This window comes from Lipophrys pholis, assembly GCF_963383615.2.
Source record: "Lipophrys pholis genome assembly, chromosome: 10".
In the NCBI taxonomy this organism is placed as follows: domain Eukaryota; kingdom Metazoa; phylum Chordata; class Actinopteri; order Blenniiformes; family Blenniidae; genus Lipophrys; species Lipophrys pholis.
The window spans coordinates 29,133,835-29,266,618 of record NC_137640.1 but is presented as its reverse complement, the minus strand read 5'-3'; the positions used below and the strand labels follow the sequence as shown (position 1 = coordinate 29,266,618).

General features: G+C 42.9%; 2 protein-coding genes across 2 annotated transcripts; both read left to right on the top strand.

Annotated features, from left to right (window-relative positions):
• The first annotated feature begins 12,012 nt into the window (after positions 1–12,012).
• On the top strand, positions 12,013–21,432 carry ndnf (neuron-derived neurotrophic factor). The gene is made up of 4 exons (XM_080473624.1): positions 12,013–12,239; positions 17,632–17,835; positions 18,211–18,335; positions 19,897–21,432. Exons 2-4 carry the CDS (start codon positions 17,633–17,635, stop codon positions 21,291–21,293), a joined length of 1,725 nt encoding a protein of 574 aa, XP_080329750.1. The 5' UTR covers positions 12,013–12,239; position 17,632; the 3' UTR covers positions 21,294–21,432.
• An 11,879-nt stretch (positions 21,433–33,311) lies between these two features.
• prdm5 (PR domain containing 5) lies at positions 33,312–83,792 on the top strand. The gene is made up of 16 exons (XM_080472668.1): positions 33,312–33,574; positions 36,844–36,927; positions 41,300–41,422; positions 42,720–42,885; positions 44,381–44,558; positions 46,089–46,181; positions 46,316–46,437; positions 47,242–47,321; positions 50,878–50,962; positions 51,055–51,212; positions 51,678–51,771; positions 55,434–55,594; positions 59,225–59,318; positions 73,509–73,594; positions 78,798–78,902; positions 82,181–83,792. Exons 1-16 carry the CDS (start codon positions 33,476–33,478, stop codon positions 82,343–82,345), a joined length of 1,893 nt encoding a protein of 630 aa, XP_080328794.1. The 5' UTR covers positions 33,312–33,475; the 3' UTR covers positions 82,346–83,792.
• The last annotated feature ends 48,992 nt before the right edge of the window (positions 83,793–132,784 follow it).

The window sequence follows — 132,784 nt, the reverse complement described above, 5'->3', positions numbered from 1 at the left end:
CTGGTGTCCAGTGAACACCATGTCAACGCTTCCCCGGCCCTCTCTGAAGCCACACTGGCTCTCTGGCACCAGCAGGCCCTGGTCAAGGTGCTGGGTGAGGCGGGTGAAGAGAATCCTGGCGAGGGCCTTTCCTGCTACACACAGAAGAGAAATGCCTCAGTGGTTGTCACAGGACTGGCGATTTCCCTTCCTCTTGTAGAAGTGGACAATCGAGGCATGTTTACAATTTTGCGGGACAGCCTTACATTACAATATACTCTGATAATCTGCAATGGAAACTGTGTCAATATTCCAGCCTAACAGCAGCAAAATTACCATTAAATTGTAATGTAATCCAAGTTTTCTGCCAATCTATAATATAGAACATCTATTTCTCTTTAAAGGGTTTTCTTTCTAAAACTATGTCAATTTCTTCATTTGTGATTTTCGGATGAGGTCCTGTCGTTAGAAACTTCAGAATTCCTTCTATCTCTTGCAATAACCCTTTTTGTTGAACTTTTCATGAATTTCGTCAACTTAAAATCTTTTCAACATTAGTTTTGTCTGATGCCCAATGGTGAACTGGTGGCCTCTGCAGGTTGCTCCCTGTCTGCCCAGTGTCGGCTGGATTAAACCTGAACAACCACGATCCCACTCAAACACAAAACAGCGAAAAGAACTGAGAGCATCAGAAATGCAATTTTCTGTAATTTTTTATAAAGGTATCAGGACAATTTCACAGTCATTAAAATCTTCTCAGACTCTCTTGGAGGTGAAAAGACACTCAATGCTCCTGAGAGGACGGTGTAGGCTGGTGTGAATTGTGACACAAACACCTTGCAGAGGTACAAGGAACCCAAGGATTATTACAGATTTGGACTTGGGTACTTTTGGGGAAAAGCAGATGTTTTTGTCCATCATTTTTCTCATACATAGTCACATTTCATTGGTTGTCTTTGTTATCAGCACTTTTCATTGTTCTATATTTTGTAATTCTTTTGTTTAACAATTATGGTTCCTCAGCAGGGATTTGTTCTTTATATGTCTCATTAACTTTGCCAAAGACAATATAATACTATTCACATAAAAACAAACATGTTTTGCCGGTGTGTTGTCTCTACAAACCCGGCATTACCTATGAAGGATAAGGTTCAAGGTTACTTTATTAGTACCCGTGGTAGATTTATTTTATACATTTTTGTGATCATTTGGCACGTCGTAACAAACAAAGACACAAAATTAACCAGACAAGCAGATAATTGGTCGAGTGAAACAAGACAGACAAGACAGAAGCTCAATGTTCTGCCATTCACCATTAAATAATTAAGATGAGATCCAAAATAGACAAAAACAAACCACAATAAAACACAATAAAACCTTACAGCGATAAAAAGCAGTCACAAACATAAAACCAGGATGAGAACATTCAATAGGCACGATAATAAATAGAGCTAAGAATAAAATGGATAAATAGAATAAAGCAATGTCACTGGGTCTTATTCAGTTCAGTGGTGGCCACAGGAACAAAGCAGTTCTTAAAAAGCTTCGTCCTGCTGCTTCGCAAAGTTGTTTGGGCTGATCTGAACAATGTGGAGGGATGCTTTCACCCCATACCATACCATACACCTCCACACCATGCTCCGAGGCCAAGGACGGCGGCAGCACTGACAGAAAGTCACAAAAAGGACAAACATTTTAAACAACATCTGCCAGAGATGGACTGTCCAGCAAAACACTTGAATAATACATGAAGCCAAAGCAAAGCTCTTTACGAATGCAGTGCATCAGATTGTTCATTGGGCAACAATTCAAGTCCTGGAAGAAAAGACCTCCGTACTGTAAAGTATAGTGGATATACCATCGTGATGTGGATGTTTTATTGACTCTCATACTGGAGAAATCAAACATATCAAGAATAATTAAAAAATGTAGATAATCAGGCCATTTTTTTGGGAGGAAACTGTTAGAGTAGAAAAATGTTTATCAGGTTTAAATCTTTGATCTTCGGGAAGTAAAATGAGCTGAATCACACATCTGGCAGTATGAAGAAACAGTGAGAAATTCAAGTATGAATTCATTTAAAGTCCTGTCCTGAAAACATTTGTGAAGAGCTGAAATTTGCTGCTGTGGAAAGAACTGATGTAAACCTGAAAGATCTGTACTGCATCACATATAGGAAGGTGTTAGAAACTCGCAGCAGACAAGAAGCTGAAGCTGGATGAAATTCAGACGATACCTTCAAAGGTAGTTCAATATGAGTAGTGGGTGCCCCAAACGGTGTTCCAAACACTCAATTTTACAGCATAGCTGTTTGGTAACTAGGTATTTTCACAGATTTTACTGATTTGGTTCATCTGCATTATTCATTGGGTATATTCTGTACCAGATGAGCCATTCTGATCAGAAATGTATTATCATTCTCACATTTGAAAGCACGAGACTCGCATGAGATGAATAGATGTAATGTTTTAGTGAGACAACCAGGAAGAAATGCATTGGAAATCCACAGGAAGCACTAAACCCTGACTGTATTTCAATGATCCTACAGAAACAGCTGCCAGTGCTCATTTTACCAGGAGGGGGCAGTGTTTCCACTTCCAAAGCTTCACACACCATATAGCTGCCCTGACATATTGACTTAACAGACCTGACACTTGGGAATAAGGGACCCAATTTTTCAAACCTCTCAAATCCCCCGCCGCTCCCTAATGTGGCCACATTAAAGTCGGCGGAACCGATTTCTTTACAATCCGTTTAATTTATATGTTTTTTTAGGCCAATAATCTGAATGTTCATGTCCATGAATTTAGTTTTCTCCAGAGTTGCGTGTGTGTGTGTGTGTGTGTGTGTGTGTGTGTGTGTGTGTGTGTGTGTGTGTGTGTGTGTGTGTGTGTGTGTGTGTGTGTGTGTGCTGGGCAGATTTCTTCATCTCCAGCAGCTTATATCAGAGCCATAAACGTGGCATGCTCCAGCAGACTGTGATATTGTTACTGGAATGTTCTCTGAGAAGATTTTATGGTCTTTTTCCTGTAAAGTCTCTTCTGGGACAGACTGAAAGCTCTCTTCAGCAGGCAGTGGAGTTGCTGGAGTTTTTTTTGTTTTTTGTCTTGTTCACGAGCACAAAACAAAACTAATAAAGTGTGAGCACCTCATTGGGCTTTCTGAGCTCACGGTGAGACGATCAGGAGTGTGTCTGGTGGCATTAAACAACCTTTACATCGGTCTGTCACTGAGATTTTGGAATAAGGAGTATGCTGATGACTTGTGGGTAAATTATAAACTCATGAGTATCCTACAGACATATTCACTCGCTTGCGTGGTTTGCATGTGAAGCAAGTTTCCTGTTTGAGTTCTGTTTTTAATGCATCATAAAACATGACAGTAAATTGTGTGTCTTTGAAACGACAGTAGACAAATGAGAAACACAGGAAACACAGCAGTGCCGTAAACAGACCATCTATTTGTTTACCAGATCATGAGAAGACATCAAAGCTTGAAAAGCAAAACTTCCCAATTCCTACTTTTTGTACATTGAAATAAATATCTAGGCCAAAATCTGCCTCTACGTGTTCATAGATGGAGAGAAATAACAACATATATGTGTGATTCTTCTCATTTAACTTGTCTGCAGAAAGGAAGCTCTCATTCAGTGCAATCTCTCTCGTATTCCCGTGTAACACAGAAGAAATATGTTTGACAAAAATGTATGAGAAATATATTTTTCGATACTGATATGGGAGAAGAGTGAGACTAAGAAGTGTTTATTCAGTTATTTTCCACATTTACAACATTCACAATATGAGACTAATGAAAGGAAAATCCAAGGTTTTCTTTTGATTAATATATTAAAAATTATACTGAATACTAATGTATGTTGGGAGCAATTTTCACCAACAGTGGATCAATGAATCGTCCTGTGGGCTGTAAGAATGTGACCAAATGGTATTTTCATTGATTATCAGCTGTGTATGTAAGAAATAGCTGTTTTGTATTCTTACAGTGTGAATCACTGTAACTGTGTTGTGTGGAATTGAATGGTGTGTGTGTGCGTGCGTGTGTGTGTGTGTGTGTGTGTGTGTGTGTGTGTGTGTGTGTGTGTGTGTGTGTGTGTGTGTGTGTGTGTGTTAACGGGTTGCCACTACTTTGTCGGTACCAAGATTCTTAGGAAAACACAACCAATCAAACGTTAGACTTTTCTGGTTCATATGAACATTGAACTTAATAAACATGAATCAAATACAAATCCAATCCATTTTGGCTAAAGATCCTGGCCTGACATGACGCTGCCGTACGAGCAGCGCCAAAGCGTCAGCACTCTGCAGGAAGCGAGAGGTGGACATGGAGGCAGCGTGTGTGGAGGCCGAGTGTTTCACTCTCATATTCAGAAGTGTATATGTGACCAGCTGTGTTCACGGCCACAGCTGGTCTGTCCTGGAGCAAAACACTATGCATACAAATGTCAAAGAATGAGCTGCAATATAAAACCTCTTCTAATTCTTTGTCTGTCCTTGTGACGCTTGGATTTAACCTGTTCATCCATAGAATGAGATGCAGTGACTCAATGGCAATAATGAGTCTGTGAATAATGTATTCTTGGCTGATGGAGCAGCAGCAGTTACAGTGGCAGCAGCACCAAAGTGGCTTAAAAACCGAACCTGTAAAACCCAGGAAGGTTAGTATGTTGTTACCAAACATTCACTTCCACTGAGGGTCATGAGTTCTTTTGAATAATTGTTGAGTTACCTGTCAAGAATAACATCTGTGCTTAATACAGGCTTAATAGATTTTGTCACCAGTAAACAAAACCCACTTGTCGACATCAAATCAATATTATGCCAGTCCTGCTTCCCAAACAGCACAGTGTGAATGAGTGCTGAGGCAGGAGGTTCCAGGGCTCATCCTCTGAGGAGAACGGCAGTGCTGAATAGTCTTCATGCAGTAGGTTGTAGAGTTTGCTTCCTAAAGGGTCTAAAAGGAACCAAAGGGGAGTGACATTGTGGTTCTGACCTGCCAGTGGGACATTAGAACTTTCCCATTAGAAATGTAATTCGTTCAATGTGGTTATCTTTACATTTGAAGAGCAAAACACTGAAACAGAACACACATTGTGTTGACCTAGAACGTGTTCAGCCGTGAGAATGACTCCGGGAGATTTTTACTCTTTGTCCCATTAGACAATTCTAACCGTTGTCCAATTCTTACTAGTAGATCATTCTTTCTTTTCCCCATGTCTGGACGGTAGATGTGTGCCTATAGGTTGTGTAACATGTTGCCATGCTTGGTCTGGGTTGTCCTCTCTGCTCTGTGGACAGAAAACAGAGTGGTTCCAGCGGAGCCTCCTCCACTTGTGTCTGCCTCCTCCCGGCTGTGTTTACAATGAGCATACCACGCCTGGAGCTGCTGCGCTCTAGAGTTTCACTAAAAAGGCCCGGGACAGACTCCCGCTTGAATCCGCCTGTGTGTGTGTGTGTGTGTGTGTGTGTGTGTGTGTGTGTGTGTGTGTGTGTGTGTGAGAGTGTCTGTGGGTCTAAAAACTTTGCTCTTTGTTTACTCCTCCCTGTCCCCCTGAGTATTTCAGGCACCGTCGACATGCCGTCCCTCGTTGGATAATAGGATGAAGTTGGACGCTGACAACTGCTGCTCTCTTATTGGATAATGAGAGGAAGTTAGACGCTGACACGACATGCGCTCTTCACTCGTGTCCTCTTTCATCTGGCTTCAATTGTGGCTTTTAGTCTTTTTGCCCTCCCCCTATCATGAGCCAGAAGAGCTTTTGAAGAAGACGAGGACAAGTGAGTGAGTTAGAGGATGGCCTCTCCACCAGACTCACGCTCGCTAAAACAATCCAAAACTAAAAAGCTGGCCTGAATGTTTATCTGGGCAGCGCGTGGATCTTTCCACCACACAAACTCAACAAAACAGCAAAACAACAAACCAAAAAACCTCCTTCCTCTCCTTCAGGTGGGCTTCATCTCTACCTCCTGTTTCTTGAGCTGACAGAGGTATCTGCTGACGACCAGGTGGGTAAACGATGGGCTGAAACTCGCACATCCTTCCCTCCCTCATTCTTTCCCTTGAACTGTAACCTCCTGTCTCTCCTCCCACTCCCGTCTTCCCGGGATGATGCCTGTGATATGAGCCAGTGTGCATACTTTAACCAGTATCTGTTTAACAAAAAGACAAGATGCGGCTCAGAGTTCACTCATTGTTTGCCCTCCCTGCACCCCTGGAGGAGGAAGAAGAGGGGGGAAACAATGATGGGGAGAGATGTTTACAGAGCGGATGTTTGTCTGGAAAAGTCTCTCCGCTCAGCCGAGTTAATGATGAACTCAGTATTAAGTAGGCAGACGGCTAACAGGCAGAGCCTGTCCTCCTTTTTCCTGCAGCTGTGATGGAAAGCTTCTGAGGAGCTTTAAATGGATGACAGACACAGATTACACCGCCGAGGCTCGGCTCAGCATTATATGAATGCTTTTCAGTCCGATAACATATTCGTTTACTGCCTCCATGCATTATAGGATTACCTGAGCCATTTGGGAAGTGTGAAGGCGATCCGTTAGGTTGATTCAACAGTTGGTGACAGAGTCACCCCCTAAAGCAAACACACCAGTCACCACTCAGAGTGGATCTGTTGTAGAGGGCTGACCTGCAAGCTCAAAGAGCAACTCAAAGTACTTCAAGTATTTATTTTCTGGAATCATAAATGCATTATTGCATTTCAAATGCACTGCTGGTGAACACCAAACGCTGGGGATGGGATGTGACAAGGAAACAATCAAGATGGGAAACACATTTGGTCTCTGGGGTGACATGATATCCGAAGGTAAACAAGTCTGCCCCACATGTTTCACACTGATAATAAACCATCAATCACCACTAAAGTTCACTGGGTTAAGCCCAGCTATTGAAACGGTTGGTTCACACCAGATTATAAGAAGCACTTGTGCTAGTTATCACAACCTTTACAAGAAACTGTTTGATTGAAGGTGAATGTAAATCTCACACATTGTGGACACATGGTGCTTAACAGGAGAAAGTGTTGTGACTTTTGACACATTTGCACAAACACATCTGTCCTTGTACTTTGTTCCAGTTTCATGTGGATGTTTCTCATATCATCTATTGTGACCACAGCCTGGTCCTACTTGTAAGGAGAGCTGGTTTGATGGATCCCTCTGTCATTGCAGCACAAACAAAGTCTCCATGAGGCGAGTCAGGAGGAAAACTGGACTTATCGTATCGGCAGAAAGTCGTCGCTCCAGGAACCTTCAGCACTTTGTTTATTCATTGCAATGAAAAAACCCAGCAGTGAAACCGCTTGCATTGTCTGTGTGACGTGAAGCAATATAATAGCAATATCAGAAGATGGTTTTTAAACCTTGTTTTCATGATGTTGCAGAGGAAAAGTAAAACTTTCCAGAAAAGAAACTGCACAAACGAAGTTTTTACTTGAAACGTCGTCGTGTAGACTGGGACTTAATTTGGGATGCAATTTTTTTAAACGACGCTGGCTGGCATCTAAAATCCTAATCCTACTGTGATCTTATTTAAACTGATCTTACGAGGTATTGATGGAATTAAACTAATGAGTGACTGATCTTTAAAGCTGTTATTGCTGCTCGTGGAATAAAATATGAGATTAACGTCTGATCATGTTGATTAAGGTGATTAAGCTTAAAATTGAATATATTTTCGATTAAACTCGAAGGGGTACTCATGCACTCATATTTGAATGCTCACGGGACCTGGCTTAGCCAATAAGAAATACTTTAGTTCACATTTTGAAAATCATCCTGAGTCTCTGAAGTCTGGAACTGTCACACCTGTTGCATTCATGTTTTTGTACTGTAGCTTTTCTTTCCATTATTTTTCATATTATATATATATATATATATATATACACTTTCATACACTTCAACTCGTGTTCTGTTCACTTCATAGTTGTCAATCAGCCACTTTCAAAATGACACTCAACCTCTGTCTCTGAAAGTTCCAGTTTGAACAACGAAGAACTAAACTTGACAAAGTTGACAGAATGTAGTAAACTGTGTGAGTATGAGGTTGGGTGTGTGCAGAACACATTCCTTAAAAAAGTAGAAGGTCAAAAATATGCAATGCTTGCATTTTCATTTCAATAAATCTGTAAAAATTACTTTCCCCCTCGTCTGTGCAGAGGACCAACACTGAGGGATTAACTTCACAGGAGCGTTTTCCACCTCCTCCCTCCATCTGTACTAATTTGTCCCTGGTGTGGATACATTTTCAAGATCCTGGCATGTAGCTGTGTGTGTGTGTGTGTGTGTGTGTGTGTGTGTGTGTGTGTGTGTGTGTGTGTGTGAACATACAGGTCCCAGGAGTGGATTCGTCAGCTGGAATCAGCTTGGTGGTGTGGCTAATAGCAGATTTCATTTGGCACCTTTTTTAATCTCGAGGATGTGGAAGGCACAGCGGCACTAATCATAAATCCAGACATTGGTAACTCACAACCTAAACACACACACATGCGCACAGCAGTGTGTGGGTTACAGGCGCAGACGCCTCGTAAATCTAGTATGATGTCCGTCAACATTTAAGCTCCTTTTGACTGAATTAAATCACGTTTATAATCAGGAAGAAAGAAGCTCGTCAAACGTGTTGAAATTCATGTCTCAGACAATCAGTCGGTGTTGTGCTGGAGAAGGCAGAGTTTTAACAGGTTTCTTTCTAGTTAATTATTTTTTCTATAAAATCAGTCTTTTTTAATTTGAATTCTTTTATTCCCATGACCCAGAGTCACAACCATTCCTTTATTTCATGGACTGAGGACAGACTAAACGCTAGAGTTCATCACCAACACTCCATGTGTGACTGAACAGTCTGGGTGACTTTCAGATGACTTTATGACTGGTGTTTCTTGGTCGTCTTCGCAATGACATGTTATTTAGTTCATAAAAGTTTAACTATAAACATGACCAAACTAAAAAAGGCTGTTCTTAACATTCGGTGTCATGTTAAAGGAAAACTTTAAACTCTGTGGACAGTTGGTACAATGGAAAGTCAAGCAGCACAAGTCAGACATGACCCTGTTCCAGCTTTTCCCCTCTGCCATGAAATTCAATTTCAAATTGTAAAATCTCTTCCAATAGTGAATAAAGACGTTTTTTTTGAAAACCATTGCATTCTGTTTTTATTTCCATTTTCAAATTGCTTCTTTCATTTCTCGGCCAAACAGTGGTGTGGTGGTTAGCAGTGTCACATCAGAGCCAGAATATCCCGGTTCTGAGCCCAGGTTGGATCAGGCGTCTTGTCTCTGTGGAGTTTGGATGATGTCCCTGTGCGTGCGTGGGCTTTCTCAGAGTACACTTTCCTCCCACAGTACAAAAACATTCGCCTGAGGTCAATCGGTGGCCCAAAGTTGCCTGTAGGTGTAAATGTGTGTGTGTGAGTGTCCGTCTCTCTGTAATGGTCTGTTGACCCGTCCACGGTTCAGCCTGATTCCTCCCACAGCGAGCTGGGATCCGCTCCAGCACCCCCTGACCCTCAGTTGAATAAAGCCTCTCGAAGATAGATGTTTGTAAAAAGTGTTTAAATGTGAAGATATTCACAGTGTACTTGTTCTGCTTTGCACTAAAACAGAAATAAAGTTTCAGCGTTGTTATTTGGGGTCTTTTATTTCACTGGTCGGGATCAGGCCAGTTGTGTCGTCTGTGGCTCCTGAGGTGAAATACGTTTGCCTCTCCTGATCTCAGTGGTGCAGTGGTGAGCACGCTGACTTTATCAGAAGGAGGTTGGTGGTCTTTCTGGGAGGAGGTAACATGTTTTCCCTGGCTGTGTGAGTTTCCTCAGATAAATGTTGAGGCTAAATTGCTTATTGGTGTGAAGGTGTGATTAACTGGTGACCTGTCCATGAGTTCGCCTGCTTCGAACCATTACCGTGATTTTTTCATTAATACGTCATCCCAGCTCTTTTAATTTCAGGATCAGTGATCATTTTGGTACTAACAGTCTGTGTGACAGAAGAAGTGAATGAAAGCAATGAGTGGAGCCCACAGGGTGTCTCACAAGTACAAATAAACATGCTGGAGCTGCACAGTATTTGGTTGTTGTTGAATCTATCCGTATTTACGTGACTTTAGTGACTTCCCAGGTTAATACATGCAGAACGTTTCTTTTATTCATAATATTTACACAGACATGAGGACATTGAGGACCAAGATAGTTATTGCCATGTGAAGAAAAGTTAAACAACTGAGCAGGACATGTGAAGTGTTTTAAGACCACCAGGAGCCCCTCAGGGTCTGGTGATTCACTGTGGCATCCTCAGTAAACAAGACGACCCAGCAGGCCCAACACTAGAGATAAAGGACGGGATGAAGGTTTCATAACTTATTACTAAAATAACAACCCAGAAAAGGGCAGGGGGTTGACTGGATGCTGCAGTGACTCTAAACTACCAACACCCAATGCATAAAGTGACGCTACCAAAATTTGATTGAACCTTTAAAGTCCAGTGATTCAAAAGATTTAGGTGAAGTCTTTCTATTGTTAAATCCCACACATATGTTGACATGTGAACAGAAACCTATTTGGATGTGTGTCCGACCTCCTTATGTTTCACTTCTTCAGATACAATTGATTCTGTGGGCCAGTTTAGAACAGGAGCTCTTTTACTCTTCGACATACAGTATGTGATGAAGTTGGAGAACTTTGGAAGAAATGCTGCTTCTATCAGACAAATGTGACTTTTTTAATACAAAGTTTTCCACCTGTCACATAAACAATGATTTGCTGTAGGTGTCGAGAATTAAAAAGTTGGAATTAAACATCATGCGTTCTCTGGAGGAGCGTCATACCTGATGTGACCGCGAGATGACGCTGTTGTACCAACACTCAGTGCGACTCAGCGCAAGCGTTCAATAACCCAATTAACACGACAAGCCGCTAAATAGAGGCATTTTCAAATAGTTTTCAGTGAAATAAAGACCATTATGTTCGTGAAACAGGCCCCCTTTATATGAGTGGAGGTCTCTTGATTTCTCCAAGTTTGCGGCCTGTCCTGCCAGCAGCACTCGTCTTGCCTGGAGGGATAATTATCAGCAGAATATCAGTGACTCTGGTCTAACCTGTAGATGAAGACGTGATCTGTGCGTCCTGGTGAGCTGCACGCCTCTTGGGTGAACATCTACAGATGCACAACATGAAAACCTGTCCTCCTTGAAGGAGAAAACAGCAGGAAGCAACAGCATCCCCCCTTTTAATCCAGAATGTCAGACACAGACGACAATCAAGTCATAAAATCAGTCCAGGGACAGCAAATGCCTCTTATCTCTAAACTCTGGCTTCAAATCAACAATGAGGCTCCGCTGAGAATTTCCACGGGTGATCAGTCAAACTTTAGATTCGACAGAGAGAAAAGTTCATGGCACTATTAGTATTTTCTCCTTTTCAGAAGGTCCATCTCGCTATGATCGTGTTACTCATGCGCACCGAGGCACCAAGACAAAACCTGCCTGCGCGCTGTAGCCCGGAGGGTTGCGTGACTCCAGCAGGGCGCTACTGCCCAAACTATTAATTTCCTCAGAGCATCACAGTAAACAGTAAGGAAATAAAGAGATTGGGGGGAACCCCGCTGCCTGCAACACCACCGGGTGTTAGGTTCACGTTCAGCTGACATCCCACTGTCTGTTTTCAGCACCAGGCTTTGGGCTTTAATATGTGGTATTAGTGTGTACTTGTCTCCTCTTGGGAATCCACAGGACAGTCACGCCTGAGAGTAACTTTAAAGTTGTCCCTGTCTCTGTGTCTCTGTGTCTCTGTCACCAGCAGTGGGCTGCTTTCTGTGTCTTGGAGTCCAGAGCGCAGCAAAGAAGTTCGCACCAGTTTTGCCTCCAATCCAGAGGAGGTTTCAATAGCAGCGGCGCGGCAGGGGAGGGACGCACTGCCAGCAGCCGGGATACCCTCTCTCTCTCTCTCTCTCTCTCTCTCTCTCTCTCTCTCTCTCTCTCTCTTGCTCACTGGAGACCAGTTAAATCCGCAAGAAAACTGCAAACACGCACCAGAGCTGCTGCCTAATCCGATTGATAGGCAGCAACAATAGAAGTGCAAACTGAGGGAACTACTGGACACTGCAGAGGACAGCGTGTGTTTTCATTTTCCTCCTTGTCAGCTTTAGTTTTACGGCACTTTTTCTTTCTTTCTCGAAAATCCAGAAATTTCGGAGTGGGTTTTCAAAGCAAGACGCGCCATCCTTCAGATAACTTTGTCGCTGCATATTTGAAGAGGTAAGAGACTCTGCCGTAAAAGATTTTGTCATTTTTCTCCTGCATGAGTTTCCTGGCGTGCTGAGTGCGTCTGATCCGGAGCTTCAAGGAAATTATGAGATTAGGATAAAACTTCCTTTTCTTCCTTTAACTTTTTTTTCCTGAAGCTTTTCGGCCTCTTTTTTCATATGCATAAAAGCTCCATAAAAATTCAGAGCTGGGCTCCCCGTGTTAAGTAGAGCCTTTGAAACGTCTGCCAGAAAGAGAGAGAGAGAGAGAGAGAGAGAGAGAGAGAGAGAGAGAGAGAGAGGAGAAGAGGTTTTGCGGTTTACAACTCCGGGAAGTTAAAAGTTTCAAACACATTTCAATCAAGCCCCAACTCGCATGCTTTAGTAATTTTGGGCTTATTTGGGGTTTGGACTGCACGCGGCACCGCGCCGATGAGCTGATGAACTTTTACAAAAGTCTCTTTTTCTGCTTCTCTGCCTCTCGACAGTTCCCATGCTCCCAGGGTGACACAGCTCCCAATAAAGGCCATTTATCAATACTATTTCTGGCTTCCTGTGCTCTGAAGGAGGCATTTTCTCCACGGGTGTACTTTTTCTCTCTGCAACATTCAAAAATGTTCCTGTGGTTACGGTAAATGATTTGCTTCACCGTCCCTCCCATTGCGTACTTTTACGCACCTGTACGAGCCCGGATGGACCTGAACCGAGCGCTCCAACATGACGTTCAGTCGCATAGGAGGGGGAAAATGTGGATTTATTTGGCTTGACAGTTGACTTCATTCTAATTGAACCAGTTTGAAGCCGACTAATGACAGCTCAGGTTGTGTTGAGAGTTGTGCTCTTCATCCGGTCCATGTGAGAGCCTCTCTGTCGTGTTTAATGAGAGACATACCAGGAGCGGGGGTTTGAATAACTGTATTTAGTAACGGGGTGAAGCCACACTAGCTCCTTCTTTCTACTTTCTCAGGAGAATGAATCATGAACAAAACAAAACAAAAAAAAAAAAAAAAAAGGAGAAGAAGTCTTAAAATGGGAAGGTCTGCGTCGCATACCGTAACTAAACCGTAATTTGCATATGAAAACTCTGTGGCTGAAAGAATTCCGCCAGTGTTGCTATAGCCGTGCGCGTCCAGGGAAGTGACAGGCTTCTGCATATATACAGTCTCCTCTCGATAGCCTTTTGTCCCACGTCCAGAGTCAGCGCTGGGAGATTAAGGGTTCGAGTTTTTATTTCCTTTTTAAATTATTCATCATAACCAAACCAAAGGCGCTCCTTACTCTCCTCTTCCTCCTCCTCCTCCTCCTCCTCCTTGGGCACGCTCATTTTGCAAAGCCCCTCATTATGCTCCCTCAGATGGACACAAGAAGAGGCAGAGCCCACTCGCACTCAGCTGCTGAACAGCTCTGCCTCCTCAAACACAACCTTAACAGGATGGTGATTGACTCATTTCCCACAGGCCGGGCCCTTGTGCATGCCTGCCCCAGATGATGGGCAGTGGGTGGGTGGATGACTTTCCCATGGGGGGCATTTCTCTTGTGATCTATACTCACCCTAGCTGCCTCAATGCCAGCACATCAGTCAGAGCCACAGCCACTCCCCCACCCTCAACTCTGTCTGAATGGGTGTTGTTTTTTTGTATTTTTTAACGGAGAAAGCTGCCCTCCGACCCGACCCTGCTCTCATCGAGACATTCCAGCTTGCAGTGCTAAACTCAAGCTCCAGGGATGGCCTATAGAGAAGCAAGGAAGGGGATGGGAGGGTGACAGGGAAAGGAAACTGGGCTCTCCTTCCCAGTGATGCTATTGTGCCAGCCTGTGGTTGTGATGATGTGGCTGTTAGAAGCTCAAAGTGTGAGTGATGTTGAGAATGGCGAGCAGACAGGACCTGAGTGATGATTTATACTCGTATGCAGAGTGGAGCAAGAGAAATGTAATGGTTTTGGACGCACGCTTACACATCCGGACACACATTCATACACAGCAGATAAAAATCTCCATGCTTGGATGGAAGCCCTGACCACAGTCTCTACCAATTCATTAATGGCTGTTTAGTCATCCAAGAACACCAGACCTGATTTGGTTTGGCCTGCCTATATAACAGGTCCAGGTCCCATGTGGTTCCATCCTTGGCTCCCAGCCCCCTCAACCCCCCCCCCCCCCCCCCCCCCCCCCCATATTCTCCACCCACTGCAATCCCAGCATTGGCCCTGAAGTGACAGCCGTGATGGAGCTCGCTACCGAAGGACCCACCATAAATCTGCCTTCAGACTTCCCTAAAGAAAACACACACACAGACGCTTCAGGTTCATGCCAGGCGTCTTGTTGGGTGGAATCTGAAATGTCTCTTTATTTGTGTTGAAATTAAACTGTCTTTTATTCCCTCCCGTTTGGTTAATGAGCTCCATGTGGCAGCAGGCAGGAGGCTTATCCATCTTGACAAGGAGCTGGAGGGGAAGAAATGAGAGAGAGCGAGAGAGAGCGAGAGAGAGAGAGGCTGGTTAATTGAGGGGAGAAGAAGGGGAGGTCAGGGGTAGTTTCATGCACACAAACACACAAACACACACACAAGCTCATACGTGCACACATGCATGACAGGAGTGAGGATGCGTGGAGGTTGTCCGGCCTGTATCATAAAAAAACCTCACCCAAACTGTGGAAGTTGATCAGGTGAATGGAAGTTGCAGCTGTATTGTTGCATGTCATTAACCCCCCCCCCCCATTATTTTCGGTGAATCATAAAACTGTTTAATTTTGTAGATGTTGCCCAAAAGCTTGCATCCATGTGAGGACGTGTAGACAAAGTGTGAACATTGCATTGCACACAATTAGCTTGTAATGACCCCAAATTAGAGCTGGGTCAAAGCTGTTAAAGCTGAAATTCAATTGATGAGATGCCATTCCTCAGACTACGTAGGAATGGAAAAGACATGCAGGTAGTTTTATTGTAATTTCTCCTGTTCAACACTGATACTGTACACTGGAGGAAAGGAACGGCGTTGAGCTAATTCCGCCTGTTTTCCAGTTCAGCTTGGCCTCGCTTTACAGCTCAACTTCAACTGCGTGTGAAGATGGCTTAGAGGTGACTCAATAGGATGTTTACTGGAAGTAATTTAACACCTCAGGCAGTACAAGGTAGTTTTGCTGTTTAAATTGAAATGTGGGATTGACTTTGTGCAATTTAATTTAGTCATTTGTGTTTTTTTACCCCAACTTAAACATAACGTCAAAACTAGTTGGGTGATACAGCTAAAGTAGTATGGTAGTGCAGCAAGGTCACAAATGAGTTTAAGTTGAAGCAGTCTGTGTATTCTTATTGGTAATTGTGTCAAGAAGAGCTTGGGAAAGATGATAGCGTCTCATTTCATGTGGGATAAACTTCTGTTTGTCCTTGAGTCCCACCATACGGGTCTATTGATTTGCTAATTAAGGCGTACACAAAGTGTTTCACTAATCTCCACTGAAAGTGAACATCTTTTCAATGTCTAAATAAACATAAAAAGAAACAACAAAATAACGCTGACACGATTGTGGGTGACTTTGCCTTGAAATTATCTGCTGCAGAAGCTGCGATTGTACATTCCCTCTCTTTCTAATTAAACATTACACTTCATTTGTTCCAGATGCAGGTTTTTTTATGTTATTTTGGTAAAGGACACTGTGGCGTGAGAAAGGCAGAAGCTTGCGTGTAAAAGCAGATCCAGCACAGGCGGTGTGTGTATCCATGTTGACGCGGCGCCGGTCCGTGCAGCCACACTGACCCCAACACAACAGCTCTGATATTCAGATCTCACCTTCCTGCAATATGCCGTATACAGACATACAGACACGAGTATGCATGTGGACGCAGCAGAAGGCTCGCAGGGTTTAAATCAGCAGTGTCACATGTGAGGAGCTCACATCAAATGTGCTAATGACAGTGGCGATAAAACCCCCGGCTGTTTGACGGTGTAACGACGTCCGTGTGGTGGACAGGGCCGGCGGGTGGGGACGGGTTCCTTTGCTGTGTCCGCGTGGTGATGGTGGTGTTGGGATGTTGGAATGAAAGGCAGCTCTGAACGACTCTGGACATTTCACCTCAGCGATGTTTTGGGTATTAATAGACATGTCTTTGTTCCAAGTGACACGTTTCTGGAGTGGAATGAGACAGGCCGAGGCGATAAGGATCTCCACTCCCTGTGTGAGTCAAACCTCAAAGTACCACTTAGGCGGCTTTTCCTTTTTGCTCTCTGAAGTCTGGCGGCTTGACGAGGGCGGCCGGCAGAGACAGAGACACTGACGGGAGCCGTCAGGGGATTTTTCTTTTAAATGTTGTGTTTTTATGGGACGATAATGCAGCAATGAAGCCTGTAAGTTTGTAGTGTGAAGGTTTGGTCCAGGCTGGAATTCTCTGGCTTTACTTCTGTGCCTCTGTTTGGGGAGGCGGCACATGAGAAGGGGGAAGGATGTGTGTGAAAGTGTGAAATAGGTTTTTGGTTGATGAAAAAAACAGTGATCAAGGGATAGAGAGAGACAAAGAGCAGAGAAAGGGGAGAGGGAAAGGGGTCATTAAAAGGACACCATCTCGCTTGCAGTAAATGGCAGTAAAGTATCTGGCTAATCTGCCATCATTATACTGATTAAATCACCAGGGATTTGGTGTTCCCATCAGCTGCAATCAATGGGGCAAAATCAATAGACAGGGGATACGTGAGAGGCTCCTCAGTCCCGAGCCTCAGCTCAAACTGCAAACGGCACCGCCAACATTTTTATATTACCCTCAATAAAACTCAAAACGACATGGATTTGGGGATTTTTTATTATTAAGCGATTTATGAAATGGTGTGGTTCCCCGGAGCGCTGAGCAATGTCTTCCCCTTCACACGTTCCTGTTTAAGCACTAATCCCTTCTCTCTCTGTGTGGCGAGGGCTGGCTTGCTCGTTCACTCGGCACATTTTCACAACAGATGGTGGTTGTGTTGTGAACAAGATTAGAAATTAAATGTTAATTTGGGTTGTAACAAAAACATGCTGGGGAAAAGCACTTTTGAACTACAAACTGCTATCGGAACAACTATTCAAGCAAGTAAATCTTTCAAGGTCATTTGTTCACGTGTTTTAAAATAGTGATTATAACAGATTTTCCTGGATAGCCCACCAGTATACTGAAGTAGAATTTTTAATTCTCAAAGAAAGACTTTCAGTTTTAAACATGCCTGTGGAAAATAAAAACTCATTAAAATTTTCAGGGTATCTTTGCAATATTTTGGTTTGATTACGTTTCATTACATATTTTAAATCAATCTTTTTCACCAATGACTTACTTCATATAGGTAAAGGTAATTCCTCCTACATGGACACTAAGCGACCTCAATAAATAACAATAAAACAGTTCTCTGTGAAACTGGTAATTCTGCTTTGTCTTTCAGAATGAGGCAGTGTAAAGGCTGGAGTGGGGTGCTGCTGGTGCTGTTTGGTTTGATGGGGGCGGGATCGGAGGCCCAGAAGTTGCCCACGAGGGATGAAGGACTCTTCCAGATGCAGATCAGAGACAAGTCGCTGTTCCATGACTCCTCCGTCATTCCAGATGGCGCTGAGATCAGCGGTTATCTCTTCAGGGATACGCCCAAAAGGTAAAGAGCGCCGCAGACAAATCGCAGACCGAATGGACGACATAATAAAACGGTCTATATTCGGTTCCACCTCAAGCTGCTGACTGATCACTAAAGAGAACATGATACATGTTGACGGCCACTTTCTTTAAAGAGAGAGGAAACATCAGACATACCTCTGTCACATGATCTGTTGTGTTGATGTAAAAACTAAATAATAGATGAGAAGGTCTGTCAGCTCAGAAGAAAGACTGCGGCTGACGTTAGAGTGCTGTCACTGTGCTCTTGAGCATTGCCGCCTGCTCCACGTATTTACTCCACACATTATTTAGAAGAACGTCAAACTATGATGAGTCATGAACACCGGTGCTCATATCAGACCTGTTATTTTCACAGGTACTACTTTGTGGTGGAAGAAGACAACACACCCCTGTCTGTGACTGTGACACCTTGTGATGCTCCTCTGGAGTGGAAACTAACTCTGCAGGAGCTTCCAGAAGAGGCCAGCGGAGAGGCTTCAGGTATAATTGACATCGGGCAGCAGTGGAAGAGCTTAATGACATGTTATGTGGAAATATCTCAATCCTCTCACACACAATTAACCAACACTGTGATGTTAGGCTTTGTGTTTTGGTAGGTTTTAATTAAGACACAGTCGTAGTGTCTAGTCTGACCACTTATGAGGTCTGACTGGTCCCAGGCTGACGGCTATAATTTCAGAGAAGAGCTCAGCTCAAGTCATCCTACTGAATCAAAGCCATTACATCCCTTTACTTAAGCTGTCTTGGTGTTTTAAGGTAAATCCTTCTGCACTCGTGTCTGTGATCCTTCCTCTTTTCCATTGCTTTTTAGTGTTTTCCACCTCGCATTAAGACTTTCTCCATCTGGAGGGTGTCCCTTCAGCACTGGAGATCTTGATAGATGACTAAAGTAGTTGTTTCAAGAGTCGATGTGCGATATGAGCATATATACAGTATGACTGCATGTGTATGTGTGTGTGTGTGCGCGCGCGTGTGTGTGTGCGTGTGTGTGTGCGTGTGTGTGCGTGTGTGTGTGCGTGTGTGTGTGCTCTCATGTCAGATCAAATCCCAAATCCAAATGTTCTGAAATGATAAGAAAAGATTTGATCGTGAACAGGAAGAACAATGAGAATAAATGACTTTATAAAGACACATGGTGCGAGAGCAGTTCGACCTGTGAACTTCTTCCTGTCTTTGCTCCACCGTTTTGCAAAATGTCTCCATTGGGAGGAGATCTTCAAGCATTCATTTTTAGAACACCACTGAGCACACTCTTGGGTTTACAAACACAATATTATGGTTACTTGCTAAAGCCGGAGTAGGCGCTCTGACTGTCCCTCTCATGTAGAAGCTACAAGGCGCCTCTTTGTAGCACAGCTTCCCGGAAAGACCAAGTGAATGCCGGCCTGTGATCTTCGGGGATGTTTGGAGTAAAAACATGGTTGCCATGTGAGGGGGGCTAATCTTCCATGAGGCTTCCAGAGTTTGAAAATGACCTCATTGCTTTAAAACATTTTTCGTTTTTCTTTTAGTAATAGTGATGAGGAGTTAGATTAACACCGGGCTGTCGCGCTCCTCTGCTCACCTGCAAAGTTGTAGATGACATTAATGTTTGTTAAGACTCACGTTCGGTGTTGAGCAATGTAATAGCAGGTATCATTGCTAAGAGTTCTTGAAACATTGCAAAAAAGTGTCCTTGACCTTTGTCTGTCAAACTCTAATCAGTTCATCTTGAATCAAGAGAAAATGAGTCTACTTCGACTGAATTGAACCGGGCTGCCAAGCATTCGTCATCACATTGACTTAGACCTTTGATTTGACCTACAGTATGTAACAAGTTAATTGGTGCTAAATTTGAAGAAATCCCCTGAAGTCAGCCTGGGAGGACGATATCGACAGGAATGTAATTGATGGAGAGCCTAAACATAATACCTCTGCTTCATAAAATCTGTCAAAAGATAGCTGAAGAAGAAAGATTTTGAGTAATTGAAAACAATGAGTATGAATGTAAAATCAAGCAAAGAGTTCATATTTTGTCTCTTTTTTCCAATGTTTGTTTCAGGCGAGCCTGAACCTCTTGACCAGCAGAAGCAGCAGGTGACAGTGGACGAGGGGACCGAGCTCTTTACTTACAAGGGCAACGATGTCGAGTCCTACGTGGCCACCAGCACACCGTCTGGCCTCTACCAGCTGGAGTTATTGTCCACTGAGAAAGACAGTAACTTCAAGGTGTATGCCACCACAACTCCAGAGTCAGACCAGCCCTACCCAGAGCTGCCGTACGACCCCCGCGTGGATGTGACGGCACTGGGCCGTACCACCGTTACTCTGGCTTGGAAGCCAACACCAACAGGCTCCCTGATGGGTCAGCCCATCCAGTACTGTGTCGTGATCAACAAGGAGCACAATTTCAAGAGTATGTGTGCAGCCGAGGCTAAAATGAGCACCGACGATGCTTTCATGCTGGCTCCGAAACCGGGCAGGGACTTCAGCCCGTTTGACTTTGTGCACTTTGGCTTTGTTTCTTCCGACAATGGTTTTGGAAAAGACCGGGGCCTCACAAGTAACAAGATCTCTCGGGCGTACACGGCCAAACTCAAAGTGGCAGACATTCAAAAGGTGTGCATTGGCAATAAAAACATTTTCACTGTGTCAGACTTGAAACCAGACACACAATACTACTTTGATGTGTTTGCTGTGAATTCTGCCACCAACACCAGCACAGCTTACGTAGGAACCTTTGCCCGCACTAAAGAGGAAGCTCGTCAGAAGACAGTGGATCTGAAAGACGGAAAAGTATCGGATGTTTTCATCAAGAGAAAGGGCAGCAAGTTTCTGCGCTTCGCTCCGGTCTCCTCCCACCAGAGGGTCACTCTGTTCGTCCACACGTGTCTGGATGCTGTGCAAGTGCAGGTGAGGCGTGACGGCAAGCTGCTGCTCTCCCAGAACGTGGAGGGGGTACGGCAGTTCCAGCTGAGGGGAAAGCCAAAAGCAAAGTACCTGATCCGCTTGCGGGGCAGCCGGAAAGGCGCCTCCACGCTGAAGGTGCTTGCCACCACACGGCCCAGCAGCAAGCAACCCTTCCCTTCCCTTCCCGAGGACACCCGCATCAAGGCTTTCGACAAGCTGCGCACCTGCTCGTCTGTAACCGTGGCCTGGCTGGGCACGCAGGACCGCAACAAATACTGCATTTACCGCAAGGAGGTGGCTGACAATTATGGCGAGGAGCAGCGACGCCGAGAACAGAATCAGTGCGCCGGACCAGAGACCCGCAGAAAGTCAGAAAAGGTCCTGTGCAAGTACTTCCACAGCCCGAACCTGCAGAAAGCTGTGACTACAGAAACCATCACCGGCCTGGAGGCGGGCAAGACCTACCAGCTGGACGTTTACGTGGTGGGACACAGTGGTCACTCGGTGAAATACCAGAGCAAACTGGTGAAAACAAGGAAATACTGTTAAATGACTCTGCAAAGAATAAATCTATTATAAATATATATATTAAATAAGTTTATTTAACTCTAAGTGATATTCTACTAAGGAGTGTATACAGACTGACTACTCACACAGCCGATGGCCCTGTGGCAGTGACTGAACTGTTTGTTGAGAGAGATATCAACTTGTATATTTATGTTTACATTTCATGGTGGCGTGCCTGGCAGGCCCATAGCGTGAGGTGCTTTGTTACCAGGCTTGTCGTCCTGACTTCGTGTTGCCACTGGGGAGGCAGAACTTCAAAGAAGATCATCTTTCACCTCGTATGTTTCTCTGTTGCTGCATGACATTTGCTTTTGTCGGTCATATTTGTCTCACCTTTCAGTTTCAAATCACGTCGGCCGGAGGAGACATGCCAGCTGACCGCTTTGTACAGATCTCTTGCTGCATATTCACCACATGTTTTAGGAGGAATTTAAATTATTTTATACTTTTCATCTCTGTTTTTTGATCGCTTGTTTTTATTGATGACAATAATAACTGTTACGAGAAGATTCCAGTTTTATGAGGAAGTTGTCGTAGTTCAGACATTCCCATGCGTATCTCAGCCAGTGTTTGCTCTAGAGCCCATCTTGTAAATGTGTTCTGTGCTGCGAATCTGTGTTATTATCACTGTATCGCTGTGTGTGTGTGTGTGTGTGTGTGTGTGTGTGTGTGTGTGTGTGTGTGTGTGTGTGTGTGTGTGTGTGTGTGTGTGTGTGTGTGTGAGTGAGTGAGTGAGTGTGTGTGTGTGTGTGTGTGTGTGTGTGTGTGTGTGTGTGTGTGTGTGTGTGTGTGTGTGTGTGTGTGTGTGTGTGTGTGTGTGAGTGACATGTACAGAGCTGTCCTGCCAATATTCATGTACATAAAAACTAAATATAGAACCAGTAATCCCTGTGTCACCCTGGGTGTCATGTTCTTTTGCCAAGCAGTCACCGCCACAATCATGGCTCCGAGATGAAAGTGCATCTAAATTATAGTTGTATAAGTGGAACCTGATAGATGAACAGATTTTTAATTATAGGAATATTTTGGGGATAAGAAAAGCTTGTTTTTATTTTTCCTTTGTTTAAAACTAATTTAAAGTTGAGCTTCAACATTAAAACATTACCTCTTTGGGAAATATTAGTTTGATATGTTGGAGGATCAGAATTATACTGATTGTTCCTTGTGGAACACGGTTTCACGTGACGGTTTCACGTGACGGTTTCACATCGTCCAATAAATCGTAATCTGAACACGAGTACTACTCTGACCTCCTTCATAATGGTTGACAGTTTTTCTGCACAGGATTTCATCAATAAACACATTTACATTTAAGACTACTACATGGCTGAACGCAAAATCATAAAATCGGTCTTTGTTCAGATCCACCTCAGATTAAAGTCTGAACTAAACTTTATATTTACAATCTGAAATTTTCTTCTTCTTTCATATCAGTGTTTTCAAATCCCGGTTTTAACTCTGCATTGACACAAACTTCAGTCGACTATTTCTGGTTTTCTTGTCCTTAGAAATTACAGCAGGTTTGGGTTGATACTACAAGCGGCCATGTTAAGTGGCCCCCATGCTGACTTTGAAAAGACAACGTGCCGAGTGAAATCTCTTTGTTGATACATGACATTTTCACACTGAGATCTAACACTTAAACAATTAGGTGCACAGCCCAGAGGGAAAAAACAAAAACGTCTGAGCAAAGCATTAAATCACAATTGCACGCCACAGCTTGAAGTGTAAACATAGCAAAGCTTTAACAGGTGGAGTCGCAGGTCTGGTTCTTTGTAAATCCAATAAGCTGCTCAACTACAATTTCAAATGCGACTGCTATTTATGAGTTCAAGCAGATTACATCTATGATAGCTGTTTCCTATGTCACTTTGTGATTTGGCTCTTTTTTTGATTTAATATCACTAAAAGCACAATTTCCAGAATCTTCCGGAGCTGCGTAGCAAAACCATCTAACTGGTGAATTCACTGATCTGAGCCATATATAGTCAAAGTTTACCTGAGAAACAAATGTATAGAATAACGTGAAAATACATACATCAAATAAATTGGGAAAACTTGTGGGAAACGTGTTTGAACAATTCATCAACTATTCTGTGGGCTGATTCCTATTTAAAACTTTAGGCAAATCAGTTGACCTGCAGAACAGTGTAGCCACAAGACACAGCGAAACCACAAGCAACCAAAGAGAAAATCCAGACACACCGCAGTGTCCAAATCCACATGCACTGAGCGGTCTCAGGTGGATGGAAGTACTCTCTCTCTCTGTTGTGGCCAAGAAAAGCAGCTGTGGCTCAAGAATGGCCGTGTTTCCATCCGGGCCCCGAGTCTGGGTTGCCACGACGCCATTCGTCGTCACACCTCGCTGTCAGTCAAGCACTCCTGGTCAGAGGAAACGCAGGGCGGCTCCACCTGGCTCCCATTAACCTGCCGCTGCCCTGGGATAACGTGGAGAAGCTTCTCGAGAGCAGTGGGAGTGTCATGGATATCCCTGTAAACTTCCACCAATAAAGCTGAGGCGCTCTGCTCAAACGTTACCCTGCATGTGTGAATAATATCTGCGTAGAAGCGTTCAAGAGTCTTTTGCTCACAGATGGAAAAAAAAGTGCACAGACACTCGTATTTTCCATCATGCTTCAGGAGATCGCCTCACAAACACTCGGGCAAACATGAATGTACAGAGAAACCTTTATCCCAGAGCGGACCATCTGCAGGGCTCCCCGTGTTTATCTTTTGCGTGGAATTGAGTGTAGGGCTTTGATGTATGGGTTTTGTATATATGTGCGTACATGGAGCAGGGCAAGGAGTGGAGACAGACATGTATGGCCTGGGCTAAGTGGTCCAGTAATCACAGCGGTGCACGGAAGAGCTGGCTCTGATCCCCGCTTTACTTTTTTTCTAAATTCGCCACCAGATTAGACTTGATGTGAACTGATCAGCGTATGAAATGAAACACATGCATGCTGTTTACGCCACCTCAACTGAAGCATGACTGTAAATGCTGTGGTTGACTAACTTAACATGTCATAAAATTTAATTTAGGTTCCTTCCATTTACTGTAAAGATAATACACCACATATTATACAGAGCCTGAGCAGCTCAAGGACATCTTTGACTTCTTATTAAGCTCTTTGAACACATACTTTAATGTTTCCGGAATGACAGTTACTTGCTTTCTAGCTGAGAGTGAGATGAGAAGACCTACTGTGTATCATACTCATGTGCTTAGCTCTCCAGTCAGCAGCCGTTAAAGCTTAGCACAAAAAGGACAAGCTTTAAATGTTCCTCGTACACGGCACTGGTAACTACAAGCAATCTTCATGTTGAAAAGCAGCTTTTTTTTCTTACAGATAGGTGAAGACACGTCTGATGAAAGCCACTGGTGAAGATTGAAAAACATTGTGATTTGAGATTTTATGTGAATTTGTGAAATTTGGCGAAACGTAACTCTCCTTACAGTAGCAACCCATTTCCTCCCAGCAAACACACTTCGCATTGGACTGAATGTAAATATGACTGCATGCAACATTTTTACATTCACGCAGGCGGGATTTTGGAAACTTTCCAGTTCTGCATGAGACAACAACAAAAAAACAACCTGAGATGGAATTGTTTTTTTTTTAATTAAAGCTATTGACACCATTCAACATAGCCGCTGAAAAAATAGAAGCTCACCTTTCTAGGTTTTATTTAGACCTTGAGAAGGAGCGCAATCTTCCTTATTGTTTTGTTTGTTGTTGCAGTACTTGGCAAAAAAGATTCATGGATACCTAGAATTAAAGCATAAATAATCAGCCATTTTAACTGTTATTACATAATCATGTTGGGTGACGTCAAACCCGCTTCTTGGATCTCTGACAACATCCATCATTCATAGAAGTAATTTCCTACCATCGCTCATCGTCTCCCCAAATGATCCAACTCTTAACGCTGAGCTCAGCTCACTGTTTTAAATCCTGGTTTGACTGGTTTTGTAGCATTATACAGGTTCCTTTGTTTACCTGAGGTTTATTTCAAGCATTAATAATGACTATTATTGAACCATCATAAAAAATGCTGAATTTACTTGTGGGCTGCATGGTGGTGTAGTGGTGCAGCATTTCCAGAGGTGTGCCTGAGCTGTGATGGACTAGTGATGGACTGGTGATTGACTAGTGAAGGACTGGTGATGGACTGGTGATGGACTGGTGATAGACTGGTGATGGACTGGTGATGGACTGGTGATGGACTGGTGATGGGATGGTGATTGACTGGTGATGGACTGGTGATGGACTGGTGATTGACTAGTGATTGACTGGTGATGGACTGGTGATGGACTGGTGATTGACTGGTGATTGACTAGTGATGGACTGGTGATGGACTGGTGATGGACTGGTGATGGACTGGTGATGGACTGGTTATTGACTGGTGATGGGATGGTGATTGACTGGTGATGGACTGGTGATGGACTGGTGATGGACTGGTGATGGACTAGTGATGGACTGGTGATGGACTGGTGATGGACTGGTGATGGACTGGTGATGGACTAGTGATGGACTGGTGATGGACTGGTGATGGACTAGTGATGGACTGGTGACCTGGGTGCTGCTTTCATCCACAATCACTTGGAATTCACTCCAGGACGTCACAACCATGAGATGGAAACCCCCAAAACAAAACAACAAAACATATAGCGTTTAGCTTAAGATAGCGTGCAGATAAAACAACAACATAAAGGCTTTTTCCTTCTTTTTGACAAGTTGTTTTTCAAAAATCTGATCAAAACCCTAAAGATTTAAAATGCAGTCACTGTAAAAAAAAAAACCTTTGACAAATTCACTTGTAGAAAGAGTTTGGTTGAAAGAATTTAACATTATTCAGGAAGTCTTCACTTTAAAGAGTCTTGTTCAAAAAGTTTATTTATACCGTCTTTGTCTGTCTTTGAAAGATCCGGGGGAATTTTGATGAATCAACGTGTTTCAAATATTTCCAAGTCCACTTTTAAAACTTTGAGTCTTGTCTGAATAATCTGTTTGTCCTTTTCCCCCAAACAGTTTCCAGGCCTAGTTCGGGGCTGGACTTAGCACCAGCTCTTACTTTGTAAAGGACCCATGTCCTTGTCATGTCTGGAGAATCCAGCTGTTGTTAAAACAGGTAAAGTCTAGCAGAAAGAGTCACAGTCTCCGGTTGAAAAAGCCAAAAGTTGTTAAACATTGAGCTTTTTGTGAGAGTGCAGGTGTGTTTCAAAGTGTTTTTCCCAGGGTTGGGGAACTGATTTTTCCCATTACTATTGTCTTCAAGAGGATTTAAAGGGTAAACAGTGAGACAGAAAGAAGATTGATATTAATCTACTCAACAAATATTTAAAAAACAAAAGCTCTAGAGCTTTAGAGAACTCTCTAAAATATAATTATTATCACATTTAGGTTGCTGTGGAAAGCTGACATGTAACTGAACAACCTTTACAGGAACGCTGTAATACTGCCGATGTGCTTTGTTGAGTGGAAACTGTCCTCTTGTAGCAGAAGTCCCACCACCAGTGAGCGCGTCAAGACATGAGAGCGTCTTTTCTGTACATGTGCGTGAATGCAACTTAGAGCTGAGTGACACTTTTGGGCAGAGATTGTGAAAAGAGAGCAAAGGCTCAAACAGCATCCAAACAAGGGGCAGACAGCAAACAGACAGACATGTTGGGGGGCGGGGGGGGGGGGGGGGGGGGGGGGGGGACTCCTGCCGTGGAGAAAAGCAGGGAAACACTCCCGTGTGCAGGAAAGTTCAACACTGAATGAGGGGCTCCTGCCATCTTTGGGACCAGTGCAATGCTGGAGGGAAGCTATTTTAAAAGATCCAACCTCACGCGGGTGTCTAACATCTCCAAAATAAACAGTGTGAAATGAAATGAGGGGCTTTGAATAGTCGCACATGCACACAGAGAGAACGGCCCAGACGTGGAGTAAAGAGGAGAGGAACCAAGATGAGAATGATTCCACTTCAGCGGCTCCGGGGATAAATCATTATGGAGGCTCAGGTCCAAACCAGCTCTGCATAGCTCTGATTTAGCAGAGGGCCAGGCAAAAAAAAAAAAAAAAAAAAAGAAAGATTAGAGGCTTCCTTCCACAACCATCCTGACGAAGAGCCCATTCCCAGGAAGGGTGGAGAAGGACCAGTGGCCCTTGGGCATTGCTCGTCTCAGCCGATCTCCATTAGGATAACTCAAGCAGTGAGTGAAGAAGAACAATGACCGACTCCTGAATAAAACTTTAATCCCTCGTGTGTCTAACTACAAAGTCCATTTTATGGTCGTATTAGATTAGAGGAGTCACATGATACTTTGTTGAAGTTGTCTGCAAACGTGTGTGTGTGTGTGTGTGTGTGTGTGTGTGTGTGTGTGTGTGTGTGTGTGTGTGTGTGTGTGTGTGTGGGTGCTGATGTGTTTATACATTAGCTCTGCACACACACAGAGTCGTTGGTGTTTGTGTGTTTGTGTGCACACTGCCATCGGTCCCTCTAACCCAAGCTGCATAGGGGTGGTCCCCCTGCTCTCTTGTGCTTCGTGAAATCACGTCTAAGTGCCTGTAATTTCTCACGCTTCATCAGTACTGTAATTTCAAAAGGCTGCTTCTGAAGACCCTCCTTTAGTGGCGACCTGGGGTTGTCAAATGAAAACATCATTTATCCAGCGACCTCGGCGCTTCAGGAAATGGTTTGCTGGCTATTCAACGACAGCCTTGAAATACGGAGCTGTGGTGAGGGGCTGCGGGGGTTTTGTGAAACATGAAACAAAAGGTGGTCTGGCCCCTCAGTCTACAGTATCAGGTTTGGGAGATTTCAGAAAAATGCACATATCCATTTGGAAAATTTTGTCTGGAACCATTTGTATGTTTGCCAAACTGAGGTTTTTTCCCCCAGTGAAAATATTTACTTAGAAAAAAAGAAACTCAAAGTATTTATTTCAATGCAATCCTTTCCTTTACCATGTCCTAAATGTGGTTTCTGTAGTCTTTGGCCCTCAGAGACTCGACTGGCAGCCCAGCCACTGCATGGACCAGATCCAGTGCTGGGTACGCTCAGGTTCAATGTCTTGGTCCGGATCTTGGTTAAAGTCTTTGCAGATTTTTAATTTCTTGATGCATCACATAAGCTTGTTTGGTTTGTAGACGTGTACACAGGAAAAACTTAGTTGTTTGAATATTTGTTCTGGTGTTGACTCAACAGTGATGGAATAAAACGGTTGCCAGTTTGGACATTCAATACAAGTAATTATAGAACCCAATAATTCATACGCAGTCACTTTAAAAACTTCCAGCCACTAAAAGCCTTTTATCAGCTGTATGTTGATTATTGGTATGGTCTGCAAGGACCTCCTCCTCCTCCCAGTGGACTCAGGAGGTTTCCATTTATCAACATGAGGGATACTGAAGCACCATTTCAGGGTGACAGTCACACCAAAACCTAGAAATGTAGAAGTACATTATTTGTCTACGTTACATGATGTAAACCCATAAATCATCATACAGTGACGTGAAAATCTGACACGTTACATCATTTGTTTATGTAACTTTAAGACTTAATGCTTAAAGTCGATGTTAGGAAATGTCATCTTTTTGTTATAATTCATGTTTTTAGCAACGTGGAACCAGGAAGTGCCCCCTCACCCTTACTGTTCAGACGGTAGGAGCTGGACAGGAAACTCCCCAGGAATGTGTTCTGGTCTGAAACTAGCAACAACTCTTGCGCTGTGCGTTGTTCAACTCATGCAAGATGGGGCCCTTGGTCTCGTCTATAGTCAATGTCAAAGCAAATACTTTCATTTGATCTACGTATCAAGCTTTAGCAGCTTAGTCACTAGAAAGCTGCATCTCGCTGCTGGCTCGGTATGAGTATAGATTGTGAACTATGAGAACAGGCTGACACAGGCTCCTATCATCTCACAATGACCTGCTCTGCTTTGTCTGCTCCAGGGCCCCTGCTTTAAGGGGAGACTCCTGTGTGGGTTCTGGGTGTCTTTCATGCAGGTGTTAGAGATCAGAGGTGATGGGGATAAGTCAGGGATCTTAGTGAAAGCTGAGTGAAAGTTAATGGGTTGGAGGGTCCTCAGAGGGCACAGAGGGAAAAAGGGGTCATGACATTTAATCGCCCTGCCCTGACAGGCCAAAGCACTGACAGGAAAGTCAGAGGGGGGCAGAAATAGACCAAGACGGACATTGGTGGGGCAGATGCACACAAAGACCCTCTCAGTGCTGTGATCAGACTTGTCACCCATGTGTAACCCTCCCCGAGGGCTTAACTCTCTAAAATACACCAGGAATATGACTCCAGGCCATTGATGACAACATCTCAAATACAATAGTGGTCTGAAAGAAGGAAAATCTGTATTGAAGGATGTGTTGACTCCAAAGCTGAAGCGCAAACCCAGGACAGTCAGGCCCACCAGCTCATTGACTCTTATGTAAACATGTACATTACGATCCGGTCCTTCTCATAATTGTCAACCAACGCTTGTCCTTTGGACCAATCACGGAGCACTCGGGCATAGAGCCACAACACAACAGGAAGCCATTGGCATAAACACAAGCATTAAACACAGCAAACAGAACCAACAAAACACTGACACGCGGCTGATTAAAGGGGAGAGACGTTTGCTGTCGAGGCGCTCAAAAACAGAATATACACAAACAGTCTGTGATTAGAGATGACGCTAATCTTCCTCTCTGCAGGGTGAAAGTCAACAAATCAAGGTGAGAAGATATAAAATGGAGTATAATGGGGTTTGGGTGAGGTCTGTTTGATGTTTTTTATACAGTAACACAGTCATACATCACGGTTGTTGTGAAACCGCATTAATTACAGCAACAGAATAAAAGTCATCTGGTATTACTTCGAACACTTTAATGTGAAAGGTCATGGCTTTCCCTTTCAAAGCAAGACTGTTTGAACTTTGTTTATTTCTCTGCATCCCAGTGAAATGATAATGATTCAATTTAATATAATTCATGATATGCATCTAAACTTGGACACTCAGGCTGGTTTCACTGGAAAATAAAACATCTTGTGGATAAAGAACCACAATATTTTAATGTTATAAGGAAATGTGAACATTTGAATCTAAAACTACAAAAAAATAAAACATTTCTAAACTGTTGCACACATATCATCTTTACCCCGGTGGGTTTTATTCACGTGGTTGCTGGGCAGCCTAAGAAGCAGAGGATCTGCCTCGGCAGCCCCAGATTGTTGGTAAATTGTGGTTGTTGGCCTGCTGAGCTGAGCTGAACTGTTTCAGTCTGAGAGGGCCTGTTAGACCTGCTTGTTACACTGTGGTTCCTGATTTTTAGAACAGATACACAATTTGTGCCAAAACACCACAGAAATCATAAATACCCGGTGGTTTTTGAAGTTAACAACGGTGAATGTTTTTCCTATGCTGTGTGATAAGCATGAATGCAGTGTAGCGCAATGATTTCCTCTGTAATAACCTCTGAGTAATGATGCTTTGCAATGGTACTCACACCAATTCCAGTGCACTTAACAAAAACACATCTTTAGTTCAGGTAGTAGAAATTTTACCATCATGCATTTTCCAATTGAATGCCTTCATCCATCCATCTTCCATCCTGACCCTGTCCAGACTGCAGTCACTGGGGCCAGGAATAACTCCAGCACAGCTCCACCGTAGAACTATAGAACGAACACAGAATCAATCAACTGCACACACGTGACAGGAGATATGCTGCTATATGAGTGGAGAAATGCTTTTAACACCTACAATGATGTCTGTATTTAAATGTCTGGAATGCTGGATTCTGTGTGTGAGTCTCTGAAAGAGGTGGTGGAGAGAGGACTGCACAGTGGAACCCATTCTGCCCACTAGAACACTCACATTGCAACTGCTTTTAAGTACACCAGCATCGGCTTGTATGTTCCTTAAATTCAACTTGACTTTTTGTGATTAATCATTTTAACTTCATATCTGAACTCTGATTTATTCATGAGTTGCTCTCTCTCTCTCTCTCTCTCTCTCTCTCTCTCTCTCTCTCTCTCTCTCTCTCTCTCTCTCTCTCAATAACGACACTTAACGATAACAATATTACTTAAACTTTATTCACATTTTCCTGTAGTTTCATGTTTGTTAATGATGGTTAAAGTTCCAACTTGACATATCAGGTAAAATATTGCTTGATTTCTACATATGTTCACCCCTTTTAAACCAGACTGTCACACTACCAAAACAGACCATCAAATTAAATCACATTGTTCAGATTCAACACTCGATACAGGACGTTAGCCTCAACAGTGGAATGTCACCAGATCCATTTCGTGTGCTCAAACTTGGTTAGATTATTTGTGGGGCGGGAAGAGACATTTATTTATAGACGAATTAGTGGATGACCTCCAGAAGATGGACCTCTACATCACTTTGGCAGCCTCAGTGAGATAAAATTGACAAAGTACAGAACCATGAGGAATAAAAACACATTTCAGCCATCAGGAAAAAGGCTCATTTAATAAATGATCTACTTAAGTACATGCTCTAGTCACTATATTGACACTTCTGTCAAACTGCCCTTTTGGACACACTGCTGTATTCTGGGGGGTAAAGGGATTGTTTTGGTCAGAGGGCCTGGTGGCATTCAGACAGCACATACACAGCAGTGCAGTTTGAATCTGGGACGAGACTCTAATATCAAAACAGAGCAATGAAAATGTTCTGAATAAATGATTATTAAATTAATATTGGCTACATATTGGAACAGATGCCTGCTTAACTCAACCGAAAACAACACCCTACTTCAAATTTACTGCACAGCAAGACAGGCGGGGTAAACATTGAACCCATGAACGCACAAGAACAACAAATTCTGCCAAGACAAGGCATCAAGGTAAGTGTTTACAACTACGTCACTGTGCTGCCGTTTGGCTTGATACGAATCTGCAACAGCAACTCCTGAAGATGACCTCTGTGTTATTGTAAGGTAATGTTTACATTTAATACACTCTTTGCAGAACATATATCAGAGTCTTAAGATTCCCTTGAAAAATAGCCAGGCGGTTTTACTGTAGAAATGTTGATTAATGTATTTATTCTATTCAGATTTCCTATGTATCTTACTAATGGCTGTCACTACGTATAAATAAAGAGAATTTATGGTCTTTGTCATATTTAAGCTATGCAGGATCATCCCTCAGGCCTGATTGGAGCTTCTGGCAGGCTGGTTTTGGCACCGGGACGCATATTTGATACCTCTGCCTTGGAGTACACAGTTTTCAGTTTGTATTACAGGAACACAAAAACACAGATGGAAACATTAATGCAGATTCGTCAGGTTCATCCCATAGGTGAGTTTCTTGTTTGAGCCAATTTCGTTGCAGCAAAATTTAAAAATACACATTTTCTGTTCTTTATGAATTCCCTGAGGTACAAATCACATCCCTGTTAGCAGTGCAACAAGAGGGAACATTAGTACTCTCTGTTACTTTAGGTACGATGAAACCATTTTTTTTCAGAACTCAAAGTGAGCTGTGTGTGGCCCCTGAACCAAACTCACCTGCCTGGAGCATGTTCTCCTGTATGTTCTGCTGCAGACTAAATGTTCTGCTGTATGTTCTGCTGCAGGCTGCATGTTCTGCTGCAGACTAAACGTTCTCCTGTATGTTCTTCTGCAGTCTGCATGTTCTCATGTATGTTCTTCTGCAGACTGCATGTTCTCCTGCAGTCTCCCTGCTGCAGACTAAATGTTCTCCTGTATGTTCTTCTGCAGTCTGCATGTTCTCCTGCATGTTCTCCTACAGTCTCCCTGCTGCAGACTAAATGTTCTCCTGTATGTTCTTCTGCAGTCTGCATGTTCTCATGTATGTTCTTCTGCAGACTGCATGTTCTCCTGTATGTTCTCCTGCAGTCTCCCTGCTGCAGACTAAATGTTCTCCTGTATGTTCTCCTGCAGTCTCCCTGGTGCAGACTGCACGTTCTGCTGCAGACCGAAGCGTGTTGCAAAGGTAGCTTCTGGTTACAAACTTTGGACCAATCAGGAGGCGGCTGAGCTCCGCTGCAGCAGGAGCAGCAGAAGTTCAACCTGGACCACTACTTCTGGGAGAAACTACCCGCTCCGAACCCCGCACTGACCATGCCCGTCCACTGACACATCCGATCACCAACCCGCTGTCATCGGAGGAAACGTTTCCGCCAGATGACAATGTTGGGCATGTACGTGCCAGACAGGTTTTCTCTGAAGTCGTCCACGGTCCAGGACGGGATCGGTCTGTACACGGCGCGCAGAGTGAAAAAGGTTGGTTGTTTCCGACTCGTGGGGACACTTTGTATCCGAGTTCGCGCGCGCGAGGCGTTTTGTGCCACTTTGGCAGAAGTTTGTCGGAGTTGTGGAGGAGTTTGTGGTGGAACTGTGTCTGAGGCGAGCCGGGCTCCTCTGACGTGAAGTGCCACGTCGCTCCAGACTCCCGTTGTTCCTCTGCCTCACTTCACGTCTCCACAGCGGCGGAGAGAGGCTCTGCCCGGCCCAGGACCCCGGATATACATTATCTATGCATCCAGCTCAATCTGTATGTCATTTAAAAACTTGTCTCAGCGTTTTAAAAACCTACAAACTCCTCCTCTCCACTTAGAACAACATGTAAACCAGACGTATGCTCCCGGGAAGGAGCGCGAGCTTCACGTGTCAGAAGTTTCTTTCTTTTTCATTTTTCATTTTTTTTTCAACATTGTCCTAGAAATGTTTTGTTAAACTTCAGAGGATGAACATGAATCCAGCACGGAGAGCTCCCAGTGACCACGCCCCCTCAGGGAAGGTCAGCAGGAAAAGATGTCCAGCTCCCAGATGTCTTCACATGCAGGGGCGTGTCTAGAACCTCTGGGGGCCTCGGGCAAGAGGCACCTTGGTTCCACAATGTTGAAACGTTCTATTCCATCTTAGTGCTGCTTTTAGCAGGCCATGGCTTTTGCCACTTGTTTGTCTTCCACGTGTGAAGACCTTCAAACATCACGAGACCAGAGCCAGTCGTTACACATCGATAACCTCAAGCAGCTTTAAAGTTAAAACGCTCCGTCTACTGAGGCAGCAGCCGGCCCAGGTACCAAGCAACTAGCAGGAGGCCCCGTTAGACAGATTTCCAACTTGTCGTACTGAGGCGCCGTTTACACAACGGTTCAAATGAAAACACATCGTCTTTGTGTTTTGGACCCAATTTACACGACAACGTTCCAAATGACAACACCTGGTCCATTAAAGAAAAGTGGCCGACACACTGACAGGGACGTAGTTAGTGTGCCGGGCCACGAGTGTTTTTGTGCTAAAACCACACACACATACACACAGAGATCAATACGCTATAAGCGTTAACACAGTGGAGAGGACCCAACACGAATCTCAACTCTGAAACTATCAATATGGACTGTAACACTGGAAGACAGGCTGGGAGTCATGCCACTACAGAGACCGCCATGTTTGTCACTCCCGCATGAGCAGAAGAACTATTTCCTGTGGCGGTGACATGCGTGTGCAGTAACAGCGCTCCGTAGCCTCCGGTGGTCTCTGTGGGGAAGAATCCCGAGTGTCACAGGAAAGTTCCATGTTGGGAGCTGGTAAGAAACGGTGACGGTTCCAGTGGCTCTGAGCACCGCTGTCGTGTGAACGGACCCCCGAACACTATGAACGTTTTGCAGTTACACTCATTTTCAATGTCGTGTAAACGATGCCTTGGTTTCAGAAAAGTTTCCATTTACCTGGCAACAGCAGAAATACTGAAAACGATGTAGTTTTCATGTAGGCCCACTAGTTGGGGCCGTTGCTTGTTTTTGTACTAAAATCACACACACACACACACACACAAGTGCAGAGAAAAATACGCTGTAAACATTAACAAAAGGAGAACACGGACATTCGTACTGACAGACGACGAGGTTGGATTGTTACTATGGTGACTATCAACCATAAAACCACCGAGTCCCAGGAGAACATGGACTGGGAGTCATGACGCTCTGGAGGGAAACGTTGTTGTTATTGTCCCTCTACTGAGCATGTGCAGAACAACAACTTACGATGACCGTGGTGCGCATGAGCAGTAGCAGCGTCTCCAGCCTGTACTCGGGACGGATCCCGGGCGTTGTCAGAAAATAGTGTTTTTACCCTTTTATATGACGAGGACAAGTTCTACCTTAGGAGCGTTTTCAGTGACTCTGAGTACTGGTGTCGTGTAAACGGACAGCCAAAACTACGGTGGCTGAGAGGTGCAGTACAGCGTTACAACATGTGAAACACTTTTACAAAATGTGAGACAAGTTTACATTTTGGAAAACATTTTTCTGGTGTTTACACGACACCAGTACTCAGAGTCACTGAAAACGCTTTTCATTGTCATATAACCTGTTATAAAAACAAAAACAATATTTTCTGACCATGTTTCGTCAACTTTGAGTAAAATAACCTTTGACATTGATGATGAAACACACATTTACCATTTATTATGTATAATGTATACATATTTAAAAAAAGATATGAGAACTGAGTGAAAAACAGGATCAATATTGTGCTACTGATCTGCAAGGCAAGGCAAATTTATTTATATAGGACATTTCATACACAAGGCAACTCAATGTGCTTTACATGATCAAAAAGTGCAAAAGAAAACATTCAACAGTGTATAAATCTATAAGAACATTAAAATCATCAGTAAAAACTTTTAAAATCATCAACAAACACATTACGTCAACAGCACAACACCAGAAATCTCCCTCTCAATCATGCTCAGTAGAGAAAAAGACTGCTTTTAACTTTGATTTGAAAATGTTCACATTGGATGCTGACTTCAGCTCTGCTGGCAGTTTGTTCCACGTCTTTGCAGCAGAACAAATAAACGCAGCATCAGCGTGTTCACTGTGAACTCTGGGCTCCACTACCTGACCTGAGTCCTTACATCTGACAGACCTGCTGGTCATACCTGACTAACATCTCACTGATGGAGTCTGGACCAAACCCATTCACAGATTATACACCAGCAGCATTCCAATCACGGAAACCACTTCTTGGACCATGTGGTGTACGATGTACGGTGTACGGTGTACGGTGTACAGTGTACGTTGTACGTTGTACGGTATACGGTATATGGTGTACGGTATACGGTATATGGTGTATAGTATACGGTATACGGTATATGGTGTATAGTGTACGGTGTATAGTGTACGGTATACAGTGTACGGTGTACATTGTACGGTGTACGGTATACGGTGTATAGTGTACGGTATACAGTGTACGGTGTACAGTGTACAGTATACGGTGTACAGTGTACGGTATACAGTGTACAGTGTACGGTATACGGTGTATAGTGTACGGTGTACAGTGTACGGTGTACAGTGTATGGTGTACGGTGTACGGTGTACAGTGTACGGTATACGGTATACGGTGTATAGTGTACGGTATACGGTGTATAGTGTACGGTATACGGTATACGGTGTACAGTGTACGGTATACGGTGTACAGTGTGAGGTCGCGGTGTTCATGAAGCCGTCCTTGTCTAACACTTGGTCACTCTGTTTGTTTTAAAGGGGGAAAAGTTTGGCCCGTTTGCAGGTGAGAAAAAGCTGCCAGGTGAGCTGGAGGAAAGCTCTGACACCAGGCTGATGTGGGAGGTGAACACACACACACACACACACACACACACACACACACACACACACACACACACACACACACACACACACACACACACACACACACACACACACACACACACACACACACACACACACACACACACACACACACACGTCTTGCTGTATTTCTGCACACGTTTCAAAGTAAACACTTTTAAGACAAACTGCCTGTTGAAGCAGCTTTCGCTGCTTTATTTACTTGTGTAGTTGAACACTCTGTAAAGTCTCGTTCAACGCCTCGAAACCGAAGATATTTGACCAGGAAGGCAAACCTTTATCATCACAATATCATTCTCTCATACAGAGGGACAAAGTCTGACAGAGCACATCTACCTTAACAAGCAGTTATAAATAACTTCATACATTTAGTTATATATATTCATTGTAGAGCACAAACAACCGCTTACGTCGCCTCTCCTGCCGGAGTTGCAGCTTATTGTTTTTTTTTTTTTTTTTGTAAAGACTTTAAAACTTCCTGAGTGGCAGAAGTCATACTGTATTATAGAGGTTTTTTTTATTATTTATTTTCATTTTGTGCTTCTATTCACTTCGATGTCCACAATATTTCTCTGAAAATACAGAAATTTTAGCAGACAGCTTTACACTGAGGCGACTTTTCATATTAACAGTTTACATAAAAACGGCGACCTCATTAGACATAATGCTTTCTTGAAGATTAAATCCGTGTTTTTCTTTTTAAACATGTTTTTTAAGGTCAGTGCCGGGAGGGGTCAAGATGTCTGTTTGAGATGTCTGTTAATTCTCACATGGTTTCATTTGGATGCAGTTTGATCTACAAACGGCAGTCAGCAGGATGAAGTCGTATGTTTTCCCCCACTTTGTCTAGATAAATGGAAATGACAAATTTGATTGGGAGTTTATAAGGAGATAGCAAAAGTTATACTTAGACCCCGTTTACACGACGTTTCACATGACAACACCTAATCCGTTAAAAAAAAGTAGTGTGTTTACACTGCAGCAGCGGACACAGAGACAACGATGTAGTTAGTATGCCGGGACACGGGAGGGCGCTGTTGCTTGATTTTGTAATGAAACTACACAGACGTATTTGCAGAGAACAAAACACTATAAACCTGAAGAAACTGGAGAGAACCTGACATCAGTATGGACTGATGACACATCGGATGATATCAGGGAGAGTCTCAACTATTAAACTACTGATCTGGACCATAAAACTAGAATATAGACCGCGGGTCGTACCACTACGGGTCGTACCACTACAGGTCGTACCACTACAGGTTGTACCACTACGGGTCGTACCACTGCGGGTCGTACCACTATGGGTCGTACCACTGCGGGTCGTACCACTACGGGTCGTACCACTACGGGTCGTACCACTACAGGTCGTACCACTACGCATCGGCCATGTTTGTTTACAACTGGATGAGCAGGAGGGAGGAGGAGAGATGAGCAGTAACAGGCTCTGTAGCCTCCATCAGTCTCTACAGGAGGGATTAGTGACTGTGAAAGAATCTTTCCACTTTGGGAGCCGGATTAAAAACTTTGTGGATACTGTGGATCAGAACACTGGTACCGTGTAAACGGACCCCCCAAAAGTGAAGGAAGTTTTGCGGATACACTCGTGTTCGTTGTCGTGTAAACGGGGCCTTAGTTAGTTAGTTAGTTAGTTAGTTAGTTAGTTAGTCTTTATTTCATTTCTTAACAAAAGAAATAAACTCAAAACAATTCAATAACATTAGACTACAAAAGTTTCTAAAGTTCTGAATGAAAAGGGAGCACTCCAGAGGCACGAGAAAAAAGGCTGCCATTGATGTCTTTCTGTAATATTTAGACCTCTGTGTGGGAATAGATATTTTATTTATTGTTTTGTTCATGTATGTGCATTTCTTTCTTTCTACAACCTTTTATTTTTGTAAGGTGGCTGCTGTCAATACTGATCTAAGATATCAATCTAAACTTATAGCAGCTTCTGTAGACAGTGTTCCTGGGTGTATGGAGGATTTATTGGTGAAAAAGGTTTGTGTACTTGTAAAAGTGAATTTGTAGTTGTGTACCGTGAGCGGTGTACCTGTAGAATTGTTTTCTCTCCACAAATACAACACCACACTTACAAAGTCACAACTTCTTAATTACAGGAGCACAAATCCTGTTTTACAAGTCACAGATTAAAAAACTGTCATGCTGATAGTCTTCCTCCAATTGATGCAGTAAATCTGGTGAAAAACGTATTTCTGCTCCTGTATTTGTATTTGTGAAGTTCTTCCACACGAGTCACAGATTATTTTCTTCATCTACTAATCACACATCGCGGCGCTCAGCTGAGATATCTGGTGAAGAAGACCTGTGCGTTCGGTCAATGGAGGGAAAGGCGGTGCTTCTCTGAGATAGTGTGACTAACAGCTTGAATGATGAATAAACTGGACTGGGTGAAGAACACTGCAGACTGTTACAAGAAGGGCCAGAACCGCCTCTGTTTATTTATTTTAAGTCCTTCAACATCTGCCGCACTAGGCTGAAGGCGTTGTGTGACTCTGTGGTGGCGAGCGCTGTCCTCCATGCTGTTGCATGCTGGGGCAGCAGGCTGACGGTGGCCGACACCAACAGGCCCAACAAACTCATCAGGAAGGCTAGTGACGTGGTGGAGGTGGAGATGGACTGTACAGGTGGTCTCAGAGAAGGATCCGCTCCAAACTGAGCTCCATCCTGAGCAAAGATTCTCACCCTCCATGATGTTCTGGGGCCAATACGACAACTCTGGATAAACATACCCAGGATATCTCTCTGTTACCTGGGTTGACTTACCCAGATAAGCGTTAACACGAAGCAGGTTAACAACTCGGTAGTTTAACTCAGAGTTTCCCTTCAGGATCAGTGCAAGTGCACATGAAAGGGGCGGAGTTTGCAGCGTCTGACCAATCACACACGTGGAGAAACTGCAGAGCCACTGACTTTACCATCGAGGAGCACTTATTACCTTAAAATATGGAGGATTTAAACACATCCAGGCTAAAAGCAACACTGCTGCTGCAGCCAAAGCCAGAAAATTGCTGACTTGTTAAAGCGTGACTTATTGTTAACCCCATTAATACAGATCAACAATTTAAGAGCAAGAACAAGAACAAGAACATCCTTCAAAGCCTCAGTGACGAGGATTTATTTTATTTTGTCTGAAAGATCGCTCTAAAAACTCCTTCTCCTCTCCTCCATTCAGCTCTGTATCAGCGCACCGATCAGGAGTTTCTAGTTGGCGGGTCATTTTCCAAGAGATCTGATTGGTCAGGAGGCAGAGCTTTGACCTCTTATCCAGAACTTAACCTGATCCGGAGCAGGTTAGACATTCAGAGCAAGTTACCGGCGTGATTTATCCTGGCAAGAAGTGAACGAGTGTCACATTACACAAAACCAGAGTTAATCCCTGAAGTTACCTCGATAAGAGAATATCCAGAGTCGATGTGTAGGTCCCTCATCAGCAACAGACTCGTTCCACCAAAGAGCACAACAGAGCGCCACAGGAGAGCCTTCATTCCTGTGGCAATAAGACTAACTGCTTGTATAGTGTCTGTTGTGTTGATCGTTAAGCTCACTCTGCTCTGCTACACCCTCACTGCTGAGCTTCACTTTGGATATATGGGCAGTTTAATGACAATGACTTATTTAACTTTACCATGTCTGTGATGTAAAGAACATTTAATTACTGGCTGGTGAGACATGGTATTTTGGAAATTTAATGTCATTCATTGCAATATCAACATTAAGCATGTATGCACTGCAAAGGACTGACTGAATTGCAATGAATTCATGCATTATGAATTAATGCTCTGCAAGTCAGCATGTTTGGCCAATCTGATGAATCCCCACTGGAACAGATTGTGTTAACAGGTCATGCTTCACTCCGTTGCTTCAACATTACATCATACATGAGGAACATTTTACCAAAAACAACAAATTCAACAAAGTAAAATCCTAAAACAAACTCAGCGCATTGCATCTGGTTAAAATGTGGTCTAAGAAAAGAAATAGCAGTATTATTTGTCATTACAAAATAAATACTGACGTGTGTGCAAGTCATATTGTATTTGCAATCCATGACAATATTCCAATATTATTTCGACCATGCAGCCCTCTCATTGGCTGTTTTAACATCCCTCTTATGTTGTGTTGAAGCTGCTCGTATGAATCCTGGATGGACTGTTTATGTGTCTGGAGCAGCCACATTGTGAGGAGTGAGGTGTGCACATGAGATGGCGTTCATCGACAGGGCAAAACGCCCTCTGATGTACAGAAGACAAACTCAAAAACCCACAACAGAGGAAGTCAGCGAATCAGTGGGACACCTACTGACTTTGTTTCCTCCTCTTTCATGTAGGTCCGTGGCAGTAAAGGAGATGTGCTGTATATTCTGGATGCGAGTAATCCTCGCCATGCCAACTGGCTGCGGTTTGTCCATCAGGCGCCTTCTCAAGAACAGAAGAACTTGGCAGCCATTCAGGTACATTTCCATTCAATGGACAGTGAGATCCCTCAGACTGGCCGAGGAGAAAGAAAATGATAAATACTGAAAGGAATCAAATAAACAAATCTCTCAATGGCCTGGAAACACTTTCTGAGTGCCACATTTTCTGGTAGTGTAGTACAAGAGTAAAATAGTTTTTTTTCCTGTCATTGTATTTGGAATCATTATATGAGTTTAATTATGAGCGGGTGAGCACAGTTAATACTGCCGGGTTACTGCCTGAGGTCTGCGACGGTTTTATAGTGAAAATAAGTAACAAATAAATGGAAATGAAAAAAGGCCAAGTAATAAAACTGTACATTTTTTTCATTTAACTAGGAGATGTATCACTTTGCCTCCATGTCTGTCTGTCGCCAGATGTTTATGCGATTGTAAGCTGTTATAATTGAGTGCAAATTGGATGCAAAACTGAAGACAGCAGAAAATCAAATTGGTTTAGTTGTTCTTTTCTAGGATCAATAAATATATCAAAACTTTACAGGACTGTCATTGTGGTTCGATCCAGCAGATTGTTTTGTCTCAATTCATTCTTTAAATGCTCCTGAGAACCTTTTTTTATAATTACATGACTAATAATGTGTCAACAACAGTAACTAGGCCAACATGCAGCTAAACAACCGAGTCATTTTCTAAAAGAAAAGCTTGTAAACATACTGTACACACGGGTGAACACAGCTGTGCGTCTGGGAAACTTCACCTCTTAAGCCTCTGTGTAAAACCAAAAAAAGAAACAGATTGTTTCCTGATAGTGGAAGATAAATAGAAGTGGAAGGAAGAGAGGATGAACATTTCAGGTCTTGGGGCCAAGTTCCTGCCATTAATACTTGCATGTCCTCAGTGATTGGTCCTTTAAAGGTCACGCATGAGCATTAAATCTCTGTGTTTCATCACCAGTGACATTTATTGTGCAGTTCTCTTCTTCTTAATCGTTATTTATGTATATTTAGAATCCCATAGTTAAAACAAAATGACGGTTTGATTTTATTAACGTGACCTTTGAGGACAGGGATGTTAATGACAACATTTTAAGGGGTTGAGCTTTTGACCTGAGGTCTCAATCAGCCCCTAACAGACTGTTGTTACGGTGTAATGAGTTCAGCCTCCGTCCTCCCTCAGTGTGCATAACCATAAAAGGTTAGAGCTCATTTAGCAACCTTCTGGAGGGTTTTACTTTAACATTCCTTTTGGAAATGTAGAGTCCCATGCTGCCAGCACTCCATGGTGTTGTTAATATGGCGCGGTCACCAGACAACCACCGTGTTTTTGTTGTTAGGATGGAGAGAACATCTTCTACCTGGCTGTGGATGACATCGAGACGGACACAGAGCTCCTGATAGGCTACCTGGACAGCGACATGGAGGAAGAGGAGGAAGAGGAAGAAGAAGTCATTAAAGATGAAGACGACAACAGTAAAGAGGCCAAGCATCTTGTTGAAATGGGTACAGTTCATTGTCCTCAATAGTTTGATGTATATTACTGATTGGGATTGCTCCCGATCTTCTGCTGGAGCGACAAAATACACCCCACCTCAGGTAGCGTCCTCTGAAGTATGCAAATCACATAAAACAGTTACTAGTGCTGTCAAACGATCAAAAACTTTTAATCAGATTAATCCCAGGGTTGCTGTTAATTCATTTTGATTAATCACGATTTAATATTTGCAATTTTATTACATTTATAATCTATATTAATCAGTTTTTTTTATTTTGGATGAGCAGACTGAAGAAAGAAGGGAGTATATATGCACTTCATGCTTTCATTAAACAGCTTTAACAGTTCAGCAGAAAACTTTGCTCTTTTTCAAAACAAATATATATCCACACTAATGTTCCTTTTACATGTTTTTCAGGAGCTATTAAGACAAACTAACTTGTTGACATTGTCCGAGAGCAGAGCTGAGCGCTTCTTATTCACAGTTTAGCCTGCAGCTGAGAACAGTCAGCAGAATCCCAGACTAACTGGGATTAACACTAATTTGTGTTAATGTGGTATTTTAAACTGGAAGTGCTTCTTCCAGCTTAAAATAGCATTTTATGTGGGTCGACTGTTCTGTCTCTGGTGTTTTTTTTTACTCAAATTGCACATTTAGAGGGCCAACGTGCTGTGTCACATCTTCCATATCTGTTATGACCGGATGAAGTTCTTATTTGCACATTAATCAGATTAATAATGATCATGGATTAATCCATGTTGAAGCGTTAATTTTGACCCCCCTGAACATTACCTTTCAAAATGGCCTGCTGCATTTTGAGAACAGTCAAATAGCTCAAACAGAAACTCCTGAATGGATCTTGAATCTCTCTACTGGAGCACAAATAGTCTTTCTGTTTCTTTGCCGTTATTTAAGCCCAGCTGTTGCCACCATGTCTGGTGGAGGAATGTTTCTGTTAGAAGAGAAGTTTTTTCCTCTTTTAAGGCCGTTAATTAAACAAATGATAGTTGATGTTATGAACATCACCTGCTCCGGTCTCACATAGCCTGCCGGAAGATGGTTGGACCGTATAGCTAGTAGTTGAAAAATGTTTAGTTGAAAGTATTGGATGGAACATACACATAGAAACACAGCAGGAAAAATAGAAACATACTGAAAACATTTTCTATTTGTTCATTTCATAAATCACACTTGGATTAAAACTGGATTAAAGAACAAAATGTTTACATTAGTGTCTGAGCTCAAACCCATCCTGCTCCATGCCAAAGAAAATATTGTCTGTTTGCTAAATGCGTTTGTGGAGTCATGTCTTTACCAGCTAAGGGCTCATGATCACCTCGAAATGATAGGAGTAGAAACAGCGATAGAAACCTCACAGTGGAACACATCCAGAAAGGTCTGCAGCAAAGAAATAGTGGCTCTGATGCCTGTCATATTCTGTTTCTTTGGTCTGTTTGGTTTCCATACTTCAAACAAACCGTGTGTGTACCACATCTTTGCAGAACTGGTCATAAAGAAGGAGGACCACCCTTGTTTGCTGTGCGAGAGCAGCTTTCCCAGTGAGGAGATCCTGGCCGCCCACCTCCAGAGTCTGCACCAGAGGCCCAGCATCGAGGAGAAGGAGTTCAAATGCAGGAACTGTGGAAAGAAGTTCCCCGTCAAACAGGCTCTGCAGCGCCAGTGGGTTTACTGCCCTGTCATTGTAACTGCTTGTAGTTTACTCTCAGACCACATCTGAACAACTACTTTCTTCTGTGTGAGGTGCTTGCTCCTGAAACAGCTGTCTTAGGGGGCTTTTCCACCGGAAAGAACCAGGTGCTAGTTCTGGTCCAGGGTCAGCCTTAGCACCAGTTCTTTGTCTTTCCACTGCCAAAGCCCCGGCCAAACAGGGGCTAAACTGGTGCTACGCTGGCCCCACTTCGTTGCTGGGCCAGACTGGGGCCAGACTGGGGCTAGACCGGGGCCAGACTGGGGCCAGACTGGGGCCAGACTGGGGCCAGACTGGAGCCAGACCGGGGCCCGACGCGTCATCAGCTGGGGCTAGCGTTCTCGCTGGAGTTATCACTACCTAAAAGGAGGAAGCGAGGTTGAACCGACTTTCTGAAAACCACAGCGAACAGGGAGCCCCAGAGTGGTAATAGAGGAAAAAAATAATAATAGAAATTCACTGTGTAATGTTGAAAAATAACCCCCACGCTCAATCACGCGTTATTATTATTATTATTATCATTATTATTATTATTATTATTATTATTATTATTATTATTATTATTATTATTATTATTATTATTATTATTATTATTATTATTTTCCTCTATGGCCACTCTGGGACTCCGGACTAAAGCAAGACGGACGAGAACAAACACCAATAGAGACAAGAAGAGACGTAATGTCTTGTTTCTCTGTGGTGCATCAGAGGTTCAGGCCAGACTAGATGAAGCGAGCCGGACTAAACCGATGAATACAGTCCGTCTCCTGGTACCTGGATGAGCGCTGTCAGTGCCAAATTGGTGAAATCAGTGACGTATCACGTTTTGGAGTGACGCAATGACATGGCTCCCACTTGGCTCTGTTAACGGTGGAAAAAGAACCGGTTCTTTGACGGTGCTCATTTAAGAACCGGCCCTGAACTAGAACCTAGTTCTTTTAGGTGGAAAAGCCCTATTATTTAAATCAAATAAATCCGACTGTAGATCTTGTTGATCCAGAGCAAAACGAGAAATTTCTGTATAGTCGCAGTTCGGCAGCTGAATTGATTTAGGTTAGCATGAGACTAAGAACAATGTGACCAAATCCTGGTTAGAGGCGGCACAATGTACTGACGAGCAACTCTGACTGTTAATGTTTGGTCCTGTTGGTTCAGTTGTTTGGTTCAGTTGCTGCCTGCCCAGTAGAGACTCGGTGTTACGGCCCTCAGCAGTCCAACACTGAACCCGCAAAACATCTTTTTAACCCATTTTCATGTGTAGCACTTAGCTTTAGCTATGCTACATAGCTGCTGTATTTATGAAAGTGATAACATATTTTCACCTCAATGCAACAGTTTGATGTAATTCTTTTTAAAGATGTGATTTGTTTTACCTCCACAAATTGTTTTCGCATCTTTATATTGGAAAATTTACTAACCCCCTCTTTTCATAAGCCGTCGTCCTGGTGTGATGCATTTAACATTCTGCACCTAATTTGTTTTTATTTTGAATCCATCCTCAGTGTTTTGCATTGTTCTGAGTCCCTGGATCCGTCGGGTGACTCCAAACCTCACCAGTGCTCCCTCTGCCACAACACGTTCAGCTCAGAGTCCAGGTAACACACAACATCAACAATAAACACAAGCCACACTTGTTTTCTGGAATACACAGATTTAGGCCAAATCTATTGTCCTGCGATTAATACAGTGCCTCACTTTGCTCTTCCACTTCTTGGTGTCCCATGCACAGTTTTGAACAGCATAAAGAAGCCTGCAGAGGAGATGCCAGGTTCATATGTAAAGCCGAGAGCTGCGGCAAAAGATTCAAGAGCAAAGACGCTCTGAAGAAGCATAAAGGAAACGTTCACACAGGTTGGTGTCTATCTTCTCTCTCTTTTCATTCCAATTCTGTGGTGCACATTTATTCACATTCGCAGCAGTTTTTTTTTTTTTTTTATTTGGTCTTGTGAGACGCCTTGTAATGAAGATAATTGTCCATTAGCAGCCTCAGCACTCAAGGAACTGCAGTAACGGTGCATGACCTCGATCGGTGTAAAATCTCAGCAATGTTAGGCACATCTCTAATTACTTGTGCTCCATAATTGCTGACCTGTGTGTTCTGGGGCGGCTCACTCTTTCAGATAATTGGACTTCCATAGCTATTTATGATGGGATGTAGGGCGGCGGGAATCCGTGCAGCAGAGCAATGTGAATCAAGTATCAACCCGAGATTAAGACGTTCATCCGAAAGGCTGATAGAGCTGAGATCTGGGCTTTTAAGTTGCCCCCAATGTGGTCAGAATTCTGTGTGTGTGTGTGTGTGTGTGTGTGTGTGTGTGTGTGTGTGTGTGTGTGTGTGTGTGTGTGTGTGTGTGTGTGTGTGTGTGTGTGTGTGTGTGTGTGTGTGTGTGTGTGTGTGTGTGTGCGGGTGTGGGCGTGGGCGAGGGGGAAGTGGATCAGACGCAGCAGATGTGGGTCATGTAATTCCGATGGGGATGAAGGGGTGGGGGTGGGGTGTCACCAGTCCCAAAATTCTGGGACAACTGGGACTATGATTAAAAGCCTTTGGCATTTTGCCCCGACTGAGTAGTTATGCATCAGAAAAAATAGTTTCCGTGTGTGATCAATCTTGTAGGTGGAGATTTGTAATCCAGTTTCTGTGTTTTGTTTTTACAGGAAGTGCACGAAGGAAACTTACATGCACCATATGCAACAGAAAGTGCTCCTCCTCTCTGAATCTACAAGAGCACAGAAAGGTGAGCGTCTGCACGTGGGCTGTACATCTACATTTATCCCAGCCCACATACTTTGCATCGGATGTGGAAGGATTTCCACAGCTTATACAGTTTTGCATGATCCATTTCCACAGCACTGTGTATTTGGCGCTGCCTCTTGTTACACTGTGATGTCCATCACAGGCCGCCGGTTCTTTAACACAGTCTAACTCCCTAATCTGGCATCCGGCCTTACTGCACATGCTCCAGAGTTGCCTTTTTCTGGTCTTTATGATCAAGTTGTTCCAGATTTATTCTGAGTGACACGGGGCAGAGGGATGGCTCTTTCGCTCTACCTCATCCCACAGGTCTTGTGAAATTTAAGAATCTGTTGAACACATGGATTTAAATACTTTTCAAAACCATTTTCAAGCAAATGTAAATTAATTTAGTCACCCTGTCTCGTCCTCTCTCTCAAATGTTTGTGACTGGGTGCTTCGTTCTAAGCTCCATTCCCATACAGTCTATTGGGCTCGTATTTAGTGATCTCATTGGTGTCACACAACATAGAATTACTTGCAAATAATTCTCAATGAACATGTATGAGTAGTAGTTCAGCTTTGCTACGACAGTCATGAAATAAACAGTGGAATAAAAGCATTAATGCTGGAGAGTAAGATCAGGTATGCTCCCCAGCTCGCTCCAATAGGCCTCCTTTTTTTATTACATAACAATACATCGACCCATTACAATTCCATGAGCAGGCTGCAGTTATTTTGCATGATTGTTGCTGTGCCAGAAAGTCGTTTTACTTACATTTAATACATTATCAGATGATATATTGTAGCTCCACGCTCCGTCTCGGTGGTACCTCCAAAGAAGGTCCAGAAATGTGACTCCGGATCCTTTTTTGGTTGATCAGCAAAGCAAAATATCAACAGAACCATAAAGGGATAATCTTTGAACCCAGCTGGGATGCGTGTTTGGATGAAAACAGTTTAGTGTCTTACAAATGATGTTTCGTTGGATTGTGTTGCTTTACAAGCAGCACCTGTTTCAGCTGTTTGGTGGACGGCTCAACGCTTCACAAGAATCACTTTTACCATTTTTATCAACAAGGCGTTGAGCCTGAGCCGATTTGAAGAGTACAACTTAAAACGCTGTTTGCCACCAAAACAAAATCTCAATCTGGACCTCGTGAATAAATGAACCTGTCACTGTCTGATGAATGAGTTTACCAGACAATACGTAAACAACAGTAAATAGAAGTGAGACGCAGGCAACCCTTTTCTCACTTTTCATTAAATAGATCCACACTCTTCTTGTTTATCCACAATATCTAATATTACTACTAAAACTGATTAATCAACAACCAAGTCAAGCAAAACAAGATGGTATCCACATTATTTGAAACAATATGATATGATATGATATGATATGATATAAATGTAATTGTGTAAGTGTGAAGAAATAGAGTGAATTTCTTGTACAGGATAGTAACATTTTCTATTTTCTATTTGCAAGTCATCTTTGATCATTACATCATGGTGCAACTTGGGTCATATGATTTGTCTCATTGGTTTTCCTCCATCAAGGGATGTTCATTCATTAATAATCACAGCAGGTACTTATGAAACTTCAATTTTCTGCTGTCAACATTTATCATCCAGAGTAATCAGGCAACATTAATCCGTCTCCTTCAGCGTATTTATCATCAGTTGTGATATGTTCAACATTTAAAGTCACCTGCGTGTGGTCTCATAATAAAATACTTAATCCAGTGGCTTCTTTTTGTCATTATAACCCGTCAAAATGGGGCCTTTGGTCTCTGATTCGTCAAAACTTTGCCGTGAAGTCAAGCACTAGTTGACATCCACACCTATCCAGTGCTTTAAAAGTGCCGGTACTCCCCTTGGTGACCTGCTGTCAGTCTCTCATACAAATATGGGACAAAAACATAATATTCAGTGGCGTGCGCAGACATTTTGTACAGCGATTATTATTCAGCCTGTACAGCATTACATGTATTGGGTGTAATTTAAGCTGGTAATTGTGAAAAAAAAGCTGCAGTGAATTAATTTGAAAAGGAACCTGTTTTTACTGAAAACAACGCCTTGACAGCAATATTTCAATTAGGTGTGATTTTAGTGTGTGATTGTGAAAAGAATGCTGCAGTGAATCCACTTGAAAACTGAGCCAGAGGAACCTGGGTCATGTAGAAAGGGACAAAATGTATATGTACAAAAAATATATTTGTACATATACAGTATAAGCTGCACATGTCAATAAGCACGTGTGTCCACGTTGTAACACGGCATGAATTTCACTGTGGGATTGTTGGTTTTTTTTTTTCTTTCTTTTCTTTTTTTTTTATGTTTTAAACGAGAGAGAGAGAGAGAGAGAGAGAGAGAGAGAGAGAGAGAGAGAGAGAAGGTGAATTATTGCAAAAATACAGAAACACTGAGGGTTTTATCTCTGGTCATAAAGTATTTGCTGATTGTGATTGTGAGGAGAGGAGATTTTCCTCTGAGGACGATTGGTCAGCCCCGGAGGGGAGAGTTACGTGATGCACCTGAACGCATCACCATGTATTGTCGGCATGAAGCTCGTTTACCAGTAAAAATCCATAAATTAGCCTCATTGTTTAAGCCTGATGGGTTCACAGTGTGAAAAAAGTAGAGGCTGACTGTCCGGACATTACGAAAAGTCCCGGTATGCGCTGTATGCTAGAAAAACATCCCGGTATGCTGAGGGGTAAAATTTAAAAGCGCTGGTTCTATCAACATATACAAGCAGCAGTCTTGAAAATGAAAGGACGGAGCATTTTCTCTGATTTCTCAGGTCTGCTCTGTGTATCAGAAAGTGTCCTGTCAGCGAGAACTTCAACCTTCTCTTGTCTGAGCCCCTCCTCTTTAGTGTCGCGTCCCATGGGTCTTTAGCATTTGGGGAATGTAATATTTGCGTCTGCTGTGGCCCAGTTGGATTATTGTGTGGCTAAGCATTGTCTAATCACGTGCTTTTGTCTCTAATAAAATCACAAAAGCAAATGCTGTTGCTACAAATTGTTCCCTCAATAAAGACGATCAGAAAAATTGATTCCTACTGAAACACAAACTGTTATTATGAACTTTGCACTTTTCTGACAAAGTTTGTGGCCTATTCTTATAGCTTCAATCAAAGCAAGCAGGGCATTAAGTATTATTCTTGTGGAGGAGCTGTCAAACTTTCCATAATGACAATTTAGCTCCAAAGCAGCTTAAAACTGCCATTATCATCATTTAGCTGAACAAGCTTTTGCAGAGGCGGCTGTGACAAGAGGAGCTGCGTTGCATTAGCATATGCTATTGTAGCTGTACGGCGGGATCTATTGAGTGTGCAATAATTGGAACTATGCTCTGAAGCAGAAAGGGGATTGAAACTTTTCATCACTTTAATTGCTTTTCTGTCTGTAGACATCAGTCTAATGAAAGCGGACAAGATTTGGTTTGGGTTGACCATCGCGCACTGTGATCCTCAAACTTTTGCAGGCCCTTTAACCTAAGTTTTTAAAAAGATCAGCAAAACCTAAAGTTATCTCTCCTCTGCTCTTGTGCTGCAGGTACATGAAATATATGAATGCCATGCATGCGACAAGAAGTTCATCTCTACCAATCAGCTGAAACGCCACATGATCACACACTCTGGTAAGAGCCCGACGCAGCATTAAAGACCTAAAGATGTTTTTTTTAAGGCCCCACGCCAGTAACTGAAAGTCGTCTCTGCTCACGCCGATTAGAGAAACGACCGTACACCTGTGAGATCTGCAGTCGCTCATTCAAGCGTTTGGACCAGGTGACGGCTCATAAGATTATTCACAGTGAAGACAAACCATACAAATGCAAGCTGTGTGGGAAAGAGTTTGCCCACCGCAACGTCTACAAGAACCATAAGAAGGTGAGTGGATCCACGGTCACAGACTTTAGCTAAGCTGCAGAAGTATGTATTGATTTGATTAGTTCTTTTTTATCTGGCTGATCAGTGTGTACCGAGAAGAGACGTAACGCTTCAAAGACACTGTTTTTACTGAGGCTGTAATCAATCAGGGGCTCGTTGGTGGCTGTTATCTGCCCCCCCCCCCGCCTCTGCGGTTCCCCATGTTTACATTTGGGATTGAGATGTCACTCAACTAGATCAGTTGGTGTTAGCGGGTGGAGGCGGTGGTGGGCAGGAAAACAGAAGTACTTTGAACTTAAAGCCCCTTGAGCTGCTCGTGCTGATCAAGTCGAAGGAAGCAAATTGGCTTCAGAGGCTCATGCATGATCCTCTCACATGAATTTTAGAAGCTTCCTGAACATCCACATTGAGACGGCTCGCCTTACACATGACAAACATGCTGACGCTGCGCCGCTCTCTCTGCAGACGCACTCCGAGGAAAGACCCTTCCAGTGCGAGGAGTGCAAAGCGCTGTTCCGCACCCCCTTCTCCCTACAGCGCCACCTCCTCATCCACAATAGTAAGTATTAGTGTGAGTGTGTGTGTAGAAATCCTGCCCACAGCTGAGTTAAGGAAGAATATCAGGCTCTGTGGACTCTTTTCTGCCATTTCCAATGGTCAGACAGTGTGTGCTGTGAGGCATCACAGTTGAGCTGTGATTTATTGGGGTCACCTCAAACATTCAGGCATGCTCAAAACATGTGAATTAATAACAAGGTTCATCTATAACAGTGTGCCACCTGTGCTTTGGTGTCAGCGCCTCAATTAGTAATGTTCAAAATATGGATGCAGAGCTAATCTATAAAGATCGAGACAAGCAGCTGTGTGAATGGAGCAGGTTTCATTACAGCTGGTGGTGACAGAAAACTGATCAGGAATTCTGTGATCCCTTAAAATATATTGCCAGGAAGACTATGTTGTAGAAATGAATATGAAGGGCTGCTTCTGTTCTCACTGCCAGTCTAATGTCCGTTGTTGAGGCTGCTTGCAACTTTCCAGTTTCTATCCTCGGTGGTGCGTGAGCCACTGGCTTAATGCACACTCACATTTTGAGTTCAAGAAATAGACACTTTGAGGAGAATAAAAAGAGAATAGTAAAATCAAGCTGATGTGTTGTTATCACAGCCCTCAGCCAAATGTTGACGTGGGCTGACCCGTGAGCAGTGGAGGTTCTGCAGGACAGATCATAAAGGAACCAGAGACAAAACGTGAACGTTTTTCCTGCATAGAGCTCAAACATAAGAAAGTATTTCCTCATACGAGCCCCTTAAAGTCTGCGACCATTAGAAAATGTGAGCCACCAGACGTTATGAAGAAAACTGGATGAATTAAGGCTTCAACTGAAAAACTGAGTCAAGTTAAATGATTCATTTGATTAACTGTTCTTTTGGAAGACAAATAATGTCAGACGTCTGCTTTCAATTTTACGCTCTTACATACATTTTCTCAAATGTCTTAGATGTAAGTTAGTAAACTGAAGCACAGCTTCACAGCTTCTTTGGTTACTAAGGAATCCAAATTTCATACGAATTTTATTCTCCGCTTGTTTTATATTAAATATTTTTTCCTCATAGACTGAATTTTGAAATAATACTTCATCATAATACTAAAGCATCTAAATTCTGCTCTCTTATCATGTTTTGATTTGGGAACATCCAATTACAACCTTTAAAACCAGCCTGCTCAGGTTTATAAGTGATAGTCCTACGTTTCTATTAGCTGTCATCTCACTCCTACCCCTGTGGAAATTTCCATTAGCAACAGATGTCATAACCTTATCAAGTGTCTCCCAGCTAAAAGACACCACTCTGTTGATTGTGTGCTTGTGCCCGGCTGCTCCAGCCTGACAGAAACCTTCTCCCTGGACGGCCGAGCTGCAGTCGAGCCTTGGCAGGAAGCAGCGCTGCCACTCCAACTGAGCCAGATAACAAAGAGATTGTAAAGCTCAAGGCATTTCCTGCCGCTGTCTCAGGAGGCAGGCAATATAATACCAGGACTTGTATTAAGTATCATGTCGGAGAGGGTATGTGGGGCTGGAGGATTGCGTGTGTGATTTCACTGTACCGTAGGTGAGAGAATAGAAATGGCAGGGAATAAATGCGTCTGTCTAGCGATCGGCGCACGGTGGGAAAATGAAGCACAGCTGTCGCAGCGTTTTCAGATGAAATTCACCAGGATTCATTTTGGAAGCGTTCCTCCCCGCTCTGTGAGGATGGTTCTGTGTGGTGGTCTGAGTGTGATGCACCAGACTGTTTAAAAGAAAATGTCGCTCTTTATTTTTTCTTCACAAAAACGAAAACATTTTTTTTTTACTTTTGGTGTTTAATGGGAATATTACAAATCTAACTGCATCAATGGTTTTATTGGGTCGCCTGAAACAATGAGAAATATAATGGCCAAAAACATGTTCTAGAGCTGCTGTATGTAAAGACATAAATCCAGGGTAATTGGTTCACGTTGAGCACTTTGACACAGCTGAGGATGTGACACCACGACACCGACCCTGTAGATCCTCAGGCAGCTGAATGAGCAGCGATAATAAAAAAGAGAGGCTTTTTACGGTTGTGACAAATAATGTGACTCCTCAGATATCTAATGGTAAAATGTGTTGCTTTACTTTCAACTGAAGTTGGTATTGAATCTCATTCCTTTCACAATAAACAATGAATATGTGTACTGTCAACTCTCCTGTATTTCACCTTTCTGTCCTGTGGTGAGGATTGTCCAGTTTTTCCATCATCTATAATCACTTCACCCAAGTTAATTTCGCAGGGACTTCCCTCTCTGTATCCAAGCAGGACTCACAATTGCCACCTCTGGACAGTTCACAGTCTTCAGTTAATCCAACAAGCATGCCTTATTATCGTCACAAGCAGTTGGAGAACAAGCACACGACACAGGGATTCTCTGGCCCAGAATCAAACCCGGGTATTCTTGCTATGAGGCCACTGTGTCCAGTCTCATTTAAATTCTCCAAACCTCCTGCATGTTGTGGCTGTTCTTAATGAATTTAGTGTGCCTCTTCAGGTTAGTGAGGTTGCAGAAGAGGCTACTACCATGAAATGAATGTCAAATAATCCACATAGAAAACTGCAGATCAGCCTCATGTTACCTGGGAAGGAAAAGCATCGACTCGGTCTCAAGCGGTATTTAGCATAGCATACATAGAACAACCACTGTGGTCATTCTGCACATTTATCTTTTAGATTTACCGCTACTTTTATTTTAACTGATAATTTAAATTGTTGTAACTGAATCTTTCTGCAGGTTTCTGTGTATGACAGGGTTAAAATCTTCCTCACTACTGGAGGCAGCAAAGTGTAACATCAGTGCACGTTGAGTTCAGCCGATGTGCTCCTGTCATGATGTGCAGTACATTTTGTGCTGCGTTTAATTCCAGTCTACAGACCTTGATACAAAACTTATTGTGTGTGTTTGAATGACTGTCTGCTCACTGTAGGCATCATCGGTATTAATTACTGCTTTGTGTGTGTGTGTGTTTGGCCTGATTGAAAACACGGTGAACCTCATGCTCCATTTTATTGAGCTGACCATCATCGGCCTTGGTAACCAGAGAACGAGCACAAGCTTGTAACCACTTGCTCGCTTCGTCGCAGCTCCTCTGTGGAAATTGAATGATCTCCATATAATGGAAACATCTCGTCTTTTAACAATAGGGGCTGTTGTGTGTAAGTGGAGAGCAGAGGCGTGAAGAAAAACATCAGGCTTCATTCTGAACAGCTGAGACGCAACTGTCTGAGTACCGTCTGTCCCACATCTCAGGGCTGTTCAGTGGCATGCCGGTTTTTTTTCCTCCTTGAACTGTAAAAAAAAACCTCCAATAAAACTGAAGTATTTGAGATTCTGAAACAAAACACATGGCGGAGCACTTTGTTTTACTGTTTCCCTCGGGATGTGTCCAGCTACAGATAAATGGTAAAAGATGGCTTTTGTCCAAAATAGGATAAAAGCAAAAAAAAACACAACCAGACCATTTTAGAAAACATTGTCTGAGGTTGTCTGGTGCAATGAAACACTCTCTCTTTGTAGTTTTCTGCCCCCACAATCGCTCTGGTGAAATTGGGTCCGCTCTTGCTGTGCATGATGACTGTGTGTTTAGAGGCGCAATAACAGCGGCCTAGAAAATAATTCTCCAAAATGTTCTTCTGCCTCTTCCTCCAGGTGAGAGGACATTCAAGTGTGACCAGTGTGATGCCACCTTCAAGAGGAAGGACACGCTCAACGTCCACATCCAGGTGGTGCACGACGGCCACAAGAAGTACAAGTGCGACCTGTGCGAGAAGGCCTTTGTCACTCCGTCTGTCCTCAAGAGCCACAAGAAGGTGAATGAAAGGTGCTGCAGGCAGACGGCCTCAATCACACAGTGATTACATGCTTTCTGCCGCCCTGGCTTTTGTACTGAAATTGAGTTTGAACAAAATTGTGTGGTCACATTTGTCATAAATGCACACAGTTCAAGCGGAAAATGACTTATAAAAGATTGCAAAATCATCTTTAGACCGCTACTGAGATTTGAGTCAACTCTTTTATGTAAAGGCGGTGTTGTTGTGGTCAGCACTCTTGCCTTAGTGAGAACACCCTGGTCTGAATCTGGGATGAGACTCAAGAGCTTTTCTGTGTGGAGTTTCTGTTCTACCTGTGCGTTTGTGGGGTTTCTCCAGAGAACGCAGCTTTCCGCCACAATCCAAAGATGTAATCTGTTTTATTGATGACTCTAAATTGTCCATTAGAGTGAATGTGTGACTCACTGTCTGAGTTTGTCCTGCAGAGAACTGAGATCTACCCTGCATTTTGCCAAATATCAGCCTGGATTGGCTTCAACCCCCTGAGACCCCGACTGTGACTCAGCGGGTCGAGTTAAAAGGCAGAAATAGTGAAGGTTTGGTTCTATTTTCCGTCATCAATCTTCAGCCATAAGTAATTCCTCCAGGAGGAGGAGGGAGGTCATCTACTTTACTTTTCCCACTGTATCAACTCTAATTTTAGTCCTCTGCTCTTGAAAGTGATTTAGCTCACTGCGCTAATATCTTGGACGATCAGACTCTGCTCCAGACATCCATCCTGACCGTTGCGGCCCATGAAGGCTTTGGAAATCAGCCCCAAAGTTGATTAGAAATGGCACTTAGTCCATTAGCTCTGCAGGGTTTCAGAACTCTGAGCAGATCTCGCTGCAGATTACGAGCCTCAAATCTGAAAATGTCCGGTGTGGTTATGAATCATGATGGAAACCAAACAGCTTCTTGGCACGCGGCAAAAGAAAGCGTCTTGTAGGTTGTCTCAGAACAGTAGGGCTGAAGACAGGCATGCTGAACTGTCTCACCGCCGACCGTGTCTGCAGGCTGCTGCGAGAGCCGGCACAGATCAAAGGCAGGTCGCCGTGGAAACAACATCTCTGGGTCTGCGTTCACTTCGGCTTCGGGCCGCGGTGTTGTCTAATTCACACTTTGATAGAGCGCAACTGTTGAAGCAAACTTTTAATCACATAGTCCCAGTTGAGTATCACGGCCAAGTTGCAACTGGAGATCTGTGTCAGAATTCACACAAGTGATGGAAATTGAAATATGAAGGATGAGTATCGGCTTTCTTTGATCAGTGTACGAGTCTGTCTCCTTCATTACACTTCTATACAAATCTATAGGAAACAACTGTGATGGTCGAACAGTGCTAAACTTCATATATAAATTTATATAAAGTTTCTCAGAGACTTGTTTCAATTATTTTTTTGAATGAATGAATTTAGAAAACTCCTGCTTAACCCTCCCTGTGATCGGTAAAGTTTAATGTACTGAATGACTGATAATTCACACTTTAACTTATTGTTTGGTCCAGAGCACTGAAATGACGGGGACATCAGTGTACTGCAGTACATGTTGACATCTTGGCTCTTTTTAGTTAAATACTGCTTCCTCCTCGAATGCGTCGGTGTCTCTTCTCTGGGCGGAACCGGATGTAGCCTGCGAGAGCTTTAATGACTTGACTTGTTTTGACATGTACATATGTCATGTAAATTGGAGTTTAGCTGCTATAAAAGTATTACTGATCTCTTTTTGTAATTTTGACTGTATTTTACTGGTGTCTCACATTTTTTCTGACTAAACTGCTTCGACGCAGTGTGGTTTATTAAAGTAAGATACCGTGTTTCTCGGGAGCTATGCGTTATGTTTTGGCTTGCCCCAGGCAACAAACAAATAAATCAAGTGAGGGTGCAGTTTTAATCGCTGTGCTTGTAATGGAAAGAGGTAACAATTATCTCACCTGCATTTGATGGAAGTTCAACAAAACACAAAACAGGTTTTGAGCTTTTCGACGACACTAAATAAGCTGCGGAGTGAGGAGCATCTTCACAGCTTTGCAACCACACTTTTTATTCTTTTGTACAGAACAGATCTATGATTTTGTGCATCAGATGTGATTGTGCGTCAGAGGGGTTGTTTATGGCGGGACGGGCTGGAGTCATTCTGGGAGTGCTCTTGTGTTACATTAAATGCTTTCTCCTCAGTCAGTCAATAAGCAGCCTGGACTCGTGATATACGAGATTGTGTGTGTGTGTGTGTGTGTGTGTGTGTGTGTGTGTGTGTGTGTGTGTGTGTGTGTGTGTGTGTGTGTGTGTGTGTGTGTGTGTGTGTGTGTGTGTGTGTGTGTGTGTGTCAGCACCAGCATGTATGTGCATGCATTGTATGTTTTGCACATGATCACTTGCCTCTGTCAGTGTGGGACTGGAAGAATGTACGCCTCAATGAAAATTGCCGGGTTTGCCTTTGGAGTAATAACAGATGCACAGATCATTTGTATGTGAACTAAGTTTCAGTAAAGACCTGCAACCCCCCCCCCCCCCCCCCCCCCCAACAATAAATTCCACTCGGATGCTTTGGAAAGTGATGTTTCCATGTGAACTGTTCCTTCTGGCTGTGTTGTTTGTGAAGGTAGAATATCAGTGACGATTTCTCCGTCCAACACTTTACATGCTGAATGCTGCAGCTTTGCTCCATCTGGGGCTCGAGTGTTGAAATAGGTTAGAGCCCGATCGTGTGTGAGCGAGCGATGGTCTGTAAACATGCACGTGTGCGTGAGTTTGGACGGAGCCTTTGTAACGAAACACCCGAGGTGTCAGAGGGACACAGTGGAGTGATGGTGCGAAGGATGGGGGGCCCAGAGAGGAGGTGTTCCTGTATTGTTGTACTGCTGTTGAAACTGTCGCTCTGAGTTGGAGCCTTTCACGATTATGCTCAGAGAATTCACAACAGGCAGGGGGAAGGAATTCAGAGTACATTTCAACAAGGATTGAGGGAAGTAGAGGAGTGAGTTGTGGGAAAGGTAGAGGAGGGAGGTCGTACACCATTTCCACATGTTTCAGCCGGTTTTCATGTGCTGGCCGTATGGCGCTCAGGACTGTGCGCTGCAAGGAGGTAAGGGGAGAGGAAGAGGAGGGAGGACATGGAGGTAGAGGAGATGAATGCATACGTGCACTCTGGCCTTTAGGTCTCTTGGGCTCTGGACACTTGCAAATCTGCAAGCTCTGTGTTCTTTGATCGTGCCTTGAGGGGCTGCTCTCAGGGTCCACTGTCAGCAAACATGTGCATCTCCATTCCCTGAGTAGCCCACTGCTCACCGCTGGGATCTGGGGGCTGAAATGTTGTTTACTCTTGACCCAACCACACAGTTCAGTTCAGAACATGGCAGAGGAAAGTAAATTCTGGGGTTGCTTTGACTAAAGAAATAACAAACCACCGAAAATGTGATTACGCCGGACGCATAGTTCCACAAAGAGGCCGAATTGTCTTCCTGATGGGTATCTGATGAGTACAAGTTCTGACAGTGAAAGTCAGCTATCACAGGAGATCACATTTTACTTTGTAATGTAGGAAGGATGTGTGGATGAATGTTACGAATGTTTTCCCTAACCTCCACCATATGTGCTTTTTTTCTTTTTTTTTTAATCATTTGTCGGCCAGACACACACCGGGGAGAAGGAGAAGATCTGCCCCTACTGTGGACAAAAGTTTGCCAGCAACGGCACGCTCCGGGTCCACATCCGCAGCCACACAGGTCAGTGGGCCGCCGCTTGGTTAAATCAACCGGGCTTCAGATGCTGTTAGCGTCACCCGCAGCACCAAGCTGAAGCATCAGAGAGGTTTCACCTCGGCTTTTTCATTTATTTGAAATGCATAATAATTTATAACTACAACTGTAATTCTTTTACATAAAATGCAAGATTATCAAACTATACTGCAAAAAAAAATCTAACAACAAAAAAACTAAACAGAGAAGGTGAACAGACAAACCACCGGATTTTACTCAATTGAGATAACTTCTAAAATGAACTGGATTGATTCAAGTGATTAGAAAGATAGATATAGAATGAATTAAAGAATAAACAGATTTAGGAGCAGAGAAGTTGAGGGATTTTATAAAGATACTGTCGAATGCAACGAGTCCACTATTAAAGTCTTCATCATTTATTCATGAACAATGGGTGGATTACACTGCTTTACTGCTGATTGAGTTTCTAATTCACTGACGTTTCTTTGGTATAAACTCAAGTCAACTACTCAGGTTTCCATCTCTTCATCTTAGTTAACTTGTGTGTGGACGTCTGGCTGACCATTAGAAAGCATTATCATCATTATTATTGAACAGTAGTGAAAGTGACTGAGGACAGACGCAATGCCAACTTGTGAGGACGATGTGAAATTCACCTTTGCTGTTTAATTGTGACAAAAATAAGCAAAGTGTCACAAGAAGCGTGGCTCAGATCTGATATGTTCAAGATGATTATGTCACATCCACCTCTGTCTGGTGCTTTGCTGAGGTCTGCATTACAACAGCACACAGGGAACATGCTGCATGTGATGGGTGGACACCAGACCCGGGTGAAGCGTATCACAGGAAGAACAAACCAGCTGCAGTTGCTGGACATTGTTGTTAACAAGGTGTTCAAATGCTTCATCTCACTTCCACTGGATGGTATGGAGGAGTATTAGGACCACTCATGAGGAAAAAAAATGATAGGAGCGAGATTTTGTTGAAAAAGTAAAAATACAATGTCAATAATAAAGTGAAAACATCTCCTCAGGTCCATCCCTCGTCATGCGCCCAAATACTCTCAATAAATCTAACTTTAGAAAGTTCTTCACTACTTTTTCTTTTTTTTTTTTACAAAGGATTTCCTTGTTTTCTAATAACCTATTATAGCCTAGGTTGTCCCAAAAATCTAGTAAAGGTCCAGGTAATGTTCATGGTGGTCCAGTGGTAGAACTCACCTGCCCTGCAGGAGGCCGGGGTTCCATTCCCGCCCAGTGCAACAGATTTTTCATAAAATCATTCTTATATGTTTAGTTCATTTTAAAGATGCAGTTTTCTTTATTCTTTTTGTGTGTTGGTCGGCTGCCCCACAGTGGCTGGTCAACCTTTTCGGTGAGCGCTCAAGCACCGGAGATCCTGAGCCTGTCTCCCTGATACTCCCTAAAACGTCAGTGACAGAGCGGCACGCTGCACAGTCTCTTCCAAGTCCTAATACTGAGACCGACACTGCTGCTTAAGAGCTAAGAAAGAAAAATAAACTCTTTGTCACTAAACCTATTCTGAAGTAAAGCGTCACCAAACTGCCTGCAAGGCTTTTTGGAGACGCAGTCGCATCCGCTGGCGATTTAAACTTTTTTCTCCAAGTGCATATTAGAAAAAACTCTCTCATACTGTTCAGTAGGAGGGCAGTGAGGATGAGTCACTGTGGGAGGGGCAGGTGGTACCAGAGCAATAAATAAAAGGATGTAACAAGAATTCTAAACCGGGTCGTTTTACGATCGGCATGATTCTATATTTGGACCGTTACAGTACTTTCACTGCTTAGAATACTGAGTTTACCCTGTCAGCCTTAACTACATGTATTAAGTGAGACAGCGGGGTTTTATTTTATTTTATTTTTTCTGTAAATCTTTTGTCGATAAATGAAGTACATCTACAAGATCATCACCATTGTCACCCAGGAACCAATCCAGCTCCGCTCGTTGTTTTCTTGCTCTGACTTTGATGTTTTGGGGCTTTTAAGTTCCAATGTGGAAACAAGAGCAGCACTTGAAAAAGGCATGCTGTGTTTGTATTATCAGAGTGTATAAATTACACCCTGACAGCTGTTCACAATCTGTATGTGGAAGTTATTGGTGGAATAATAAAAAAGATTTTAACTCATCAAAGTGACAGTAAATAGGCTGCAGCTGAGAGTTAGTTTATTACCTTATTTACCAGGATCATCAGTTGAACTTTTGCTAGAAATATACAGGCAGTGATTATTATACAAATAGTTCCAAACTTTCATCAACTGAATAAGCTGCTCCTATGAACACACATATGAAAATTGTTTTCTTGTTTATTCCCACATAAGTACTCTGTTGTCACACCACCGTGCTTGTGATTACCACAGGCATTTTATTTTAAATGTCTTACTGTTGTGGTTTCCCGAACTGGTTTGAAACCTGGAGGAACTGATTTTATATTGTTAACCGTCAATGATTAAGGACAAATATCAAACGGTTTCTTGTTAACTGAGTACGTTGTTGTGGTTAATAGCCAAGGTTACTGTGATGTTATTTTTTCACCTCATTCTACTTATTCCACATAATTAATTTCTTCTTTTTTAGCAGTATGTTTTCTCATGCAATGTTTTCAAAACAACTAAACAATCTATGTTCCTGCATAGAACACGGTGCACTTACTACCTTTCGTAACCTTCCCCAGCAGACATCAGTGCATGAACTCGAACACCCTCAACTTTACTGGTTACTGCATACACAGGGTTAGGGTTAGAAATATAACCTGTACAACCCTGTAGAAATATAGTTTCATAGCAGATTCAAATGTAAATAATACTGCTGAGACAAACTAGTAACAAACGAGTAATATCTGTCAGATTCTAGCGAGTGTTTTCAGGGACTCTCCCGTTTCTGCCACATAATCAAGAGTAAAGTGTGACCAGCTACTCATGAGTCACATCCCAAAACACCATCTTCACACCATCCTCCCTGCACAGATCGAGCAATAGGCCCAAAGGAGAGGAAGGAGCGTGTCTTAATGTCTTAATGTCTTAATGTTAGGACATGGCATCATTTTGCAGCAGCAGTCCTGCAACACCATGAAAATAGAGCCGTGGATGTTCATTAAACTGCTTTAAACTGGAAAGCTACACATTCCTGTGTGTTTCCTTACCAACAGACTGGTGCAGAGACCTGGCATGGACACACACACACACACACACACACACACACACACACACACACACACACACACACACACACACACACACACACACACACACACACACACACACACACACACACACACACACACTTTTGGATTCACTCCCTGTTTCTTATTCTTTGGTTTTTTTTGCCTCCCTCTGGCTGTCACCCACTTTTCCCCCACTTACACATCATCTCTACTGTCTTGTCTGTTTCTTGTGTGTGCCGCTAACTAGAAGTAGTTTATCGGCCTTATTAGGTGAACTCACAGACGATTCCTCAGCTCCTCCCTTTATGCACCTTTGACTCTTCTTCCAGTGAACCTGACTTCCTGATGGAGCACTTTCTCTCCAGCGGTCTACAAGATTAGAGTGTCAAATCGTACGGACATCTGACTGTTGGTCCACTGACAAGCCGACCACACTCTGTCAACAGACCCCTTTGTATCTGTGTGTGCGCGAGCTGTGTGTGCCCATGTTTGTGTACATGTGTCTGTTTGAAGGACAAACCAGCAGAAAGAGGGTGGGGGTGGGGTTGAGGGGCGATATGCCGGTGTGGTCCGCAAGCCCAGTCTGATTGTATTTATATAGAATAAACAAAAGAGAGGAATGCTGGGGGAGGGGTGGGAGCCGAAGGGACACCTAAAAGAAAGAAAGAAGCAAAGAGAGAAAAGACCACTCCAAGAAAGCATCCAGCCGGATGACCCTTGACCCTGACTGGCTGTAAATCTGTCGCCTCATTCTATAGGCTGTGGGGTTTTTTGTTTGTTGTGTTTCTGTGTGTTTCTGTGTGTGTGTGTGTGTGTGTGTGTGTGTGTGTGTGTGTGTGTGTGTGTGTGTGTGTGTGTGTGTGTGTGTGTGTGTGTGTGTGTGTGTGTGTGTGTGTGTGTGTGTGTGTGTGTGTGTGTGTGTGTGTTGGTGTAAGCTGTGAGCTGTGAGCCGTTCCCTGACTGACAATCCCGAGGAGATTCATCACAAACGTTGAGGGTTTATTTCACGTGGCTCATGTAACTCATCCTCATGTCAGTAGATCACTGACATCATAAAGGGACAGTGGAGATGAAGGTGAAATCTTCAGGACGTTGTCTATTTCAGTCGTGGATCTCTTAAAGACGACCACCAGCTGAGTCGGAGGCCTTTAAAACGGCAGTTTCTCCAGTTTGCGGACAGGAAAGCTTGACCTTGTTTGTCTTCCTGCTTCACAGGAACAAGTCAGCATTGATTATTTACCTGTTAAACACAGACGACTTTGTGGGGATTCCTCAGAGATTTCCTTTCCTCATCATTTTCCAGACAAACACTGGAGCTCTATGAGGGGAAATGGTGAGAAAGGCGTGAAACAGGTTAAAAAGTATTTGACAGAAAAGCAACTGGATTAGCTGAGAAGTTATGTACTGTATATTTGCCCTGAACTGGGTTTCAATTGAATCTGGTCAGAACATCATGTTAAGCTCAAACAAATTAGCTTTAGTGCCACAGAGGCGTGCGTCTTCACTGAGAGCTGCCTTTATGAGATCACAAACAGCCCATAAAGCTCGGGCTGTCAGAAAGCTGGACGGGGACGTGGTGGAGCTCAGCAGACATGATGGATGTTTCTATCATTTTCAGAACGATTCCTCTTGGCCCCGCCATGGAGCGAATATGATCTTCTCAACTTCAGAGCTTGGTGAGAGCACATTTTCCCACCATGTGTGCCACGACGTGGTGAATAAGCGGAGTGGGGCCATTAAAATTATTTGTGCCAAGGGAAATGTTGACAAAAGCCAGCGACTGGCTGTCACACTGACATCATAGGACGTGTCATGTTGGCAGCAGCCGCCAGAGAAAGCCCCTGCATTACAACAAACTGCTGTTTGCATTTCAGCGCTTATAGAAATAAGCTTCAACGTGTACAGTACTACTGTATTCACTGTCAATTTATTAGGCAGTCTCAGGAAAATGAAAGGGAAACAACTTTCCTCTTCATGAGACCTGGGCATTCAGTCCGTTGGTTGTCTTTGACCATCCAGCGAAGGGTCATGAAAGAATTTTGAATCAGATGAAGATGTTTGTATGTGGTGTGGTGAATACAACTGCTTTGCTTATATTCTCTAATAGCAGTTTTATTGTTCCGGTGTACCTCACTGTACCTCATCATATACTGACAGCTACTCTTTGAAATGTTTGAATTATACTAAACATAAATAAACAACGAAATACAGGAAACTGATGCAGAAAAGGAACATTATCAAGAGTGGCTCAGTGGTAGAGTCGGTCCTCCAATAACCGGAGGGTTGGTGGTTGAAATCCCACTCTAGCCAAGTCATTGTCATTGTGTCTTTGGGCAAGGCACTTTACCCACATTGCCTCGTATGGTGGTTGGAGGGGCTGATGGTGCGAAATGGCAGCCCCAGGGCAGCTGTGGCTCCAACGCAGCTTACCGCCACCGGTGGGATGGTGTGAATGAATAATGGTCTCTGTACGCGCTTTGAGGCAGCTTGACAAAAAGCGCTATATAAATCCTAGCTATTATTATTATTAGCTATTCTGTGAGGCTCAGAAACTTCTGTACCTTTTAAATCTTTATAAAAGAATAGTGTGTAGCCTGACTGTCATGTTTTAGATTTGATGTTAGGTGTGAATCATTGAGATTGTCTTTACGCCCTGCTTAATATATATATATATATATATATATATATATATATATATATATATATATATATATATATATTCCCTGGGTGTATCTGGAACCCCAGTCTTACTGATTACTGAGTGATGTGTTCAAACACACTGATTTCATGACATAATGCCATTTACAGCCGGCACTAGGATTTGTAGCAATGATTCACTATAAAACGACTATATAAAAATGACATTCTTACCTTCACACAATCATTAATCTCAGTATCTATTTTTTTCAGTTACTTGTTACTGCAAGTAGTTAAAACGAGAAAATAATGTCAACCACATTTTTCATTGTTGTCTTTTCAGTTATGAGCACTGATCCAGTCCACATTCTCCCTGCTCAGTAAAACACACCCTGAGTTTGCATGTTCTCACATGTGTCTTTATTTCTGTTTTGAGAGATTATTGTTTGATTATGCTCTGCAGTCATGGGTCTGTTTTCTGGACTTCTGGTTCAATGGTCTTCCAAATGTTTTGAAGTCCTCCAATGAATAAAAGATGCTTCCTGGAAAGGAGCATGTGTTCATCAAATTCAAATTAAGCTGAAGAGAAATGTTACGTGGATTCACTCAGCATGTTGAACAGAACATTCTGCTCTTGCCGGAGTTATTAACAGGCTTCAGCGGTATAATGGATTTGGGAGTCTGTCAGTGAATTTTCATCCTACCTGTTTAGAAACACGTCCAGATTACATCACATTCTATTCTATCCTTACATGTTATGCAAGTAACTGAAAATGTGTAGTTTCATAAAGTTTCAAGCTTCTTCTGTAGGTTCACTACTGGACTCGCAACTAGTACTGGTGTTATATTCAGCTGTCCCTTTCATTTACGTTAGTATTAATAATATGCACGTTATCTCCAGAGTGTTGCTCTGATACAGAACTGTAGTCAGTGAGGTGAGGTGGAGAACGATTTGCAATAATCGGAATGTTCTTAAAACAAATGGATATATGTACCAATGACAATGAGAAACATTAGCCACAGAAAAGCTGCTGGAAAATACAAACATGTAGACAGAAGCGGATAAAGATAGAAACTCTCCTAAAGGTAAGTTAATGTACTGTGGATACAGGATGGAATGTTATTTACAGTCTTTGAAGTGGCACAAAGAATTTTCCCCTTCAGTAGAAAGAATAACAAAAGCTAATTGACACATACTATTTACATATTCTTAGTACTTACTGACATGTTACACCTAAAATTGACGTTAGAGTAACACATTACTTTATGATTTCTTATTCACAGGCTGTGGTTTATACCTGCATCAACAAACTACCAGCTGTAAAGTAATCATTCATGTAAAACCATCTTTATGTTATGAGCAGCTTGTATACACTCAATGGCATACGTAGAGGTCTAACCTCAGTGACTAACCTTCCTACGATGTAGAGGGAGGAGCGTTTGGTTGTATATTTAATATGTTGGGATTGCTCTGAGATCTGCTTCCATGATCTGAACATTTATGTTGCAGTGGTGTGCTACATGCAGTGTTATAACATCAGCGAATCATTGCCATGGTAATTTTTAAACATTTTTATAATCATACTCATGCCCTCTGCCAAAATACTAATATTCTCTGTTATTTATTTTACACTGGCTGCAGTCGAGTCCCTGTGGCATCGGAGAAGAAAGCCTCTGTTCTTTGAGTAAATTCAGTACCTAATGTTTTCAGCTCACTTTAGGCACACCACTGACACTGCACAGAGGTTATTCATTGTCTCAATATCAGTTTCATTTGTTGTGGTAATTATATACAGCCACATTTAGATGTTTTCTAAAGCAACGCACTGCAGCTTTATGTGATCTCACGACACAACAGCTGCCCCCAAACTGACATCTGGCAGAACTCTGGGATCACTGAACCTATTTACGTACAGATGACTTTGTTTGTCTTGACTGTGGTCATGGTTACAATCTTGTAAAGCAAAATCACCGCGTGGTGAATTATTGTGTGTCTCCATGATGAATTGGGCATCGCCATAGCAGACTTAGCTCTTTTTAGGGGGCCGGCTTTGGGTTGTGGACTGGGGTTGAGACGTGTCGGGCTCCGATCAGCTGCATGTGTGGCGAGGCTCGGATGTGGATCTGTGATAGAAGCAACTGTCACACAGGCCAGTTTAAGTGAATTGTTTGAGGAAGTGGAGAAATCTACTGAGACCCCGTCTGTAATGGAAAGGTCAAGTGTAAAAGTTGTTGGGCGTTTCTACGGCTCATCAAAGGGGATCTCTTATCATCTTTAACACACTGATATCACGTTACCTCGGTGGCCCCTGTCGGCATGTGGCGCGGGGCAGAGGGAAGGACAGTGGAGGGCCACTGTCTGCCTGAACTGGAGGAAGCCAGGAATTAATTTCTGACGGACAGCGCTAATGTCTTTCAGACCGGAGCCCCCAAGCTACAAAGCGTTCTCCATAACACGGACGATGCACGGGCAGGCAAGAAAACGAGAAAGGAAAACGACAAAGCCGACCATCTGCTAACCAGACACAAGGCCTCGTGCGCGCACACATATACGACTCAGGAGGGGTGCCAAACGGATCGATTAGCAGACGAGGAGTGTGAGGGCCACAGCGGGGGGGTCGGGGGAGACACCCAGGGTCAAAGAGATGGTGTACTGTTTCAGCACATGCTAAATCAGTTACCATCTCCACACACATAAAGCCCTGGCTCAGCGGTGCAGCCACCCCTCATAATCCCCAAACAATCTGGCTCAATCTGGAGAATAAGTGGAGGGTTTCTAGTTACAGTAACACTCAGCAGTACAGACACCGAGCCTCTTGCACCAAGTGCACAGACCAAAGTGGCAGGATTGTTACCGCTGAGATTAGCCTAGAATTTGTTTACTTCCCATTTAGCCATGGGAAGTTGCTACGGCTGCCAACTCCCTGGAAAATAAATAAGGGACACCTCAGTGGCAGGGCGGCCGACCCGATAGCCTTCATCCTGGCGTGGGGAACATTTTTAGCTCTTTTTTGTGTGTTAAACTTTTTTTTTTACTATTTAACTTGAACCTGAATTTAAGTAGATGCATATTCATATGATATGAACACATTCAAACTTATTTTTTAGGAATTTATTTTTAGCGCAATATATACATTTTAACTGAATGAAATCAATACCTCCCTTAAATAGAAAATTCTCTTGCTTCATAGAATACATTTTTTTTTCTTTGACAGAACTCTAGCTTAAATTAACACAGAGTTAAAAAAAAATTGCTTGTCTTTGACAGAAAAGCTTAACTTTGAATTACATAAATTAATAGAAAACAATAGAAAGCAGAACATTCCTGTAATTATGCAATAGCGCAATAAGAAAAGTGCAAAAAGGTTATAAACATAAAATCTTTGTGCCTCAAAGGGAATGACTGTAGGCTGCAGTTGAAGTAAAAAAGAAAAAAACAAAGATTGAAATCATGAACTGAAAAGCTCCATGCTCCATCATGTAAAGACAGAATATTTGTTTCATTTATATTTCTCCTGAGCTCTGGCTGCAGTGAGGAGTTGTTGGTCTTTCAGTTACAGAGTAAAACTCTGAGCAAGACAGTTAGAGTGACAATGAGCTCACGTCTGATTCATTCAGCAAACCATTTGTTCCTCACACCAGTCCACTACAAGTAGTGAGGCTCTGTAGTGAGGCTGTGTAGTGAGGCTGTGTAGCGAGGCTCTGTAGTGAGGCTCTGTAGTGAGGTTGTTTAGTGAGGCTCTGTAGTGAGGTTCTGTAGTGAGGCTCTGTAGTGAGGCTCTGTAGTGAGGTTCTGTAGTGAGGTTCTGTGGTGAGGTTGTGTAGTGAGGCTCTGTAGTGTGGCTCTGTAGTGAGGTTCTGTGGTGAGGCTGTGTAGTGAGGTTGTGTAGCGAGGCTCTGTAGTGAGGTTCTCCAGAAGGCTGTTTGCAGTCACATCATCCATCCAGATGTTTATTCAGCCAATAGAGATGAGAAGTTGAACTGAGTCATAAGTGATCATAGGTTATTTTCAGTGGTATTTATTTGTATATATTATTTATCAATTGTATTTATTTATTTATTTATTTCTAACCATCAATAATATCAAACATGGTTCATCACTACACTGGCAGTCGTTTCATTCTTCCCTGCCAACCAGGCAAAGCTGCTCAGTGATCTTCTCCATGTCAACTCTTTTTTTTTTTCTTCATGTCTTTGTCAATTCAATTCAACTTTATCTGTATAGCACCACATACAACACAGTATTTGTCTCGGAGGAGCATTGCTGGTTGAAGGTGTACGATCTGAGTCACCGTGCTGCTTTGTACGCTCGTCTGTCGTCTTGCGGTATCTTGTTGGCCAGCAATCGTGCCTCGGCCAATGAGATAAGCGGGGTTCTGTGTCATCACACCTTTTTTTTACAGACTATTGATGAATTTCACGGTAATACAGGACAAAGTGCGTCTCTTTTCGGCTCCACATGGGACGATTCTGTTTTTCAAGCTCTGGTCTAATCCTCAGAAGGCCGAATCGGCGCAAAACCCACAACCGTTGACCCAGAGCAGTCCTGTGTGTGTTACGTGAACTAAGATTGACCACATTTACAACTGACCTCTTTAAAATCGTTGAGTCCCGTCATTTTCTCTGTTTGCATTTTCCAGATGAGATGCACATGTTGGGAGCCAAAGAGTGGATAGGTTAAGTAGGTGAATTGGTGTGCACTTATTGCGAGCCTCGCTGTTGTGAGGGTGTGGTTGTCTGCGCCGTGTATTAACTGACAATCTCCAGCTCCTGGGAGGGATGTGATCCAAGCCACAGAGTACACTAGCACACTGTGCTGCGCTGCTATTAGCACACTAATGCCTTCCCCAGGACTCCCCAGGGCTAGCGCCGGGCCTTAACCCGATACCACACATGCTACATAAGACATAGGATTTGCTCTCCTCTGTCTCAAAACACATCTGGGATTCAGATTTTCCTGTTTGTCAACAAAAGGCCTCCTGGAGGCTGAAATTGTGCAGAAGGGGGATTTTTGGGACAGAAGGCTGAGCTACGTTGCTGCACATGTTTCACTATGTGTAATCAGTCCACATGTGTCATGTTAACCCTCTCCACACCGACCCGAGGTTACTCCTTTTATTGCTGTGTGTCACAGCGCGCCTCCTGGTGCTCCTCTGAAGCCCTCTTGTGGGAGGTTTATGGTGGGTTTAGACCCCAACTTGTATGACTGCTACATGACAGCAGTTGTAGCTTTTCAGTTGAAAGAAACAAGCTGCAGGAGATTTGAAGGTATGAGCTGTCAAGAAGATAAATGCCTCAAAACATTTGTCTGATATTAACATGGAAAATGCAAATCAAAAATACTTACAGAGGAAGAGGATATGGTGAAATATCCATCTTCTTCAATTAATTTAATGCAAAACTGCATTAATAGTATTTCATGAAAAAGAGAATTACCATGAAGTTTGGAGCTTCATCAGTTCACTCGGTGTGACTGCTCTGCAGGACCAGGATTGAGAGACACACTTGTACATCACATGTGGAGGGAATCTCTTGAGTTTCGTGTCCTGAAGGCCTCCGTTGACTCTTCACTCTGAAGTAGTGTGAAGAGCTTGGTATCCCAGAGAGTGATACTTTGTCAGGATCATGCTGATCAAGGCCTATTTCATTGCTTAATTTAATTGGAGCCAATCCCAGTTGAGAATGTACGATGGCAGAACACACCTGGACAGGTCAGTAGTCCGTCTCTGGCCAAACACAGAGAAACAGACACACACTCACATTCACATCCAGCAGCAACTTTAGGGTCAACAAACACATGTGAGGGCCCAGAGAAAAGCCATGCACAGGGAGAACATGCAAACTCTGCACACTAAAGTCTGTCCAGGACTTGAATCAACAACATTCTTGGTATGAGTGCGAACCACGGTACCATCAGACGGAATGAACAAAACTGAAAGTTGCAAATCTGTGCTGAAGAAATTATTTGATTAAAAAGTCAAATGCTTTCTTGTTACTGTGATTAGGAACATAAATGTGTTACTTGTTTTAGAGCAGGTTCCGATGTTGATCCACAGGTTACTCTGTCCACACTGCGTGTACCATACTTGAGCTTTTTAAGTCCATTAGGCTCGTGGTACAACTTGTTCAGACTTCAATTGCATATTTAGATCAGAGTGCTCCTTACAAACGCACAGATCCACTTATCAGACCATCTCTTGTTTCTTTTTTCTAGCCTGCACTTTGAATTTTTCTCTTAACATTTCCCAAACTTTTGATCAAGATTCAGGAGTAATAACTTTAGCAGCATGAGGAACTGACTTGACAGGCTTTGCTTCGCATTGATCAGCTAATGTGAATTCCTTCATGTATGGCCACAGTTAATTCCGTATAAAGAGAAATAATCATGTTTTCTAGATGGAAGGTGGTGGCTGGTTTCACTCAGTGCCTGGACTTCCTCTCACGCTCTCCCCACACACTTTGATAAAACTCTCACAACGTGGCTGTTTAACCAGACCTGGACTTGATGTGGGAACCAGGAGAGTATTTCTACAGCAGTCGTGTTTATAACAGTGGTGTAATATTACTCCTCTCATCTATTCCCAGGATGGATTTTCTGATTCAATAAGCATCTTTGCATTTTGAATCCCAGAGAAACTCGGCCAATTAACCTTATTACTTAAAGGGGCAAAACATCTCCCCCATAAATAAAATGACTTGCTCGGCTGTTCACCAATTAGTCACTGAAGAGATATTATGTTACAGCGACGAGAAGTGAGGCAATAAATAGTAGCTGTAGGTGTCTCCTCCTGTCAGCAGTTTATTTAATTATATTATACACTTGCAGGCGGAATATTTTGGAGGAACTCTTTCATTGGTAAAAAATATAAGATCTAGTGGGGGAGCGGGGGGTCAGTCCCTGATATATATTTTTAGTTTTCTGGACATGAGTGCATTTAATCCTTAGTTTTCACCATATGAAATAAATCAGTCAATTATTGGACCCAGAACTGTCGATTTTATTTGATGTTTCCCCATCTCTGAATCCTTAATTTCTGCACACGTCTCCAAGTTACCTCACATCCCTTCTATAGATTAGCAATCAGCTCTGAAGCTCATATCTGGCCCGTGGATCAGTGCATGGTAAACAGATCCATGTGTCAGTGGAGTGTTTGATTGACAGCCTGTCACTTTCTCTTTGTCGTCAGCGGCGTGTGCTCTGATAGGATCTGTAAGAGTTTGGCTGGACTGCTTTTGATCCGATGGGGAGAAGCCACACTGCCTCTGATGTTCTCCTAAACTGTTGGCCAGTCCAAGCTCAGATAACACGCCACGGAGCGCAGCCAGTTCTGTAGTGGAAAGTCGGTGTACATCAGAAATGAGAAGCTCAGGAGTGTGTGCGTGTGCGTGTGCGTGTGTGTGTGTGGTATAAACGTTGTTCGATGTTTCTTTCTTGGTGAGCAGTGCTCCTCTGTTGTGGTCAATAGGGGGCTTCACCCACGTGCAATGTTTCAGTTGTAGAAATCTTATTTTAACCTCCAGTTCATACTGAAACAATACAAGGCCAGCAGCTGAAGCTGAAGCATGATTGAAACTGTCACGTTGTGTGTGATTGTCAAGCCACAGCCTGACTGAACCCACTGTGTTAAAGTCTTCAGACAGGTTTACATGAGCCCAAGAGGAGGCAGACATCTACTCAAAGGTTGTCCATCATTTTCCAAAGAGAAGAAAATGTTAGAGAGGAAGTTTATTTACACGAGCCAGAGTAATGCTTCTGAGGCCTTTTCAGTCGTCTCTGTCTTTCTGAGCACCAAAACATATTTTAAACATATTTTGCTGTTGCCACAATTCGACTTCAGTGGAGCCTCCGAGTTTTCAGTCAGTTTACGAGGTTATGTAGCCGTGGTTCGAGGTGACCAAGCCGTTTACCACTTGGAGCAGAGCAGAAAGGAAATCAATGTGGAGTTTAGGGAAATAAAGTCGGGGCTATGTTTTGTCAGTGCATATGCCACAATAAATGTTGTTACAGGAACCTTGTCAGAAATTGTAATTGTCTCCTGGTTACTGGGTGGAAACAGTGAACTGGTTCTTCATCTACATTGCCACCAAACTTCATTGAGGTGAAATTGAGCCGAGTTAAAGAAAGTGCTGCCACTCAGAAATAACATTGTTTTAACAGCTTTTGAATAGAAACACACCTTTGAATGGAAATAGAGTTAAAGGGGACACGTGTAGTCCGCTGTCCATTTCCCATGTGTGGACTAAGACATCCTCCAGTAGGTGTTTGTTGTTAAATGTCTCTAAAGTATTGCTCAGATGTTAACATTGAGTTTCAAACCAGTTTCATTTGCGTGCTGGTGTCAGCTGAAGTTTCATCATGCTGTCATTTCTGTTTCCCAGGTGAGCGTCCGTACCAGTGCCCCTACTGTGACAAAGCTTTCAGCAAGAACGACGGCCTGAAGATGCACATCCGCACGCACACTCGTGTAAGTTTTACTCTCCATCCATCCATCCATCCATCCATCCATCCATCCATCCATCCATCCATCCATCCATCCATCCATCCATCCATCCCTTCCCTTCCCTCATGGTTGCGGGGTGCTGGAGCTGATCCCAGCTTGCTATGGACGAGGGCAGGATTGACTCTGGACAGTCTCCAGTCCATCACAGGACAAACACACAGAGACAAACAACCACACACACTCACATTCACACCCAGGGGTGTTATGGTCATCAATTAATGAGGCCATGAGGCGCATGGGGCGAGAGCGTTAACTGCTGCGTCACTGTGCAGCCTGAAGTTTTACTCTTTCCTTCTCAATTATTGTGTGTTGTGTTTCACTTGCCACAGCATTGTTCGTCAATGAAAACTTCAGCCTACTGTGGAGATAAAGTCAGAATTGTTTCACATACGAGTTTGTTGACTATGTAATTAATATAATCGTAAATTTCAGAGTTGATCAAAGATATATAAATGGGTTGGATACGTCCGAATTAATCCAAAAAAGAATCGTGCATAATGATTTTCCTGTTTTGCAAAGTTTCAACAGGGTTTCCTCGCAACAGGTGAGTCTCATGAGTGGCTATAAGGAGTATTTCACAGAGGCACAGCCTTTCAGATGGAAAGATGGAGAGAAGCTCACCAATCTGTGACAACTTGACTCGAAAACCATTTGGGACGATTTCTCAAATTCAGAATATTTTGAGGATCTCAACATCTGCTGGGTATAATATCATCTGGAGACTCTGAGAATCCGAAGAAAACTGTGTGCATGGGACAAAGCCGAAGGTCACAACCAGATGGTGTTGATTGTATGGGCTCGGGACACTTCCACGTCCTGGAATCAGTGTCTGTGAACACAGCCCATCGTTCTGTCCACAAATGCAAGCTAAAGCTGTCTTCTCTGAGCCAAAGGACCAATGACAGGAAAATGTTCCAATTCTCACACAACTGTTATAGTTTTAGTTTGCCATCACATTAAATGGATCGCTAGGGGGACGGATGGACAGACGACTTGACGGCAGGATGGATAGACAGATGAACAGATGGATGATATACAGTATTTATGAAAATTCTGTTGTTGCAGCTCCAGAATATAACATGTTTCATACAAAATAAACTAAATATCCATGAAAATTGAGCTTGAAACAACCGGAATTAAATATACACCTTAAAGTTTACAATATGTACAGGATGACGAATGAATAAATTGAGGATTCTTCCGCCATCACAAGGTAGTAGTCTGCATACAGGATGTTGTAGTTCTTTATTTTGATACATCTTAATATACAAGACAACCTGCTGAGCGTAATAAAATTCTTTTTGACCTCAAAAGCTAAATGGGATGGTGGTTATTTGGTGCAGATATTTGAGCTTCCTTACAGAATACAGGTGAGATAATATTGATACGACGGTGAATGGGTTTTTAACAAAGAAAGAGTGAAAGGGAGGCCGGCTCTCAGGTCTCCTCTCTGAGTGTTATCATGCAATCTTGAACCCTGTGCTCCAGGTTTTTTGTGTCAGGAGACTGTCTCACACTAATGATAAGTGACTCCGCCTCCTCCCTGTCTCAGATGTGGGACACTCCCTCCCTCCATGAATGTTAAGGTCATTCCGACACTGGCAGGTTCTCTCATCGCGCTCCTCGCTATGCCGGCGGTGATGTTAGCGGGAAAAACAGCGTTCTTTGTAAACGGCGTTCTGACCAAATAACAATAAATAGCCTCAGTGAACGTTGTGGTGGATCGGACATGTGAACCTAAAGGACGTGTCGGGTGGAGAAAGGAAAACGTTGGACGTCATGAGGTCATTTCCCAACTTCATTTGCTTGCCTCACTTTTTCACCGAAGGGACACTTTCCATGAGCTTTGAGACCATCTGGACATGTGTGTTAGTGTCTCTTTGACTAATGAGACCTAATATCAGTTTCATCATCGGTTTCCATCATCAGCCTCTGCAGGTTTGACTGTGACGGTCCGGCCTCAGTGACTTACTTCATTTTGAAGTTCTGCTGAATGTTAATGCTGTCCAGAGCACAGCACTCAGCTCCATGTGTGTTGATAAGGGAGGTATCCGGCCCAGGTTAGTCCAAGCAGGCAGGTATCATTTTCTAGTACGCTACTGATTAAACTGACTGATGTTTAGTTCTTATGGTTCCCAGATCTGCCTTTACTCGCAGCTGCCTGAAATATGGGCTGAACAGTTACAAACAGCAGAGCCAGATGAAGTCACTATGGAGAAAAAACCAATGTCATTTGGCTCAATGAGTTAGAGCTCATGGTCAATGGATATACCATTGGAGAAAGACACAATTCCAGTTTGTGAGCTTATACTGCAAACCAACGTTGGAGTATGAAAGGCTGATATTTCACTATATAACGTTCTTCTGTGATGTATTTGGGCTGTTTCTGTATGTTCTTTGACTCTAAAAGTAACTGCTACTTGTACTTGGGGTTTAAGATTTATATCATGAAATGATGAGTACTTATAGTATACTTAGTGGTACATTTTCCAACTGCTGCAACTAATTTATTAATTTATTTTAATTTAGGAGAAATCAGTATTGACTCAGCTGTTCGGACGGGTTAGTTACAGTGACATTAAAATGTTATCGCATTATCCTAAGTTTCTTTCTTTCTTATCAACCTTGTTATTACCAAAGAGCAGAAGTTTTTAAAATCTCTCCATCCATTATACCTTCTTTATACAAGTCAGGGTTTTGGCCTCCGGAGCTGATCACAGTTTACATTGACTGTATGCTGGTGTCCACTGAACAGGTCCATTACAGGACCAACACACACACACACACACACACACACACACACACACACACACACACACACACACACACACACACACACACACACACACACACACACACACACACACACACACACACACAAACTCATAATTCGGAGTCATTAATCAACCAAACATGTTAGTTTTTACAAGTGTGCTGACGACAGTCAAACTCCTCACAAACACACGTGTTCAGGATGTGCTTTATTATTGGGTTCACTTAAATAAGTTCAAACACATTAGCATTAATAAAATTCAATTCAACGCTGTCATTGTCGATGTATTGAACACAAACAGCCTTTTTTCCACAAGGTAAAACTTATGTTTGCTACTGAACTCTAAACACAACTGAGATGAATGAAAATAATAGTGACAAACCACAAACTATTTCCCAAAGTAATAGCTTATACCGATTACACCTGTAGAATGGGAAAGAAAGTCTGAAAAAGCTCTAAAATAGGATGTGAAAACCTGAGATAAATGTCTGTGTTTGTACTGTGACCCACAAATTAAACAATCTAATAGTGGCATTAACAGAAAAGCCCGAGGCTCACTAATTGGATGACGAACGTCTGCACAAAATACTGTTTAGTAGCTGTGGTGGTGTCTCCGTCTGGATCCAGAGGAAGGCAGACAGACTGACCCTGCCTGGAGCCATGCTTCCAGCAGGTTTGAAAACAATCTGACTGCTAAAAGATGTTTGTTCATTTCTGAAGCCGAAAGCAAAGCCACTCAGTGCCCTGTCAGCCTGCTGCCTCACAAATACCTGCGGATTCACCGTGTCATATGAGACGATTGACTTCATGGGAGTAAGTAAACAAGCTTCCATCCTCGCATTTATCGATGTGCTCTTTGGAGAGAGTGGTCCGATTGAGAGGTGAAGGGTCAGAAGGTGAACAGCTGCCGGAGAGTGAAGGTCACCAGGTACAGATGTTCGATGTTACCAGGGTCACAGGGATGCATTCTGGGTACACCACATCATCCATCCATGTGCTTCTGGACCCCCGAACTCTGACCCCATGTCGCTTTCTCCCTTTCGTTTGAGAAGCATCCCTTAACCCCCCGATAGGGCAAAAAAGAAAAGAAAAACAAAGCAGATGCTTGTTAAAGCTGAGGATTTAGGTGGAAATTTGCATCACATAAAGGAGGACAGAGTGAATTTCCTCAAGGCAGGTTTCTCCTCCACACACACACACACACACACACACACACACACACACACACACACACACACACACACACACACACACACACACACACACACACACACACACACACACACACACACACACACAGAGCTTTATTTCCATTGTTGCCCTTTATCCCTTCACATGTGCACAAACAGTTGCGTACTTTCAGTCCCTCGCAGCAGCGCAGGCAGTGAACCTGATCTTTACCTCCTTTTGTATCCTGTGTCACTGAGCGCTCCTCGCCCCGCCTACATGATAGCGCCTTTCCCAGGACCCTTACTTCCTGCATTCACCCTTGTTCCCATGGTAACTAAGCTTTAAATGGGTAGAGCCTCTGCTATCAGCAAGACTTGTCAAAAACAGCCTCCCAAAGGGCGACAGTGGGAACCGGCTCCTGGATGGATATCTCTATGCTTGTCATCTTCCTCTGCCCTTTTAGGTGTCACTGCTTCCTCTCACAGTGGACGTCACACGCCTACTGTCCACCGTCCCCAAGACACACACACACACACACACACACACACACACACACACACACACACACACACACACACACACACACACACACACACACACACACACACACACAGGCCTCCAGAAGGCACAGAGGAAATGTTCTTTGGTGGACCGATGAGGTTTGGAGACGCAGCAGTGATATTCTACAGCCCCAGAGCCCCCGCGCTCCGATACATGTTCAAAAGGATTTTCTCTTCCGTGTTTTCCTTACTCTTTTGAGGAATCCATGTGTTTTTGATGGCCTCTATGCCGGTCATTTCCTCCCTACTGCAGGGGCTGTACACTCTTTCATTTCATATCTTCATAAGCTCACGGAGAATGCCGGGTGTGAAGTGAGAGGGCACCAGTGTGAGAAAGCGAACACGTTGCTGGGATATTTCACATCTTCTAGTGTTTTCCACTCGGCTGTGTTTGGATTTTTCAGTGCGCTTGTGTGAGTGTGTGTCTGTGTGTGTTTGTGTGTGTTTGCGCGCACGTACATGTGTGGGTCATTACACCTTCTTCCTCCAGGTTTCCTCCATATGTGCCTAAAACTTTGTTAAATATTGTTTTAAATATTGTTCCTCAGCACATCGAGCAATGATTGGTCCTCTTTACATTGTGTGTGTGTGTGTGTGTGTGTGTGTGTGTGTGTGTGTGTGTGTGTGTGTGTGTGTGTGTGTGTGTGTGTGTGTGTGATTGCAGGAGAAGCCATATAAATGCAGCGAGTGCAACAAGGCCTTCAGCCAGAAGAGAGGACTGGACGAGCACATGAGGACACACACAGGGGAGAAACCTTTCCAATGTGACGTGAGTGACCGGCCGACCTAAACCAGTCACTTTTGTGCTTTGGATTTTTACTGGTTTTTATTTGCGTGCATATTTGCTCTGGCGCTCTGGCAGGAGTTCAGCAGTGTGGATGAGTTGTGGCTCAGTTTGAGGCAGATAGTAATCTTAGTCCTCTGGAGGGGCCGAGTGCGCTGATCTCACGTAAACACATTGAGAGGATCAGAGGGAGAAATTACCCTCTGCTTATAATACTGTTGGAAGAGTAATTATCCTCAGAGGCCGCTGGAAGAACACACGACACAATTTGCTGTCAGTGTTTGGAACAAAACGTATTTCAGTGCTGCGCTTCATCACCATTTGTACAAAGTGGAAACATGGTGGAGCTGGTGTACCATTCTGTGCTTTTCAATTGGAAAGTCACAACTGTCTTGAGAAACTCTTAAAGGAGCGACTTATATGAACACTAAGTCACAAAACCTCTTGATGTCATGAGTATCCATAAAGCCCAAGGATCTGTTGCTACAAGCTTGTAAGCAGAATAGACATTATATTAAATGCATCAACATTGACTGGAGGCCTTCTGTTTTCAGATTGACCCGTTAATGTGACATGAATCAAGAACACCTCTTGGGAGTCTCCTCAAATGTAGCACAAGGGATGATTTAATTAAAATTTTCTATCCTTAAGTTTAAGGTCACCTCATATTTGTCCCATTTTGAATCCTTTAAGAGTGAAGAATGAGCTTTTAAGCTGGTTGTGGTCAAAACACTCCACCCCTCTGATGCACTGAAGACATCATCTGACTGAAACGGGATAATTCAGATAAAGTCTGATTATGAACCACGTGGACACAAATGTGAAGAAGGTTCAACCGGGCTGTGTTTACATTTCCTTTTTTATTATTTCTCAGCATGAAGCTCCAGATCGGCTCTTTGTGATTCTCTAAAAGAATAACTTCTAAGTGGAAACAGCATGTTCTACACTTGATATTTTATTTTATTGGGACATCAAAACTGAACAGTAAATATTGTATAACACTATTTTATTCTTCCCCACATATAGAATCAATCTGGAAAGAATTGTATTTGTGTTATTCTTGAGCTTCACAGACGTTTGATGAAAACACATGGGGACTGAAGGGAAAACGGCGGGTTTGTTAATCACCATATTCTGTCACACTGAGTTGGTTAGGACACTAAAACGGTCTCTCCAAAATGTTGGGTGATGGAACGTGAAGCCAGTCACAGCTGACTGAGTTAAGGCTGGATTCTCCTTTACCGAGAGACACACACACACATTCACACCAACGGGCGATTCAGAGTCACTGGTTGACCTTGTGTGTTTGACCCGTGGGAGAAAATACAAGCTCCACAGAGAAAAGCCCCAAAGCCCAACCTCTCAGAGTCAGAACAGGTTCTAGTCAGACACATCAGACTCATCTCTATAGATTCAGTGTGGCTTAAACTTTTAAAAACATTACTATCATTATGAATAAATTCACAAAAATCCACTTGCAATTGAAGAAAAGTCCATTTAACTTTCATTCGAATCTCTTTTTGTATTAAACCAGTTCCGGGGCGTACTGAACCTCTGGCGATATTTAGATCATGAGCTTCAAATTGAGATGAGGAATACTTTTAGCTTTGTCACATGTTAAACATATTTGCTGAATCTCAACTTCACAGTTGTTGATCATTCGCTGCTGCAGCTCAGTTCAGTGATTCCAGACTGAGACAACATAGCCAGTGTTAACAAGTGTAATGCATTTACAAGGCTTTGTATTCGCCCCAAATGATCCCAACATGCAGTGACAGACGCATTTTACTTATGAATGTAATCCTGAAGTGGTCAATTAGGACAAATGTGATGATGTTTCCTCATGTCAGCCCTGAGATGTCAGAAAATGTGACTCCCGCTCCAAAACACAGTTTTACATTAAACAACCTTGTGGAGTTGAGGATGAAAATGTAAACAAGTTTAAACAACTCAAACACAAATCAGCTTGATTTACAGCTGATGCCTCAAAAACATGAATCACAATCTTACCTTTAAAAAAGGAAATTTTACAAAGTGATATATTTGACTAAATCTACAGACTTTATCATTTTGAAGTTTACTGAGGCTGACACAGCCGCCCTGGACACTGATTGACAGTTCCTCATATGACAAAATCTCAACAAGTTCAGCTTGTCACTCTGGAGTTAAATATCCCCTTTTTTGTCTCAAGTAAAGAATAAAAAAAATACCAAACCCTGGACTCACAAATGTGATTTGAGTTTTAACACTTGTGTTGTTAAGTGTCCGCCTGCCGTTCATGGTGTCATCCAGCAACATCCAGCGTTCATCTGGATGGGTTTTCCCCAGCTCCGAGAGAGACATTTTCATGTAAATAATTTGGCGCTAAAGTATTAGAGATAATCCAAAAAACATGTGGATTGTATTTTGGGGTGGATTTTGAGGGAGACAAAAGAATTGCAGCGTTCCAGGAACATTTTCCAGAAGAGCTGGAGGGGCTCTGGACGCTGCGTCTGTCATAACAGCATTAAAATGTTGTCGAAGCATCCAGTAACATCTGGGTTACGATGAGACACGGAGGCCCCGCTCTCTTCAGCTGCCGTCACTGCTTGACTCTGTAAAAACTGAAGCTCCTTTGCCAATGCTGGATGTGATTTGTAGCCTGTCGGAGTCGTGCACAACAACACGATCGCACATCAATGCTAATGTCCACCTGAGAGGCCACTGATGTGATATCGTGTGATGGCTTCCATTCAGAGCTTCTCCGCTGTTTTTCCCTGCTGTCTGGGAGATTTTCTGAATGTAATTCATGGCACTGCAGTTCCTCACAGATGGAGCGAGGAGGACACACGCTGGGATGCTCTGAGCTGTACGTTAAACTGCAGCAGACGGTGGATTATCCTGATTGATAGAGGGCTGTGGAGTCATTTGTTCAGTGTAAAATGGCTCATTTAAGATGGATGTTAAGTAGCATGCATTACCTCCTGCTACTTCTGTGGAAAAAGGGGTGGGGGTGGGGGTGGGGGGTATTTCTGTTGCCGAGTGTGCAATTTACAAATCAGTCCGGCCCGTTTCTGAGGGAATATTATATATATATAATAAGAGAAATGAAAGATGCAAGAAAAACGGGAAAGAAAATAGGAGTGACACAAGAGAGAATTAGTTGAAATGCAGTGAAAGAGAGACGGACCTCAACCCGGAGCCAGCAGACGTGTTTCTAACAAAGACGAGAGGTGAGCGTGCTTACCGGCTTATTAAAAGCATGTGTTGGTTCTGTCTCGTAGGTGTGTGACCTGTCGTTCAGTCTGAAGAAGATGCTCAGCAGACACAAGTTGACACACAACCCTAACCGGCCAATGGCAGAGTGCCAGCTGTGCCACAAGAAGTTCACCAGGAACGACTACCTCAAAGTACATATGGAGAACGTCCACGGGGAGACGGAGAGCTAGAGACCAGTATGGAAGCACGAGCTGGAAATCAGATCCCATTCCTCAGATAAAGTTCAGGCTTCATGCTGCCTGTGCAACTTGTACGAATACATACATACATACATACATACATACATACATACATACATACATACATACATACATACATACATACATACATACATACATACATACATACATACATACATACATACATACACACATCCGTACATACTGTGCACACACGGACAGGTGTCAGAAAGTTAAATGAATGATACATGGAAGTACAATACAAAAAGTAATTAGACAATCAGCTCAGTATTTCAGCTGCATTTCAACCCATCATTTCACTTCATTTCCAACACCTCCACCTCTGTCTTGACATTTCAACTTTATTTCATATATTTCATCTTCTTTCCCAACATTTAAATTTGTTTCAATTGTTTAATTTTCTGTCCTGATGTTTTGACTTCAGTTCTGACTTTTCCACTTCACTCTCAACATTCAACTTTTCTCTCTGCATTTGAACATTGACTGGCATCCAATTCATTCCAACAGATTTCAACTGTTTTCATTTCTTTTATTTTCTTTTCTTTTTTTTCACAAGTTTCACCTTTGTGATTGACGTTCATCTTTATTCTGACTTCATTCAGCTTGTCTTTTCTCTCCCGTCGTTGTGCTCCACTGTAGCCTGAATGTCTCACTGGTGCTCATTTTCCAAAAACCTTGGACTGAAAACTTTACTTTGCACTTTTGTTTTAGTTTCAAAGTTTTACCTCTACACTCACCCTGCAGGTCCAAGTGCTCACTTCCATTATTTTGCTGAGATCAGATGTTTTTTTTGCATCATTGTTCATATTATAAATTAAATACGCCTGCCATCAGAACCCAGTCCACAGATATGTTAACAGAAGTTACATTTGTCCAACTAGAAGTCAGGACTTTGTTCCCCCCGGAGAACTCTATTCATTTGTTCCCAAAAACTTTTTTCTTTCGCCCAAATATGAGTCTTGTAATGAAGAAGGTTGTTTTATATTTCTAATACAATAAATATGGAAGTTATACATGATTGGACACATGCCCGATTTAGGACCACATAAAACAGTGGCCTGGCTTGGATTTGGAAACCCTCCCAGAAAATAAGTTTTTACTGTTCAGGTTGTCATTAAAAGAAAAGTTGGATATTCGTCACACGTTTTACCTGCAGTGACGGTGGCCGAGAATTTCTACCTGTTCACACATTAGTTGCACCTTTTCATCTCTCTCTTTCTCTCTTTCTCTCTTTCTCTCTCTCTCTCTCTCTCTCTCTCTCTCTCTCTCTCTCTCTCTCTCTCTGACACACACACACACACACACTCACCATTCACCGTGCCAAATCAGAAAACACATCGCTGCCTCAACAAGAAACATGCCATACATGTATCACAACAGTTCACAAATGAAATATTTCTGTTTACAACATGGCCACAAAATATAAACATAACAAGAATTAAAAAAAAAAAAAAAAAGGTTTTTCATGTAAAACTACAAATAGATTGGCCTGCTGCTTCCTTTCCCACGACCTGTGGTTTGGAATCTAGTGTTGCTTGAAGTGTGTTACTGTTTCTCTGTCACAAGTTTGTTCTAATCCAGGGACAAAGAGAAAGTCCAGGGACCTGTCTCTGTTTCTAATAAATATTTGTTGAGTGTGTTCACATAAAAGGACCTAACAGTAAGTGTTTACATTTGTTCTTATTAACTGTTGTTCAATACACAAGTATTCATGTACTTCACTAGAGTCTCCTTTTTTTTATTTCCATCCGTTTTGTCATTTCCAGGAACTTTGATTAATGCCCATTTTCCAGTTGTTTACTCTGCATCTGGAGACTGTGAATTGTCACTTCACACTTTTGTATTTTGAAATGTGTAAAACCTCATCACCTACCAGACATCCATTTCCTCCACTCATACTAATTATGTGTTTGTGAACTGTTGACATTGGGAGGCTGAAGGGGAACAAAGAGGAAAAGAAAAGTCTTTGAGAGTTGATTAAAAGTGTTCGGTTCTCGTTGTTAATTTAACCTCTATTCTTCGGTTGGCAGTCTGCTGGGAGTGAGGGCTAATTAAGGCTCTTTTTCTTTCTTTCTGAGGCTACAGTACCGCTCTCTGATCTGTAAAGCCACACACTAAAGAGCACCTCTCATGGTTTCTCTCTCTGGATACAGAGTCTTGCTCACGTCCATCCCCGGCCGAGCCCGTCTGCTGTATCAGGTTTTCACTCTGAGAATGTGACGAACATCCCTACCTAAACTCTGAGAGTTATTCCCATTATCTGGGTCCTTGCACAGACCCAATAAATCTTGCCATATGTGGTTTTGGCTTCCTTCAAACACATAACTATTACGGTATGTCTGTCTTCACGTCTTTTGAATGTGCATGGTTTGTTCAACAATTAACTCATTACTGTGTTCATGTTGGATTCATGTATAGATTTTTTATGGCACAAATCCATACAAATCTCCCCAAAAACAGATCTGCAGGGTGTCTCTGGACTCCTGATGGGCTTCCTGCATGTGGGCTGGGTTTAGATGGTCATGAGACAGGTTAGTTTTACCCTACTGATGATGTGTTGCTGCAATAGTAATCCTGTCTACACTTCTCTCTTGAGCTCCAGTTACCACAAGCCCGTGCAGGGAGTGTCCAGAGTAGCCCGGTGTTATGGTGAGGTTGGCATGTCTGCTGAAAGTTGCATCCTCTTTGCAGGAGTGTGCACAGTTGAGGATGCCAGACCAAAATAACGTGCACCATTTTTTACAATGTCTTTAAAGACAAAAAGTCAAAAAAGCATATTTTGACAGCCATTTTTTTAAGTCTAGATTTGCACCGCAAGTTTCATTAGAAAACAGCCGTGAAAGATTTTACACTTCCTGCAAAGAAGGACTCCAACGTTGATGTCCTTCTCCCTGCTGCTCTCTGGGAGGAGATAAACTTCCACAAGGACTGTTACACAAATTACCTGTTTCATTTTACATTAAATATATAGAGACTCTTCAGATAATAAACAGTGTGCAATACATGTTGGCATTTTATAATTTGTACTTTGAGTTAAAAGAACAAAGAAAAAATGTATAATATTAATATGTATAAAACTAGATTGGCATTAGATTGCAGTACATCCACTCTATTTGGGTGTCTTTGAATTCATCCACCTGCTTTATCCCAGCTGATACTGGTGACAGCAGGACACTCCTGGACACAGATAGACAGTCACACACACATACAGAGTTTTAGAGTCGCCACTTCATCACAAATGACTGGAAAACGTGTACCTGGAGAGAAGTCATGCATGTACAGGGAGAACATGCAAACTCTAACCTGGAACATTCTTCCTACGAGGAACAGACAGTAGCCACTGTGCAGACCCAATTCATAAAAATTAATGATCATAGATAGAATGTTCCTCTGCCGCTAGCAGAATATAATTCTCTGTAGTGATGCAGAACTCAGTTTAACAGCCACAACAGAGGCTCCGATGTTCCAGGAGCTCGTGCCGCCCGCCGCCCGCCGCCTGCTCCCAGCCGATGTCTCCAGACGTTCTCTTAAACACACTGGCATGACATATTGCATCTTGTAAACAGCAGCGGTGGTGAGGATTTGCAATAGTGGAATATTAGCGTCTGCCACATAAAGTGTCTGACAGGTCAAAGTGGGTGTTAAGATGTTCCTGCTTTTGATTATCGCTCTTCTCTTTTCTCACTTCTCTCCATACACCTCATTTACTTTTCCATTTTTAGTAGAACGGTTGATGTTCTCATGGGACTTTTCCTGTGACCCAGTGATCTTGTCCTTCACTTCAAATACTTCCCTGTGTGTTTTTTTTTCTTGTTAAATACCCAGTGTGCATCTCTGCCTGCACGTGTCTCTGCCTTCCTGATGGGTGTATCATGCCAGAGCTCTCAGTGAATATGATTTTAATTACATGTTTTTACTGGAAGCACCAGCTTCCTGTGTTGCCTCCCTGGTTTTTTTAAGTTCTGGCCAGACAGGGCTCAGACCAGCGTCCACATAAGCCCAACGCCGTGCCCTGCCCACCACGCAGGAGTATCATTACCACGCCAGGGCCCGGGCTTTATGGGCCCACCGCTGTCACGTTAGGAATGACACGGACACGCTTGTCTGACCCCTGTGTTTGGCTGGCGTTGCGTAGCAACAGGTGGCCCTCCTCTTCGCTGACCAGAGTACCGTGGAATGTGTGTGCCCGGCACAGAATGCCATGCTGAGGAATTTTAATACAATTGGGTGTGTTTGGGTCTTCTGGCGCACCCTTTCAGCAGCAATGGACATTCCCCTAAAGCCACATTTCCATGGAAACAGACTGCGGCTCGTTGGTTACCTAAAAACTTCGACAGCAAAATTCAGAGAGGTTAAACGTTTGACACAAGGCTAGAAGACTCCAGCCACAAACCTTTACAATAAAACACACAAACAGCTTCTTATATTTAGACAAATGCACAGTATTCTCAAATAATGGCTGTTTGCTTTGTGACTTGTTCTAATTCGGACATCTATATAAAATTCTTCCAAAGTAAAAATATCAAGTTACTAACTAAATACATGATTGAACAACAGTGCCGTGAACTTTAGTATGATTTGGGAAGAGTGTTGAGTATTATGAATTATGACCCCTGCCTTAAATTTGTCATAACCATTAAGACACACTTTTGTTTGTCCTGTTGGGTTTTTACATTATGAACAAGAGCAATCAGAGATTTCTGATGTCCACCAAAAGTAGACATGGACTCGGAACAAAAAAGAAGCTTCCAGATCACCTACAAAATTTAATGGAATCATCATGGTCCAATATCTATCTGATGAAAAATTGGACTAAATCTGTGCAGTAGTTTTCATGTAATCTTGCTAACAGACATACAGATAGACAAACAAATATACGCCCATGATTTTATTTCCTTGGTGGATGTAAAATTGTGAAATACAATGACAAAATGTCTGATCACATGGTTTATGCTTGTCTAGTAAATCATAATTAGGTATTTCTTTGCAAATTATATTAACAAAACATTTTTGGACATGAGCACTTGACAAAAATCCACCATGAAAGTCACGGCAAGACATTTTATTTTATACTTAAAGAAATGTTCTTATTCATAGCATTCGTTTCAATGTCTCACTGTGGGATACGCCCCCTGCATATGCCTCAGAAGCATTAATCTCATTACGCCAATCCTGATTGGCTGTGATTACGTTGGCCGCTTTGTTGGTGGAGCCGCCTACCCTTAAGTAGCTTGCACTTACTACACAGCGTCACTCAAACACCTCTTCTTGCTTCGTGCCATAGCATCTCATAACTTTGTAAGCGCTAGCTTAATTGTTCACAGCCCAGAGCTAACACAGCTCGGTCGCGGAACGCGAGCTGCCACACCGCGACCCGTCGCCTGCTGGACCACACCAAGAGAAGGCTTCATGGTTTAGCACACCAGCTAACACTGTCCTGGTCAATTAGCATGCCAGCTAATTCACGGCACCTCTTGCTCCCCAGCTAATCAATATGGATGCACACGCTCCTCTCACCCAGTCTGTTCATTCTGCAACACGCCCGGCAGGCTATCGAGACGCTCGGTTCATGCGTGCACTGCCCTCGGTTCAACATGAAAAGTCCCTGACGACTCGTCCGGCCAGAACCCATTCTTGCCCATGTGAACAGGAATGACGCGGACACCAGACCGAGTGCGGGCGCCTGCTGGGGCTCCCAGCTGGACCTCGCCGCTCCGGCTCCGACTCCGGCTAAGGAAGATGTACTGGAGTTGGACTATGAGGAGTGCGAGGATTACACCTTAGAGCTCCTCATATGTGACAATGAGAGTGAGGACGACGTCCTCATTCCATCTGCTGAGTTCGCCACACCCGGCGCTGTGGCTGCCATCGGGGACGAAGAGGGAAGCGCACCTGCTTCCCCTCCTTCAGCCTGGACATGCAGTCCATATGCAAACATGCTGCCTCCCTTGGCCTGCAGTAATAATGGAGTAATAATGGCTACGAGGACGGCTAAACAGCGGCTGCAACCTCCCACTTCTCCGGGAACTGTACACCTCCAGGACCAAGAGACGAGCAGCCCGGATTGTAGCTGACCCCTCTCACCTCGGGCACAAACTCTTTCTCCTCTATGGCAAAAGGTTCCGATCCATCAAGACCAGGACCTCACGCCACCAGAACAGCTTCTTCCCCGCTGCAGCCAGACTGATGGCAGTGGTCCAACTGGCCAGTTGACTCCCCTCCACCCACCAGCACATATTATTAGTCACATTTCTTTTGGAGTGCACACATTTAATGTTCTTTGGTTTGTGGTTTGCACTCTTACGCCCCAAAAAATTCCTTGTCTGGTGTAAATATAGATTTTTAACGTACCTGTCAATAAAACTTGTTATTGTGATTGTGATTCTCAACTGTGAGGGCAAAAGCTTTCAGAGCCATTTCTCACGCTTCACCTTGCACAGCCAGGTCCCATTCAGATTGAGCCTCCGACTACTGGGCCTGATGGCCTCAGCCATCCTGGTAGTCCAGCTCAGTCATCTGTACATGAAAGATTTTCAGCTGTGGCCAACCAGTATCCTTTGGTTTGTTGTTTCATGGAAGGGACATGCAGGCTTCTTCCTGTTTCCAGGGACCTGAGTGGTGGAGTGGGCAGTGGTTTTAAATGGGCTCTCCAGGGCTCTAGAGGAGGTTAGCTTGAAGCATCTATCTCTGAAGACAGGCCTCCTGCTGGCTTTGGCCTCTGCCAAGCATGTTAGTGGTGCTCATGCACTCTCAGTGCACTCCTCATGCTCCTGAGTATGCCAGGGTGTCACTGAAGACCCACCTTGCTTTCGTGCCCAAGGTTACTGGGGGTGCTGGACCCACTGAAGGCAGAAGGCCGTTCCTGGAGTCCTGGCGGTTGACTTGAGATAAGCATGTCGGGCAATACGGAAGCTTCCATATCTCATCGTGAGACATCGAAACGAATACTATGAATGAGAACTCCAGGGTTCTTAGCGTAACCCCGGTTCAGAGTGAGGGGTGGAGGGTGAGATTCTTGCTGGGCAAAGCAAAAAGAGGTGCTTATTTTGAGTGACGCTGCAAAGGAAACGCAAGCTACTTAAGGGCAGGTGGCTCCACCCCCAATGTGGGCATAGCGATCACCAGCCAATCAGGATTGGCATAATGAGGTAAATGCTTCTTTGGCATACGCAGGGGATGTATCCTCTAGTCACTCATGCTACTCTGAGAACCGGGGTTACGTTAAGTCAGTGGTTCTCAAATTGGGGGGCGCGCCCCCTTGAGGGAGCTGGGTGTCATTGCAGGTGACGTGTTGTACGAAACAATGAAAAAAAAAGAATGCTTTGACACTACGGGCATTATGGTCAGGTTTTTGACTGGGCTCCTGTGTAAACTCCACATAGAAGATCAAGCATTGCCAAATAAGCTTCACCCACAAATAAGGTGAAAAGAAAAAAACCTGTTACACTGAAAACTTTGTTAAGGTGTTTGAAATTACACTGACAGCAAAGAATACTGTTCCCCAGTCGAACAGTCACACTTAGAATAGTTACACTGTAAAGGTGGTTATAATAGGTTGTAGTTTATTTTATTGCAACCACTTTACTTTATTTAATTGTTCAAAAGGTTGAGGTGTTGAGGACAGTTGCGTGAGTGCCGGGGGGTGTGGGGGTATTTTTTGTTGGAATGTTATTTTAGACTAAAGGGACTAAAGTAGCACTTAACTAACTTGAAAAAGTCACTAAAATACTTTTGTACTTCCATAAATCTTGTATTGCAAAACGTGTATCAATTGAGATAAAAAAGGTATATACTGTACGTCAGAAGGGAATTTGAGAAGCTATCATTAAACAACACACAAGCTCATGACACCCACCCTACTACTTCTGTTAAACTTCCTCCAGACTGTTAGTTGAGCTTCTTTTAAGTCGACTACACTGTGTGATATAGAGCCCACATACTGGGTTGCCAGTTTTGCCTGCGTTGTGGAGACAAATGAAGGTAATGAGAGTGGGACATTGGAAAAGCTGGTAGGAGTGTAGGAAGACAGTCAATGAAGATGTGGTCCAGTGTTTTACCACCAAAGTAATCAAACCGCCGTCTGGGTTTATTGTTGTGACGTTGATTGTTGAGTCATTTCCACTGTATTTCTGTTGGTTGCTGGACTGCTGTAGATGGCAGCAGCAGATAGTGATGGATGAAGAGAAGCAGCTGTCCTTAAATATCTGACACTGTCAGATTATCTCAGGCTATCTTTGTTCACAAGACAGAGACGATGTGAAGCCCTCATAGATAAGATCACCATTTGAAAGGCATAACTCTGTAAATATCATCACATTTGTTCACGTTTGTCTGAGAACTTCTAAGTAAACCCCCGGCTTTAATAAGATATACCCACACCCTCAAAAAAAACGAACAAAAATGGCCTATTTGCACTGCTTTGCATTCCCAATAACAGTTTTTATAGCGTGTACCACAAGATTCTAACAGATGGCATTACAAAGCATTTTATGGTCTGTATTGTGCGACAAGATTTTTCTAACTTTCACAAAAATGCTGTGTCCTGGAGGAAATGCACTTGTGAGATTTCACGAGTTTAGATTTTAACAAACTGCAGTATAAATGAGTACACCACACGATGTAACATAGATTTACAACTTAGGCCCCGTTTACACAACAACGAATTCGAGTGTATCCGCAAAACTTTCTTCACTTTTGGGGGGTCCGTTTACACGGTACCAGTGTTCTGATCCACAGTATCCACAAAGTTTTTAATCCGGCTCCCAAGGTGGAAAGATTCTTTCATGGCTGCTAATCCCTCCTGCAGAGACTGATGGAGGCTACAGAGCCTGTTACTGCTCATCTCTCCCTCTCCATCCTGCTCATCCAATTGTAAACAAACATGGTGGCCTCGTAGTGGTACGACCCGTAGTGGTACGACCCGTAGTGGTACGACCCGTAGTGGTACGACCCGTAGTGGTACGACCCGTAGTGGTACGACCCGTAGTCCATATTCTAGTTTTATGGTCCAGATCAGTAGTTTAATAGTTGAGACTCTCCCTGATATCATCCGATACGTCATCATCAGTCCATACGGATGTCAGGTTCTCTCCAGTTTCTTCACGTTTATAGTGTTTTGTTCTCTGCACACGTCTGTGTAGTTTCAATACAAACACAAGCAACAGCGCCCCCCAGTGGCCCGGCATACTAAGTGCATCGTTGTCTCTGTGTCCGCTGATGCAGTGTAAATGCCCCCACTTTTTTTTAGCGGGTTAGGTGTTGTCACGTGAAACGTTGTCGTGTAAACGGGGCCTTAGAGGAACAGTCGTATCCCACATTTGGTTTGTGCCACAATTATGGTACAACACATTTTAAAGGGTGTGTTTTCCAAACACAAGACAGAGAAATAAACAAAATAACACTCTCCATTAGTGTCTCCACTTTTTCTACCATATTTGAAAACTAGATGCTGATTGTGTTATTGTGGTGAGACATGTCCTCAGCTGCTGGCTGCAGCTTTTGTTTGCAGAATTTTCCTCAAACTTGGATTTTGTGACAAATTAATTTTTTTTTTTGTCGCCAAATTCACATTTATTTACTGTAACACTTCTTCCACTGACTCCATGTGTCCAACTCTGTGTCATATATTTGAACAGATCCCTCTTGTAAATGACAAATGTATATTCTCGTTTTTCCAGGTAGGAAGCAAAGTTGAATCAGATCAACGGGACTTGTTCATCCAATCTCTCTTCATCAATCTCTTTTCTCCCTTCATCTCAGTGGATTCATCCGTTCATACTGTTCAGAGGACCAGGCAAGCCAGATAAAGGCCAAATATATTTTCTTTAAAATGTTCCACATTATCACTCCAAAGCAAACACAAGAAAACAAACACTGCAGCCATACAGTTTCATTCTCGTGTGAACAAGGTGTAGGACTGCTGGTTCCCTCCTGGTGTTATTCTTCATTGATCGCTCGTAAGACGGAGGGAAACTTTAACTTAACTCTACTACTCACACGTAGAGGAGGATCTTATTAAACCAGGTGCATAGTGTTTAAAATATGACCCCGATTAGCAAACAGCCATTCCTCCTCAGTAAAAAACAAATAAATCAATCTTTCTGGTAAAGAAAAGAAACGTTTAAATTCCTCAAAAAACAAACAAGCAGCAAACAAAAAACATGTTTTGGAGCTGCTCAGATCTGAGGCACAATATTAACACAGCATACAAATACTGTTGTGAATAATGTCTTTAAAACTCAAAACTTCAATTAAGCATTGAGTTGTGTTCCCCATCGGATGACCCTTTGAGACAGAATAATGTATTGTGCTGAGGAAGCAGCGTGCTCGGGTCATTTATGTTTAATTGTCTTCCTGGGAATAAGCATTGGAGCACAACAAATCCTTGGACCCAGAATCGTGAGAAACACCAGAAATCGACATTATACCGAAGCAGAAAGCCGCGCAGGAAGCATTCCAGAAAAATGATGGAGGATTGTCTTCTGTTCCCTATTTTTTTCCCTCTATGGGAGGTTAAACTCTACAACAAATCCTCAAGTCTACGCCAAGTGCAGATACTAATGCCAACCTCCATCATTGTTGAATTTTGCTAACCCTGGAGCAAGACAGAGGATCGAAGCCCTGCAGTATGTTATTAAAGCTGGAGGGTTGAAAACGTCCGTCAATGAGCTGGTGCTCCTCTGGAGCGTCGTGTTGGTCAATCCTGTCAGCACGTTGTTGCTGCGTGCCGTCACTCCTCAGCTTCATTACGGACCGACAGTGCTGTCTTCACCTTGGACACGCCGTCGGGGCATCTCATGTCTGTGACGTGGTTTCACATCACCCTGCTGCAGATACTGGAGCTCTGATCATCTTCCTAAGTGGTCGGTATCGGTTCAGTCGCCTAAGCAGATATTCAACTTGGCAGAAAACATCCAACAACACAGAAAATCCAATAAGAGTTTGACCCCTTGAAAGGGTTCAATGTGGGCCACAAAGTAGAAAATGTCTGTGATGAGTTGCCAGGACTCAAATTCAACCCATTCTTTTCATTTGTCTGAGAATATTTGAAATGGGCCGCCTCCTCCTGCTGCTACACTCAGCTTTCTGCTTCTTTAGTTCTCCAGCAGAGAGCCGCTCGGAGATTTATTGTTGGGTGATTAGTGATGACAGAGAAGACTTCAACCAGTCTAGCCAAAACATTTGCACATAGGTGATGAGAGATACGTCATAATTCCTCTCTTTTCTCTTTGGTCAGACTGTTGCTCATCCCCCCCCCCCCATGCTGTCTTTGTCTCAGTCCCCATAATCTTTTTGCTATTTTGGGAGACCTGTGATTAAAACCAAACTGCTGGACTGCAGCGTCAAGAGGATCTTTTTCAGCCCTTTTAACCATTTTACACTTATCCTGTCACCATTGACAGAATTTAGCAAGTTGTTTTCTGAAATACCTCCCGGACTATTCCTATAATTGAGAGTTTTTCGCTCATATACTGATCATTACAGTGGCATTCAGGGATTCTGCAGCTCTGCCATTCAAATGCAGAGAGAGAAGAAGACACACATTTCTAACTATGACCTTCAAAACTATTTTATATTGAACCAGTGCTGGATATTGAAAGCTGAAATTATAAATGAAAAAGGGCAGAAAAAGTCACTCATAGCACATTTTTCTACAGCCCTTTAACTAAAATAGACCCAGGCAGTATGAATTCAGTCATAAGAGGGTTAAATGTGCTCAAGCAAAATTCAATGAAATAATTAAGTTCTTCTGTTGAAACATTACATTAGAAATAAAAAAACATTTCAATACAGGAAAAAACTCCTGTGGAAACAAAAATCCTGGTACACTGATACATTCCGAGCAGCGGTGAACAATCTGTAGAATTAAACTAAACTAGTGACATAACATTGGCCTTATTGTCCCCACTCATGCTCCAGTTCTGTTTTGAATTTTACACCATGTTTGAAATCGAGTCCCGTGTGCGAGCTCAGAGAAACCGTATACCGCAGCGAGGGTCTGTTTCCTGTCAGAGCAGCAGGAGAAGCAGGGCCGAGATATACACCTTTCATGTGCTGATTTGGTTTTGGTTCAGTGAACACTCAAACATGCGCGCACACACACGAGCGTGTGCTTTTGGACACATCTGAACAAAGATGCAAACTTCCCGGGGAAAAAAAAAGGCCTCCAGTGTCTGTAGCCCTCCTGAAAACTGTGAGGTGGGGGGGGGGGGGGGGGTTCTGTCTGGGTCCTGTGAAATAAACACCCCAGACCACACACACACACACACACACACACACACACACACACACACACACACACACACACACACACACACACACACACACACACACACACACTGAATGATAATTTCCCTCACTATACCAGGATGTCATGTGAGGGGAACAACTATTGTTGGCGAGAACAGCTGCTCGCTCCAACACACATCTATCTTCTGCAGGAAGTTATTGGTCAAACAAACGAAATGAATCTGTTGTTCTTGTCTTGTTGACTGTGACAGTGTCTGTCTCCCCCTCTTACCCAAACACTCAGTCCACACCGTACACATACACTATTCAACAAGGCGTTCACTTTCTCTTCCTCTCCTCCCTTCAACAGAAACAGTGGCGTGGAAAGATAATCAAGGTCTCATGGATTAAAAAAAAAGCCAGTACACTCCCACCCCCTTTTGGTTTTTAGCACTTTGTCAACATGAGCTGTGCGAGTAGCTTGTGTAACCACGTGCTATATTTCATGTGTGTTTACAGAGTATTAGGAATTGTCATTTAAAAAAAGCAGTTTCTTGCGGCTTCATTTAGTTTTGATTGACAGACACCATCCCATAAAAACATTTGGTTATTATTTCTAAGATGATCGTTCAGAGAAGGTTCTTAAGGGACAGTGTATGTAAAATGCTGCAATCACACTGAGAAAATCCTACTACAGAAGATGAAATTATTCAAATAGAGTTAAAAACCCAGAATTCTTTCTGCCAACAAAACCCTTCTAATGAATCATGATCACTGGAACCTTGAACGAGTGGCACACCAGTTCTTTTGTTATCATCCCATCAGGTTTGGTTTCCCACTTTTCAAAAATGTTGCTTTACATCCGATGCTGGACGGCGCAGCGCGATGTGCCAGCATCCTTTCTAGTTCGAGTCCAAACCAAACTAATGTGGGAATGGTTTAAATAGCAAATCTACTCTTGCTCAGTCCATACATGGAGTAGCATTAGTATCTTTAGAGTAATTTTCTGTCGATGACATGACTTTTCCTTTGTGCTTTTCTTTACGGTTGCAGCTTTGTGTAATGACATGGAAAATGTCATGGAAAATGTCATTACATGCAGAAATGTTGAAATTGAAACAACTGATTGTTTCTCAAAGCTGTTTGTTGTCTCTCATCTGAAGTTTGTGGGATACCTGCTGCAGGATATATTTGAACGTCTGCAGAGTGAGATACATTTACACAAGGGAAACTGTTAAGTTATGAACGATGACCAACAGGAGAAAAACAGCGGTCAGGATCTGACAGCAGCTCGATGGGCGAGCTGTCAGTCAGAAACTTCTCAAACCAGGGCTGAAGCACACTTTAGTTTTCTCTGATTTACGACACGTTTCCTGCAGGGAAAGGTACATGGCGTTATTGGTTTGGTTTCTGTCTAAAACCCAAACCTTAATAATTACAGGAGCACGAGACAAACTTTGCACTAAAATACCAAAGGTAGAAAAGCTTGAATGCAGCTAACATCACTAGAATGGTGAGTTAGATCTTTCTGCAAATATATGTGGAGGAAATAGCAGCTATCAATTAACCAGATAATAAGATAGTCAACCCACAGTGCAGGTGTAGTTCCTGCAGAGACGTGTGAGTGGAGCGCCGTCTGTCAGGCCACATTTCTTTGAAGGAAAGAAAAAAGTGAGGGCACACGTGTACTACATCAGACGATGCTCTGCCTCTCTGCCTCTCGGCTGTCATCAGAAGTAAATGATTTATAGAGGCCCACGTTCATGTTCACTTGTTGGAGAGCTGATAAAATAAGGAAGTGCAGATACCAGTTCCCCCGAGCGGTGCTCTGTAAGACATCAGCCTTGATCCCATAACTCCAGGAGCCCAGCACTGTCATGCTGAAGAATGAGTGAGTCTGACCCGGGTTATGGAGTAGTCAGGGCCTTCAGATCCTCATAAATTACACCCTTGTTATAAATAATATACTGTCTCGCAGTGAAACAGGGGGAAGTGCTGAAATCTGGCTGCTGTTCAGTACAAACCAAGACAGAGGATAATAAAAGGAGCATTTGCAATTTGTGAACAGATTCTGTACAGTTGTACTGTTTATTTATTTATTATTTCATTATAGCAGAACAAACATAAAAAGAACCAAAGCTTTTCTTTCTTGGGAATGAAAAGAAGCAGATATTGAATTAAGAAAGACCTCATTTCCATTCTCAGGTTTCAGCTTGTGTTGTTTCTGAGGCGGTTTACCTTCGTGTCCTTGAACGAGTCTTTGATGCTCGAGCCGTCAGGCTCCTTGCCCCAGTAGCACACAATGGTGTTTGTGTAGGACTTTCCGCTTGTTTCTCCTGGTAAATGTGGGCAACCCGTATATTTAACCTCAGCACCAAACCTTTCCAGCCATTGCTCTCACATCTCTCTTTCTGTGCCCCGACCACACGATTCAAGCTGATACTATCACGAGGTTAGTGAAGCGCAGTGGCGGTGGAGGGCTGCTCACACTGTGGACACACACTCTCTGGGAGTCATTGTGCTCTAAGTCGTTTGCAAACCTTTAGTTCGTGGTAAATGAGCGAGGCCACTCTTAAGCTCCATTAAGCAAGGGGGCAGGTATTTACTGTATTTGTTTTCTTTTCCTCAATACTGGACAAGACTGGTCACAGGTGCGGGCCGAGCTGGAAAACCCCGGGGGGCAGCAGACCACCAAACAGCCGTCTCTGAGGGGAAAGTAATGGACTTTTCTCCTGTTCTGAATGGGAGAATGGACTCCAGATACGCTCCATTTGAATGAGATTTGTGCACTCAGTCTCGTCGCGTGTGCTGGGGGAGAAAAATGTGATTCCTACATTAAAAAAAAACAACCTGCTTCTCATGAATGAACCTTCGAACAATAACAGCACCTGTTAGCCATTAAAAAGAAAGGAATGAAGAAAGATCCATTTAGGGATATACTTTCCCAAATTCCTTGCTAAAAGGTTTGATGACAACTTTGGTTCTGGTCTCACATGTGATACGTAGATAAAACCTGCAGTCTGTAACGGGTTAATTTGGCTCAACATTGGGAAGATAAAACAAGAATTAAGTCAACCAAATATACAAACCAGCACTGCTGAAACAAACCGATAGCAGCAGCTTTAATGTCTGAACCACAGACATAAAGACTTCTTTTAGGGCCGTCACATCATTGAACATCTTGTTGACCACCTGGATAGTTTGGAAATCAGAAAACAATGTGAGAGACTGTGTGTCTGCGAATGAGGCTAATAGAGCCAAAGTACATAATTGAAGAATATAGATCATTGTTCTCTTAGTTTAAAGAGACAAAACAACTTTTTATCAAAACTAAATGTCCTGTAATAATCATCTTTACTTTCACAAAAGGTAATTATTAATATCTAATGCCCTGTTATTGGGCACATTAATTCTGATTCTGTCTGTCATGAAGCTGGACAAAGCGAGCTCACCTCCTCCATAGTCACCATACAAACTTAACTGTGGCATCATTTTTTTCCTTCAAACATTCAGCAAGATTGCGTTTCCTGTAAAACTTCAAATAAAGAGTCTCTGTTAACCAGCGGTTCTTTTACGAGCTCGGTACAGCTCCTTGTTTTGACAAACATATGTCTCTGGTTTCTATTGGAGTTCGTCATGAAGACAAATAAAAGGAGCTTAACAGTGTAATTGTTTTGACAGTAGTCTTCGACTCCAAATATAACAAAAGATTTTGATGTAATTACAGTCTGCTGAATATAAATTTTGATGTTCTTTCCCATCTTTTGTGACTAAAAGTTATGTTTGACAGAACTCTAAAGCCTGTTCCATAATAATGTCTGTCTCAATCACATTAAAACAAAAGTTTGTAGCTTTCAACTCAAGTACTATAAATGATATTCACTAAAAGTGTAAACTCTAGATTTTCAGGCCAAACGAGCTTAAACAAAATATTCTTTCAATAAGAAAGCTGTTTATAAAGATTTATAATACACTTCTTCCTTCGGTGAACACAAGTAAACAATTTCTTATCTGCAAATGTTTGATATCTCATATGTGCCATTTGTGAAAAAGCTGTGGCTCATTTAACTGATATTCAAAATGCTGCTCGTCTTCAAAGCCGTCCGAGGTTTCAGTAGCTCCAGCTTTTGGCCCTGACATCTCTGGAAGTCATAAGCAAACTGAATTGTAGTTTATCCTTGTGTCATGGACTTTTCAAAACAAATTGTAACTCTAGACAGCAAAGGTTTATGGCCGGGCTACAGTTGCCTGCCTGCTCCGCAGTGTTTGGGAACAGGATGCTTCAGTGGGGCCTTGTTTGGAGTTGCCCCTTCGTGAAGAGCTGGTGTTTGGAGCTGTGAGCACGCTTTAGCTCAGGTCACCTCTGCAACAGCTTTTGATTCTCTGTCTTTGTTCTCCAATCAGAAACGTGTTTCAGTTTGAGTTTCATTAAAAGCATGTCCTGAAATTGGATCCATCTCTTTGTACACCCGGTGAACAGGAACAGTGCACAACCTAACTGGAAGCAGATCATCTGAGCCTTCATCAATGGACCGGGCCGCTCATGCATGTGTGTTGGAGTGTGTGTTTTGTATGTGTTGGTGCACACCTATGTTGCTTTTGTGTAACCTATGTTCTAGTGTGTAATATATCTGCACTTGTGAAACATTATCACCCAAAGTGTCACTCTCTGCAGATGTCTTACATGGCCTCACAGGAACATACTGTATATTCACTGTGGATGACATCATTCACCCTTCAGACATATTAATGCTTATTTCATTTTCTCTTCTTGCCAAGGAAACACCCTGGTCTGCAACAGAGCAGAATACTTCGCATAGATTTTCCACAGGAAAAAGGCTTGAAGAATTTTTTGTTGCTGCCTGCCAAGCCAACTAAAAGGTGTCCAGCAAACATTTAGGAGATTTCATGCTTCGTAGCATGTTTAACATGCTCCTATCTACCACACCAAGAGTGTCCAGCCAATGCAACCTTAAAAAACTGAATTCAAATCTGTGACCATACACAGAAAGCCCTTCAGAAAAAAAAGGTGCTAAAGACCCGACGATTCACAGCAATTTGCTCCTGTTTTGATCTCCCCTCATTTTTCACCTATTGAGGAAACCGATCTCGCAGCATGGAGCGGAGGAATGTGTCCAGAACACTTTCATTAGCCCAGAGCTGTTATGTAGAAATCTGAAAGTCTTCTCCTTTTTCCACATCATTACAGGAGCTTCACCATCAGGCCTCCTGGGAAAGGGAAAAGTGAGCAGAGAAATGTCTATGCAGCACATGCAGGGAAGAGCTTCCAGATGTGACATGTCAGCATCAACGACACTCAATGACGAGGTGAGGATGTTGAAGAGCGTGAGGCGGGGGCTGAGTGATTGGAGGCTCTCGGTGTGAGTGGGAATATCACCCTGAGAAGGAAAAATAATCACATTCTCAATGGTTTCTAGTGTTGGTGTCTCCAGACGTTGTGAGTGAGACCAACCTCTGGATCATGTGCATGTTTCTGTAACAACACAACACTGTGTGCATCAGGGAGAAACATTCATACTCATATTTACATGTATATATCATTTAATCACACACGTTATTAAACCTGTCTGTGCATGTCTGCAGTGAGCCAGACAAGAGCCAGCAGTTATGGTCTTTTAATATCCAATGTCTTTTGTGTGGTCAGGATAAAAAAAACATTAACACTGTTACAGTGAGCATGAGAACAACATAAAGTATGGAAAACTAATTTACATAAACATGTTGTAAAGCACAGTTTATGGGAACAGAGAACCCACACATACAATATAGACAAAACTATGGTATTGTATTACCCATTTGAGATCCTCAGAAGTTTACAAAGATGTGAAATAGCAACTGACTATATACTGTAAAAAAACATTTTTTTAAGACTTTGAAACTTTTAGCTCACAATACACTGACTATGCAACCAAACCAATTACTTTTCTGTTATTCCGCTTTTTTTTTTCTCAGTGAGAACGTTTACGTCAAAAAAAAAAGATATTAGTCCACCATGATTCATTCTGAACCATCACAAAGAAACAGGCATGATAGGAAATACTTGTCTGTTTTAGTGATCTCTATTCCTGAGGTGGTCGTACAAACTAAAGTAGTATTTCCTCATGTGTTGATTTCTCTTTGGCCCCAGTTACGCAACGTTTTCAAGTGAAAAAGCAAAACTTTCATTTTGCACTGACTGAAATGATTGAAATGTGTCTCTGCTATCAGCTTGTGTCGTGGTCAGTTGGTCAGTCTTATGTTCAACACAAATTCCATACACCTTCGAAGTGGTGCTTTCATGTAGTTCAGTGATTTTATTTAATAATAATACATTTTATTTAAAGGCACCTTTCACAACACTCAAGGTCACCTCAGAAAAGTTAAAAACACAAAAACCAATACAAGACAGGAAAAAGAACACAGGCCCTATAATATAAGATAAAAGAAGAAGAAAAGGTGAGACGATTGTACTGTTTATATATGCTTGTTCTAAGTATGAGCCCTGAAGAAAAGGTAGAGAAGAACACTGCTAATGAAGGAAACAAGTGAACAACAGTGAGTGATAATCTGCAGTCTTGTATTTTTGAAAAATGAATTAAACTGAAGAAGAGTTGTGTGTTTATGGTTTCATGAAATGATGTACGTTCAGGAAAACATGGTGGCTGTAGCATCATGCTGTGTGTCTGCACCGGACAAATGAAAAGAGGAATGACATCCCAGGATTCCCGAGGCATTTCGAGGAGAAACAATGAGAGAAAATGCTTTGCGTTGATGATGATGGGTCTTTAAGCCCAATCCACAAAACATTGGTTAAAATGAAGTGCTGAAATCTTCAAATACAAGAAAAAGAGGCTTCTTATCTTATGTCTAAGAAATCAGCAGTGGACCGCTGTGAGCAATAGTCAGTGTGATGAGTGGCATTAATTATCTGGAGGGAATTCTATGCTGGCATCTTTCTACCTCCAAACAAGCCCCACTACTTCCTGCTTTGGCACAGTTTGCTGGCGCTGGATGTAAAGGTACATTATGGCGATAATGAATGTAATTCCAAGGATTCTGGGATGTAAAAGGTATGTCTGGTGAATGTAAACTACGCATCATTACTGCACAGATACAGTTAGGCGCTGTATGCCTCTGTACAGACATCACACGGTCTGTGGGCCATGTGTAATGAACGATACTGTACAACCGAGTGGACGCCCTGTTGAACGATTCTTGATGAGAGGAACACACATTCAAAAACATGTGGAGGAAAAGACGAGGTCTAAGTCAGTCACCAGGTCGGCTTCATTACCTCAGAAGTACAACGTGTGTGGATTGGATTGTGGCATTCTGGTTGAATGGGCACAAAGTCACTCACATGCATTGAGCCATATGTCAGCCAGATGCTGCTGGCCTCGCTCCCCTTCAAAGAAACAATTAGGCACAATTATCGCAACATATAAATGAATTTCATCCATGATTAAAATGCTTGGGGTAGGTAGGGGCGAGCAGGACGTACTGCCAGGTGGTTGTAATCTTGATGGCGGTCGCAGTGGGGCTTGACTTAAAGAGAGGCAAAAGAAAGAAAAACCTGCCGAGCTGTTTATTCAGGCACTTGTATGTCTGGACAAGTGCTCTCGCTTTCCCGCCTCGTCGCTGCTCGTTCACCCCACCGGCGAAGGCATCTGTCCCCTAATACCGCTTTAATGAAGGTCATTCATTTTAATGGAGCCTCATTTCAAACTCCAGTAATTAAAGCTTGTGGTGCACTTGACTGGAAGCTTGTTGAGACAGTGTGAGTGCCAGGTCTCCAAATAAACAGCCTCCTCCTCCCCTACAAGCCAGTGGGCATTTGAGCACCATAATCCAGTTCACAGCAGTGGAAAAGAGGCGAAATCAGCTTGGCTTGAAGGAGAAATGGAAACCATGTTAGAGAGATGGAAACCACATTTGGTTAAGTGGCAAAAAGGATGACAGGGGGCTCCGGCATGTTCTGAGGATAACAGAACAATCAGGAATAATCGGGTTTGAAAGGTTGAGAACACAAGGAGGAACTGAGGAGTGATACAATGAGATTCTGATGTCAAGTGTTTGTCAGACCACAACTGGAAACCGTCGGTGAAGGATCAAGCTCAGCACAGCCGTCTTGTGAGCGCGAGCCGTGAGAGACGAATAAACCGTGAGAGGCAGAATAAACCGCCTTGGTGCTGAGGTGAACAACGAAGACCTCCACGGTCATTCGTCTGAGTCTCCGCTCCACGAGATCATCAAGGTCCTTCTACGAATCGCAGTGCGGTCGATCTTAAAGCGATGTGAGCCACTGCCACCCAGGAAAGACATGAGCTTGATGCATTTTGATCCCCAGATGAGGATGGGATGAGGGATGCAGCTATATACAGTACGTATGCACTCTCTGGTCCCACCAGGATGGACAGGGACATGTCATTGCCAAAAGGTTAAAAGTGTTCCAATACATCAGATATGTATTGATTTAAATGTTGAGCTGCATCCCCCTACCACATGAAATAAATTTCACATATATGTAAATCTACGTGGGATAGGCCCTGGAATCAACACCAACTTCCAATACATGTACTCAAATAAATTCCACAATAATTTATGTGTTCACTCTTCAGATTAGAGGGATCCATCTTTCTAGGTGTGTCATCTACCCGGCATGCTTTGCTGCTTCCTGGCGTCAGACGGCATAATGTTGATGTACGATCTGTGAAGTGGAGCCTTGTTTTATCTCCTGCGAGGTGACATGGGACGGTTGTTTTATCTCTCTGGGCTGAGGCACGGGGATGCTCGCCCCGCTCCCTCGGCCTATCAGCCTTCGCCTGGCTGAGGGCCTGATGAAAGCAAAGGGCCACCTTGTTCGGACGGCGAACATCCATCAGAGGAACAACATGTCAAACCGCGAGGGCAGAGCGGAGTCATGCACAGGGCGGAGGAAGGACGTTGACTCGGTCAGTTAGGGTTTAGGTCTGACATGGCCGTCAGCCGAGGTGCTGCTGGGGGAAATACTTGGCAGTAAGAAGTCACTTTATTGAAGAGCTTTTCATTCCAAAGACAGGTGATTCAGGTTTTGTGTCAGAGTGCAGGCTGAAAGGTTTGTTGCTGTCTGAAACCTTTAGTGATTAAACTGGGCTTTCTGGCAGGAACTACGCAGCCATCAGCTCTGAGTGGTGAGCAATACAAAACTCAACCGCACACTGAATGATACGGTTTATTATATACAGGTTCTCTGAACTGATATTGTTTTCTAGTTAAATGTGTACTGTTAAAAAGCTTCAGTGTGATAACATAGTGCTCACCGTTATGAGCATTAACAAAGATGAACATCGAACTCGTACAGCTTCAACATTAGATACTCCGGATGTTCCTCATCCAGTTTTATTCTTAATTTCAACTGATTAAATTCTTCAACTTTTCAGATCTTCAACCAAAAACATTTATTTTCAAATACTAGATACATTTATTATTCTTGTCTGTACCAAATCCAGAGTATCTTCCATGTAAACTTCTGAGGTGTTGTGATTTCAGCACATCCCCAGACTTCAAATGTGTCACAGCCGACTCTCCTTTAAACATTCATTCATGGCTTTTGTGTTTAAAAATGTTAAGGACTCATCTTCTCAAAATAGTCCGTGGAGCGGTGATCTGAGCTGTCATGTTGTCCACCTCTCTGCATTTATACTGTAAAATATCAGCTGATGGAATTCTTTCTCTTAAACTTCCGTTGTCTAAACATTAGCATTGAGCGATAGGCTTTTTGGTCGGGCTCCTCGGGGGGTGGGAGTGGTACAGCTCAGCTCATATGTAAATAACCCTCATTCGTTGTATTATTTTGAAGCAACGTTTTGTACTGGTCACATGCTTTTCTGTAGATTTTTCTGTAAATGAGTTGACTTGATGGTTTTTGAGTTGCTAAGTAAGCTAACATGCTTGTCGCGTGTTCGTGTAGCTGCCATGTTAATCTCATCTTACCTTGAGACCATAAATCATTGAGAAAGCTCATAAGATTCAGAGGCTTGTTTCTAGTTTAGTGCAGACTTCATTTCTTAATCTTGTAAATTACAAATAGCTTATGAGTGAAAACTTATATATACGGCTAAAATATGGTACGAAGCATCTTTTCTTCAATATGAATGTGTGTGTACATACTCCCTGAAAAATAAATAAATATAGTCTATATAATATATCTTGAAGAAAAGATGCTTCGTACCATATTTTAGCCGTAGCGCACAAACACACTCACACACACACACACACACACACACACACACACACACACACACACACACACACACACACACACACACACACACACACACACACACACACACACACACACACACACGCACACACGCACACACAGACCCAGCATCTGGAAAGTCATGAAAAAAAGACAATTTCTTTCTGTCCAGAATTAAAGGCATACGAGAGTCCAACATAAACATTTTTGCAACAACAACCATTAGGATGTATAAACGCTTATTGACCCGCCCCAATAATGTCACACACATGGCCGTGAGACGACTCTATAGGCCTGATAAATGAAAATAAACAGACAAAAATATATGTTTTTCCTTTATTTCTCCACTAAGCCGTCGACACTCCAGAAAGCTTTGAAGTGGCTTTTGAGGGCTAATGATCACCACATTGCCTGCACTCTCAAACCTTGTTCCTATTTTTGCAACATGGACCCTCCCCCCTCTCTTTAGCAAATAAAGACAAAATGCAACATCCATTTGGAGGCAATTGCCCAAGCATGATGATCATTTCAATTGGGCCTTTATAAATTTCTTCAGTCTATCCCCAAGGCTTAGTGACACTTGAATATCTCTCTCTCTCTCTCTCTCTCTCTCTCTCTCTCTCTCTCTCTCTCTCTCTCTCTCTCTCTCTCTCTCTCTCTCTCTCTCTCTCTCTCTCTCCTGATTGCTTCCACACACTCGAAATAGGTCCAGCTGGAGACTGTAAAAATAAACTTCATGTTTTAAAATGGGTAGATTAACCCTTTTAAATTGGTTTCTTTTCATGTTTTTGCTTCCCTGTGTGTCCAACCTAGCAGGAGCCAGCAGGTTGAGAACATTGACTCATTGTGTGTGTGTGTGTGTGTGTGTGTGTGTGTGTGTGTGTGTGTGTGTGTGTGTGTGTGTGTGTGTGTGTGTGTGTGTGTGTGTGTGTGTGTGTGTGTGTGTGTGTGTGTGTGTGTGTGTGTGTGTGCTGCATGGGAACACAGAGCACTGTGGAGAAACACTAATTGGCAAGAAAGACCTGTCGCCTGCCAGATGTTTCTGTAAAAGCCGTTAGCGTGGTGCAGGTTCTGCGGCGAGGTGTCGGAGGCCGTCAGGATCCCGGACCGCTCTCCCTACTGGACACCTGGTTTCCTGCCTCCCTGCACAGCTGTGCACCGCCGCATGTTCCTTCCCGTTCAAGCTGTTTCATTTTGCTCTGCATGCTGCATGTTGTCAGATTTCCTCGACTGTTAAACCAGGACGCCGTGCAGAATCACTTTTGTGGTTGAGTCAACATGAGGCAACAGTCAGAATGAAGTCTTTATCCAATTCCTCTGGTTGTTCTACAATGACTTGCCTTGGGAGACCCTCCCAGTACATTGGCGTATGTGGACACATGAAGGTGTTTGTAACCCATTTCTCATATAATTAAGAGGTTGATGTTGTGTCATCGTTTTCAAAGAAGTATTTTTCACACTTAACAGAATGTCGCTCTCAGTGCCACCGTGGAGGTAAATTCAGGACAGAGCTGATTGGGAGAGTTTGATTTGCTTGAGCTTCTCGAGCGCATGTTCTCACCTCAACTTTTTCAACAACTTGTCATATTTCTATGGAACATTATGAAACCTACTACTCCTCACTCGTCCCGTGGAGGCAGACACACCGAGAGTGCGGCTTAAGGCGAACCTCGCGTAAAACCCATGTGGGAGGCTTAATTACAAGTAAGCTCTATTTAATAGGCGGTGGATCATATATCCCGGTTCAGCTTGTGGAGCAGCAGAGAAAACCTCTAGAGGCTCAGGAATGTCCGTGTTGTTGCATGAACGTGAGCGATCGCATGTCAACCAGCGCAGCACTGAGAACCCGCTTCGGCCGCATCTCCTCCCTCCATCACTGCTGATGAGACGCTCCTGGCCGAGGCACTTCCCCCTCACATTGTCTGCACAGCACCTTGGAATGTGTCACTGACAGCTGTGTTGAAACAAGATAGACTACGCAGCACCATGTCACAAATCTGTAAACTGAAAAGAAGGAAAACATTTTCACGCTGGACTGAGGTGGAAAAAGATGCAAACCGCAAAAACCCCCAAAAACTAATAGGCGGTGCGACTTAAGCCTCCATCGAACTTGTTGCTGGAGACGCTAAGAGCTGCTCTAGATGAAAACATCTCTCCATCACATTTTCTTTGAGTATTTGAATTACATTATCTAATTGTTCTTGTGTCGAACCTTAAAAGCACTCGGTGGAAGATTTAGCGCCTTCAGCTGCTTATCTTCATGCACCCCCCCACCACCACCCCCCCCCCCCCCCCCATCTGCTTGGAAACCTGGCGACTCTCACTTCACATTGGCTGGTAGATTAAATGTGAAAACCAGAAGAGCCATGCCTGCAGTTTTGCGAGGCTGTAGCCATCATCATGCTAGAAATGGAGCTTGAAAAGTAATAGGAGAAAAATGGCAAAGTTGTTAAACTTGTGGGACATGTTCATAAAGTACAGAAACATACAGTGGAAAAAGGTCATGGCAGGAAGAGGGCTGAGTGGCTTGGCAATTTCACGTTGTCTGAAAGGCCACACTATGTCAGGCTGATCAACCAAACCCCGCCGAGCTGGAGCTATCCACATCGGTTCTGCAGATGAACAAACACAAGAAGCTTTAGCCAAAACTAAATCTTAGACCGATGAGCAGCAGTCTCTAACATGTCTCTGGGGTCATCAGGCAGATTGCTTTCACTGAGTCTGTCCTACAACTCCTCCAGGAGGCGACATGCTGATCTCCACCATCCCAGAGCTCCTCCACTAACAAGATGCTCAACCAAAACTTTAACTCCTGCAAACAAAAAGCTCCAGGTGCTGCCTGCTCTGTCACTTTACCTAAACTGCCATGTGGCCACCTCAGCTCAAACATCATCGCCAGCTTCAAGAAACTCAGGCTCTAGGTAGTTTTAATGCTGATGCTACCAAACCTCAAGCCAAAAGCCTTTTCTCATAGCTTTGTGGCCGCTATCGGCTCTCCTACTCCTTTGCAGGGGCAGAATGAGGTGAGCAGTATTGATTTGATTGCAATCTACAAATCTTAACGTGACGTAACATTAAATCCCATACATGAACACTCTAAACACTACATTCTTTAACACTATAATTTGTGTTTCTTCACAGTTACGCCTCCAGGCTGGCTCAGAGAAATGGACAAAAGAAGGAGTCATTTAAAAAAACTGGTTCGGAAAAAAAAATCCTCCTAAAATGAATAAAAATAGCAACTAATTTGGCATTCGCTTGGGAAAGACAAAGTGAAGCAAATCTGCTTCTGTTTTCCTCTGAGCTCCCTCAGTTCAGTCTCCTTCACAGAGTTTCTGTCTCAGTTGAAGTTATTGAGAAAGATCTCAAACCGGCATTGGATACTCCAGCAAATCATCATGTTACACAGTAAAACCCTCCACAGAGACAGCTTTCTCTTGCTGGTGTTGCCGCAGTGTGACCTATAAATACATAAAATGGGTGATTTCACCTCCTGCAAGAAGACATTCAAGGACCAGCTGTTGGTTCACAAGCGAAAGCAGATTGGTTAAACAGAACTGCTAGGCACAATAGAAATCACATGTGTTCTTCAAGTTCTTGATGCTCCGCTGTTCTGTTTTGAACGTGCGGGTATTTCTGTCCTGTTTATGTGTGTGTTAGTAATTTGGGTTCTCAGGTCATCTTTGTTTTCAATGAAAATTAATATGGTTGTTTTGGTAGCACTTTGTACAATGATATCATTCCTGCAGAGGCATTTCAATGAACTTAAACAAACACGGCCATTTTGCTCTTCCTCTCAAACAAACGAAAGGTTGTGAGTGTCTCAACGCCCTGACATGGCGCTCTCACAACAACCTGCATCATTTCATAGCTCAACAGTCGGTCCATCTGCTCTCGCACTCAGATTAAACTACTGAAACACAAATAAGGGGTTTAATGCAGCGTAACACTCACAGAAGGGGGATTACTCACCAAAACAAAAGCATGAAGGTTTTATAAACTTGATGGATGTGATGTGAGAAGATAAGAAAATCGGCTCGCTTATCAGGTGACATCACCTCTCTCCACAAACTCTCGCTCACCCATCAGATTCTGTGACAAATTTGAAATAGCTCTGCTCCTTGAGGTACTGAATAGTCCGTCTTACTTTTCCATGTTGCCAGGCTTCATTGAGAGGAAACTCTTGGCACTTTTAAACAAACACCTGGTTTCTGGCAGCATGAATCTTAGTGTGAGACCCTCAGGAGAATTACTAGAGACAGTCAGTCAGATGGAATACGCTCTCACGGACCAGATGCTTTACACTCTGCTGATTTGATCCTAGAGACTCTAACACGCAAAACACATGTATTACTATTGTGATTGTAGTTATGCAGAATGGTTAGTGAGTAAACATAGCTCACTAACAAAGAAACAACATCAAATCCAGACTATGCTAATCAGCACAAGTCAGCAAGGTTATGTGCTAGTTACCTAAACTTGTAACACTATGTATGGTTTACCTTCAAAACACTGGCCTGAGGGGATATCCAATTTTGTTTTGTAAATCTACTTTCTTCTAAAGATTAAACTTTTTTCCATGAATGCGTGTCGCTAGTTTCCCAGCTAATAAAACCAATAACTAAAGTACAAAATAGATGATGCTACAAATCAGAAAGTCTGAGTTACAATAAGGATAACTAGTTTGTAATGAGTTTTCACATTTGACAGAATGACATAACGTCCAGTTGTATTAGGCTAATATTTCTGGATTTAGGACTTTATTCCATAATACTTTCATAAAATGTCGTCAGCTTGGTGTGCAGTCTGCAGACATTAGCATTTAGCTTCTGTGCAAACTTCAACTACGTCCTGTGCCGTAACTATGGGTTCAGTACAGGACCTGGTTGGAGCCAGCAGCCTGTGAAGAGGGACAGTAAGACAGTAAGACAGTACTCCCTCCACAGTCCTGAATTGTGGCCTTAGGCAAGCCATAGTAACCTCTGAGCCTCCCTTGCCAGGGTACAGGCTGAGGGGCTCGTTAGCCATGTCTGGAAACTCCAGAATCAACCATTGCTGTCTCGCAACTTACCCGTTCATGAGAGAGACTCCGGGAGTAAACCCTGAGGATAAATCCGGATGTGGGCCTTCGTTGTGAAAACATTGTCCCTGATGCATTTCCCCTGGACCCCATCAGCTGCGAGGAGAGGGGGGACCTACTGCATGGGCAACAGTTAGTCCTCCATATCAATCTGCCCTGGCTTGCACCTGGAGAGGCCACTCCAGCTTCGCTGTTTCTCAGCGGAGGCACAACATGAGGAGCAGCAGTCTACCGGTGATAAGCCCATGCTCGTTTGGCGTAGAGCCGTGCGCTAGGGGTTGCTCTCGTCGGTGGCAGGAATTCTTTTATTTCGACTGGGTAGTCACTGCCCGCCTTAATCCGGGCAGCCCCCAGACAATAAGGTACGACCCCACCACAACCTGCTTGCTCCATTGGGTGCTTGGAGCAAGGAAAAAATAAAGAATCGACAGGCAGGTTGTAAATCCCAGCACCTAGCAAACACCGTTCACACGTTATGAAGACGCCAGCTCTTCAAATATCCAGCTGGAATAAGAACCATCAGTCTACATCTGTGCCATAGACTGTCTTTCCCGCATTGGCCTATATAGCCACACTAAGAAGTGTGCCTGATACTGGTGCATCTATGAGACTGAAGGAGGCCGACGACAAAACTTCAACTGTGAGCTGCTGACTGAGGTGATCTGTGCATATCCAAAACGTATTTATGTATTTCTAAAGCATTGTTGTGGATGCAGGCACACAATTTGATATTATAGACAACAGTTTGCCATATAAATGGTTTTTAAATGTATTTAAATCTTGTTTTTTTGGATCCTCTAATGTAAAGTAGGTTGCTGAATAACACACAACTGTTTCTTTAAAGTGTTTGAGATTAAAGAGGCCGTCAAGGACATGGCTTGATCAGACTGAGCAGAAACTTTACAGCCTTGTAGTATTCATACTTGTGTGTTGGAGGGATACTTGAACTGTCTGACTTATATGTTTATTATTAATATGTAATATTTTGCACTCTGTAGGTGAGTGAACTAAATAGAACTGCAAACTACAAACTTATTAGTGCTCACACTGAAGTCACACAACTTCATGTTTCCAGGGATTTTCAGTTTGGCTTCCAGGGTAATAGAACCGTTTTGATTTTCTTGTAGCAGAAACATTTCTTTCTTTCTGGCAGCAGCCTTTGTTGAGGCCCGCACGGACGCACATATATAAAAGTCCATTCTTCATCGTCATCATCATTATCATCATCATCCATTTTGAACTATATTCTGTGGAAAGTATCGGCATTAGTATTTAAATAAAATACAACCACTTCAAGAATTAAGCTGTGGCTCATCTTTGTGGCTTTGTACTGATCACTACTACAAATATAATGTCTCTCTAATTGTCTCTCAAGCAGAATGTTTCAAGTTCGATCCCCATCATGTCAAAGTGTCTTCGAGCAAGGCACTGAACCCCAATCTGCTCCTAATTAATGGTGTAGAGAGCTGCTAAATCAGTGGAACAATCCAGTTCCCATATAAACGATTAAAGAAGATTTAATTAAATTTTTGAGTAGCTCCACTGCTCCCCGCTGCTGTTCACACTCCGGAGTATGTGTGCTTCCCCATCAGTCTATACTTGGGCCTCCTCTTGCACGTACATGTATATCCTCTGATCCGCATCTTCCAATCATGGCAGAAGTGGAGGACATGTTTGTCCATGCAGTCTTGTTTGTACCTTTTATCTCTAACTTATTTCCGTATTTACATCAGCAGTGTTTCCAATAATCCCTCATAATTCTGAGCTATCTCTTTGTTGTCTGCGGGTCATTTCAGTCCGGCGGCACTTCAATTAGTTCGCTGTTCTGCTGGAGTTCTGCTGAAGGAGAGATGAAGGATTTCTGACTTGACTAATAGCCCGGGCTCTAATCTGAAGTGTTGATTGACACTGTCTACAATGAGTGTGTTTACACAAGGTCCCGCCGTTAGCATCTGTCATCCAGTCACCTCTCATACATGTCATGAGGTCCCCACTGTCTCGCCCTGAGTCACAGCAAGATACACAAACACAGCTTCTGTCGTCACCCACCAAACTTCCACATGTTCTCCAAGTCAAGAGCAATAACCCTGTCTGTGTACTTCACATTCTTTTTGTAATTTGTGCATGTTGTACCAGGCTGCTTTTTACAACGCCTGCAAGTGCCTGCACTCAGTCTGCATGAAAGGCAGCAGGCCTTGTTTTTCTGTTTGGAAAAACCACTTTGTTGCGCCTTATTTCTGGCAGTATGAGAATTACAAAAGGCTGGCGTGTTTTATAACCATGTAAAACTCAAATAAATTCAAAATCTTTGACCATTTGTTTTAATCATCGCTATGTTTGTTTCAAAGAAGAAGTGCTTAACCAAGGCGTTGAGTATTTCTGCTGCTAACAAGGGAATGCACAACATAGTTTGAGGAAGGTAATGCTCATTTCATTCTATTCTTATTTTTATCATGTTTTTGTTTTGTTTTGAACTGTTAAAAGACATTCAGACGTTTTTATTGAAATGTCTTACCAACAAGTCTTTTTGGGTTCAGGACGTCCTCATATAAGAATTATTTCTTTTATTTTGTGAGTTTGTCTGCCAGTGTTTGTCTTCACTGTGTTGAGATTTTGAAAAGACGTTAGTAGTTAGACAGTATCTCCAGGTTGGAAGCACTGATCTACGTTGGCTCCATATTTCGATAAACAAACTCCAGTCTCACACAGGTTTAAAGACTTCTTCAGGGAATACACACCTCAGTTAAATACGACAGAATTTGAAGGAAGTAGTGATAACAATTACAGTCCACAATTTACTGGAGTGATGAGTAAAGGCCCCTGCAAACTCCCTTTATGAACCCATAAGAACAAGAAGAAAATTCTGTCAAATTGTTGAAGCTGTGGAACTCACAGGCCACGCCCTCTCACAGCAGCCACACGTCTGTGAAGCGGCGTTTTAACTTTTCAACTACGGTTTATTTCTGGCCTCCAGTGCTTTCAGAAATACTTTTCTCTGAACTGTTTCAGTAATAAAAGAGTTTTTGTCCGAGCGCCATGTTGGTCCGGTTTTAACTCCAGGAGCTGACAGCTGTTCGTGATGCGTTCAGGTGCATCACGTAAGCCTGCCCTCCGACATTTTAACGAGCTGCGGCGCTCCTACAGTAATGAGGTTACAAGCTATATATGATTAAAATATGACTGATAGTCATGAGCGAACTAGAACATGCATGTGCAGTACACGGCAGAGCAGAAGATTCTGCAGTGCAGCACCCACATACTTCGGCCAGGGCGGTGGGAACAGCCGAAACAAATTTCTTTGGCCAGAAGGAGTTGGACAAAGGAAATGATGTCATATTGTTGGACAGGACCCCGCACTGCCGAACTTTCTTCTTGTTCTTATGAAGTATGAAGGGGCCTTAAGACGTCACATTGAAGTCGTTAGAGACGATGATCTCGTGTAAATGAGAGTTTCACTCAGGTTCAGGTTTACTAATAATCTTGATTGGAGATACATACTGTTTTAAAGTAGCATAGTGACATCTACACTAAGACTTTGCATGTAACGTGTGTCATTTGTGTTTTTGTTGTAACTCTGAATGACATCAGTTCTGCTCTTAAATTGATAACATTTTGCTTTAACTGAAGACAGTGACTTCACAAATCCTTCCCTGCTCTGTCATTCAAAACAAATACCTCATTTTCTCATTGCTGCAGTGACACTGATACAGTGTGTGGGGTCTGAGCACTATATTGAGATATATACTTCACTCCAGTAATTACACACCAGGCGGTTCTCCCTTCAACCCTTAGGATACGTGGCCGAGTCTTTCCGACAACACGGGAATTTCCCAGTTGTGCGTGCAGGCTGCTGTTTCAGGTGTTCAGACAAGCTTTAATATGAAATATCTCCCGGAAGCTTTTACCTCAACTTTGCTTGCGTTTTGTTCAAATAAGGTTCTCTTGGAGGTCTTTGATGAATCATAGGACTCTCCTGACAGAAAAGCCTCTGGTCTGCTTCACCGGAGTCATCAAACAGTTGGTGCAGCAGAAGCAGAAGATTGAAAAGTATGACAGCGGAGTTTACGCCATACAGGGAGGCACAGGAAGGGAGGAAACGACAGGCTATCAAAGAGGGCGACTATAAACAGAGGTGGCAGGATCAAATGTGACCAAACCAGAGTGATGATAGGGGAATAGATTGAGTTTCATGCAGGAATAATTCAACACTGCTGGAACACTTCACGTCAAACACGTGGCCCAGTCAGCGCTCCACCAGGGGAGACTTTTATTTCACTGGCCTGTACCTGTGCTCAGAGAATAGCCGTCACAGTTTCCCCCCTCCAGCCTCTTTAGCTTTAGTTGGCCTTTGGGCACCACAAAATGCCGTTGTGCACTGTATAGCCTTCATGGGAACACATTAGACATAAATGCTCCTGATGGCAGAAAGTTGAGCAGGTCCCTGTTTTTTTCCAAGCAGGGGACCACAGCAGTGCTGAGCCTCACAGACATGACATCATGCAGCAGACGGATGCATGTAATGGCCAACGCTTCGTGACAGCATTTCATCTCAGCCATCATGTTAAGTGTCTAGCACATTACTTGAGTTTTGGATTACTCAAACTCCTGAAGTCACACATGAGTGGCTGAGTGCATGAGGAGCGTTTGAGCAGCGTGTTTGAATCAACCACAAAAGAGTTTCAAAGGTTGCAAAAGGTTTTGGGGAGGAAATGTTTCTGTCGGACAAATATCCTCTAAAAATGCTTATCACAGCCTGATCAGCGTGATGACTCCAAACATCCAACAAAGAAAGACTGCCATTCCAACCATTTTGCAACAAATAAAACACAGAGTCTTTGACAAGCAGCTCTGCAGATTTCGCTTTGAGATAAACACTCACTCTGTCTCAGTGACAGTGTGCTGATGTGTAACATGGATGATCATACATACTTAAATTAGTTTTCACACACAAATCATAACAGTAATTAGCATTTGAGGTGATACGTGTCAGTGACATTGTTTATCATTTCAGGATTTTATCTATTTCAGAATCAGAATCACAGGAAAGGTTATTTATCCCTGAGGGGCAATTAGAGTGGCAAAGAGCTGCACATTTAAAAACAGCAAAAGAAAGAAATCACATATCATAACAATAACAGTGTTTATTACATTAAGAAATACTAACTAAACACTAATTGCAACTTACACCAGCTTCTTAAAGCTTTCCCAGGGGACAGTTTGACAGTATTCACACTCGTTTTTCATCTCAAGTGAGGATTTTTCTGATTTCCTACTTTCTCATGAACACATCATAAACACAAAAGTGACACAAGTGACATGTGACTTTCATTTATCAACTAATCCTGGAGTCTTGGAGAAGATTTTTATGTTAGTAAAATATATTTGCTTTACTTTAGATATTGCCTTTATGTGAATGGAAGACATGACATGCCACAACACATTTCTTTTTGACATTTTGCCACCAGATTGTAATTTGTTTGTTTTTACACAAGAACAAGTGTTTTGGTTTAATCTGCAGAGGCTAACCATGGGATAACCAGGAACAGGAAGAACAGACGGATCATTGAAAAAAACATAACAACTTTGTCACAGGAACATCAAGAGAATGATGACAAATTCAGACTTTGAAGTCCACACAAAAGGGAAATTTAAAGGATCTCCACTGTTTTTGCAATTATTGGCAATTATGTCCCATCATTGTTGAGATCTTTCTATCTGGACAAAAGTATTTGACAGACGCAATAAATACTTCTTTTGAAAATGCAGGAACAGAAATGTTTTTAAACAGAATACTTGTGTGATACTTTTGGATTAAGTGCTACTTTTTCTTTTCAAATGGCTAACATCTCATTTGGGAAAAATACTTGAAAGTAATAGCTTCATGTATGCAGAATTTGGAAATAAGACAAAATGGGCGGCTGTTGGCAACATGGAATCTCATTTGAAGACATTTCAAAGTACAGAGAGAAAAACAGATTGAATGAGGAGGTGATGGACAGATGTAGAGAAAGAAAGGCAGAGAAAAGGAAAAGTATAATTTAAGGATTGTGTTTCAATGAGGGCAAATTATATTTAAAGCTTCATATAATAAACCAATGCCTTTTTTTGTTCTCTGAAAAAACTCCTTGGCCTGCTTATATTCATTTCCTCTTTATTTGCAGAATTTCTTTGAAATATCTTCTTTAACCCTGAAAGTTTTACGTTATTCGCTGTACTTTAGGAGCTTACTGCAAATCAGTGCTTACTTCATCTCGTCTCCCACCACTAAAGTTCATTTGGAAAGTCGTCCTCTCAGCCGTGAAAATCATTCCTGTGTTTCGACACAGCGCTGTGACAGGGGCTTTTAGCACTGCGAGACCAGTGAAGCGTTCCCGGCTGTGCGAGCGTGGTCGAAGAGTTCACAGCTACTCAAAGCTCGGCCGCCAATGGCAAAGTCAGACCACAGCTCTCCCTCAAAAGAGACAAATCAACACAATTCCTTCCTGAAAGACATCAGAGAAATAAAGCAGTGATTAAGCACAAAGCCTTTATGGTGAAATTCTGGAGAGCACATTATGTCTCTATGAGTCCCTGGAGGACAGAGGTTGAAGGACGCGGTGGAGTGCAGAGGCCAATCCGTCACATAACGGGTTATGGTCCAAAATTACAGAACACAGATCTCGGGTATAAAAGCCTCCAGACGAGAGGTAAAAGTGACTGAGTGCTCCTATTTGAGTAAGTATACCTGTGTCTTTCTGTCCATGTGAGTGAGTGAGCGTCAACAGGCCATACAGTAGATAAGAAAGGGCAGCGAGGGGTGCAGGGGTATCCATTACTCACCGGATGACTACGGGGAGCACAAGAAGCAGCACCTGAATCCAGTTTAATGGTGGAAATGGATGCGCAGTCTCCCTGCAGAGTAATCCGCTTTATGGCCGAAGCTCACCTGTGATATATGGAAAGAAGACAGATGCCAGCGAGGGAGGCAGTGGGACACGGAGGTGATTGGACGGAGTCTTGTGGGTGATGCGGAGGCCGAGTGTAGCTTTGAACTCGTGCCACGGTCCAGGGTCATGCTGGGGGTGATTAAGTGCTGCTGCGCTCCCGCAGGAGAGCAGAAGGATGAGAACTTATTTTCAGTGAGCCAACTAGAAGAAGACAAGCTTAATGGCCATACCTCAGCGCAGGGTTGTGACAGCAGGCCTTGGCTTGACAGAAAAAATGGTGTCTGCCATGAGTCACTGAAAACAAGCCGAGCCCACAACAAGCACAACTTGTAGAAAGTTTTACAGGTTTTACAGTTTCTGAGTTTGATGAGTATGATCAACAATTCAATGAAGAAATCTAAAGAATGAACTAATTAGTTTCATTACTAATGAAGGCCGAATTAGATTTACAGTGTGTAAAGGGAAACGTCTTAAAAAGTATTTGCTTAAACATGTACACAACATTATTAAATTTTTTCTATCTCAAATCCGATTATATCAAAGAAGTTAATGTTTTTAAGAGTAAAATAATCAGTGCTGTAATCATAAATACCCAGATAAGTTCAGTTAAGATAAGTTTCATTGTGAGCAACAGCTATACATGGGCGAATAACTCATTGAGCAAGCATCACTGTGAATAATGTGTTTTTGAGGGAAACACATTAAATGATATTTTCATGTTTATTTTAATTCCATGAATAACTTGGGTAGTTCGGGTGAATGACAGGTCACAAGTGTTGGTGATTGGGAACTGCTACGTGATAGGACGGAGTACAGCTGAGCAGCTCGATATGGCACAGTGGAAAACAGAAGTGGAATTGTTGAAAGTCATTTTTCATAAAGAAGAAACTAACAGTGAAATGAACCAACAGAGCTGCCACCTGCATGCTGTTCAGTGTTTAAGTATTTCTGATCATATTACCTCATAAACAATTTATGCCAAAACAATGAAAAATATGAGTTAGCCCAGCGAGCGTAAGTACATTTGCCTTCGTCCTTTTAAAATATTGAAAGTTGGACTGTAATAAAAGAGATGAAGGTAATATCATAAGCGACTGGCAGAGGTCCTGCAGGCCTCATATTCTGTATAAAGAGAACGCCGACATCCTGAGTCAGGCATTCATGACTGTGTGTGCGTGTGTGTGTGTGTGTGTGTGTGTGTGTGTGTGTGTGTGTGTGTGTGTGTGTGTGTGTGTGTGTGTGTGTGTGTGTGTGTGTGTGTGTGAGACACATGAACGTGTTTAATAATGGATATGTTTATGTCATAGCTGCTTTGCATTCAAATCAAAACTAATATAACACATTTTTTTAGTATTTTCAGACAGTATTGAGACAAACACGCAAACACACACATGCGTGCGCACACAGGCCTGTTGTTCGCTGTTATGATCTGTCACAGGACCCCCTCCCTACTTTCACACTAGAGTGGAGGGGGAGTCAGAGCACAGGGGACTCATCTACCAGGGCTTTTTATTGCTTTATTGCTTCCTCCTAAAGAAAAGGAGCACAAGAGACCGTGGAGCCCTTCACTCCCCTGACCTCTCCCTCCTCCTTCCTCCCGCCTAAGACCCCCTTCCTGCTGGGGAGAACAGGCCTAGAGGTGGGGAGGAGGCCTACCCCCTTTCTCAAGGCCGGTCCTGTGAATAGTCGGCCACGGTCATCGTTATCCTCCCAATTAACACTTGTTTGTCTCCAGTGAATTCAATTAGAGCCATATTCATGAGTGACCAGCAGGAGAGGCATGTGTGTGGGAGGGTGGGTCACTTCCCTACACCACATCAGAGCACTGCGGGTCAGCTCTTGTTAAACAGAGACGGCCATACATATGCGAGGAAGGCCCTTTCACTCCAGAACAGAGGAGAAAGGAGCCAGGGATCAGGCGGAGGTTATGATGAATACAGATTCAGGAATGTAATTTAAAAGAAACATGGAAACAAGCCAAAGACATCAAGCGACCAAGATTATTTTCCTGGGGGAGAAGATACTACTGTTCTGGGGTACAAAGCCACAGACTTTGGATGTGTAAATTGATCCATTTATCTATAAAACACTTTGCACTTCACAAGGTTTTGCAGATTAGATTTTAATTTTATTTAAAAAAGACAGTTGGAAAAGGAGTGAAAATGAAAAACTCGAATGCGAAACATTAAAAAGTTAATTATAGAGCGGATGTAGTAAACTAGTGGAAACTGGCAGCTCATGAGATTACTCTAGTGGAGCTTTGGTCAAATGCAAACATGTTAATAGTTTTGCTCAAAAGTCACTGATTCCCATGTGTAGATAAAAAACTCTGCTCCCTGAACCAACTAACTAGTCAGTAAGAAATTGTATATGTTTTATTGTATTTGACAAAAAAACAACAGCAATTAACTTATTGTGACACTCCTACAAGAAAATTTCAAACGCTTCCTTCAAATGCTTTTCCTCATCCCATCTCATAATCTTTTCATGTCCATCCTGTTTCATTGTATTGTTTTGGGTTGTCAGTGAGCAGCATCTACACGGCCGTTTGTCTTAACAATGTCACAGCAACAGTTTATTCCTGACTCTCACCAGGTCACCATTTTGACCCTGGTATCTGATATATCACAATTGGGGTCACATGAAGAGTTTCTTTCTCTGAACAAGAACATTCAGAACGTATGTAAATGTACTAAGATGTCTCCAAACAATAATGTCAATTTATGTTTCAACAGTGTGTTTTATCAAAGAATCTTGTCTTGAGTGGTGTTAAGAATCACAGTGAACTTCTGATCTAAAGCTTTTACCCCACACAATGCAGAACACATCTGATCTTAAAACGGTCGTGAGATATATCATTTTACTGCAGGAAGTTCCATTTCATTACATCAGAATGTAGTCTTGGCTCCTAGACACACAAATCACACGTAAATGAGTTAAGAAATTCCATAAACAATTGGCTGAATGTCAGAACTCACAAAACCAGAGTGTAAAGCCTTGTTTAACATGATTAGGGTTGAGATAAAATTAGAATTTGAATCTGAGCCAAGTTCAATTTGATTTTCATCCCTGTTATTTCCTTGGGCACTAAAACTTTTTTTTTATTTGTAAATCAACAATCATAAGTCAGTTTTCAAAAAGGAAACAGTCCCGGGGTGTTTTTCTTCACGAGGACTGATGTAAGGAGACGAGTGTAAGTGCAGAGCCAGGTTCAGATTTCATCCTGGTGTCAGTGCTGCTGTGAAATGCTGCCGTCGCATGCTACGCAGACAGGATGTGTCAACAGATAAAGCCAAATGAAACACATCTGTCCTGTAGCCTGGCCCCTGCCCCTCTGTGGTCAGCACAGGGACACAGCAGCTCCCGCTCCAGATCCCCGTCTCCACAGGGGGAGGAAGGGGACATTTCTGAGTGGTGAAGCAGAATGAGATGAAGTGAATATCCCTCTGCATGTCTGACACTGGGGGCGATCCAGAAATCAGATAGAATGACACTGAGGTTGAGCAGCTCAGACATCTCAATTGAGAGGCCTGGCCTTCATGAACTGTGAGATGGGATGATGGAGTTATGACTTTTCACATTCTGCCTTCACTACAATCCGCACTTTAAATTAGAAACATGTATTGCAGCTCGTAGCGAGTCGACGCCATGTTTCGGTGAGTTTTCAATTTCCCCTTCGATCACATTCCTGTGTATGTGATGTCTCTTGCTCTACCAACGGGTCCTTGCTTTAGAACTGCAATAATGGATTTTATGGCCATTTGGGAGCCGGTTGTAAACAAAACACTCTCACTGAAAACATCTGCCTGTTTACATATTCAGCAGAACTGAAGCCAAATGAGTTTTGTTTCTGACAGCCTCCTGCACATGTTAAAGTCTAACGTCCAGTGCATGCATCTGTATAAAGTGATGTGAATGCTTATTGTATAACCTGTCGCTAAGTGATTACTAGTGTATTATAACAATTAATAACAATTCTCGAAGCGTCACTGAGCTTGGTACTTTGGTCACGAATCAAAACTGTTGTAGAGCTGCTGTCTCGCTCTGTCCTGCTCCCGGTGCTCTTAAAGACCCTTCTTCTCTCTCCACGTTGCTGTGATGGAGTTTCTGCACTAAATAAACACGAGTTTACATTGATATAAGCTGGTTATCGCAACTGTTTGTTTCTTAAAGAACAGGTGTTATGCAGAGTTGGGACTGAAAACGGGAGCAGCCAATGGACTGATACACCAGGCTGACAGCAACTCCACAACAAACCAGCCATGAGCAAATCATTGGGAGACTGACTGACACTCAAACAGACCTTCAAAAGTGGCATACAAACCAGCTTCTTCTTGTATTTTCTAATTAAAATAGAAATGAGCTACTGTAATTCAGTCATGATTTTATGTAACTTGTACAAAACTGTGAACGGCTTTATAGACCTGTTCTGTCTATTTATTTATTTTTGCAATAATCTACTATTTGATAGAGCGGAAAGAGAGTCTGAACATGTGATAACATTCAGCCAAAACAAATATGTCAATCAGCAGATTTCAATTCCTTTCTGGTCATTTTGATTGCCTGTCAACTTAGAGTGTGTGTGTGTGTGTGTGTGTGTGTGTGTGTGTGTGTGTGTGTGTGTGTGTGTGTGTGTGTGTGTGTGTGTGTGTGTGTGTGTGTGTGTGTGTGTGTGTGTGTGTGTGTACAAGATGATGGTGTTGGTGGTTGGTGATGTGTCAGTGGATCTACCACAGTGGTTTTACTTTCTCTCTGTCTTAGTTCTTGTAAACATTGTGACTTTCTCTCTATCTTTTATTTATATCATTTCATGGCTCTGACTGATTTGTCACACTTCATCTTAAACAGCATGAGAAAAGTCCAATAACATTTGAATTTTGTTTCCCTGCCATAATTGTTGATGTTTGTCATCAAGCTGTGTGTTTTACTCCCATCTTTTGTTATCAGTGATTAATTACCAGAGCTGTGCTGCTGTTAGATTCCACTGCAAGTCGTAAGAGGCCCTCCGTGGTGTGTTTGGGCTGCTGCCTAATGCCCCCATTCAGGCCGTGAAGGATGAGTGCGCGAGCTCCTTTAATGTGACACTGAACTAAATCCTCATGCTTGGCAAATTCTGAGAGAAAATGCTGGTCCTCTTGGAGATGTGTGCGCGATTATGTCGATGTGTGTATACTCAACCCGCCTGTACATGTATTCATGCCTGGATGTTAAGAAGCCTTGGTGAACATTCATGTCATTAGCCCTCAGTGTGTGTGTGTGTGTGTGTGTGTGTGTGTGTGTGTGTGTGTGTGTGTGTGTGTGTGTGTGTGTGTGTGTGTGTGTGTGTGTGTGTGTGTGTGTGTGTGTGTGTGTGTGTGTGCGTGTGTGTGTGTGTGAGGTCCTCTTGGAGACCCGTCGGCCTGCAGCCAGGGCACACAGGCCCTTGCGTCTCCTGAAATCACCTTCATGTGGAGTGACTTTTTGCTCCACTGGCGACAGAGCAAGCCCACTCTTCATTTAATGGCTCATAATTACTTCAGAATAGTTTAACGATTGTACTAAATTCAAGCTGAAGTGCCGAGTACTCTCGTATCTGGGATACAGGGCAGGCCTGGTGTTGAAGTGGGAGAGTTTCCTTACTGGATCAAATACAACTGGCTGCCCATCACTCCGTGTCTTCACTGCTGGAAAGGAAGGGTAAAAACAGAAATACACAGAGAAAGACTATTTTTCCTGTTCCGACAAAAACAGCAGGAAAACAAATGTATGCTATCCCCCTAAACGGGGATGCTTTGGCACAATGTCTCTCATGGCACTAGGAAGAAAGCCGAGCATCCTACAAAATGAAATAATTTCACCCAGTGGAATATCTTTGCCCAAAATCAAGAAGAAACGAGACAGTTTTAAGAGTCTGGAAAGTTTTATATTACTGCTCCTTCTATGAAAACAAACACGTTTCATTGCGAGAGACAGGCCTCCTGTGATGTGCTTTTTTATCCTGTAACCCCTGTATTCTCATATTTCTCCAATGTAACAAAACCAGAAGGTTTCATAAAAAATGCAATGGAGAGAAAACCAAGGCAAAAGGGGGGGGGGGGGTTATTATGCAACCCCTCTGGTGCTGATCGTGCAGCTTCAAACTTGTGAAAGCAGCAGAGGAACCGAGCGGAGGAGTGATGCAGAGGTGATGGTTTTCTTAATAAGCTTCACTGATGAGTTCATTTATGTTAAAGTATGATCTCACCTCACCGTTGGCACATGTGCAACGCAGTCAAAACACCAGGAAACGGGTCTCAAAAACAAAAACAAGCTTGTAGTCAAACTATTTCGGGGGGGGGGGGTGTTTCCAAAGGTCACGGGGTTTTGGGGGGGGAAAGAAAAGCCCATCTGGAGGAACGTATGACACAGGGGTGCAGAATATCAGGTAACACTTGAGTTGTATTTTTTCCACAAGTGTCAACTTTGGAAATGTTAAGCTCTTGTACGTGCGTATGTGTCTGACAGGGTCTCATTTCCAAAGTTCCCAACAGGGCTGTCTTTGACTTTAGCTCACACTTCACTCTGTGGCTGCACCAGCGTCTCTCTGTAGAATCTCATGTCAACGCTGGTTTTTGTGGGTACGGAGACTCATCTACCACCATTTCTGAAACTTTATATGTCCTCCTTTGTTTCTTTTTCAAATAAGCTTTAACCCCGTAAAACAACATGAGCAATATCTTCTCAGCTTTTAAATGTTTTTCTATCCCCGTTGTGACAAATAGCTTTGGTAGCTTTGGGAGCTGTGACAGCGAAGCAGCTCAACAGGACACTCTGATTGTATGGAATTAAATGCACGCAGCTGCGAGGCTAATCGTGGGATATGCCATTTGGCTTTAATTATCGAAATGTCATGAGAGAACCACAGCAGCACATTGCAGCTGAGAGAAAGGGAAAATGAAAGAGAACCTTGCATTGAGATTTGTGGACTGGAGGAAAACATCAGGAAAACTTGACAAGAGGAAAAGAAAGTCTCTGCTCTTCTTCTTGTCTTTAGGACCCCAAACAGAGATGGCAATGCCCTCTGTGTTTTCAAATTCATATCTTGCTGTGCTTCACTTACATAGAAGCGCATAGAAATAGAAGATCATCATTTTGTTTTCATAGATCATGGTGACTATTGCCTTATGTGAGGAACTGTGGGAAGAAGTGCCTCTGCTGCAGACTGCTGAGACCAGGCATACCTACTCAACCAAGAAATATTATGTATTTAACGATATACCAAACAATAATATATAACAATTGACCTTTCTTACTTATATTCAGAAGCAAACTGTTGTTTCACAAAGGGGCGGGGGGCCAGTGGATTCCCTCGTCGTCTGATTACTTTTTTGTTTGTTGTTTGTTTGTTGTCTCTGCCCTATGTTTCTTTATTTCTTACTGCCCTCACACCTCAACCAGAACAGCAGAAAGCCGCTTTCACATGAAGTAAATATATGCAAATTTACAATTTGGCTGCACAGTGGCACAGTGGTTAGCGCTCTCGCCGGGGCCTTTCTGTGTTGTTTGCATGTTCTCCCTGTGTGTGTGTGTGTGTGTGTGTGTGTGTGTGTGTGTGTGTGTGTGTGTGTGTGTGTGTGTGTGTGTGTGTTTCCTCTGGGTGCTCCGGTTTCCTCCCACATTCCCAAAAAGCTTGCACCGGGGCTCCCTGAGCCAGACCCTGGGCTCCCCCCATGCCCTGCTCTGTGTGGCTGCTACTGGTGGGTTAACTTGGGAAGGAATTTTCCCTCTGGGGATTAATACGGTGCTATAAAATAAAAAAATATATATATTCATTTTTTTTAATGTTGTGATAAGGTAAACAAGTGTGGCTGTGGAATGACCCTCAAACCGATGCTGTGATTCATGGGTGGAGCATGGCCACCACTGGCCCAGCTCAGACTCATTATACTTGATTGATTACTGTATAATTAGGCCGGTCAATGATCACTGGTTGACAAAAATACAAATCAAACCCTGTGCTCTGTGGGCCAGAGAGCCACAAAAGTGTGAAGACATAACAACGTAGTCTGAAAGTAGAAGAAGAATTCTGGCTGTTAAGCTTCCTTTTTTCAGAAGTGCCATTTACCAAAGCACAGGGGAATTCCATGTGGTTTTGTGTTGACGGCTGGAAGTGGGCATGGATCACGTCATGCTAAACAATGCAGCTCACTGTTTCATTACAGTGATGCAGCACCAAAGTACAAGAACTGCCAGATAGAAGATAAGGGTTGTGACGGTGCAGAGAACCTTGTGGCTGCTAGAAGGTTTAGCATCCAGGTTGACGTTGAATGTATGTATTCAAAGATGCTGGAGTGTCAAGTGCAGGCAGCTGCGTCACAGCTGCTCATGGTTTCCCCTATAAGAGCTGTGGCTTTGGCATCCACTCCTCCACAATCGTTATTGCGAGGAGGAAACCCTGACCACTCGTCCCAAAATCAAGCATGGTACTCTCTTCTTGAAAACTCAGTTCCTTCTACTTTCTTTTCTTTGTATCGGTACTTACACGCCCAACTTCTAAGGTCCCCTGGCCTTCGCGCAAAACCGAGCTGTCGTCACCAGCGAAAGCGTTCTTTCCACTCCGTCCGTCACACACGGCCGGAGGCGAGCCGACCTGGTCGGACGGTTCCTGCTGAACCCAGGCAGCAGGTGAGGTCCCGGCAAGTGCTGACACCCAGGAATCCAGCGTCATAAAGGGCAAACTGTCTGAATGTGTGGGCCTAACAGGACCATGTGACCCAGTGGAGTTTTCCACATTCCTGCACATGATCTGAATCCATATTCAAACTGAACAGGTCTCGCTTTTATTGCTGAACATAAACCATCGGAATGCCATAGCATTTTACCATACCGTGTATAACCCACAGAAACATCTTCAAACTAAACTACTAACTATGTGTTTTTCATTGGATTCACCGGGTTTAAGTTACAGAAATGTTTCCATAAGTAGATTAACCTGTCAGCATCAACTCAGAGTCTGCTGTGTCCTGAGCAATGGCGCCTCGTGTTAAATGTGATATTGCTTGCCTTCATTTTTGCACAGATATAATGAAAACACAGACCTAATATTTCTCCTTCTTAATGGTAAATGCACATCCGAGGATCTGTAGTAGAACCCATATCCTACTGAAGGTGTTCATGTAAATCTGGAGGCTCTATTCAGTCACTATTGCACTAATTCTATGAGTTACAATGACAGAAATGTGCTTCAGTAGAATTAATCAAAGCAGAGATTTGTCCATGTATAGAGGAGGAGGTTTTTGTGTGGACATAAATGAAGAAGCAAGGCAGAAGCTAAGAATTCACTTTATCACACGACCCTTTGTTTCAATTCTCCTTCTTTAAAGGCCCCATAACCTCTCCCCACTTTTCACACTTGCATCTCATATTTCACATTATTCTTATTTTTGTGTGTTGAGAAATTGGAGAGAAAACATCTCAAACAAACCGAACTTCCTCTTCCACGGCCTGAACTTTGTAAATCCATCAGTGAAGTATTTCAAGAGCCCAAGCTGTTTTATGGCAGCTACATTTTCTGCAAGGCACCCCGAGCTCACCTCGCCCTCACTTCCTGTTAACCCCTCCAGGCCCGTCTTGGGGTTTGCAAACATGCAGCATGAGAAAGTGGGAGGGGGTCCGTTTACTAACACAAAGAGCAGCAAACATGTGACTGTTTGCTGCTTTAAGCAAACATTAAAGAAAAATCACAACATTTTCAAAATATATGGATTTCTTAGAAGGGGGTGTCAGAAATGACAAATCCTTTTTTTTCTTTTTTTACATTCTTTTCATCATGTGACAATTCAAATGTGTATATATATAAATATTATTTCATATAATATAAATAAACACATTTGTATTTAAAAAATTGATTTTTAAACAAAATCCATAACTTATATTTGACTGTACACACACACACACACACACACACACACACACACACACACACACACACACACACACACACACACACACACACACACACACATACAGTTTTCATACCAGCTGCTGTCAAACATGTGCCACAACCAGAAAAACTTTAGCAGCCCCACAATATAAAATCTGATATGTCATTTAATGTCAACCAGTGACACAATCTGAACGATAAAAACACAACTTTTCCCAAGGTAGACATTTTTGAAAACACATGATGTGTCCTGCTTCATAGAAATGGTGGAAAATGCAACTTTCCTGAAGACGCTGAGGCTCCATCTCCGCCATGTTTGCTGGGGCTGTAGTAAATAGTTCTTCTGCACATGCGCAAGTCGATGGACAAGAACAGCAATGGTCGTCTCCAGAGTGTCATGACTCTCAGTCCATCTTCTCCTGGGACTTGGTAGTTATAAAGCCAATTCATACTTTCCTCAGCCACGTGTCCGCAGTGTGCACGTTGGTCCATGTGATGTAAATGTCGTCATACACTCCTGGGTGTGAAGATGTGCGCCGGCCCCTCTGCAGCCTCATTTTTGTGACCCTGTGGACTGAATGCCTCTCGAACCTCTCGGCCACTGCTGCTCCTCATGTTCCACTACGGAACGCCTGCCGACGTGAACCCTGAAATGTACAATGAATAAAACCGCCTGTGCATGCGTGTACTCCCATTGTTAATGTTCATAACATATTGTTCTCAAAAACAACCAACAGCACCCACTAGTGGCCCAACATGAAAACTACATTGATCTGCTGTTTCACGTTTTATTTGTTTTTTTTCAAAAAACATTTCTATGCAAACGCAGAACCTTTCTGAAACTAAAACACAAAAACCATCACTTAAAACCTCGTCATGTAAACATGGCCTAAGTCAGTTTTAGGGTAAAATGTTGGCATTATGATCTGGCATTATACAGACAATAAATGCATTCGGTGTTAACGGTTGGGGGTCAGTATTTTGTTCATCCCTCCAGGTCTGGTGGAAGACACTTTTTGTGGTTTTGGCCACGATGACAGAAACATACATTGCCAAAATATTTTCTGGAAACCAGACTGGCAACGAGAGCAACATCTGATATTGCTCTCTGGGAAATTACTTACTGTTTTACTACTGTACCAGAACTAAATAGGTACTGAGGTGTTTATTGAATGCTGATTCAAAGAGTAGTACAGGTTACTGGATATACACTCATGCAAGGGTTCATCATGTATCCATGTTTGTGATGACGCCTTTGTATGGCCTGCATGCGCCTCAACGTTTGTTTGAAGTCTTTAAGTTATGCATATATACAGACAGCTCTGTGTGGCTGTTTGGGATAAATGCATGTGTGATCTCTAAAAGGCTGTACAGAACTTGTATATGCACACTTACATGTACAGTATGTACGTGTTTAATGTTTGCTCAAAATATTTTATTCTGCATCAATATAGAGGATCGAACTTTACACAAAAAACCTCTCTACTACCACACAGAAAGTCAATGCAGCCACAAAGCTTGCACACACTCCAACAACAGTGGTCAGTCCTTACGGTCAATCCGAGGCGCTCTCAGTCTCGGCCAGATTTATTGCCCCAATCAAACAGAACTTATAATATCTTCAGTTATCGAAGCCAACGAACCAGTTCTGTGCACTAAAGAGTCTTTAACAAAAGGCAGCTGTTATGGGAGGGTATATGAGATGATGGTGGCTGCCTTTTTTTGTACATCCCGGACAGTTAGTTACAATAGAGCGCAATGACCGACTTTCACGTGTGGCTTGAACCGAGGGCCGTGGGAAGTAACAGTGTGATGCAGCACCCTCTGTGGGGTGGTGGAGGAACTGCATTTCTAAATCTCCAATACACAAAACATGCATACAAAGCAGTGTCTTCAACACTTGAAATCAAAAACTTTACAAAAACACGTTTTTTTTATTTTTTTTTTGGTTTGGAATCAATATTAGAATAATATTTCTAGTAGCAAATCTCCACATAGCTGCTGTTGTGTTATATCTGGGAATGTTGTGGATCATTGCTGACAGACTACGTGGAATAAGTCACCGTGTCGTATGTCTCTGATTGTTCATTGGGTGAAAGTGAACACATTGGCTTTACTTGTGCGATGTGTATCTCCTGATGCTTTCTTTGAAATCAATGATGATAAACTGAAATAAAACTACTGCACGTTTAACTGATGCATTTATTATAGAAATATCAAAACATGCTTAAACTTGTGCCTAATCTTTGTCTGTACATAGAACACCATTTGTAAACCAAGTAATTCTCATATTTGTAAATCAGAGTTTGAACTGGAGTACAGTAGTACCCAATGATGTAATGAAAATATGTGTGATTTTGGTCATTTTTGTTGTACTTTGAAATAATGTCATGAATAGATGTGAATTTCTATAGTGACCATGCTTCAACAACACCTTAGGGTTGAAAATTTGAATTTGGAGATATTTTAATGTAACCTCAGGTGCTTAGGTCCTGGTTATGTTTATTTGATTATTCTTTTATTTTACAAATATTGCATGATCAGACGAATTACACATTTTTGGATTAATTAGTCTGTAAAGACAATGATTAGAAATTCCACAACAAATCTTATATGAGAAAGTTGCAGCACTAAATGAAATATGTTCCCATGGCTTTGCTACCGCCCATAAACAGTATGCTGACAGTAAGAAACTGAGCAAAACAGTCTTGTTATTAAATATTCAGTTTTCCTCTTTGTAGTGAAAACAAAAAATCCAGATATAAAATTCTTACCAGCCAACCTTCAGCCATATTGAAACCTTTACCAGCAGCCATGGAATTCTTAAATACACATAATGATTGAGAAGGTTAAAGCCTGAAATCTTCACCTCAGATTTCTCCAGCTTGGTTCGGAGCTCTTTACATAAAACCAGGCGATAATGTCACCAACTGTAATTTATTTTTTTCTTCTTCTTACTGTTACGGGAGATTTTCAATCACTGTATTTCTGATGCTTTCAATCAGATTTTGAAACGGAAACTGTAAGCCACCCACTCTATTTATGAGGACGACCATATTGAGTTCAAATCAGGTGCATTTCTCATTGCGGGAAGTTGAATTTCTCCTCTTTTGGTTGAAGGCCAACAACTTCCCCACACCTCCGTCTCCTGACGCAGTCTGAGGAGAAACAAATCAAAAGGATACCAACCTTGTTGAGATAAAAGCCCAACCCAGACGGAGGGAACAAATTTATGTCTGCCATTCAGTGCGATGACGTGCAGCAGCAGTACAGGCATTAGTGCTGGTACGTACGACTGCAGCCTGCTACAAAGAGACAAATTGGTAACGCAACACTGCACAGTTGTTTTGTCAGTGTTGCACAGATATAAAACACACGTCTCGCAGGGATGAAGCTCTTTGGTCATGCAGCTTGTGACCGTAGTTGGAAAAGAAGGAGGCGGGACAAACGTGCAGTATGTACTTCATCCTGCACACATCCCAGAAGAAATATGATACTTGCAAATCTTTGCGTGAAACAATGCGACACACAACCTCAACCTCCACTCCGTGACGGCAAACATGAGCCACAAACCCCCCCCACCTCTGTCACCCCGCATGCTTTTGTCACTGAAACCTTCAGCGGCTATTCTTGTCCCCCAGCGCCATGTAATTAAGTTCCTGTCGTTCTCCGCTCTTGAGCGTTGCTTAACATAAACGCAGGCCGAGCTTGTTAATTAGTTCCAGTGTGCGATCACGAGGCGCAGCTCTCAGACGCTGAAAACGAAGCCTCTCAGTGTAAAGCTCAGCAGTGGAGAGGGGAGGGCCACAAATGAAAGTGGAACATCAATCCTGAGGACAGGGTGGGAGGGATTCTGTGTCACGTTAATGAAGAGTGCAAAAGAATCCCTGTACCAGTGGACCGGGCTGTGAGAGAAGTCCTCCTGTTATCTCTGCTGTCTGTTGTGTTAAAGGTTTGAGCTTAAAGATATTTGTTCTGCGCTGTAAGTACCGATACTACTGTTTTCACTTTTTTTTCCCTCAAGTTTTTGCACAATTACTGCCGATGAGATGCACTGTGTACCATGTTGTTTCCATAGTTGAAATGAATCACATGTGAGGCATTGGAGGTTCGACGTATGGTGCAGGTGGAAAGATTAAGTTCACCAGCTTTCATCTTCAGATGCTATTACTGCACTATGGATGGGCAGTGGTGATTAATGCGGCTGGATGATGAACGGCGCCGCTAAATGGAGGGGCATATTTATGAAGTCCTTTAATCTCCCTTGACAACAGCCTCACATGAGCCAGCGGGCTCATCTCCCATGGCCACATTAGGCCAACTGTTCCCCTCTCTCCATCATGAATTACTGCTGTCACCTGTCTGGAGGTTTCACAGGGCAGCGCCTCCTTTGAGGTCAATTTCTCCCTTTCCTGGCAGATCAGCGGGTCCAGCGGAGAGGCAAGCCGATAAAAGTTTGGGATTTTGAGGAGTGCGGATTATAGGATCAAAAGGCAGTGGTGCTAATCCCTCCTCAGTTATTAAAGATGATAGCGCTCTAAATGACAACACATGCAAAACTTCTCCCAACTCCAAACTCTGGGTAGCGTATGTAAGTACTTAGCGGAGCCGGGCTCGAGGGATGGGGGCCGCCTCCAAGCTGGATTAACAGGAGAGATGGGATGTAGATCCTACAGTTAGTCTCTCAGTTCCTTGAGTTTCTCCTTTTCTTTTTTACTCTTTCTCCATGAGGAAGTGCTCCATTGACTGTGGTATAGAAACGCTAAAGCAGAAGCAGTGGAAAGCAGCGAGGTTGTGGGAGCTCCTGTCTCCGTGCTGTACACTGCAATTATCTCCAGAAGCTCAGGAAGCTAATTGGAAGAGATGTGGGATAAATCCCAGCCTGGGGGAATTGTGCTAATTTTCCACTTTCAGCTGACCTATTAAGAGGACCATCCTCTGCCACCAGAACGATGGTACAGTGGGAGAGCGGAGCGGGGGAACGACAGTAAGCAATGGCATCCTCATTCTCTGTTAACGTGTATACATAATGACCCCACACAACAAAGACTACATTCCATCCTGTGTGCCATTTTTTCCCACTCATATGAGCACCATGGTATGATCCATGTGAATGGCTGTGTCTTTTCTGGGAGCTGAGCCCAGCTCCTCTCCAGCTGACTCTACCCTCATATTACTTTGTCTGATGAAACATCCCAAACAGCACAGACGCTCACTTCACGGATTCCACCCGAGCACTGAAGTGTGCACAAACCACAGTCAGGGCTCCTCTGCACATATGACAAATCTAATCCTCCTCTCTCTGACTTCTAACAGGGAAGTCTCTATTCAGACACAACCTTAATCACGTTAACCCCCTTTATTTTGCTCCACTGTGTGCCAGACCTGCAGCTTGAACTTAGTTCCACTGTGTTGGGTAAAGCCCAAAGTAGAGGTCATCCAGGAATTTGAATCCATCTGCCAAGTTTACAGATCGCAACTGTGTCACAGAAGATTCTTCGAAAAATTGTTTTTTTGAATAATGGATAAGTAAAACAACATGGAGGACAGACCTCAAAGGTTCATTGACAATTGTGTGCAAAAAGGCATGAATAATATATCTATTTTCCTGTCAATATAGTACCATTTGTTTCCATAATCAATATATGGTTATTGTATTCCATGCACCAATTCCCTGCAGTTGTGTGCCGGATTTTCAGTGTGACCACAGTTGTGAAACTAGGAGGAGCAATGGACTGCCCAGTCTCACGCTAATACGCCACAATGGGATAGCAGTGGCTGCATGTATTCACCTTTCCCATTATTTGAATCCTGCCTCTTTGCTAGATGTTTAACTTCAACTACATATAATTAATCATTATTAAGCCATACAGCATACCTGCAGATAATATCCGCTGGCAGAAACATCCACACAAATTGCTGTATCAGGCTTACAAACTATAAACTCCAGTGTGAGTAAAGCAGCGACCACCAGGAAAGAACACTGAGGAGAGACTGATAGTGAAGCAAATGCTTCTCCAGCGGATACGAGTGT

Bases quoted from the DNA above. Each gene is read 5' to 3' on its own strand.
- ndnf (XM_080473624.1), top strand. From the start codon at position 17,633: ATGAGGCAGTGTAAAGGCTGGAGTGGGGTGCTGCTGGTGCTGTTTGGT. The intron at 17,836-18,210 runs GTAAAGAGCGCC...TTATTTTCACAG, and splicing joins TTCAGGGATACGCCCAAAAG to GTACTACTTTGTGGTGGAAG. The intron at 18,336-19,896 runs GTATAATTGACA...TGTTTGTTTCAG, and splicing joins GGCCAGCGGAGAGGCTTCAG to GCGAGCCTGAACCTCTTGAC.
- prdm5 (XM_080472668.1), top strand. From the start codon at position 33,476: ATGACAATGTTGGGCATGTACGTGCCAGACAGGTTTTCTCTGAAGTCG. The intron at 51,772-55,433 runs GTAAGTATTAGT...CTCTTCCTCCAG, and splicing joins CCACCTCCTCATCCACAATA to GTGAGAGGACATTCAAGTGT. The intron at 59,319-73,508 runs GTCAGTGGGCCG...TCTGTTTCCCAG, and splicing joins CCACATCCGCAGCCACACAG to GTGAGCGTCCGTACCAGTGC.